The sequence below is a fragment of the Adiantum capillus-veneris genome, chromosome 17 (genome assembly GCF_014529385.1).
Source record: "Adiantum capillus-veneris isolate H3 chromosome 17, ASM1452938v2, whole genome shotgun sequence".
Taxonomy (NCBI): Eukaryota; Viridiplantae; Streptophyta; class Polypodiopsida; order Polypodiales; family Pteridaceae; genus Adiantum; species Adiantum capillus-veneris.
Window position 1 is genome coordinate 28,361,740 of NC_140947.1, and position 144,179 is coordinate 28,505,918.

Below are 144,179 nucleotides of genomic sequence, written 5' to 3' on the forward strand. Positions count from 1 at the left end.
ATACCAACAGAATCGCAAAACTCCCTTGGCCACGAGATGATTATGCCTTTTGAGATGGATAAATAAACGAGTCCAGTTGTAATCAGCTAGTAAGTAATAGATAGTGCATGGACACTCCCGAAGAAGAATTGGACAATTGCCACAATGAAAGCAACAAAGTGTTCCCATTCCAAGAAGTAATTGATGTTAGTAATTTCCCATTCCAAGAAGTCTTGTTTGGCAGCCCGTTCATTGCATTTATCGAGCATGAGTTATTCTTACAAATGAGGTGCCCACCACATTTAATTCTCTTGATCAAAGCTGGACACCTCATTCTAGACTGAAAAGGCTTAACCCAACAATCGCCATCATACTTCTGATCCATTCCCATCATTTTGGAACACCATCTGGCACAGTGTCTAGCTCATAAACACATTCCCCATTTTATATTTGAGGAACTTCATCAACACGCTTCTTAATTGAACATCTAGAGATCATTCGGCTTAACTTGGGGTACTTGTGGCTATTCAATGCAATATACACTAATGTACTTTGTGTTTTTTCCAATTGCTCAAAATCTATCCTTTTTTCTGTCTTTTTGTTATGTTCCTCACTTAAGTTGCCTGCCTTTTATTCATGACAGGTATGAAAGAAATTATCAGTCTTACCAGATGGAATTTTGGCAGACCTTTCTCCTTGTTCTTCAATGGAGCTGTCAAAAAATTCTACAGTTGCCACCTTCGGTGTTGAGGCTAATTTCACACTGTCGTGCGTGTGACCAACAGATACCTTGAAGACAAGGTCGAATCCATCACAAATTGAAACTATTGATTTACTTCACACCATCTAGCACCTGCATTTGAATGTCGCCATCTGGAGTTGAAATGATGGCAAACATCTTACTGTCACCACAACCTCCATAGTCCACAGGATTCACCATCGAATATCTTGCTGGGCAATCAAGCAACAAGGGGACATTGCCAACAATATATAGAAATAAGCTAACCTTGCTCAATGATGATGAAGCCATTGCCCAACAAATCAAGAAGAAGCAATTGCATATATGTGAATTTCCAAGCTAACCCCATATCATATATTTATAGGCATCAAAGACACTCTATATATCTATCTCCCTCACCATGTCTATCATTTTATTCTACCTCTCACTCTATATAGAACTAACACTCCTACTTGTTGAACCCAATCTATTTTTTTGCAAAATATACTACGTAATTTGGACATATCCTAAAATTTTGCTAAAAACTACTCTAGAGTTATTGGTAGTCCAATAACTCACTAAATAATTTGCCATTATTTTGTCATAAATTCCCACAATCCATTCCAATTTTCCATAACTCCCAGAACAACACTGGACTGGATTTTTTTTTCAAAAAGACAAAAAGTTGATTCTTTTGATAAGAAGACTGTTTGTCTATAATTACAAATCTATTTCTCACCACAATTAATGACAAAATATGGGGGGTAATTTGTAAATTTTTGAAATTGGAGGGGTATTCTTGGAATTTTCACAAATTAGAGTTGTTTTTTGGTAATTTTTCCTAATCTTTATCATTTCTTGACAATTGAGATCTTTTTTTTGAGAGCTTAGCATGTTATTTGTCACAAATTATCTCCCCAAAAAGGCAATCATTTCTAAAAATAATGAAGCAATTCGTCTCCAAAACCTACATAAACAACTCAAATTCTAGTTTTAGTATCTTGTATTGATAGGCAATCAGTCTTCTTATGAAAACCTATGATTCTTTTTATCTTTTGAGAAATTTACTCTCACAAACAGGGGGTTTTTTTTGGTGGAAAATCTGAAAGGCATTTTTGGGAATTAATGACAAAATATGGGGGGTAATTTGGATTTTTTTAATAAATTTGAGGTGTATTTTATTTCCACAAATTAGGGGGGCTTTCTGGTAAATTTCCTACTCTTTATCCTTTCTTGACAATTGAGATCCTTTTTTTGAGAGCTTAGCATGTTATTTTTCATAAATCACCTCCCAAAAAAGGTGATTATTTCTAAAAATAATGAAGCAATTCATCTCCAAAGCCTACATTAACATCTCAAATTCTAGTTTTAGTATCTTGTATCGATAGACAATGAGTCTTCTTATGAAAACCTACAATTTGTTTTATCTTTGAGAAATTTACTCTCACAAACAAGGGTATTTTGGATTTTATGGATGAAGGGCATTTTGGAAATCATGACAAAAGTATTTCGTAAATTTTTGAAATTAGAGGGGTATTCTTGAAATTTCCACAAATTAGAAGGGTTTCTTGGTTATTTTTCCTAATCTTTATCCTTACTTGACAATTGAGATCCTTTTTTTGGGAGCTTAGCATGTTATTTGTCACAAATCACCTCCCAAAAAGGCAATTAATTCTAAGAATAATGAAGCAACTCATCTCCAAAACCTACATAAACAGCTCAAATTCTAGTTGTAGTATCTTGTATTGATAGACAATCAGTCTTCTTATGAAAACCTACAATTTGTTTTATCTTTTGAGAAATTTACTCTCACAACCAAGGGTATTTTTTATTTTTTGGAAAATTTGAAGGGCATTTTGGAAATTAATGAAAAATATGGGGGGCAATTTGGAAATTTTTGAAATTTGAGGAATTTTCCCTTCTGGACAATTGAGATCCTTTTTTTCAGAGCTTAGCATGTTATTTATCACAAATCACCTCCCAAAAAAGGCAATTATTTTCAAAAATAATGAAGCAATTCATCTCCAAAACCTACATAAACAGCTCAAAATCTAGTTTTAATATCTTGTATTGATAGACAATCAGTCTTATTATGAAAACCTACAATCTTTTTTATCTTTTGAGAAATTTACTCTCACAATTAGGGGTAGTTTTTTCTTCTTGGAAAATTTGAAGGGCATTTAGGGAATTAATGATAAAATATGGGGGGTAATTTAGAAATTTTTGAGATTTGAGGGGTATTTTGGGAATTTTCGCAAATAACAGGAGTTTTTTTGGTAATTTTCCCGTTTATTTAGCTCATAAGCGCAAAATCAAAACGTTTATTTAACTGCCAATATAAAAAAAAGCTAAAAAACGCCGCAGAGAGAGAGAGAGAGAGAGAGAGAGAGAGAGAGAGAGAGAGAGAGAGAGAGAGAGAGAGAGAGAGAGAGAGAGAGCACGATCTAAATTCGACGGAGCCGATTTTGCAGTTCACGCCATGTGTATGTGTGTGTGTCCGATTTGAGGCCGATATTTTACTCGGGCGATTGTACAACTTGGCGAATTTCAATTAATATGTTTTCCATGCAAAGCTTCATCGCAGAGGAGTGGGAGTGACTTGTTCTCAAGGTACTCTCCTTGTCCATCTCTCTCTCTCTCTCTCTCTCTCTCTCTCTCTCTCTCTCTCTCTCTCTCTCTCTCTCTCTCTCTCTCTCTTACACGATTGCTCAGCCTACTATTCCAAGTGCTAGCACTCTGGCCAATTCAGATTGATGCAACATGCACGACCCAAATAACTTGTTCAGGAACGAAGGCATTGCCGAGCTTCTCATCCACCAACTCTAGAACTTTCTCATCTTGGTATTTTTCCCAAATCTGCATATGCACACAAAGATAACAAGTTCTTGTCTCTACTCCTTTCATTCTCACATTTCTTAATTAGCAAGACACTACATAATCCTCTGTAAATGGAAAAGTAGTCCCCCCCCTCCCCTCTCCTTTTTTGCACATCTGGACTCACAGACAACCACAATATCTACAAAACTATCGCCACCATCACACCTAAACCCTGTAAAAAACTTGTAGATACTTTTCCCCTTGTGCATACATTTAAGCACGTGCATGCACGCGTTTGTGTGTGTGTGTGTGTGTGTGTGTGTGTGTGTGTGTGTGTGTGTGTGTGAGAGAGAGAGAGAGAGAGAGAGAGAGAGAGAGAGAGAGAGAGAGAGAGAGAGAGAGACCCATGCTAAAAGCCTGCTATAGACATTTTGGTTTCCAATTATGACTTTGACGGTGACCAAGCCAAAACTGAATACATCTACCTTTTCGCTCGATACACCATTGAGAGCATACTCAGGGGCCAAGTATCCTCTGCCAATGAAACACGGTAAGAACCTTGATTAATGCCTAAGCTTGCAAAACAAATTACAAAATGGAAAGTTCTTACATTGTCCCAGCCACGTGTGTTTTGACATGTGTTGCATCATCCTTCACAAGCCCAACTAGCGCTTGGGATTCTTGGAGCTTGGAGCGCTAGCGCTTGGGATCCCCTCTGGTATTCATATATAGCTTTCCCATCTTGCAGATGATATTTAAATACATGAGTTCGTAGTTATGAGGCAGATGGAGCTCAGATCAAGAGAGAATGCATAGAGAGCTACAAAAGCATTTAGATGTCATAGTCCAAAAAACATGCAAGAAAAGTATCATTGTCAAATGTTGACAGACTTATCATCGTGACTAGACATACACACATTATTACTTTGCATTTGTTAGGGAAGGAGGTTTTATGCTTCACTCCCCATCTCTCTCTCACTTTCCCTCTATCTCCCTCATGCAAGACATGTATGGTGAGCGCTACCTTCACTCCCCATCTCTCTCCCGCTTTCCCTCTATCTCCCTCATGCAAGACATGTATGGTGAGTGCTACCTTCACTCCCCATCTCGCTCTCGCTTTCCCTCTATCTCCCTCATGCAAGACATGTATGGTGAGCGCTCACCATACATGTCTTGCATGAGGGAGATAGAGGGAAAGCGGGAGAGAGATGGGGAGTGAAGGTAGTATGTGTGGAATTGATATGTGGCTAGCAAAATTTCCTATAAATAGGGGATGACATAAAGGTTTCTAAGAGTTGCAAGAGAAGGAAAAACAGGATTGTTGCATATTAAGTGCATCAATCTAGAATACACCATGAGCGCTAGCGCTTGGGATTGTTGGAGCACGGATTGATTCCAAGGTAAGTTTTCAAACAAACCCTTTGTCTTCACCCCATCTCCCTCCTTCTTTCAAATGGCTTCTCCCTTCACTCCCTCTCTCTCTCCCGCTTTCCCTCTACCTCCCTCATGCAAGACATGGACGGTGAGCACGAGTATGTGTGGAATTGATCTTTGGCTAGCAAAATTTCATATAAATAGGGGATGACCATAAGGTTTTTAAGAGGTTAAAGAGAAGGTAAAACAAGACTGTTTCATACTAAGGTAATGATCCATTGCTAACTTTTGAAAGTGTCCCTCCCTCCCTGTCTCACCAGGTTCTCTACCTTCTCTCTCTCTCTCTCTCTCTCTCTCTCTCTCTCTCTCTCTCTCTCTCTCTCATATTTTCATACTATCACCATCAAGCTTGTCATGTATGGTGAGTGCTATACATGATGAGCTTGAGGGCGATAGTCTGAAAGTAAGAGAGAGAGAGAGAGAGAGAGAGAGAGAGAGAGAGAGAGAGAACCGGGTGAAAGAGGGAGGGAGGGATAGTGAATCAGGGAATCACTGATAGCAATTTAGTTTAACAATAGACATGCCAGGGATTCCCTAGTTGTAGAGAATGGCTATGACATAGAAACAAGCATTGGAAATACACTTATTGACATGTATGCCAACTGTGGAAGCCTTGAAGATGCAAATATTGTCTTTCACGGATTACCAACAAAAGACCTTATAACTTGGAATACAATGATCTTAAAGATGGAATTGTACAAAGAGAAAGAAGCTAGCTCTAGTCTGGATGTCCTTTTATATCTCTCTTTTCCTTTTCTTAGCTCTCCCGCTCTCTTCCTTCCTAAAGCTCTACATTAAGGCTGAGCTGGAGGAAGGAAGAGAGTGAGAGAGCCAGCATATACTAGAGATAATTAAGGTTTTTTCTTTTGGTTGACATTGCATGTCTATCTTTGCATTAACGTCTAAGACAGAAGATGGCCAAGAAAAGTGATGCTGGTGCTACTGTCGAATTTATTTACAATGGAGAAGCTATTGGCATTGGAAAAATAGACAAGACTTCAAATTTGGCCAAGCTTCATGGCAGTGGATTGCCGGCTAGATGCTTTTCTGTTGTTGTGCTTGAGGTGTATGAAGGGAAGGATGCTCCTTTGCCTCATGTCCCTTCTGGAAATGAGGAGATGGCTACTTTGAAGAAGGTGGAGAACAGTTTTATTGCATGGCCTAGAAGTGAATTGGTAATTTTCTATTTCATTTTTCTAAGGGCTTGTCAGCGATATCCTCTAAGCGGAGAGTGTTGTGTGTACATCTGGAATGGGTAACTTGTTGAATGATCTTAGCTTTTTATTTTATTAAATAGCGGGTCACCAAGATTGCAAGGACAGAACCAACACAAATGTCACCATCAGCTACTGTCAGCCACTACACTAGTAAGGCTCACCGGTTAGTGTTGTCCCATCTCCACTTGTTTTGACGGTGGAAAAAGCTAAAAAGGCTGCGAAGGGTAAGACAAAAGTGAAGAAAGGGACATTTTCTGGGTTTGTAAGAGATGTCATCTCGGATGAGGATATCGGTGACAAGGAGATGGAGGCTTACATGACAGTAGGGGCAAGTGTCGATGGGGAATTTCCCATTAACGAAGATGTCACTGTACGACATGATACGTTGTCCAAGCATCTTGGGAATTTAAAGGTGTGGAATTGATCTTTGTATTGAAATTACGCAACGACTAATGCGGAATGAGGTTTTGGACATAATTTGGTTGTTGCAGGTAGAGCATATATGAAACTCTGCTGCCATGGGTCCCTCTTTGCCGATTGCTAAAACTTGAGAAAGCAAGACAAGTAAGTTGGGATTCCAAGCCTCTTCAGCCACTAGCAAATACCGTTTTGTTGGAGGGATATTATGAGCCGAAGGGATCCTTCATATGGTCTATCGATGCACCGGACCATCCTAGCATGGATGTTGACGACGTAATCATTCAAACATGGGATCCATTGTGGCAAATGGTCAATGAAAAGTTTGAGGCTGAAATTAAAGACACATGTTGGGATGACCTTTGTGGAAAAATGCTATATACATGGGATGGGAACCATAGGTTGGCCGCTTGGATGCAAGTTCTTAAACAGAGTGAGTTTGGTTCTCTATGTGGTTAACTTGAATGCATGTTTTGGGGTTAATTGTGGAGTAAACTTTCTTGTGATTGCAGGCATAGCCTACGAGAAAGATATCGATTTGCATCCAAGGGTTCGTGTCGAGCTTGTGGCGGTAGACTCTACAAATGAAGTTGACATGTTGAGCATAGTTATGCGTATCAACAAGTAAGTGCCTTGAGGCAAGTTCACATCAAGTGTTGCCTTTATAATCAAATATTGTTGTCATCCTATGCTTGTCGATCCAATGTATATTGAATGAGATGGAATACATGGCAACATCTTACAATGATATGTTATGGATGGTGCGAGCAATGGGGCTTGCTTCGAAGGAGGAAATCATGGAGAAATTGCCATGTGTGGTCTACAATTGGATGCATGCAGACATTGACAAGAGGGTAGGGACAAAAGCATGGTAAAATGTGTATGTGGATCTAATGTTGTAACTACTACATCTTGTGAGTGCCACTGTGGTTTTTTCACACAAGTTTATGTTAGATATTGCATCTCGCAAAGTTTACTTATCAGTAACGCAATACATGTAGGAAAAGTACACTCTTGCATTGAAAAAAATCATAATGCTTCCTTCAGAGTTTCAAAGAAATTACAAAAAGGCATTCTTTGAAACAAATGCACCATCCAAAAAAATAACAAAACATGAGTTGGCCATTGTTGATCCAGCGTTAGGAGATGATTGGTGGAGGTATGTTGTTCTGATCTATCATGCGCTAAAGTATGGAATTGATCCTTGTTGGTCTCAATGCAAGACATTGCAAACAATTGAGTGGACCAGCCGCCCAAAGTGGCTAACAGAGGAAAGATTGTACGGGTTGTCATGTGCAGATCTTCTACTTGTGAAGAAAACATTCATTCTCCATGTAATGGCTTCAACAGACCAGGCAGAAGTTAAGAGTTTGGACATACCCATGTGAGCACATTTGAACATCACCTTAATAATCTACCTATTTGGCTTCGCATGGGGTTCAATTATAATGATAGATGTTTTCACAACCCAGGAGAGTCAAGTGTGTTTAGGGAGTGGTTGTGGATTGAGGTTTTTTGGGCGTCAATTGCAAGAGAAGCGGAACATACAAAGCAGCATCTGGAGTATACATTTGACCTCTATGCCTGGTTAGACCTTGATTCGTTCATCGATGATGCCAAGCTTACTCATAGAGGAAAGATCTTTGCTTATGAGCTAGCTCTAATGAAGAAGGGAACTCAATCAGAGGTGGTCAAAGCAATGGCGAATGCATGAAAAAGATGCCTTTGCAGGTTAGATCAACTTATTCTACTGCTTTTACAAGAACATACTGTTAAGTACTTTTGATTCTGTAAAATGTATCAAATGATTACAAAAGCATAAGTTCGACATCAGAGGTGTTGCCAGCTTGCAAAAAATGTTGGAGATCAGTAAACCAGAGCACGTGTTCAACCCTTTGCAAGTTGCCCGCAACTTCAAGGGAAGAGTCTACCAAGATCTGCCTTGGTTCTTAGAGTACGATGAGGGATGTTTCCCAAAAAGCGAGGAAAAAGCACACAATGATGTAGTGCAAGAAAGAGACAACAATGTACCGTGCGCACATTATTGGTGTCAGCTATGAGAAAAGAGCATACTTGGACTACATAGGCCATTGACATTCCATCAGATGATGCTTGGTACGATTCTCTGCAAGAAGATGATTGGACACGAGAGGAGGATGGGAGACCAATGCGAGGTATAGTCCCTCTCTTTTTGGCTCTAAGTATAGTTTTTCTGTGTCATGTTACTCCCGGGGAGGTCACCTAAGAAAAATGTAACCTATCACGTGAGTTCAACGAAGGGTATTTAAAGTTCTTGAAACTCACATAAATATATATACAGAAGGACATTATTTTTTAAAATTTGAAAAAAAATTACAGATTTAAAAAAAAAAGGGTACATTATATTCCTAACAAAATTTACAGATAAGGGGTTTTACAAACATGTCTTGAACGCACGTGATATGGTAGTTTTACACATAGTGAACCCCCTGAGATGTTACTAATCCTTTGACAAAAAAATGTTGTGTAGGGGGTTTGAAACGTGGGCATTGGTTCCTTTGGCAGTTGCTTGCACAATACATCAATGAGAACGACGTTGTCGTTCAATACGAGGGTGATTGCAGTGCATTGGCCTTAATGGGTAGCCAAATGGGCCACATGATGATAGTGTTTGAGAGAAATGAGGATGTCTCCAGCAGATTGAACAATGTATTGGAGATGCAAGCACATCGCATAAGAGAGATTCAAGAGCGAGACAAGAGAGTAGAAGCAAAAAAGCCATAGATAATTATTCTTGGTTTATGTAGCCCCACATATGGAGACTTACCTTCCCAATTAATGGTGAAACTAGAACTTTTTGTCCTTTAACTCCAAATGTGCTAAGTGACGATCCCAATTCTTTAGTTTTTATGCCCAATTTTTTAGCTAAATCAACCAAAATCTAGTTATGACTAGAGCCATGATCAAAGAGAATGAAAACACTTTGATCCCAAACCCTACCCCATGCGTAACATAGTTGAGTAGCTTCTTGATTGACCTCTATTGGACCAGAGACATGGGTAACATGAGGAGTATCCTTCTTGGCATTCTTTGTGGGACATGCACAATAGGTGTGCCCTTGGTCTTCACGTTTGAAACACCAATTTTCCTTCTTTATTCCTCAAGCTCTTTGAATTGGAGCTTGTTTTGCCCCTTGTATATATCCTTATCTTTCTTCTTTTTTGTTGCTCTTGTGATCATGAGAATTGCGCTCATTGGAGGGATCCATCTCACTCTTCTCATATGCCTTATCTTTATAATACATTTTGTTGGGAGACAATATGTTGGTAGCAACCATGGAGTGGTGAATGACTTCTAAGATCACCTTAGGCTTTTGGGCATTAATATATGTGCACATATCCTTAGAAGCCCTACACAATATTGTTGCTTTTACTTTGAGAAGTAATTTTTTTTGAAGATAGTGGCTTTGAGAATAGCTTTAAAGCTTAAATAAAGAAAACTACTCCAAAGAGCATATGCTAGGATTGTTCTCTACCTTGTGTAACATCAAAAAATGTTAAGCATTGATACCAATGCAACCTTAAGTAGCTTTAGCTTGCTTGAGGTGTAAATTCACCTTAGCATATATTACACTATTGGATGCATAACCAAACATCATTTTTGCGTACATAATACTAGCATTTAAAAGATACAAGTCAAGTGTTGACTACACTACAATAAAAAGCAAACAAGCTTCCCCTTAAGGTTTCCACAGATGGACACCATATTAGGTGTGGGGAATGTGAGCAACCGCCGCCGCTAGTGCTCACAGGTGATCTAAAGACGGGAACTCAAATTTGGGTGAACAATTCATTATATCATGGGATTTATGTCAAATGTATCTCTTTATTAATCACATGATGCAAAATTTATAGCTTTCAATTTGTAGATTGTTATTCTTATTCATTATTATTTTTGGTCTAGATTAGTGTGAACTTCATGACCTAGGCATAAAGATCAAAGCATGTTTTGTGCCCTTATCTTTTTACAACAATAGGTGTTGCTACTCTCGTGTTTACAGTCATGTCGTCTATTGTGAATAGCCCATTCTAGAGCTCATGTTTGCAAGTTTTGAGTTTGATAATGTGATATCCCTAGTTCCTACTTGCTAATGTCTTTAATGATTGATTGAAATAATCAATTTATGAGTCTTCTTGTGAGAATTTGGGTAGGTAAATGAGTAAGTTTTCATGTGAGACTGATAGAAGAGGATCAGCTTGACCTCCTCTTGCCACTAAAATCATTTGATTGTTGATTTGGTCGCCCATACATAAAAAATTGCAAATTTTTGGGCTTTAGCCTTGTACTAGTTTGATGGTATCCTTGTGTGCCTTAGGCCTTGATGAATGTATCCTATCAGTGTGGTTGCCATCGAAGCACACTTGATCATTGAATTGAAATTTGATTGTTACAATTAGCTTGTAAATTAGACCGATTGTGACTTACACCATAGGTATAGTTGATGATTTTTGAGAATATTGTGCACATAAAGATCTACTCATTGGGTATGACAAACCTAAGTTGCCTCCATGCTCTAGCTCTATCTACTCCTTGAGTATTGATATTGTATGTTAATGCTTGGCCAACTATGCTGCATCGCTGGTTGTGGTGACGCGTTAACAAGGATTCTTAGTCATCAAATTCTCGTCTAGATTTGAAGATTTATATGCAAGTTTTGCTACTTTCTCTCCATTTTTCTTCATTAAATCGTCTCGCCACTTTGAAGTTTTTATGCAAGTTTCGGTGTTGGACTTGTCATGGAAGTCCAGATGGTTTTTGGTGGTCTGCAAGATCTTAAGCATGGAAGCCTATAACTATAGTGTGGATGGTGGTCCAATTTTATGTTGGCCTAGTGGTGTGTGCCACTGGTTATTGTTAGAAGTTATCAGAGGTTGATGTCTTGTTTGGTTGATTGCTAGGGCCTATAGTGTTTCTTGAGCAAATTTGTGAAAATGTGTTGGAATCATGAGTCTCTTCCATATGCTCTATTAATACCTACATTGATATGTTGGTTTTTCTCCTCGGGATTGTGCTCCGTCGAGTAGATAATGAGGGGTTTTTTCACCAATGGGTTTTATGCTGCACTTAAAAATTGGAAGCTTCTTTGTAATTTGTAAAATTAACGCGTGGAGAGAGAACAAAAAGAGAAGATTTTAAAGTCGTCCCTCCCATGGGCACACGCTACACCTATTTAGCTCTTTGCGTCTTTCTCGTCATGCTGACAAGTCGGCCACCTCCTCGGCTGCGTTTCAGAGAAGCCCAGGTAATCTTTCCTACTCATTCTTGAATGCTGCTCAAGCTCTTGAGCAAGCCATGGGCGCACACAACGCTACTTTTTGAAGGATCTTCACGAAGTTTCCAGAGACGGTGCAAGCTCCCTTCAACATTCCACACTATGGCCTGCTCAACTGATAACTCTCTCAAAATCAACATTGGGGATTCCGTCGTTGACGTTAGTGGCAGCCCCCAGGTTACACAACTCGACCTCAGGTACATGGGTGCCAAAAACAGGCCTTTGCAAGGAGCAAATTTTAAAGTATGTTAGAAGCTGTAAATTTTCTTGTTGGCTACTATTTTTTTCCCCGAGAAAAAGATCCTTCCATTAGTTAATAAAACTGCCCATAGGGCTACAATCACCTCTACTAAAGAGGTCTATATCAACAGCAAGGGGAGACTCTTCCAATGAAAAAACAGAATATGTACAATGGGGACTATATCACGAGATGGGGGGAGGAAAGAGCCACACAGGTAGACAATAGTGCCATCTGGGTGCACCCTAGACCAAGGTGAAGAAGAGCCTTGGGCGCCAAAGCCGCATGAAAGCCTCTCTGCGCTCCCGCATGTGGTCGAAACTGCCCTGGAGTCTCTAGAACTGGCCCTTGAGAGTGTGGATCAACTCCAACCAAAAATCGCGAATAGTCTTTGCCGGTGGGACAAGGCGAGCCTCGAAGATGCGGAAGCATCGGACTCGCCAAATGAACCATAGTGTCAGGCCACATATGAGCTCCTAACACACCTCTCTCACTGCACCACTCCTGGGGGGTAAGCTTTGTGGCAAGTTGAAGTGTAGGTCGACCACCCTATATCACGATTATCTTGTTGGTGGAAGCCAACTCAAACTGGAGCGCAGGGCCCGTAAGAGCGGACCAGGCTGCAGCACCCCAAGTGTAGTGTCGCTGACTCTTCAAAGGATGACCACAAGTTGCATAGGTTGTCGAAAAGCCAGTGTGTACTAACCATCTCGCAACTGCTGAAGCTTTGTGCCAACGGAATAAAGTGACTCTCCGCAGTTGTCTGGAGTCCCACAACCGCTCCCAAAAACGTGACAGGAACTCAGCGGTGAGACCCTTCTTCTGCCAATGCAGTGCTGCAGCAGGACGAGCCTCCCTCCGTGCTGCCAATATGTGATGCCCCAATCGAACTGTGTATTGATCGACTGAAGAGAAAGGGTCTCTCTAGACTCTAGAACCACTCTCCAGGGTCCCATTGCACCAAGTATCAAACTGCAATCCTTGGGGGAATCCATCTAAAACCCTCACCTGACGACCACTCAGACGTAGGAGCATTGCCAACCCAAAAAGCCACTGTCTTCCTTCAGTTGATTTGTGCGCCTGATGCACAACAAAACACCTCTAGAGCCTGCTCACACCTGTGCAGGTGGGCCTTCTGGCCCTCTAGTATAAAGCTGAGTCGTTGACAAACTCACCATCCAGTAGCTCGTCTCCCCGAATTGGGAGCTCTAACCCACGCAATCCAAACTGCTGTGAAACCAAAAATCTGCTCATCGCCTCGGCATAAAACGAAAAGAGGAAGGGGGCTAGAGGACAACTCTGTCTGACTGAGCGTGTGAGCATGAACCTGCTCCGCTCCCCTCTACCCCCTGCCAAAAGCACTTGACTGTGTGCACGTCTGTAGAGAGCTGACACACCTATGATCCAAGCATCTGAGAAACCCATCCTGCGAAGAGTGTCCTCCAAGAAGTCCCAGTCAACTCGGTCGTAAGTCTTCTCAAAGTCGAGAATCAGTATCACCAGACCCTCTCCTCGGAGACGCGCGAGGACAGACGCCTCTCAAAAGTGAAGATGTTGTCAAGGATGCTACGCTCCTTGACAAAACTTGTCTGGGTCCCATATATAAATGCTCTCTAGTAGTGGCTGAATCCTCAAACTCAGAGCCTTTGCTAGAATTTTGTAGGCTGAGTTGAGGGCTCCTTGACAAAACTTGTCTGGGTCCCATATATAAATGCTCTCTAGTAGTGGCTGAATCCTCAAACTCAGAGCCTTTGCTAGAATTTTGTAGGCTGAGTTGAGGATGGTGATGGGTCGCCACTGTCGAATCTCATCCAAGGAGCCTCCCTCCTTAGGAATAAGGTAAATCAAGCCCTCACTCATGTTGTCAGAGATCTGAACCAAGCAAGTCCCAATACTCCAAGAAAAAAACTGGGAGTCAGACCATTCTCCTTTGGACAGCTAGTGCTCTAGGGGCCTCATGGAGCTCCTCTAGCTGGAGGGGAAGCTCTAGTCTTTGGCGCATCTCCTCCGTCACAAGACAGGGCATCTGTGCCCAAACCTGCTCTCTGCATGCATTTGACGCTTTGACTGAGGCTCAACAGACAATAGATCACAATAGAAGTTAGTAGCAACTGCACGCATATTCTCAGGCTTTGAAGCAACTGACCAGTCGGGTCTCCTCAACTGGCAGACACTGGTGTGCGCATGGCGGGGCCCCACCGTCTCAAAGAAGTCCCCAGTCACTCTGTCACCCACATGGGTCCACTAAGATGCATGTGGATGGAAGGCAAACTCATGATGTCGCTCCTCAATGCTGGCCAGCTGTAACAAACTGCTGACGTGTCAAAGCCTAAAGAATGGAGCCAACTTACAGATGTGGCCGAGGGGCCTAAACTGTCACAAAGTGATGACGTGGTTGCCCGAGAGCAGAAACCCTAACCCTAATTTCTGCAAGAAACCCTAACTGTTGAAACCCTAATTCTGGAAACCCTAACCCTAAAACCTGCAAACCCTAATTCTGCTACCAGAAACCCTAAAATTACAGGAAACCTAACCCTAACCCTAAGGGTAGCAGAGAGATTTCCACGTTTTGCGTTTGCTGATGACGTGGCAAGCTGTATGGATTTCCGTGATTTACGCTGACAGCTTTTTGGCTTTGCTTTTGGACCAGAAGCTTTTGAGTTTGAATGGCTTTTTACTGTAACTGCTTTTTAGGCCAAGGGCCTTTAAATATGAGGTTAGGGCTCATTCTCTGGCATGCTTCCTGAAGAAGGTGCAGAGTCTCGAGTATCGGCTTGTACTGTGTTGATGCAATATAAAGAAATACCGAAAGGGGCGCCAAGGTTTGGGGCCAATACTCTTTGGGGTGGAATTCTGCCACTCCGTGTCGCATGTTGTCTCTCTCTCTCTCTCTCAATTCAATTGTTATTGAAGTGTTAAAAGTCTGTTCAGTCTGTTCTTTTCTATTGGCACGTGGTGCCCGGCTTGTGACAGTGGTATCAGAGCATTAGGCGTGTGCTTTTCTGAAAGCATACCGGTCCTACAAAAGAGCAGACAGAGCTATTGGAATTTTATTCGAGGTATCTTCGGCCTCCGACCCAGGACTTATTAGCCACTCCCACCCTTACTTCATCACGCATCGGGCGCGCTCCCGTCTTCGCATAAGCCATTAAGAACACTTGCAAAGAAGGATCCAATATTTGTTTCGAGTCACTGTTTCTCAAAAGCAGTGCCATGCAGATGTTGATGTCTACAACTACCAAGCAACACACTTCCAAGGACTTGGCAAGCTTTCCAGAAAAAAATTTGTTCGAAGTTATATGGTTTCTAACATCTTCCTTCGGAGTGCAACTTCTGGCAGAGTGGGGTATCCTGAAATGCTTGCCATGGAAACCTAGCAGATTATAACTTGAAATTTCTCGACATCTCTCAGTAGATGTCTCTTCACGAGCAGATGACCTTGGAGGTTTAGTGTGATTGCTATCTCTTGGGACTACCATCGCCGCCAAAGAAACACTGTCTATCCAAGAGCTGATGAACCATGCTGTGCTCGGCTACGGCCTCATGGAAGGAACCTAACCCTAATTTTTGGTGCAGGTTTCAAGATGGAAAGTCAGTCGACTTTTCGAGCTTGACTAATGTCGAGATTGCTTTTTAAGTTTGAGTTCTGTTTGATCTTGTTTGGTGATCCTGTTTGAAATTTGTTTGAAAATGGATGGTATCTGTTTTGAACCTGTTTTGAATCTGTTTTGGTGCCGATTTAAATTGTTTGACTCTGGTTTCAATGATTGGTGATTTTACTTCCGGGTGGAGAAGTGAGAAATGATGTTTGAGAATGCTTGTTCATACTCATGGCCCGGACCCTTGTGGTTATTTGTGGGGGGAGTATTGAATGATTGAAAAGTCTTGTTTTTACTCATGGCCCGGACCCTTGTGGTTATTTGCGGGGGGAGTATTGAATGTTTGAAAAGTGCTGTTTTTACTCACGGCCTGGACCCTTGTGGTTATTTGCGGGGGGAGTATTGAATGATTAAAAAGTGTTGTTTTTACTCATGGCCCGGACCCTTGTGGTTATTTGCGGGGGGAGCATTGAATGATTGAAAAGTGCTGTTTTTTTTAATCATGGCCCGGACCCTTGTGGTTATTTACGGGGGGAGTATTGTTGTTGCTACTCATGGCCCGGACCTGGACGGTTATGCGGGAGGATTATTAAGAAGTCTGAGCGGTGGTTACTCTCAGCACCTCCAAACGACGCAGGCTGCGGTCTGGGGGGCGTTTGGTTGTAAAAGGCCTCTATATCTCATGGCCCAGACCTTTTTAGGTTATTTTGCGGGAGGAGTGATGAGGGAGTCGTTGAACAGCTCATGGCCCGGACCTGGATGGTTATTTGGGGGGGGGGGGGGGGGTGTTCATGGGCGACTTTATGTTTCTATGTCTTGTAACATGCATATGTGAGCATTTGTGTTGCATTGTGATGTGCCAACCACTGAATATTCCTAATTGGATAAGATTGCCTGGGTATGTAATTTTTTAGTGCATCAAGACACCCGTGGAAGATCAATACGGTCTGGGTGTGATGGCTAATTTTACTACGCCGGAATATCAAGAGTTTCGATCTGGACGAAAGGAGAAGCTAACTCCTTGATCAAAAGAGCAGAAAGGAGAAGCTAACTCCTTGATCAAAAGAGTAGAAAGGAGAAGCTAACTCCTTAATAAAAAGAGCGAACTGATTGTCCCTCGGAATGTCTCACGGAAATTTTTGAGCTAACTTGAGTTGTTTTGCAGATATGCTGTAATTGCGGACGATTACTCTCTTTCAAGAAGGGGAGATGTAACAAAACTGCTAACGTGTCAAAGCCTAAAGAATGGAGCCAACTTACAGATGTGGCCGAGGGGCCTAAACTGTCACAAAGTGATGACGTGGTTGTCCGAGAGCAGAAACCCTAACCCTAATTTTTGCCAAAAATCCTAACTGTTGAAACCCTAATTTTGGAAACCCTAACCCTAACACCTACAAACCTGGGGATCCTTTGACTTGCTTGCACATAAGATCCCTGCGACTGAACCTGCGTAGAATGAGGAAGTGTACTCCGTACTGATGAGGGTCTGCCGCACTGCACTCTGACATTCGCATAGGCGATGAACCATTAGGTAGTTGTAGGCAAAGTGGGTCTCACAATACTTCAAGAGAACCTTGCCCCCTGACCGCTTCAAGGATGCAGCACGAAGGAGATTGTGATTGTTGATGAAGGACACTAGCTTGGACGCACTTGTAATGAGAGGCTCAATCCAAGGTAGGCGCCCTATATCCTTTAAAAGGTTGTAGAGACAATGTGCCATACAAAATGACACTTTGATGCGGGGATATATGCCCTCCAAAATGGCGCCGTCAGCCCTGTTTGATGCCTCCCCATCCGTGACAAGCTACAACACCACCTCTGGGCCAATGATCTCTATGGCAGACGCCCACTCTCTTGCAAGCACATCGGCGGATTTCCCTGTTTCTGTGGCGTCATGTGAGTGGGCAAAGTACATCTCTCCCTTGCAATAAGCCACAAGCCCATGAATGGATCTCCTCCTGATGTCGCTCCATCCATTTGCAATGAGTGTCACTCCATACGTGGCCCATTGTCGCTTCATGTTTACGGCTGCCATCTCCACAACGGCCTTCTCTCTATCAAGAAGAGTAGTACGGAGGGCCTCTGAAGTGGGTGGCATGTAGCGTGGCCCGTAATCCCCAATCCTTGTGCACATTGCCTTGAAGGAGTCGGACCTATACAATGTACATGTCACAAAGGTCAAAAGAGAAGACAATGTAAATTGGAAAACAAACATACTAGTTATGGTCATGATATGAAAGAGCATTGAGAACTTGGAACTTACCGAGCCTTTATGAAAGGGATATGATCGTGATAAAAAAAGCGGGCAACGGCGGCATCCACATCCTCCTCCTTTTTTGGATCCCATGACGCATCTAGAGTTCGTTGACGATGGGTGGGATGAGAGGGAGTGATCGTTTGAAATGATGATTGAGCCGCCACACTACTACCTCCAACGGAAGCGTGCGAATGAGTGGTAGAAGAAGGAAAAACCAAGTGATTGGGGTCAATGGCTTTCCGCTTGGGTCGATCATTTGCTTTGGCTCTTATGATGGCATCCTTGATCTCAAGCTCCTTCTTCTCGGCCGTCACATTACTGCAATGCTTCACTTGCTCCCCCACTATGTGAAGAAGATGTGCTCGAACCTTGCTTGTCCCGGATTTGCGTTGAAATCCACATAGTTTGCACGTCCATGATCTTGCACCGCCTTCTTTGCCTAAGACTTCGGAGTGCACCTCATCCAACCATGAAGGCTCATCCTTCTTTCCTCTCTTACCAACCGAGGGACCTTCATTTGATGCGGAAGCTTGTGCCATATTGATGGCGCTTGAGACTTGAGGCTTGAGGCTTGAAACTCAAGAGAGGGATGGAGGGATGGAGCTTGAAAGTTGAGAGAGGGATGGAGCTTGAGAGAGGGATGCGATGAAGGAAATTGGAATGGAGCTTGCAAGTTGCGAGAGGGATGAAGCTTCAAGCTTGAGAGCTTGTGGCTTCGAGCTTGAGAGAGAGGGTGAGAGAGGCTTGAAGCTTCAAGCTTGAGAGAGGGTGTGAGAGAGTGGCTTCAAGCTTGAGAGGGAGGGTGAGACTCGAGAGTGTGGCTTCAAGACACAAGTAGCAATGCGGAAGAGTGAGGGCTATGAAATTGTGAGGGGTGTGGATTAGCTTTTATAGGAGAACATAGTGAAGACCCCCCCCCCACACATACACCTCTAGTGTGAACCATCCCAAAAATGGGCGCTCCAAAACTGCCGCCTATTTTTGAAATTCAAAAACTGCCCGCCCAAATTCGAAATTCAAAATCTGCCGCCGCCCGTTCCGCCTAGCCGTTCCGGCCCGTTCCGCCCGGCTGGAACGCCATTCCCCTGTTACGTTTCGGAACCGGAACGCTGGCCCGTTCCCGTAGCCGTTTCCCTGGTTGGCCTTGCTCGGAACGCCGTTATGGAACCATTTGCCCTCGTTCCGCCCGTTCCTTGTTACCGTGGCTAGAATGCTCCGAGTAGACGCCGACAATCTGTAGGCCCCAAAATTGGCACCCCTTTCGGTATTTCTTTATACTTTGAGAGGGTAAATTACAAAGTAGAGTCCTGGGAATCCTTTACCTGTATCCAGCTAGATACCACTTGTTTGGCCAAATTTCGACAGCATAACAGCCCCAAAACTTGCGCGAAACCAATTTCCCTGTTGGAACTCACTTCCAATGGCATAAACCCTTTGATTCCTGCCCACAAACAATAAATTCAGCATGCTGTATTTACTGGTTTTTGCCCTGTTTTCAGCCCTAAACAGTCCCGAACTGTCCTCTGCAAGTGGGGCACTGTTCCCAATGGTTCTGGCGTTCGTATGGTTGAAAAACAGTCAAATTACAGCGCATACATAGCGCTGAAAATGCACCTGTTTGGTGAGGTTATGACCCTCACCGGTGCCTGCTTTTGGAGTAGCAGCTAGCTACTTCTGTTCCCGCTCAAGGAGGCTCTTGTCTCAGCACAAAAGCATGAAACCACACAGCTGTACATCAGTCAAATGAAGAGCCCTCTTTTGGGGCATCACATATTTGCACGTAGGGGGGAGAGAGAGCAGTGTGTGGTGTGCAGGGCATCACTCCTAGCACCACACTGTACATGAGAGAGAAAGAAAGCACTCCATAGCTCTTAACCTGTGAGACAGGTTTTCAATGAAGCATCCTCCCAGCATAAATCGAGCGCCCCCTCTTCTGCCCTTGACCTGTAATGCATCTGTGAACAAATAGATGCAAAAGGGGAACATTTCCATGGCTGCCAAGACCTGTGTATCGCTGAAAACGCAGCAAAAGCTCTATAAACACGCATTTGATGCCTTCCAATGCTGAAAATGAGCTCCTTGGTCCTACTAGGTGAAGTCATGGGAAGCTCAAAAATGCAAAGAAATGGTTGAAAATTAGAGTTATTAGCCTCCAAAACTGCTCCAAAAAGTCAGTTACGAGTTATGTTCTCCTAGACTTGGTAAATTGGCCAAAAAGTGCCACTTGGCACTCATGCATGCAATTTCTCCGCATTGGGCTTCTTGCTCAAAAATCTCTCAAGTGGTGCATCAGTTGACTTTGCAGCAGAGCAATAAAATGTTCCCCTTGTCATTCCGGAGGTAATAACGCGAACAAATTTCATGGCCCAAAATAGCAGTTTCCTAATTTTTAGGAGATGCTTCTGTTGGGCTCCCATTGTCTTCTGACCATCAATGCCCACTGGGACCCTATCCAAAAATGCAATGTAGCCGAGCTGTCGGGTACTTTCCTTTGGTGACCCCACCTTGACATTGTACCTTTATTGAGTTCACTTCCTAGTATCCACCAACTTGCTAAGTGCGATGGGGGGACCTACATGACCTTGGACTGAGCCTAGACATCCTTTTACTTTACGAGTTCCAGTGCCGACCACCTTCCCGTCTGCGGGTGAAACTACCGTTCACATTGGCCATACAATGTCCGACCATTTGTAACTTCAAAAAGAGGGTCTCAAAAATTAAACAAAAATCATTGGAAAGAAACCAACAACTAAGGTTAGCAGTTGCCACGTCCTCGTGACAGTGCGATGGAAAGATAGATAGCCCTAAAATGATGGGCGTTTATACAATGCACGGGGGGGAAAAACCTCCTAGTAAGGGGAAAAATGCCCCGGCGGTCCTAAGTGTGTTCATACACATCACTACCACATTTATATGGTAATAGAAACCAGCGAATATATATAGTGGTTGTCACAATCTCGTGACAGAAGAAGAGGAAATCGACGAATTTTTCCGGATATTTGGGCCGGGGTCGACTTTCAAGGTAGCAAGCAGATCCAAGAAGCATGCTCGTTCCGAGAATGATCCAGTTTTTTTCTTTGTCTTTAGAGAGTTCCGACAATTCGTCATTCTCTAGCTCTAGAAAGGATGAGAAAAGGCAGAAAAAGCGGAGAAACAGCAAGAAAAGTAGATATGTGAAAAAGTCTAAGAGGCATGGGAGGTCATCTAGCAGTTCAGAGGAAGAGGGCTCGTCCTTTTCTAACAGTGAACAGATGAGTAAGAAGACCAAGGTGTTCAAGGAAGGGGGTCAAGCCGTCAGGCTTGAGACGTTTTCAGGCTACCAGGGTCCAGGACACCCCTGGAGCCCTTGAGTTTATACAGCAGTTTGACGTTGCCTTCTCGGGACATTCCAAGGTGCGAAGGGTGGCATCTTACTTAAAAGCATAGTCACAGGGGATGCCCGTTTTTGGGCTTCCCATCCCCACTTGCCGTTCCGCCCTCTTTTTTACACTAAAAATCCATTTGGGCCTTGTCTCCCGTCCAATGTCCCCACTCCTCGGGATGCGTCCCTTGTGACTATGCTTAAAAGAAACTGCACATACATGGTGGTCTACTCTGTTGTTACGCAGAGAAGCACTTGCGACGCGGGTAAAATTCAAGAAAATTTTCACGTCAACTTGGATATCAAACGAATATGAAAGAGATGTCATCACGGCTTGGCATCATTTGAGAATGACTAAGAAAGATTCATTGGATGACTACTGCCAGAGGTTTTGGGATACTTATTTGCCAATGTCTTTGTTTCATAAGATTAATTTGAGGGACCAAATTGTGGTTTGCCAAAAGAGATTCGAGAGTATTGTCTACAACAGAAGTTTGACTCTATTCAAAGACTTATAGGACATGCTAAGCAAGGATTTGGAATGCATGCCGGCTCATTGACTTATCCTACAGACACGATAGTATCCACCTCAAGAGGGCAAGAGTTTTTGAGTGAAGAGAATGAATCAGGGGAACAGGATGACGGCTCATCACAAGATTCTAGAGTAGTAAGAGAATTAGATGGTAGCACATCTGAGGGTTCCAACGAACTAAGGGAACTAGATGCAAGTTCATCAAACGATTTTGGAGAAGAACAAGGATTGGGTGATAGTGGGCCTCAGGGTTTCGACGATTGAGATTGACGTGCCAATGGACAGGGGAGGCTAGCAAGGCTATCCACAGGTCCCAAGGCACAAGGAAAAAGGAAAGGGAATCAGTTGGTAGATCAGAGAATTCCTCAGATCCCGATTGAGGTGCCAAGGACAGGGAGGCCGGTACGGCTACCACCAGGTCCTAGGGCATGAGAAAAGAACTCAAAGGTAAGCTAGGTCCACCGGATAATTTGGTCAAGGCTAACTTTTGGCCCTCGATGCAAAGTGGATGGAGGAAGAGAACCTCGTAGACTCTCCTTGAAGCTTTTGGGGTATTAGTAGTGTCTATGCCAAAAGTTAACAATGAATCAACAAGTTGAATCTAGGTGCGTTGCAGAGTGCACAAGAGGGGGAGCCACTCCACTCCTTTGTCACAAATTTCCTAGATTGAAGAAAGTCACTAATTTCTCTTTGAGATTTTAGGGTACTGACGTGTTGACCATATTTTGCGGAATGAATTTATGAACTGTGTGTATTGAATTGGAAATTTTGTTGATTGAATTGAAAACATGTGGTCTTACATGTGTGTATTGTTAGAGACATGTAGAGAAAGATGAAATGTCTGTAGCATTTTGTCTGATAAATGATTTGAACTTAGTGTATCTAGACATCTGTTAGAGATCGGTGAGATCTGGATGTGATGGCTAAGTGAATGAGAACTGAATGAGATTCTAGTGCATCAAGATGTTTATCTAGATGAGATGACTAGATATTGGCATGAGTGCATCAAGAGTTCCGAAAGGATGAGATGGCTGCACAATGATCTAGGTGCATCGAGTTCTAGATGGAATGAGATGGCTAGATTGCATGATTGAAACAAGGTGTTCAGTGTGAACTAAGTATCTAATTTGGTGAATTGCATGCTATGTGGATGTACAGTCTTGTGGGGATAGTCATGGGCATGGTTTGCTTGATTGAAATGTAAAAAGAAAGGATAGGAATCTAAAAATAACAAGATTTAGCATCCCTGAACATATCAGTATGGTCTGGATGTGATTGCTAAATGGTTATCAGGATTTGTATTCGAGGCCCTCGACAAAAATGTGATTAATCAGTGACTGATGTCTTTGTAGAAGTGTTGGATTGGTGGAGTCTGGTGCATGTGTACATAGTTTTAGTGTCGATTGAAGAGAGTTTCTATCCTTTGGCTGTTTTTGTGGGTGTAATCGAGGGCGATTACAATTCTTTCAAGAGGGAGGAATGTCACAAAGTGATGACGTGGCATGCCCAATTGGAAGAGAAATGGCTAAGTGGACACTAGCATAAACAATCGTGCCATGTGATCCAAAGTTACATGGAACGGGAACGGGATAGGAATGGGAGGGAGGAGGGGGGCCGGAATGGTAGACTATAGAAAGCTCATATGTTAGAGAAAAACTATAAGCTAAGCTTTTGAATTTGACCACTCTAATTAGAGCCATATGTAGGCATGTTTTATGATGATGGCAGTTGAGAGAGGGGTGGAGTTTGACGCGTGCGAGAGAGAGAGAGAGAGAGAGAGAGAGAGGGGGGGGGGGGGGGGTGGGAGCTTGAGACACGAGAGAGGGGGATGGAGCTTGAGAAAGATAGGTAGAAGCCACATTTGTTCCTTGAGGGTAGTCGGCTTTCCACAAAAAAAGAATAGATAGAAGCTAGAGCTCCATGTCCAAGCTGAAAGCTTTAGCAAAGGAGGGTAGCTCATTAGAGAGAGACGTTGAGAGCTTGAGGAAGAGGTGAGATAATGTCACAAAGTGATGACGTGGCTGCTCGAGAGGAAACCCTAACCTTGACTGCTGCTGAAAACCCTAAATCTGGAAACCCTAACCCTAAAACCTGCAAACCCTAAAATCTGCCAAAAACCCTAACCCTAACCCTAACCCTAAAAGGGCAGCAAGGCAGAATCCCGGAAAAAGCGCAAGCATGACGTGGCAGAATCTCGAAATTTGCGGAGCTGCTTTTTTGGGGAGCATATGCTTTTAGTGACGCAATTTGAGAGAGATTTTGACTGATGCTTTTTCTCTACGCAAATTGCAAGGAGAGAGAGAGAGAGAACTCCATTGCTTTATTTTCTGAAAGTTCAAGAGAGAATAAAGCAATGGAATTCTCTCTCTCTCTCTCTGTCTCTCTCTCCCCCCTTGCAATTTGCGTAGAGAAAAAGCATCAACCAAAATCTCTCTCAAATTGCGTCGCTAAAAGCATATGCTGCCCAGAAAAGCATCTCCGCAAATTTCGGGATTCTGCCACGTCAGCATGCTTGTGCTTTTTCCGGGATTCTTCCCTGCTGCCCTTTTAGGATTAGGGTTAGGGTTAGGGTTCCTGGCAGATTTTAGGGTTTGCAGGTTTTAGGGTTAGGGTTTCCAGATTTAGGGTTTTCAGCAGCAGTTAGGGTTAGGGTTTCCTCTCGGGCAGCCACGTCATCACTTTGTGACAGACAAGCCCCCAAAAAGCCCCAAATCAGCCCTCCACGTAGCCCCAAACCTATCCCCAAAATAGCCCCAAATCTGTTCCCAAACAGTTTGAATATACCCCCCAATTGCTAGTTAAAAAAACATTTGACTTTTTAGTTGACCGTTTCGAATGCCCGTTTTGCCGTTCCGGGTGGCGTTCCCCCCCTCCCCCCGGATCTAGGTCAGCGTCCCAGTCACACCCCGTTCCGGAACAGTGTTTTGTTCCCGACTCCGTTTTGGGAGCCAGACCCGTCTAGAACGCCATTTCAATTCTTGAAATAGGAAACGTGTTCTCGATGGTATTCTTATTCAACGCACGGTAATCAATACACATGCGCCAAGAGCCATCCTTCTTTTGCACTAGAAGTACTGGGAAGCAAAAGGGTTGAATAAACTCTTTTTCTAACAGCTCCTCTACTTGGCCCATAATCTCTTTCTGCTGGTGGTACTAACTCTGTAGGGAGGCCTATTTGGTGGGCTACAACCTTGCACCAAATCTATCACATGATCCTTAGGCCTCTCCAATGGCAACCGAGATGGTAATGAATCAAAAAAACAATCACTAAACTCTTGCAAAAATGCTGACCCTTCTTTATCTAACACAGATAAATCTGACTGACAATTATCTGAAAGATCACGTGCAAAAATCAAGTATGCAGAAAGATGATTCTTGATTACAGAAGTGATAGCCGAAGTAGATACAGTAGGGATAGACTCCCCTTTAAGCTTTACATCAAGGATGTGAGTTTTGCCCCTATGCTGAAGGGTGATCTTCTTGTTGAAGACGTCGAGCCACTCCATGTATACGAAACATCCGCGGGATTCCCAATAGCGCATCGCATCCTTCTAGTGGCATGATATAAAATTCCTTTGTTCCACATATGACTGAATATGCAGACGTAGCTTTCCAATGATGGAAGTAACACACTCTGAGTAGCCAGGACATGTTAACCTTGCCTCTGCTGTGTACCCCATCTCTTCAGCTTTGATGCCCAACTTGATACCAACTCTGGTGAGATAAAGTTTGCTTTAGCAGCTGGATCGAAGAAGATGAGTGTTGTTTGATGCTAACTTTACCCCACACTTTGCATAACTCACTGGCATCTGAGTTTGGCCTATCATCCACCATATCTGGCACTAACCCGGCCATGGGTTTGGGCTTCTTCCCCTTTTTGTCCTCTTTGCCCTTTGAGTCAGCTGGCCTCCTCCTCTTGGGACAATTTGCAGCAAAATGACCAGGCTGCTCGCATATAAAACATTTGTTCTCAGCCATTAAAGCCTTCTTTTCCTCGAACGACTTGCATGCCTATCCAGCAGACATAGTTTTTCCACACGTCAATCACATGTCGGACGCACACGGGTACGGAAGTACGGAATAAGTACGGATCAGACTACCCGAAATTCCACACGTCAGTCTTTCAGATAGCCTACTAAATAGGATGCCTAGTGCTACATACTATGCCACTTGGCACTGGGCAATGGGCACCATCTGCCACCATGTTTAAAACTTTATACACAAAGACAAAACCATAGAAACTTAAAACTTTAAAGTTTATACACAAACTTCAAAGACAAAACCAAAACCAAAGAGAATAAAAAGTGGAGAGATGGTGCCTCTTAAGTAATAAAGTAACCTCCAAACAAAAAGGAGTGAGGACTGGTCACTGTAGATACTAGAAGCACGCCAAAAAACATTCAAGAGTGTAGTCTCCTGAAGGTTGAATCCAAAACATAAGTAGAGAGTCCAGACTCGAGACTATCTGCTAGAATCTAACTGTAGATACTAGAGTCAACAGTGAACACTGAACACCATATGGCATAAGTAAATGTCCAAAACCATGGTTCAAAGGTGGCCATGTGCAGTGAGCTCTAACTCTCACTATAGCTCACATCCTCATCGTCATAAGCGGCCTCATCCTCGTCCTCGTCCTCATCCTCATCCTCATCCTCATCACCACCAAGTGAGCATGATGCTCCAATATGACTGGTACCAGCAATGGGAATAGGCTCTATCGCATCTGTAGTACTCTCTGCAAATGGCCTCCTGAATCTCTTGCAAGGCAAGCAAGCGGTCCTCATCTTTTTCCTTATTGAGCATTTCCAATGTGACCTCCATTCTCTCATAGCTGCGCTCTTTGATTTTGGATATGAGCCTCAAGTTCGTGTGTATGTACACAAGCTTCTCTGTATGAGATGGGAGTAACCTATTTCTTCTCTTGGTATGAATGAGAGAGAAGGTGCTCCAATTTCTCACACGGAGAGGCACATGTCCCTTGAGAAAGCACCCTCAAAGCAAGAGCTTGCAAAGCGGGTGTGCAAGCCCTAAAAGTTTCCCACCATTTCACCCCCTCTTGAATCCTATTTGAATCTTTTGCAATTGGATGAGCAAATGACTTGCTTTCAGCTTTATAAATGTCAAACTCATCAATTAGGGTGCCTTGCAAGGTCAAATCACCCTTGGTGTACCTGTCCAAGAATGTCATCCATCCTTCATGCACCTCGCCATCACTATCTTGCCCTCTTCCTCGCCATATAGGATGCAACATGTATCCAATAGCATGTAATGGTGTGTGCAACATATTCCATCTTTCAATGCATACATCCCTAATCTCTCTCATCCTTGCAGCATCAATGCCTTGCATGTTTTCAATTTGCTCTACCATGCGATCCGTAAGCTCGTACATAAGCCCCATGGTGGTTCCTTCCCTGTCAGCCAAACGGAGAATTTTCAAAATTGGAGCAGTTATTTTAAAAATCAGCCTGGCCTCTTGCCAAAAGGATGCATTAAACACAATGTTAGAGACCTCAGTAGCCTTTTCAGTCTTGGATCTCTTCATCTTCACAAATTTGTCATCAATCATAAGCTTCCATGGTGGTTCCTTCCCTGTCAGCCAAACGGAGAATTTTCAAAATTGGAGCAGTTATTTTAAAAATCAGCCTGGCCTCTTGCCAAAAGGATGCATTAAACACAATGTTAGAGACCTCAGTAGCCTTTTCAGTCTTGGATCTCTTCATCTTCACAAATTTGTCATCAATCATAAGCTTGCGCATACCTTGCATGCATCTCTCATCCACAAGGTTGGCCAACATAATAAAGTAGTACGCAAATCGAGTGGCTGACGGCTTCACCAAGTCCTTCTTGCTAAGTTGCCGAAACAATGCCAACATAGTAGACTTTCTTGTCACAAATGTGACAATCTTTGTTGCATCCTCAAGTACTTTTGAAACCCAACTACTTTTGAAACCCAACCAATCTGCCCAATGTCCTCAAACAAAAGGTCCAAGCAATGGCAAGCACATCTGGTAAAAAAAATGTGTTTCCACTCCCTTTCAATCATCTCCCCAGCGTCGACACAATTGGTTGCATTGTCCATGCATACTTGCACAACATTTGCTGGGCCAACCTCTCTGATAACCTCTTTGAGATGCTTAGCAATGAATTCCGATGTCTTTGTTTCCCCAGATGTGTCTACAGCTTTCAAAAATTCTCACCCATGAATAGAGCATGCAAGAAAGTTAATGATAGGCCTGCGCCTAGTGTCAGACCATCCATCACACACAATAGAGCATCCATATCTTTTCCATACTCTTCTTTCGCATTTGATCTCATTCAATTTTGTGGTGCGCAAACCATACGAAGATGCTCAATTGCTTTAACTGCATTTGATCTCATAGAAAATGCGCAACTTGTCCAATTGCTTTTACCATCTGCAAAAAGTAAGGGCTCCTAACTTTCCATGAAGGAACATCTTCGGCATAGAAAAACCTGCGCAAGGCTTGGTTTGCTTGCTTCCGTGTTTGCAAGCCAAATGCACTTGCCAAACCCCCTTGAGCAGCCTTCCTCTTCTTGCTTGAGGACCCCACATTGGACTTGGAAGAGCCACTTACATTAGTCGTTCCCTTAGCATGCGTACTCATTGAAGCACCTCCTTGAGCTTGAGAGGCATCTCCTTCCAAATCATTGACCAATGCATCCACAAACGCAGCTCTGTCTTCTCCCTCTGACCTTGCATCTGCATGCAATCTTCTAACAATCTCTACAACATCGGCTGGGGCCTCATCACATGGGCCTCCAACACCATGGCCAGCAATGCCCAAAATATGTGCACGGATACGCAAAGGACCACCGTCCCATGAATGCCCACAATAATTACATTTGTAGGTCCATTTTCCTTTTGGGAGGGACTTCACTTGCTGCATATATTGCCACTCGGGACGCTTGGTTCGGCCCATTTGGATTCTGCGATGTATCTTGGCTCTCGCGAGAAAAGTTGAAAACTTCACGCCACGCGATGGTTTAGGGCCCTTTAGGGTTCGTGGGCGCGGGAGAAGATGAAGGCCCCGGTCATCAAGGTGAGCAAGAGAGCAAGAGAGGGCTTCGCGTCAAATCTCACCCACATCAAGTCTCTGCAGGCACTGCTTACTGTACAGAGCTCTGCAAACGTAATACAGAGAAGCGAAAACTCTTCGCGCGGCCAAATTAGTGAGTCGGCATTTTTTGGGTCAATTTTTTTCATGTGCTGCCTGGCCGTACGATTCTCCATTCCGTACTTCATCCGTACGCGTACCCGTACGGCAGTACAGCTGCTCATCCGTACGCGTCCGAAAAAAACTATGCCAGCAGACGTCTCGGTTGAGTCCTTAGATTTCCCTGTCTTTTCTGACCCCTGGGACCCTTCAGGAGTCGCTTTCACAGATCTCTTGGGAGGACAGGCCTTTGCTAAAGCCTAAGTAGCCCATGTGCCTGCAGATGAAGCACTGGTCCAGGAGTCCCGAATACTCCACCCTCTGGTGTAGCCACCCCTGACTCACCCTAGATAGAAGAACCACCTTCGTTAGAGAGAGTGTGTGTCACAAAGCAGAACGGGTACTGAAGGCACACCAACAGCCTTGGCTGCAATTGAAGCTACTGCGCGAGGGGTCTCCAAGATTGTCCTGATCTCAGAACCAATCCAGGAAAGAAGCGGTAAGTACTCCCTTCTCAGGTCTCAGAAGCAGACCGAAATGGGCAGATTTGCCTCCTTGACAAGAACATCGAAAACTGGATCGAAACCACGGCGCCCCTGGCGGAAATGAGCTCTGACCACTCAGATGGCCAAGGGGCTCATTGAAATGACCTTGGCAGCCATCTCGGAAGTCTCAAACTCGATTTGGTAGTATCCTCACCCGAGAAGCTGGATGTCAATGATCTTTCCGATGGTAGGCTTGGAGGAGGTCGTGTACCTCACCTTGACTGGGACGACTGCCAATGATCTTGCAGATGACAGAGGTGGCTTGAAGGCGCTCCACCTATGCTACAAGGCTCGCTTGCTCTGTTGGCAACAGAGCAAGTTGGATGGTAGGCTCGGCGGGGTCGGGCGAGAGGGTTTTATATGATTCCCTTTGTGGCGGAGCACGAGCCTCCATATGTGTCTGCTACTGTGAGGAAGTCGGGGTTTAACGTTTTCCTACTTGCATGGATGGCGACCAAAACAGCAGAGGAAACTCCAACGGCGAAGAGGCTACGGGGGCAAGAGAAAGGGAGGGGGCGTGGGGGGGTTAAGGTTTTGCGGGAAGCAGGGCAGCGGGTTGCAGGAGGGTAGGGGCGATGGGAGCGTGGGATGAGAGGGAGCAAGTTGAAGCGGCGGGAGCAGGCACCTACAGAAATACACAGCAGGCTGTATTTTGCTGTTTTGGGCTCCGTTTTGTGTGCCGGTCACATCCGTAGCAAGCCCTCGAGCTCCCGCACCTGTAGGGCTCCTTGCCCTTTGAATCAAACGAGATTTCTCACATGAAATTTCTCTGAGTTCACCTATACCTAGGGGGGATCAGTAATTAGCTAATCTAGTACTCGTGCAAGAGGCTCTTGCCTCGGCAATCGCGCATGAACCCACACAACTGTTGTCACGAGGACGTGGCAGTTATTAACCATGTCACAGAGATGTGGCAACTGCTAACCTTGGTTGTTGGTTTCTTTCCAATGGGGTTTATTTTATTTATTTTGAGACCCTCTTTTTGAAGTAGCAAACGGTCGGACATTGTATGGCCAATGTGAACGGTAGATTCACCCGCAGACGGGAAGTGGTCGGCACTGGAATTCGTATGGTAAGAGGATGTCTAGGCTCAGAGCAAGATCATATAGGTCCCCCCCGTCGCACTTAGCAAGTTGGTGGATACTAGGAAGTGAACTCAATTAAGGCATAAAGTCAAGGTGGGACTACCAACAAAAAGTATCCAACAGTTGGGCCACATTGCACTTTTGGATGCGGTCCCAATGAGGATAGATGGTCAGAAGACCAGTGGGAGCCCAACGGAAGCATCTCCTAAAATTTAGGGAACTGCTATTTTGGGCCACGAAATGTGTTCGCGTCATTACCTTCGGTATGACTAGGGGAACACTTTACAACTCTGCCGCGAAGTCAACTGACGCACCAGTTGAGATGTTTTTAGCAGGGAAAGCCCAAACTCGGAAACTGGGCGACGTGTCAGCTTGTGAGCGATTCTGCCACTCTGGGAGGCAAAAACGAGCTGCATATCAACAAAGGGGGTGCCATTTTCAGCCACAGGCGGATTGCAACAGGTACAGAAGCTATGGAATGCTTACCTTGCCCTCTATGTACAGTGTGGTGACGGGAGTGATGCCCCGCACGCTACATACTGCTCTCTTTCTCCCCTACGTGCAGTTATGTGATGCCCCACAAGAGGGCTACTCATTTGACTGATGTACAGTTGTGTGGGTTCATGCTTTTGTGCTGAGGCAAGAGCCTCCTTGAGCAGGAACAGGGGTAGCTAACTGCTGCTCCAAAGCAGGCACTGGTGAGGGTCATAACCTCACCGTACAGGTGCAAAATCAGCGCTGTGTATGCGCTGTAATTTGACTGTTTTTCAGCCATACGAACGCCAGGATCATTGGGAATCGTGCCCCACTGGCAAAGGACAGTTAGGGGACTGTTTGGGGCTGAAAACAGGGCAAAAACCAGTAAATACAGCGTGCTGAATTTACTGTTTTTGGACAGGAATCAGAGGGTATACGCCAGTGCAAGCGAGTTCCAGCAGGGGAATTGGTTTCGCGCAAGTTTTGGGGTTGTTATGCTGCCGAAATTTGGCCAAATCAAATGGTATCTAGGTGGATACACGTGAAGGATTCCCAGGACCTTACCTTGTAATTTACCCTCCTAAAGAATAAAGAAATATTGAAAGGGGCGCCAATTTTGGGGCCTACAGGTTGTCGGCGTCTGCTCGGAGCATTCTAGCTTCCGAGCCGTGTGTGTGATGAAGTGTTAATTCTCGTTACAGGTCTCCTTTGCAAAGTGCTCTGTGTGTGTGTTTAAGTAAAGATTTTCGGGTGAAAGCCAACGCCTACCGCCCTACGGGCCGGTTTCATGGTTCCATTGCCGGGATATCAATCACTTTTTCCTCAAAGAGTGAGCCTGGATTGTTCAGGGTAAAGACACACAGTGCAAGAACGCGGGGATTACACTATGGCCGACAAGGAGAAGGGAATTATGGAAGAGGGTTCCTCTCCAAAGGACAGGCAGGAGATTCCTATGGTTTTTGAGATTGGCGAGAGCTCACGGCCACGTCAGTCTGTACCTCCTGTCAACGTCAATGTCCCTCCAGTAGTACAGGGCTTTATGACAGGGCAACTTGAGGATGATGCGTTTAAGACTCAGTTAGTTGCCGCGGTGAATGTCTTTTCGCAGCTGGTGCAGAATCCGAGGTTTATGGAATTCTTGCAAGCGCCACCAGTGCAACAGCAAAATAGGCAACCTACGCCGCGTACGGAGCTTGTTGAAGCTCAAGCCCAGGTACTTCATGAGGCGCAGGAGGAAAGGGAACACTCGCATGTTGCGGAGTCGGGGGCTCCAAAGCAGGTTCCTCCCGTGCTTGAACAGGTGGCTAGAACGCCTATTCCACAGGTTATGCCAGTTCAGCCCGCCACCTTTCAGAGCCAGCATGCTGTCTTGAATGGACAGGGAGCTGGATACCAGGCTATGCACTCAGTTTTTCCACCACCCACGGTACATCCTGGGTATTTCGGGGGTGGATCAGTGTTCCAAAGTATGGCTGGTTATGCGTCTGGAAGTCAGCCGTACATGCCAGGAACAGTGTTCGGGGGTATGCAAGGCATCATGCCAAACCCCATGTATGGTACTATCGGCATGCAGCAAGGTTTCCACGGCAACCAGGGCCAGTTTGGGGTGCCACAGGGTCATTTTGGCATGGCTGGTTTTTCTGGACAGCAGCCAGATATCGCACCTCTGACGCAAAATGTGAATGGCCAACACGTGCCGATCATGCCTACTATAGTGCCCATGTTGCAGACCATCCCGTATGACAATTTGGGGGCACTAGAGAAGCCGAAGGCTTACAAAGAGGGTGGTGCAGTAGTAAAGTTCAGTACCTTCAGTGGTTTCGAGGACAAGACAAAGGCACTCACTTTCCTCCAGCAGTTTGATACAGCTTATGCGGGAGGGAATTTTACAGAGGCCTCGAAGGTTAGGAAAGCTGCCACTTTCTTAAAGGACAATGCGCTTACATGGTGGACGACATTGTTAATGCAAGGACAGGCACCCGCCACTTGGGTTTACTTCAAGCAAATGTTTGCATCTGCTTGGCTATCAAATGAATTTGAAGCCGATGTCTTGACAGATTGGCACCAGCTTACGGCAGCTTTGTGCAAGAGCTTGCTGGAGTACAATAGGAGGTTTTGTAAAGCATTACTCTCAGTGACCTCCTACAGATTTGTGCCACTGACAGAGCAGATAGAGAAGTATTGTTGTGGGTTGCCTAAAGGGCTTCGCGATTACTGTACAAAGAATAGAGTGGCTACCCTTACTCAGCTTATGGAAGTTGCGAACACTGGTCTTGCCCTGTTGAAAGGAGAGGACAGTGGATTTCCGAGCAGTGATAAAGGAGGGCAGCAAAAGAAAAATTCAGCGAAGAAGCCCTTTGTGAAAACGGCTCCTGATGCGTCACAGGGGTCTGAACAGGCCACCAAAGATAAGGATTCAGCTGGGACTTCTGGAGCGCAGGCAAAGAAACAGAAAAGGAAGCCTTTTGTGCGCAAGTCGCTCGAGGAAAAGAAGGTCCTAATGGCTGAGAACAAATGCTTTATATGCGAGCAGCCTGGTCACTTTTCTATCAATTGTCCACAAAGGAAAAGGCCAGCTGACTCAGAGGATAAAGAAGACCAGAAAGGCAAGAAGCCTAAACCCACGGCAGGTTTAGTGCCAGACATGGTGGGTGACAGGCCCAGCACAGATGCCAGTGAGTTATGCAGGGCATGGGGTAAAGTTAGGGATCAGACGGCACTCATCTTCTTTGATCCAGGTGCCAAAGCCAACTTTATCTCACCAGAGTTAGCTATGAAGCTCGGCATCAAAGCTGAAGAGATGGGGTACACCGCAGAGGCAGGGTTGGCATGTCCTGGCCACTCAGAGTGTGTTACTCCCATCATTGGAAAACTGCGTCTGCATATTCAGTCGTATGTGGACACTGAAGAGTTTTACATCATGCCGCTGGAAGGTTGTGACGCCTTGTTGGGGATCCCGTGGATGTTCCGAGTGCATGGAGTCTTGGATGCCTACAACAAAAAGATCACTGTACAGCATAGGGGCAAAACTCACATCTTGGATGTAAAGCTTAAAGGAGAGTCAGTCCCTATTGTATCTGCTTCTGCTATCACTTCTGTAATAAAGAATCATCTTTCTGTGTACTTGATTTTTGCACGTGATGTCTCAGATAGGGATCAGTCAAATTTATCTGTGTTAGATAAAGAAAGGTCAGCATTTTTGCAAAAGTTTAGTGACTGTTTTTCTGATTCATTACCTTCGCAATTACCGCCAGAGAGACCTGAGGACCATCGGATAGATTTGGTGCCAGGGTGTAGCCCACCAAATAGACCTCCCTACAGGGTTAGTGCGGCGCAGCAGAAAGAGATTATAGGCCAGGTTGAGGAGTTATTAGAGAAGGGGCTGATTCAGCCTAGTTCTTCACCCTTTTGCTCCCCAGTGCTCCTAGTGCAGAAGAAGGATGGCTCATGGCGCATGTGTATTGATTACCGTGCGTTGAATAAGAATACCATCAAGAATAGGTTTCCTATTCCTCGCATTGATGATATTCTCGATCGTTTAGAGGGTGCTGCAATTTTCAGCAGGATAGACCTGAAGAGTGGGTACCATCAGATTCGTATAAGCCCAGAGGATGTGCACAAGACTGCGTTTAGAACAACATTTGGTCTTTATGAGTTTCTAGTGATGCCGTTTGGGCTAACAAATGCTCCAGCCACGTTCAACAGAATGATGGACCGGATTTTCCGCTCGCATCAACAGTTTGTTGGAACATTCTTCGATGACATGATTGTGTATTCGAAGAATGAAGAGGAGCATAGGCGTCACTTGACCATTGTGTTCGAAGAGCTGCGCAGTCACAGGTTACTTGTCAATCCTAAGAAAAGTGAATTCTTCCTTGAAGAGATCCACTTTCTGGGCCACATAGTCTCAAAGGATGGTGTTAGAATGGATCCCGCAAAGGTCGAAGCTATCAAGACATGGCCAGACTTGAAGACTGTGCACGATGTCAGAAGCTTCTTGGGATTGTGTTCCTACTATAGAAGGTTTATCAGAAATTTTGCAGAGATAGCATCGCCTCTTCACGCATTGCAAAAGAAAGAGGTCACTTTCAGATGGACCCAAAAAGAGATTTCAGCTTTTAGTCTCTTAAAGGAAAAGTTGACTTCAGATCCAGTTATTGTTTTGCCAGATCTCAGGAAGTCATTTGTGGTCCAGTGTGACGCGTGTGGCAGTAGCATCGGAGCAGTGCTAATGCAAGATGTACGAGTAGTAGCCTATGAAAGCCGAATTTTGCAAGGGCCAGAGAGGACTATGCAAGTCTATGAGAAAGAGCTCTTGGCCGTTATTCATGCGCTTTCTAGCTGGAAGCACTACCTCTTAGGTGCTGATTTTGTTGTCCAAACAGATCATCAGACCTTGCGATACTTCTTGACACAGTCAAAGTTATCCGAAAAGCATATGCGATGGGCAAACATTCTTTCCATGTTCCACTTCCAGATTATGCATGTGGAAGGCAAGAAGAATGTTGTGGCTGATGCGTTATCAAGAAAGCCACAAATTTCAGCTGTGTCAATTCCTTATCATCATGAGTTAGATGACATGAAGGAACAGTATACTGCTGATGAAGATTTTGCAAGGATCTTTGAACAGTTACAAGAGGGGCAACATCACGAGCACTACCTCCTCAGAGACGGTTTTATCATGATGCATGGCAGACTTTGTGTCACGAGGCCACTGCGACATAAGGTCATGGAAGAGAGTCATGTCCCACCGTATGCAGGGCATCGTGGCATTGATGCAACAGTTAAGGCGGTAGAGACGTTCTTCTATTGGCCTACCTTGAGGAGAGATGTGGATGCCTTTGTGCGAGCATGCATAGTTTGCCAAAAGGTCAAGTTTGACAGGCAAAAGGCACCAGGGTTGTTACAACCACTGCCGATTCCGGATAAGCCATGGGAAAGCATTGCTATGGACTTTATCTTTGATCTTCCAAGGACACCAACAGGGAATGATGATATATGGACCATTATCTGCAGGTTCAGCAAGCAGGCCCATTTTATCCCTGTCAGGAAGAAGATAAAATCTGATCAGATGGCACGCTTGTTCATGTACAATGTGTTTAAGTACCATGGTATGCCACAATCGATTATCAGTGATCGTGATCCTCGCATGACCAGTTTGTTCTGGAGAGGATTGTTTGAGAACATGGGTACTACGCTCAAGTTCTCGTCTTCGTTTCATCCACAAACTGATGGACAGTCAGAAGAGGCCAATTCTACTGTCTTAGATCTGCTGAAATGCTATGTGTCAGATAATAAGGGCAAGTGGGAACAGTATTTGCCTATGCTTGAGTATGCGTACAATAATACAGTGCATTCGTCTACTGGCAAAGCACCTTTTGAAATTGTTGAAGGCGGCAAAAAGGTTCCTCCCATTTTGCATACAAAGGACAAGATCTTTGAGGCAGATCGATATGTTGAGAACATGGATGAAATGTATAAGAAGATTAAAGTTGCCTTGGAGAAGACTCAGGCAAAACAGAAAAAGGCTGCTGATCGTCACCGTCGTGAATTGTTACTATCACCTGGTGATTGGGTTCTCTTAAAGTTCGAAAAGGCAAGGTTAAAGAAGATGAAGGGCAAGGAACGGCTGTTTCCTAAGCTCAGCATGCGTTACTATGGGCCTTTTCAAGTGCTTGACAAGATCAGCGATGTGGCTTACAGGCTGAAATTGCCTGATGCATGGAAGATTCATAATGCGTTTCACGTGAGTCTTCTAAGACCCTTCGTGGGTGATGTGCCAGAAGATATGCCAGTTGAGGATGAGCCAGAAGTTGAGGAACTTGATGAGATCCTGGTACCTGAGCAAGTTTTGGCACATAAGGACAGAAAAGTTAAAGGACAAGTTGCAAGACGCTATTTGGTGAAGTTCAAGAACTATCCGCCTATGGATGCAAAGTGGATGGAAGAGCATGAACTGTCAGAGTCACCAAATGTATTGCAGCTTTACCTTGAAGCCTTTGGGTTACAGCCTACTTATGCCCCAACCCAACGTGTGCAAAGGAGGGGTAATGATAGAGCTAGTACATCAAATGTACATATGAATTCAATGCCATAGATGGAAATGGCAAAAGTATGAAGGCCTCATTAAGTCATTTGTATCTATGTATGTTACGACCTTTCTTGCGGATACATGCGATGATAAAAGAGTGTTAATAGCACAAGATCATCAGTGGCGTGTATTTATGGTATGCAATCGAGGACGTTTGCGATTTCAAGAGGGGGGTATGTCACGAGGACGTGGCAGTTATTAACCATGTCACAGAGATGTGGCAACTGCTAACCTTGGTTGTTGGTTTCTTTCCAATGGGGTTTATTTTATTTATTTTGAGACCCTCTTTTTGAAGTAGCAAACGATCGGACATTGTATGGCCAATGTGAACGGTAGATTCACCCGCAGACGGGAAGTGGTCGGCACTGGAATTCGTATGGTAAGAGGATGTCTAGGCTCAGAGCAAGATCATATAGGTCCCCCCCGTCGCACTTAGCAAGTTGGTGGATACTAGGAAGTGAACTCAATTAAGGCATAAAGTCAAGGTGGGACTACCAACAAAAAGTATCCAACAGTTGGGCCACATTGCACTTTTGGATGCGGTCCCAATGAGGATAGATGGTCAGAAGACCAGTGGGAGCCCAACGGAAGCATCTCCTAAAATTTAGGGAACTGCTATTTTGGGCCACGAAATGTGTTCGCGTCATTACCTTCGGTATGACTAGGGGAACACTTTACAACTCTGCCGCGAAGTCAACTGACGCACCAGTTGAGATATTTTTAGCAGGGAAAGCCCAAACTCGGAAACTGGGCGACGTGTCAGCTTGTGAGCGATTCTGCCACTCTGGGAGGCAAAAACGAGCTGCATATCAACAAAGGGGGCGCCATTTTCAGCCACAGGCGGATTGCAACAGGTACAGAAGCTATGGAATGCTTACCTTGCCCTCTATGTACAGTGTGGTGACGGGAGTGATGCCCCGCACGCTACATACTGCTCTCTTTCTCCCCTACGTGCAGTTATGTGGTGCCCCACAAGAGGGCTACTCATTTGACTGATGTACAGTTGTGTGGGTTCATGCTTTTGTGCTGAGGCAAGAGCCTCCTTGAGCAGGAACAGGGGTAGCTAACTGCTGCTCCAAAGCAGGCACTGGTGAGGGTCATAACCTCACCGTACAGGTGCAAAATCAGCGCTGTGTATGCGCTGTAATTTGACTGTTTTTCAGCCATACGAACGCCAGGATCATTGGGAATCGTGCCCCACTGGCAAAGGACAGTTAGGGGACTGTTTGGGGCTGAAAACAGGGCAAAAACCAGTAAATACAGCGTGCTGAATTTACTGTTTTTGGACAGGAATCAGAGGGTATACGCCAGTGCAAGCGAGTTCCAGCAGGGGAATTGGTTTCGCGCAAGTTTTGGGGTTGTTATGCTGCCGAAATTTGGCCAAATCAAATGGTATCTAGGTGGATACACGTGAAGGATTCCCAGGACCTTACCTTGTAATTTACCCTCCTAAAGAATAAAGAAATATTGAAAGGGGCGCCAATTTTGGGGCCTACAGGTTGTCGGCGTCTGCTCGGAGCATTCTAGCTTCCGAGCCGTGTGTGTGATGAAGTGTTAATTCTCGTTACAGGTCTCCTTTGCAAAGTGCTCTGTGTGTGTGTTTAAGTAAAGATTTTCGGGTGAAAGCCAACGCCTACCGCCCTACGGGCCGGTTTCAACTGTACATACAGATGGAAAGCCCTTAAGCTAAGCATTACGTTTCTGCATTCAAAGGGGGAGAGAGGTGCACGAGAGCAGATTTATCGTGCTACATAAGACAAGGGAGAAGGCAAGCTTTCCATTAAAGCTGTGAAACCTGTACCCACTACTCACATACACTGTGGAGCATGTAATGAAGAAGAAAGGCTGCCTATTCTCTTAGAAAAGGGCGCCCCTTGCTGATGTGGCTTGCAAAATGGCTCACGGGTCGCCAAGTGTCCAGAATGCCCTCTTGAGTTAAATTCCTAGTACCCACCAACTTATAAAGTGTCGCTTGGGGCCTAAACGACTTTGAATTGAGCCTAGTATTGCTTGGATTTCAGTGCCGACTGGCCCGACCAACTCATGGCGACCTCGCCTTTATTGTTGTGGATGAAACTCTCGGCCGTAGGCCGTTTCACACTGGCCATACAATGTCCGGCCATTTGTGACTTCAAAAAGAGGGTCCCAAAAAAAAAATAAAAAATCAAGGGAAAGAAACCAGCAACTAAGGTCAGTGGTTGCCATAGCCTTGTGATTTCAACTCTACCATTCTCGATCCACCTCTTCATGTTAATCAATAGCTGCTCCCTCATATGCACCTCTATCTACTTCTCCCGTCTTCACTCCCTTTTTCCCACACACCACCTGTAGTTACCTCATCATCTCTCCCTATCTCAGGATCACCCACTGCGCATGTACTAGCTCACCTGCAGCGCCACTTGAGAGCCCTACACCCCTAGACACTACTGCTGGATTTTCAGTCGTGGCAGACTCTACTTCGCTATTCCGGCTATTTGAGGAGATCCTACAAGAGTCAAAAAATGCTATCACTACCGTTGAGTTAGGAGAAGACCGGTTGGCTGCTACTCACCAACGCCACTCAGCCACATATGCGGTCATGAAGGGATGCCTGCGTGTCGCCAAGAGCTCAATTGATAGAGATGCGACAATTTCTGCGTTGCGCCAAGCCTTGAGAGTGAAATCTCCAATCATCGACGACCTAAAAGATCAAGTTCAGGGATCTCGAGAGATGCTATTACACAGAGATATGGGAGCTCAGCAGCACAACACCAAAGATTACCAGACTCTGGTTGCTATTGGGTATGGGTGGGCTGGTCCAGTGAGACAGGTACAAACTCCTATGGGTTATGCACAACTTGGTCCTTCCACACAGTTTATGGGAGGTGCTCAGTCTCAACATTTCGACTACTATCCCCAAGAGTTTTAACTTTTAGCAGCCTGCCCACATGACACAGATGCAACCGACATAGAGAGCTCAGAGTTCCTTGTGAGGGATTTGCTAGTTGTCATGGCTGCGTCAGGTGGCGGCCTTATGACCATCCTGGATAGGTGCTCCCATCTGTTGCTCAGCAGGTGGCAGCTACTTGCCACAGGGGGCTAGTTTGTCGAGAGCAGGGTGCAGCCGCCTACTACGATCGATCTTATGGCTCCACCTCTGGAGGTAGATCTACTCTTTGGGTGCTGCAGCAGCGACGACACTCTCTGGTTTGACATGATCGAGAGAGCGTAGCTCAGTATCATTGTGTGTGCCTATGCAGTTCTTTTTCAGCTTCCTTAATACATGCAGTTTCCTTTCACAGTTTCTAGTGTGTGCTCTCACCGAGCTTGTGGTGGGCAACATGCAGCAGGGTTACATTGTCACTTGCACAGGACAGGTAGTTAGTTACAGTTGGTCTGGAAGCAAAATATCCCAGTCTAGCTACATCTATCTCCAAAGTGTGGTGATCTGGTCACGGTGTCCACTATACCACCACCCGCATCAGTGCCACGTGTCACTGCCCATGTGAGAGTCCGTCCAGTAAGAACAATCGTTGGTTGCTCTTTATGATTGTATATATGTGTGATTGGTTCTAGTCGTCGTACGCTTCATCTACTCTCTATGGTCTAGCGTCTTGTGCCCAGCACCACACATCTGCAGTCTCCCTACACATTGGAGCCTCGACACCCCCATTGTACCCGTGAGTCCTGGGCTTGGAGCTGAGTGTGCTACCAGCCAGATTCTGTACTGGTCCATGAGTTCGTCGAGTTCCATCGAGTTCTGGGTCTGTTGTTGTGCCTTTGAGTTGTTCGTTCCATTGCTCAGTTGTGTTTTCTTTTGGTTGGAGTGAGGTTTCACGCATATTGTACCGACTAGAGTTTTCCTGCTACAGTGGGTTGACCACCACCCTTTCACCTTCTTGGTAGGGATTGTATGCACATATAGGGTTTGCACTAGGCATTTTGCCCATTTTATGTTTTTCCAGTTTTTGTGGATTTTCTGTGTTGGGTATTCTCAGAGGTTTTGCAAACCCCAAAGTTGGCTCACTACATCACTGCAGCCCCTGCCCGCTTTTTGGACATCTTGTATGATTCTTTCTCTGGAGTTATTGAGTTGCTCTCTCTCTCTCTCTCTCTCTCTCTCTCTCTCTCTCTCTCTCTCTCTCTCTCTCTCTGTGGTGTACGTGTCCTCTGCTGCTCACTCTGACAGTTTTTACTACTGTCTCAATTATGTACAACTTCATGGGGACAGGCTTCTCCAAAGGCCCCTCAAATACATCAAAGCAGAGAGCCCTCGTTATGAGGTTGTCAATGAGCCCCACTGCGGCAAAACATTGAGGGAGGGGGCAACCCACTGGTCAAATTGTGAAGACTATGGTATTTGTTGTGATGTTTTCGTTCATCATGATGGATTTTGAGCAAGTAACTGTAAAAGATTCAGACCTTCCTCCTTTCACATCCAAATCCTTTTTCTATTTTGGAATATCGAATTTGCCTTCATGGCAGTAAGAGATAGGGCTGTACAGTCCATACTAATTGCAGGTTTTTGATCTGTTAGCAAAGCAAGATCAATGTAAAAGTATACATGTGATAGCAAGTAGGAATCTGCTGCAAAGGAAACATCGTTTTTTTTCTGCTACTACTACAGGGCTACAAGATTGTCATAGAGGACATGACAAGAAATTAGTTCAAAGAAGTTCATTCTCAATCACCTCTTTGGAATTCATGCAAGAGAACTAGTAGACAATAGCTGATAGGGATCTGGTGAGAGGCAAAATGTGGCCGAAGGTTTTGTGGGAACATTGTAATCCCAATGGTCTTAATCTACTAATAAATGTTTTTTAGTTTTGGTTTTGAAATCTTCAGGTATTCTTAATTTTTCTCTTATTAGTAGCCAGAGTTTTTTTTTGTGCAAAATATTACTTGCAAAAGAACATCATCATGTTCTTTTTATTAGTTTTAGAGAAGTCAGAGTTTCTGTTTGTGCAACATAGTTACTTGCAAAATAACGCCATGTTTGACCATTTACCTTTTACCACTATTAGGAGAGCGGTTGAATCAACTCCTTTTAAGCAGTGGATAGCCAATCTAAAGGGTCCGAGAGGAATTTTAACACCAGCAACAGGAGGAGGAGCTTCATGCTCTTTAAGAAAGGTGGCAATCCAGAGTGTTGATATGTTCGGGCAGCGGGTGGGATTTTTGAAATTCAAGGCAGATATTATTGATGAAGCCACGGGCAGACATGTAAGTCATTTTCTATTTGCAAAATTTGCAGATGCCACGGGCAGGCATGTAAGTCATTTCCTAGTTGCAACATTTTTTGTTCAACTCTGTATTTTGAGTTTTACTTTAGGCTTACAGTTTGCACTCTCTGTAATTTTTGTGGCAAGTGTAATGCACATGTGGGGCTGGCAATTGTTTTAACAGCTAAGCAAAGTGCAAAGCTCTCAGGTTTTTTTAGAGCTCTGTTTTGTGTTTCCCGCTTGTTCCATTTGGTAGTGAGCTTGATCTAGAATGTGTGAAACCTGGTGCCATGAGGATGGAGTTGTGGATCGACAAAACTTAGTTCAAATGCTACTAAACATGGTTGATGTGTTGATCGACAAAAATTAGTTCAGATGCTACTAAACATGGTTGATGTGTTTACTGCATATAAACCCAACAAGGCCAACTGAAAAAAGCATTTCTAATGGTGATGATGTTGTTTAGGCATGCACATGCATGGCAAATTTGATGGGCCTATCGCTTAGCCCAAGCATGATTGGGAAAACTGGTTTTCCTAAATAGATAGCTTATATTTAAACCAGCCAAGGAATGTGTAATTGTGGTAGATTAAAGAAGCAAGAGAGCTAAAGAGACGAAATTATACTTATGTATACTGGAGGCAATCAAAGTTTGCCTTTGAAACAAATTTTTCTAGAAGTGTCTTATGTCCTCTAGACATGACCAAAGTATAACAGTCATATTGACAACTATAAAATTGTATGACATGGTGCATGAATGCCTGATTGATGGCCGTCATTATGAGGGGGAGAGTCGAGACTGCAAATGAAGCTCTCTATCATTATGAGGCTCAATGCAAATTCACATTCAAGGGTAAACACAACATATTCAATTTGATCCTAGTTAACTTTACCCTATGATGATGGGTTGGTGGAGTATCTCACACAAACGGGATTCCACTCTAAAGATGGTGTTGGTGTGGTGGGCTTTTGTTGTCCCCTCTCATCAATGCAACTCTGGTGACATGTACAGATCTCCCGCATCTCCTTTTAAGGCCTTTACAAGGCTTTGCATGTAAGGGTCTGAGATCTGTATGAGCTTTGATCTCCTTTGCTTGCTTATGTGTTCCCCTTCTAGTATAACACTCTTAAACGTTTTTGTCCTTTTGTCTCAAAAAGACTCTTGAGATTGGATCCCTTATAGTGGTGCTTGACAGCACATGACACCTTTGAAGGATCAAATATCCAACATGTGACGACATTGTGGTTTCGTCTTCATGGGGACAAATCGGTGATACCTATTCACAGTGAGCGCAGTATGGAGTTGATTCCAGACGTTAGAGGGGGGATGTATTCCTCCAAGGTACTTTATGTTCCAAAGTTGGGCTCACATCTTATGTTAGGTGTGCAAGTTGGGCATGGAGGTGGTCTTCACAGAGGACTTAGTTGCTATTCGGGATCGTGACCTCGTCAAGGGGGTCGGGGGGGACACGATGGAGCATGATCTCTACAAGTTACGGACTCTCTTCTCAGTTAAAGGCTCTCCTATAGGTGATCCCTGGCAAATTTTTGCAATCAGATGATAGAAAGCTTAATAGATGTTGGGAGTAAGCAAGGACAATGCACTTTGTGTATTTGTGGGGAGCAGCATAGAGAGGCTATTTCCAAAGCATTCTACACGCCGAACTACTGTGGTTTTGGAGTTGGTTCACACCGACCTTTGTGGACCTATGCAGACTTCAAAGTTCATGCTTAGGTGGAGCTCTATACTTTCATGTTGTTGGTGGATAATTTTAGTTGCTTTACTTGGGTATCATTGACGAGGCTTTTGAGATCTTCAATAATTGGCACACACATGTGGAGGAGTTGTCTAGCAAGAAGTTGAAGACTATCCAATGCTTTTGTACATTTTGGTGCGGACCACGCCATCAAGCGAGAGCTTGGGAATATTGGATCCCCCTCAAAGAATGGAGTAGTGGATTGGAAGAATAGGAATGTGGTGTAGATGGCGCGGACAATGCTTGAGCATCGAGGTTTGCTGAAGACCTTGTGGGCTGAAGTAGTTGCGACAACCTGTAACGGGTCTCCTATGACTTTGCTTCTTTGACAAACTACATTTGATGCTTTACTTTGGCAGAAAGCTTGATACCTCCCATTTTTGAACTTTTGGGAGTGATTCCTACATCCATGTTCCAAAGAAGCGACAAGGGAAGTCCATGTTCAACTGAATGATTGTATCCATTGTGAGATGCTACAACTACAGACTTCCACTAGATAGACGTGTTGCGGGCACTATGAGGCGGTCTTGACGGTTGTAGCAAGTTGAGAGAGATGGAGGTTTATTACAAGTGAATTATGCGCTGATGTCCTCAGTGGCAAAGGACAGAGAACCTCCTACAGTTGAGGAGGCCCTTTCACAATTGAAGTGGAACGAGGGGAATAAGACATGGGAGGGGAATAACACATGGGAGTTGGTTCCAAAGCCTGCAAAGCGGAAGGTCATCGGTGGCAAGTGGGTTTACAAGACAAAGTAAAAATCAGATGGGTCTTTGGATAAGCACAAGGCTCGCCTCGTAGCCAAGGGCTTCTGTCAGAGACTATGTCTGAACGATGATGAAACTTTTGCAACAACTGCGTGTATGGAAACTTTTCAATTAGTTTTGGCTCTAGCAGCCCATCATCTATGGCCCGTGTTCTAGATCGGTGTCAAGTTACCTTTTCTCAATAGGGGAGGAGGAGGTGTACGTGGAGCAACCTCTAGGATTCTCAGTTCCAGGATCATGCGACAAGGTTTACATGTTACGAAAGGCTATCTATGGCCTGAAGGAAGCTCCTTGAGTGTGGTACGAAGATCAATTCTTTCTTTAGGGACATTTCTTTTGTTGTTCTTGTGCAGACCCAGAGTTATATCTTTTCAGAGAGGGAGGATGGATTGGTGACACTTATCCTCTATGTGGATGATCTTGTGATTACAGGTAGCCATGACCAGCATATTTGCGGTACGATGGAGATCTTGGCAAAGGCATTTGAGATGATAAATCTCCGTTTGCTTCATTGTTTTCTTGGACTAGAAATGTGGTAGACAGAGGGGGGCATCTCTCTGTCTGAGTGTAGACCTATCTATGCTCCAATGGATCCCAACCAGAAATTCTCCCCTACATGACCCCTCAAAAGCTACGGAGTATCGCAAATTGCTCATTTTGACATCAATTTTCTGTGGGACTTCTAGTTCATTTATGTAGAAGCCCACCAAGTCTGATTTGGATCCGATTTTTCAGAACTTGCAATATTTGAGGCTGTCACAGTTGTTGGGTATTTGGTATGCCGCTGAAGGTACAGACTTCCTGATTACTCTTTAAGGATGGAGTAATTTAGATTGGGGTGGAGATCCTGATGGATGACGTTTGACTACAAATATACATTTTCTTTTGCTTTCGAAGCGATTTCATGGAGTAGTAAGAAGCAGCACCGAGTTGCCTTATCTTCCACAAAGGCGGAATATCGTGCAAACATGTGAGTTTATTGGTTCTGGAGGTTGCTTTTGGAGATTGGGTTTCTGCAACAGACAACCACCATTTATTTGACAACCAGTGTGGTATAGCTATTGCGAGGAACCTGGTGATTCATGCTCGAATGAAGCATATAGAGACACAATATCACTTTGTTCGGAGAAGACCCTGGATGGTGCTATATGTCTTGAGTACTGCTCTATGTCAGATAACCGTGTTGATATCTCCACCAAATCTCTACCATAGGCGACTTTATCCTTTCATGCGTCTGGCTTGGATGGGCTCCCCCTCCAATAGCTGAGAGGTGGTGTTAGGGTTTCATCTTCTATCCAGTGGTGGCTCAAATATCTCCTAGGAGCAGATTGGGGAGGGAGGGCTGTTTTGTGGTTGAGCCTGGCCGTGTTTGAGGGCGGTACATGCCATGTATGTACCCACCCGGTACGCTGGCATGAGGTAGGACCCCTTATCCTAGGTTCTCGGGGGTTCAAAGTCTCTGCATATTGTAGTTTATCCTCTCTCTATAGCGTTTCTATGCGGCACCTCTCTCTCTCTCTCTCTCGCTTCTCGAGGGTTCAAAGTCTCTACATACTGTAGTTTACCCTCTCTCTATAGCGGAGATATAGAGAGATATGGGGCCCCTCAGTTGATCATCATAGCAGAGCTGGCAGTACTGATGGATGGAGATGTATGGAGAAGCCCTTGGTGTCTATGATTTCTCAGATGATTAGGGCCAAGGCCTCAGTACCACATGGCATTGTTAGGGCGGAGCTCGCTGCTCCTCCATTGGTAGTGGAGGCACTCTCTCGATCAGTTTCATTTATGCATAGCACTTGGGCTCTCCTTAGAGACAAATATGCTCGATTAGCACTAGAGTCTTCGCGACAATTGGCATTGCAGGGAGATAGATCATGTTGGTATGCAGAGATGGCATCTTGGTTTCAGTTAGATGGCTTTAGTATGGATTGGCTACCCCCATTTCAGTACTCTCTGGATGCACCCTCCACCTCCCTCACTAGGGCAGAGATTACCAAGCTCATCACACAGGGCTTGATTCGTTGGATACGAAGAGGACATGGATACAACCTACACATGAGCTAGGTACGAAGATGACTTTCTATAGAGAGCATCTTCTCCAACTCACGGAGGATGGTTTTCTGATCAGACCAGGATACATGGATACTCATCTATCCCACGGGATACGATGTGCTATTGGTCAGATACGCACATCCTCACATCAGCTAGAGATCGAAACAGGCAGATTTAGAGGAGTACCTGTTGAGTCCAGGATTTGTCAGGTGTGCCAGATAGAGCTAGAGACAGAGCTACATTACATATGTCACTGCCCATTATACTATGAGATACGAGGCCGCTTTCACTGTCTATTCAAAGAGGGTTTTGCTTTCTAGAGTCATGAGATACCAGGATCAGAGATGCCTCGGATTATACTTACCGGAGATTCGCAAACACAGAGGACCTCTTGAAGAGGGGCACAATGAGAGAGATCCAGCGACAACGAAAGATTACAGATTTCTTTTAGTCACAGAGAGAGGAGTTCGAGCAGCCTCCACAACATAACAACACCAGAGGCACCAGAGGCATACTGCTTGATCGGGCGATAGAGTTGGGGCGGTCCCGTTGCCCACGGATGAGGGGGCCCTCTCGACATCGACGCAGATTGCGACAGAGGATCCATACCATACTGGCGCGACATAGGAGCCGTCCCGACAGAGTGCTACCTTGGAGGACATTGAATCTCTGTAGCCTTTTGGATATTGATGTATGTGTATATGATGCATCGACTGTCAGAGAGCTCATTGTATCAGCTCACCCTTCGTATTCCCTTTGTATCAGCTCTCACCCCACCCTTACCCACTATTTTCTTTTCAGTTCTTTGTACTTTTTGTACCCATACGTGGTATTAGATTCACCACATGTAACCTTTTGGTCTCATAGGTCATTTTGGCCTTTTGAAGACGTTAATATTACATTTCATTTCATTTCATTTTCATTTCTCTCTCTCTCTCTCTCTCTCTCTCTCTCTCTCTCTCTCTCTCTCTCTCTCTCTCTCTCTCTCTCTCGGGATAGTTTCCAATGACATTTAAAAATTCTCTTCTTCTTCTTCTTCTCTCTCTCTAAAATGTGGCGAAGACATCCTCGTGGGTGGATGTGATCGCGACGACACAGAAGAAGGTGGATGAGGCTGAGAAATGGATAGAAGTGGCTAAGAAAGGGAAAGAGAAAGAAACAACATCTATCCCCACTCCTACAATCATCAATATGACATTAGAAGAAGAGCAGACAAGGAAGACTAGAGCTTTGCATGTACCAGTAACCGGTCTAAAAGACCGGGATGATGTGGAAGAGGAAATCAAGGAACTTCTCTTCATGATGGGTGGTGAGGCTACTCACACAAAGGCATGGAGAGTGGGGAAGAAGAGAGAAGGAAAGGGGGAGACTTCAAAGGAAAGAGCATTAATCATGCGTTTCCCCTCCATAGAAGCGAAGAAGGATTTCTTGAAGGGGCGTTCCACCCTAAAGAAAACGGGGATATTTCTTGGGGATGACCTTACACTCTCACAGCTTGCCCATATGAAAGAAGTTATGCCTGAAATAAGGACAGATCAAGAGAAAGCGAAAGTGGCCTTCTACAGGGATGGACGAGTGGTTATTATGGAGAGGCGCTCCTATGGGACCACACTCAAGGTTGCCACCTGGAATTGTAATGGATCTCTACGCCTTGACGTAGGTGCCTTTGAGGATAATTTCATTGGGAGGGACATCATCTTCTACTTTGAGACACATCAGGCCCTTGGGCAGTCCATGCCACATGTGAGCGGATACAGATGGGAGACTACTTGCAGGCAGGAGACTCGATCGGAGCATAGAGGATGAGGCTTAGGAGGAGTGGCAGTTTTATTTAGGGAGGAGCTGCAACCATTGATACATATAGCCTGCAGGGATGAGCATGCTAGGTACATGTGTGTGAGACTGAGGGCAGAGACGGGCAGATTTCTCTTCATTGCTATATGTTATTTCCCTCCTAGTACGTCAGTGTATGCATCACCTAGAGGACAGTCCCCCTTCGCTATTCTGGATGATGACATATGGGAGTTTTCCAAGGATGGTGACATTATCATCCTAGAGGACTTCAATGCTAGGAGTGCCCATCACCAGACAGTATTCTATGATTCTTCAGAAGAGATGCTACGGGAGCTAGATGTTACAAAGATGGGCCTATCCAGACTATCACAAGATGAGGAGCACACTGAGTATGGCCGATACTTGATAGACACGGGGACTGCACATGGATTGGCCATTTTGAATGGCCTACAGAGATCTCCTACAGCGGGAGGTTTTACATGTTTTCCACATTGACATGGGGCTAGTACAATGGATTATGTTATGGCTCAGCCAGGTCTCGTTCCACTTTTTCAGGATTTCATGGTGGGCACTAGGCCAGTTGGAGTAGCAGTTGATCATGCTATCTTGTCTTTCACTCTCATGTTTCAGTTCAGCATAGCTCTATTAGGAGAGGTCTCCACACACACTCGCTATACGTTCATGAGGGAGACGGATTCCGTGTACATTGATAAGATATACAGGCAGCTATGCACTCAGGAGCCAAGACGGCCACTAGATGAGCTCACTCAGATACTGACGGAGACGCTCCATGATGCATCATCAAAGGCATATCCCCACAATCAAACTACACGGAGACGATCTGGGAACATGCCCCAGAACAGCTGGTATGATCAGGAGTGTAGAGAGACGAGGATCAGACTACAGAGGGAGGTGCTCATGGGTATTACCACACATAGACAATCACGGATTATCTTTCACCGCCTAGTGTGACTAAAGAAGAGGGTTTCTACATCTCAGTTAGAGCAGGATCTCTATCAGCTATTTATGAGTCAGGACTCAAGCGAGGCATGGAGGCTATTTCAGGAGCATTCACCACCACCACCCATCACCTCCACAGAGACATGGGGGGAATATGCCACATCTCTCTACACAGCATTAGGGCAACCACCTTTGCCGGACCCACCAAAGACATGCCTAGAGAAGTGTACTTTCTTTACTGCTGAGAGAGTAAGGAAAGCCATTGACAAGATGAAGACAGGAAGAGCACATGCTCGTGATGGTCTAGTAGCAGAGCATTTCAATCATGCCAGAGATATGCTTGCAGAGCTTCTTGCTATGATGTTTAATCGAGTTATGTATGAGGGTTTTCCTGAGACTTGGAGTATGTCCATGATTGTGCCTATCTTCAAGTCAGGAGATCCCATGATTCATGGGGATTATCACACAATTATGGTTGGTCACACATTAGCTAGGCTGTATGCATCTATTCTTGAGCAGGAGCTGAGTAGATGGGCAGAGAGAGAGGGCATACGAGCATCAGGACAGGCAGGATTCAAGAGAGGTTTCTCTACTCTTGACCATATTTTGACACCGAGTATTATTGAGGAGGGTAGACACCATGGTAGGAGGATCTATTGTAGCTTTGTAGATTTCTGCAAAGCTTTTGACACAGTGCCGACTCCCGAGGGCCAGAATTATACATAGACTACAGGACATGGGAGTGCCCACAGAGCTAATTTAGGGGATCTTGGCTTTATATAGGACAGTGGTGGGCCGAGTAAGCACTATCGAGGGCATGTCTAACATGGTCCACTCCACTATTGGGGTGAAGCAGGGATGCCCCCCTATCTCCGACTCTTTCCGCTGTTGTTATATGTTGATGATATTGTGCTGATTTCAGATTCTCTAGAAGGGATGCATCGTCATTTGGATGCATTACAAGTGTTTGCCGAGGATAGTGAAATGTTAGTGAACCTTGGTAAGACCAAGGTAATGGTGTTTAACACCACGGCACAGTGGGTTAGGAGGTCAGCTCCCACCTTTATGTATGGTCGAGAGACTGTGGAGTATACAGATGCATATACCTATCTTGGGGTGGTCTTCAGTGGCTCAGTATTCTCCTTGAGGAGAGCAGCAGAGACGAGATTGACCAAAGCTTACACAGCATTAGGGAGACTAGAGAGGATGTGTTCGTAGGTTTAGTTTCAAGAACCTAGAACAAAGATCTCGCACTCTAGTGGCTTCAGATATGCTTTATGGAGTTCATATATGGGGACCCTCGGTGGATCACCATGGCAAATCTGGTAGCACTGATGGATGGAGATGTATCGAGAGGCCTCTAGTCTCTATGATTTCTTGGATGATTCGGGATAAGGCTTCAGTGCCACATGACATTATTCGAGCCGAGCTAGCTGCTCCTCCCCTCGTGGTCGAGGCACTTACCAGATCAGTATCCTTTATGCACAATTTATGGGACATCTCGAGAGACAGATATGCTCAGCTGGCCTTTGAGCGCTGCAAGGTGATACAGCATGTTGGTATGGGCAGATGACATCATGGTTTCAGTTACATGGGTTCAGCAGGGACAGATTGCCCCTGTTCCAGTACTCCTTGGATGCACCTTCCATATCTATCACATGGACAAAGATCACTACTCATACGTCAGGATCTGATTCAGCTAGATACCAGGAGCACATGGATACAACCGATACAAGAGTTGGGCACGAAGGTGGCTTTCAATAGAGAGCAGCTTCTCCAACTCACGGAGGACAAATTTGTGACGAGGCCTGGATACATGGATACACACTTATCTCATGGGGTACGGTGTGCTATTGGCCAGATATGCACATCTTCGCATCAGCTTTAGATCGAGACTTGTAGATTTCCAGGAGTACCAGTAGAGGCCAGGATATGTCATTTATGTCATATTGAGCCAGAGACAGAGCTGCACTACATATGTCACTGCACTGCGTACTATGAGATCCGTGGCCGCTTTCACTACTTGTTCAGAGAGGGGTTCAGACCACTTTCTAGAGTCATAAGATACCCATACTAGAGATGCCTAGGCCTGTTTTTACTCGAGTTGCACAGACATAGTGAGAGCTTGCTGAGGACATCAGGGGAGAGCCAGTCGCAAAGGCAGATCACAGATTTCTTTACACCAGACAATGAGCAGCCAGAGGAGTGCTCACCACAGCAAAGCTCAGCTTCAGATCACACCCACACCAGAGGTACGTTGATCGATTGGGCGATTGAGCTAGGGAGATCTAGACGACCACGATCACGGGAGGCTTCACAGTACCGAAGGAGGCTACATCAAAGGATCCGGATCACCCTAGCTCAACATGCGAGACACCCAATCAGAGTACTGACTATGGAGGATATTGACGAGATTCGCCACCGACCAATGAGGGGAAAACCCCCCCCCCCCCGATCCGCCTACCAAAATTAGTAAAGAGTTGAAGCAGAAACATGCCACCCTCACGTCGAGATGTCACAGACTTGGGCACCCCAAGTCGGGAATTTAAAAGGACACACGAGAGAATCAATTAAAATACTTCAAAACTTTAAAATCACAGTTCAATTTTGATCGACACAGCCCGACGTAGTTCCGTGACCAGAGAGATTGGCCCCAAAGATGGATGCCCCTTTCGGTATTTCTTTTATATTAATACTTGAGCAAAGTACAACACCCAAGGGGTCCTTTGCTCTCTGCCTCTGCGTCCAGATGCTCTGATGAGTGAGGCTCCTAAGGGTCCTTTTATTCTTACAAGGGATGCCAAAAGCATAGCCCCAAAAGCAATTAAACTCAAAAGCAATTAGTTCCTAAAGCAATGAGCCCAAAAGCAACTAGCCAAAAAGCTGGTCCAGAACACAAGTAGCGCAAATTATGAAAGTCCGTACTGTTGCCACGTCATTATCTGTGTGCTTTTGCCACGTCAGCAGGCTGCCATACAGGCTGCCATGTCATTGCTGTGTCCGGGCAGTACTGCCACGTCATCAATTTGTGACATACCTCCCTCTTGAAAGAAATTGTAAGTGCTCTCGACTACGCTTGCAAAATCAGACATAAGCCATAAACCAGTTCAGTAGACACTGACTCTAAGTACCGACGCACTAGACGACATAAATCCAACACTTGTACAAAGACGACAGTCACATCACATCACATTCAAACCACATTCAAATCACATCACATAGAATCTAGGACCGTGATCGTGGCGACGTATTTAGCAATCGCACCTAGATCCGCACCGGACCTCATTGATGTCGATTCAACTAATCCCATGTCGCGATCACGTCCATGGATTCTGTTCTGATCTAGGAGCATGATTCCTGGCAACGTATTTAGCAACCACATCTAGATCTATCTCAGATCTCACTGATGGCGGATTGACTAATCCCATATTGCAATCATGTCCATAGATTTTTGCACTCCAGCACTGTCGTGTGCGAGTGATGGTTCCATCTGTACTCCAGCATTGTCGTGTGCGAGTAATCATTTCCGGGGATCCCAATCCATCACTAAGTTTATACTAAACAGAGTGTTCCAATCAATTAGTTCTAGTTGTGTGGCCATCTTATCCCGCTCCGACAGTTCCATTGAATCAGTCGTTATTCATGATTCGATATTAGGTTCATTCGGGAGTTGTCATTGCTCCAAAGTCATCATCATCTCATTCTTAACCCTGTTACCTGTTCACAAATAGCAGGTTCTTCCATAAAACATTAGTTTCAAACTTAAATCAAAATCATCATCAAAAAGCCCTATTTCATAAATTCATTAAGAAAAATAATGCTAGTTCATCATAATTTTCTATCTATTATCTTTTTTGGAACGAGTATCTCCTCACCCCGTTCTATTTTCGATCTATCAACCATTTTCATTCTTGTGCCTTCTTGGGGCACCGTGCAGAGATATGTGCTTGTTCTCCACATTCAAAACATTTGCCTGCTTTGAAACATTCTTCTCTTGGTTTTTCTGTCAGTCTCTGTTCTTCTGTCAGTCGAGATCGTGTATCTCTTTGTCATTGTTCTGACTTGTAGAAGGTCATCTGGCGGGTAGTCAAGTTACTTGAATGCATAGCAAATCCCCACTTCTCATGTCTCATGAACTGTTGTATGGACTCATACTTCTTTTCAAGACAGTAGTCTTGGATCTCTGTAGGAAGTCCACAGCAGATATGTTCGATTTGCTCCTTAAAACTGATCTTCTTAAAGGATGAAGCAGGTAAGAAGACATCCCAAAATCTTTCGCAGTAAGTATCCAAAGGTTCTGTCTTGACCATCCGAATATGGTTCCAGTCAGTAATCATGTCTCGGTTGTATTCTTGTGTGAGCCATGAAGAAATAATTTCAACCAGTTTGTCAGTGCTTCTTTCCTTAACAAAAGAGTGGACCACCATGTCCGTGCATTGTCTTTCAGAGAGGATGTTGCCGTCTATTCTTGGAGTGCTCTGTATAGCGGCCTCTAGAAAATGCTATATCAAACTATTGGATAAAGGCTAAAGCCTTGGAAGCATTGCGAAACCCTGAAAAGTACTCTTAACTTTATTGCCTGTCCTCCCTCTTTGAATTCTTTGGCCTTTCTGCCCTTGTGGTCAAGGAAATCATACTGATTGGCTTTATAAAAATGCTTTCTTTTTGCATAAAACGTATGATCTTTCCGTCATTTCTTGCCCTTTTTGTCCTCATCACTCAAGTGAGAAGAAGATGAGCTGTCCGAGCTGTTAGAAGAAGATGAGGATGAACTGGACAATCCTTCGAAGCGTACACGCTTCTTCTGGATTTTTGGCCCAAGTAACGAGGGAAGTCAATTCCCTTGTTACGTTTCTTCAATTGATTCTTCTTTACCCCCAACAGTTGGTTGACTCGTCTCTCAACCACATCCTCGAGTTCATCTTTAGTAAACATTCGTGGAATAGGAGGTTGCTTGAGGGCTGATTTGATTGGGGAATTGATGGCTTTCTGCCAATGGGTGTGCACCTCTTCAATTGGGTGCCGCGTCAAAAATTTGGCCTACCGAGGATCCTTTGCAAATTTGAGTATCTGCTTTGTGCACTCATCAACCTGCTGTTGACGTTGCATCTCCATTAGTTGATACTACGTAGGCCAAGGTGGCTCGTATTCGTGATCTGCAAGTTCATTCAAATTTTTCGTACCGCCTCTCATTTTAGAAGTATCAGGAGGGTTTGTCTGATTCTTGCGGGATTCGTCGTTTGAATCCATGTGTGTCGTGGTAAGCGGATCGGATTTCTCGGTAGAAGAGAAATCGACCATGCTCTGATACCACTGTCACAGACCTGGGCACCCTAAGTCAGGAATCCAACACGACAGATGAGAGATTCACTTAAAATAATTCAAAACTTTAAAATCACTGTTCAATTTTGGTTGGCACGACCCGTCGTAGTTCTGTGCCCAGAGAGATGGGCCCCAAAGACTGGCGCCCCTTTCGGTATTTCTTTTATATTAATGCTTGAGAAAAGTACAACACCCGAGGGGTCCTCTACTCTCAGTCTTTGCGTCTAGATGCTCTGAAGAGTGAGGCCCCTAAGGGTCCTTTTATATCTTACAAGGGATGCCAAAAGCAGAGCCGCAAAAGCAGTAAAACTCAAAAGCAATTGGTTCCTAAAGCAATGATCCCAAAAGAGATTGGCCAAAAAGCTGGTCCAAGAAGCAAGTAGCACAAATTACGGAAATCTGTACTACTGTCACGTCATCATCTAGCGCTTCTGCCACATCAACAGGCTGTCGTACAGACTGTCACGTCATTGCTGTGTATTCGGGCAATACCGCCATGTCATTAGTTTGTGACATAAGAGCAGGTCAAAAATTCCACCAAAGAATCTCTGATAGCCAACTTGAGATCTCTTAGGCCGTATACAACGACGCATCCCAACAGAAGAGACATTACCGTCCCAAGAAGACTTCGCACCAAAAATCTAAGAGAGAGAAACTCTAGCCATCCCTGGCAATTATCAACAGGTCTAGGACATTATTTAACCTACAAGCAATAGTAGTATATGGTGCAAAGTTGAAGGCAAGGCGGGAACCGCCCAACGCACCCACCAGTCCTCACCCACCAAACCAATTCCAAATCTAAATCACCCACCAGACAAGAGAAAAAAGAAAAGACAACAAGGAGTAAAAAGACAGAACGGGCAAACATACACACACACACACACACCCCTCAACCACAAGCAATCATGTACAAGTTAGATGTAAGGTGCAGCGGATGTGAATGTTGAACTTTGCTCAAGATGAGTGCTCCGAACTGAGCTCAAGGGTTCCTTTTAATTATGGAAGGGAGAGCCTTCCGTTCCTTTCGTGAGAGAGTGCAAATGATCACAAACAAAGTGGTAAACACTGTGAATGAAGGTGTTGAGACTCAGAGATAGAGAGAGAAGAATACGACGCCAGAATGTTGTCAAACCCTCCTCCGAAGGCCCCACTCTCTATGGCGAGAGCGGTCTACTATTGATTGCACAAATTTCTACAATGGTCTGAATGCAATGGTCTTGCCGACGATGTCGACGACGATGAGGACGGCGACGAGACGGGCTGAAATCTGAAAACGCCAAGGGTTCAAATCTGCAAATCTTGTATCTGCTGAATTCTGACTCTATGTTGGCGATGACGACGATGTGACGACGACACACTGAAAACGCAGATGCTGAAATCTGCAAATAGCGGGCTGAATCTGCAAACATTGGCGGATCTAACCATGCCGTGAGGATCTGCTGCGGGAAGGTGAGATTTGCGAGGTTTGGGGGAGTGCGGTGCGGTTGCTAACTGCTGAAAACTGAAAACGCCGAAGCTATTGGTTGTTCTGTCGCAGAGAATCTGCAAAACGCTAGGCTATCTAGCTGATCCAAAAACACTAGGGCTGAATTTGTATCTTCTGCTAAAACGCTAAGGGATCTGCAATGTTCTGCTGTCGCCAGGCTGATTTGCAAATGCAAAATGCTGGGGCTGATCTGCAATGCTGAAAAACACTGGTTCTTGGTGGCTTGAAAACGCTAGGTTCTCTTGCCGTCTTGCTGAGAAGATGCATTTTAGGTTGTGGTCTGCTGCCTCTTCTGCCAGAATACACTAGCGCTAGGTTTCTTTATATATTGGCTTGGGTAAATTGCCCTACCCAGATTCCCAACAAAAGTCACTTAATAATAATAAGTGAAAAATGGCTAAAATAGGGAAAATAGGTCTGTGCAGTGTAAAAATGCTCATGATGGCTACTGATTGTAATATGATGATCATGCTGTGTGCAACTAGAGGACATGCATCTGCTCTAAGTGCCTGGACATGCACGGTCTGCGAACAGACTCACAAAAGTGCCAGAACACTTCCTAAGCTAGGCTAACTGAACTGAATCCTAGTCATGAAGTAGCTTTTCCACGTACACATAGGGTTAGATGTGCACGTGACATCCCCTCCTTTTCAAAGTGAGGTACTAGTACCGAACTGTCTGGCGTCGAGGGAGATTGCCAACAGCGTCTGGAATCCTGTGAAGGACTCTTCGTCGGCCCACTCTGATGTGTGGGTCATGCGATACTTGAACTTCATAAAGGTCTGCAACGCTTGCTTCTTTGGGCCGCGCCGAAAGCGACAAAGTCATCTGTAGCTCCTTCAATGCTCCAACTTCGTCTATAGTCATATGTCTACCTTCTTCAAGAATCTCCGAGGATGAAAATTCCTGAAACCACTTCCAACACAAAAACATGAACATACCCATTCCATGTAAAGTGACTGGAAAAATTCTAGTCTTCTTTAAAGACTGTGCGTGCAATGTAGATGAACATATAGACGGAGTGCCAAACCGTTCATCAAACACACGCAAATAATGGAATCGAAACTTGTCTTTCTGATCTAAATCTATCAACTGTGGCAAATCACAATGGAAATGACGATGTTTGATGCTCAATCCTTCTTGTGCTCTTTCGGATACTGTGTCATGCCAAGGAAGAGACATGGAATGTAAATTCCTTGAACCCAAACATTTCATCTTTTCATGAGTAATGCGTGAGTGAATCGTGTTCATCGTGTCGTGTTCATCGTGCAATATGTTATGCCTATGAAAAGGGATCACATAAGGATGGTGATTAAAATACAGGAAAGCATCACGAATGAAACACTCGAACAATGCGTGCTGACTAATCATTCGAACACAGAATACTTCCTGTGGGGGTTCTTGGAAACTCGACTCGAAAGCCAAGATCGGTTCTTCGTGATCTATCGAATCTGCAATGAGGTTAGCTTCACTAGAAAAAGCATCAACTAAACCATCATCCTTGTGAGCAATCACATCATTATCCTGCAAATCATCATCATTGTGAATAATCACATCTTTATCATGCAAATCATGTGTGTCGTGCGTTGGAGAAGACAAGACTGAGAGAGTCTCCTTCTCCTGATTCTTTTCAATCTTCGCCTGCACATTAGAAATGAGGGATGAAGAATGAACAACTTGCTCCCCACGAATGACAATGGGAGAGTCACTTTTGGCATTGAAAGTGAAAGTATTTTCCGCCCAATCAATGAGAGGGTTATGCTCACGAAACCATCGAATGCCTAAAAGCATATCACATCCTGAGAGAGGAGACACTACAAATCTTCTGCAAAAGGACGCTTGTTGAACAGTGAACAAAATATCAAGGCACTCTTGCGTGATCAGAGAATCCATACCGGGAGCGAAGCCCGACACCTCGAAAGGAGATATCTTGGTAACCTCCAAGCGGGCTCTTTCGACAAGAGAGTCACTAATCACATCATGCATACTGCCTGGGTCAAACAATACGACAAAACGCTGACCCTTCACATGACCATAACACTTAATGAGAGACTCATCAATGGGAGGATCATGAGAAACTTGGGTCACACTCGTGTTCTCATTTATTGCATTGACAGAGGAAGTCTGTTCTGTGGGTTCTTTAGATTCATTAGAGTCAAGCTTAGGACATGTTCTTTTTATGTGACCCTTGATGTGACAATGATAGCATTGACCTTCCTTAGAATAAATGCTTTGTTCTTCCGACCTGATGTATCCTCCTAAAATTCCTTTTTCTGCCTTTTCATATGGAGTGAGCTTAGGTTTAGCAATTGTGTTAGCTTTAGCCTTAGGTTCTTGTGGAGAGTTCTTTTCTGAGAGACTAGAGGAAGATTGGTTAGAAGAGTTACCATTCTTACCGTTCTGAGGGTTCTGAGAAGTCTGAGAGATACTTTGAAAAGTCTTCTTCTCCTTTGGCTTTCCCTTATTGTGCTTCATCTCCTGTGCGAGAGCAATCGCTACCGCCTTATTGAGATCTACGGGGTCGAGGACTTCGACATCAAACCTGATATAGTCGTCCAGCCCGAAAATGAAAGCCTCTTTGCGCTTCGCATCCGATTTGTGTAATTTGGTGCCAAGTTGCAAAACACGATTAGAAAAAGACATGACTGGAGTACCATTCTGCTTAAGATTGCGCCAATCTTCCTTCAATCGTGCTAGGTACTGAGGTGGCAAGAACCGCGTCTTGAGCTTGTCTTGGAAGTCGGCCCAACTGAAAGACAAGGACACGCCTACCTCGGCTTCCTCTAGGTGCGCGGCGAATTGCTCCTCTTGCTATGCTTGATACCAATTGATGGCATCACTGACAAGATACATGGCTGCTGTCAAAACTTTGCTATTCCCCGTCTTCTTAGTTGTCGCAAAATAAGCATTAAATTGATGCAACCAAGAATGAATAACACTAGCATCCATCTTACCGTCATACTTACTTAACGTCAACTTCTCGGTGACGGGGTTGTTGGGAGATTGAATCTCGGTTTGCGCCACTTGATGAACCGCCAACATCTGTTGCCGGCTCGGGTTTCGAGGTAAGGACCTGTAGGACCAACTCTTTCATGCGTTGGTCTCTTTGCACCTCACGCTCTAACTCCAAGGCCGCTTGTCTTTCTTCGGCCGCCACCTTTCTTTCGTTGAGCACCAAGTGCGCTTGCTCACGCTCATGCTCGACCGCCGCCTTTCTTTCTTTAGCCGCCAAGCGCACTTGCTCACGCTCACGCTCAATAGCTGCTGTCTTTCTTCGGCCGCCGCCTTTCTTTCTTTGGCCGCCAAGCGCGCTTGCTCACGCTTACGCTCCAAGTTGGCCTTTTTTTCTGCTTTTCTTTCTTTTCATTCCTCGGCCGCCAAGCGTGCTTGTTCACGCTCGCGATCCAAGGATGCCCGTCTTTCTTGGCGCTCACGATCCAAGGATGCCTGTCTCTCTTGGCGCTCACGCTCCAAGGTAACGTGTTGCGCTTCGTGCTGTAACATCATGTCCATCATCATCTTGACCAAAGACTCCATAGGATTTGGTGTAATCCTTGGCGTAGATGGGGAAGGGGGAGGGTCAGAAAAACCTCCTGGTGGGGAAAATTCTTCTTCGCCACTTCCATGCTCATCACCTCCATGCGAAGTATCCATTCCGCTTCGGGTAATGACCATACACTGAAGTCTTGGGTTCTTAAGTTCACGAGGGTCTTGTGGTTCTTGGGTTCTTGAGGGTCTCGAGTTCTTGAGGTTCTTGAGGTTCTTCTTTAGCTTGCAATCTATGTTAGAGAAGGATCTTCTCTCACCCAAGCTCTTCTCTTTCCCGTAGGTGCACCCCTTGGCGGCCTTGCGCTCACACCAAGGTTGCTTTTTCCCACCTCACGTCGATTGGCCGGCCGCTAAGTGCACGGTCCGCTCTCAATGAGTGAAAAGAGAAACAAGGGGAGGCTGGACAAGCCCTTCTTTCTCGGGTTTCCTGTCACTCTTTCAAAACACGATTAGGAATCGACACGCCCAAGAGGTCTTGGGTTACGTGTGACCGCAACAAGCAAAAAAAATTATGTGGTTCTTTCGTCGAGTGACACAGAACACTGCCAAAGCTCTGATACCAATGTAAGGTGCAGCGGATGTGAATGTTGAACTTTGCTCAAGATGAGTGCTCCAAACTGTGCTCAAGGGTTCCTTTGAATTACGGAAGGGAGAGCCTTCCGTTCCTTTAGTGAGAGAGTGCAAATGATCAAAAACAAAGTGGTAAACACTGTGAATGAAGGTGCTGAGATTGAGAGATAGAGAGAGAAGAATACGATGTAATGCTTCTCACCCACAATCCAAGGCTGCAGCACCAGAATGTTGTCAAACCCTCCTCCGAAGGCCCCACTCTCTATGGCGAGAGCGGTCTAAATGGTCTGAATGCAATGGTCTTGCCGACGATGTCGACGAGACGGGTCGAAATCTGAAAACGCTAAGGGCTGAAATCTGCAAATCTTGTATCTGCTGAATTCTGACTCTATGTCGGTGACGACGGCGATGACGACGATGTGACGACGACATGCTGAAAACGCAGATGCTAAAATCTGCGAATAGCGTGCTGAATCTGCAAACACTGGCGGATCTAACCGTGCAGTGAGGACCTGTTGCGGAAGGGTGAGATCTGCGAGGTTTGGGGGACTGCGGTGCGGTTGCTAACTGTTGAAAACTGAAAACGCTGAAGCTACTGCTGGTTTTGTCGCGGTGAGTCTGCAAAACGATAGGCTGTCCTGCTGATCCAAAAATGCTAGGGCTGAATTTGTATCTTCTGCAAAAATGCTAAGGGATCTGCAATGTTCTGCTGTCGCCAGGCTGATTTTCAAATGCAAAACGCTGGGGCTGATCTGTAATGCTGAAAGCTCTGGTTCTTGGTGGCTTGAAAACGCTAGGTCCTCTTGCCGTCTTACTGAGAAGGTGCACTTCAGGTTGTGGTCTGTTGCCTCTTCTGCCAGAATACACCAGCGCTAGGTTTCTTTATATACTGGCTTGGGTAAGTTGCCCTACCCAGTTTCCCAACAAAAGTCACTTAATAATAATAAGTGAAAAATGGCTAAAATAGGAAAAATAGGTACTACTGTAATCTGATGATCATGCTGTGTGCAACCAGAGGATATGTATCTACTCTAAGTGCCTGGACATGCACGGTCTGCGAACACTCACAAAGAACACTTCCTAAGCTAAGCTAATTGAACTGAACCCTAGTCATGAAGTAGCTTGTCCACGTACACATAGGGTTAGATGTGCACGTGACATTTGAACACACTTGCAGATCCTCAAGCACAAGCATCACACACAAAGGAAATAAGATGCATCCAAGCAAGCAAGCTAAACATACAGAAACCATGAGAAACAAAGAAAAATACTTGCGTAGAACAACAAGCAAAATGAAAGGAAAGAAACCGTCGCAAGCAACACAGGTGACATAAGAGGGGGACAAATATCTGGTGAAGGCCGCCAAGTAGAGCACCTGCGGTTCTATAAACCTTAAGCGACCACTGTAGTTAAAAGTACGGTGGTTGCTTAAGGTGGGGAGCCGTTCGTTACGATGGAAAATCAATCCACTGCATCCACGGCCCGCCACGTGGGTTGCTCCCCCTTGGACCTCTCTCTCTCTCTCTCTCTCTCTCTCTCTCTCTCTCTCTCTCTCTATCCTTGTCCTCTATAGTGTTTCTTGTAGGAGGATGTCCTTGGCTGCCCATTGATAAGAGGCTGAGTTTCATTGCAGTAGATCGGAGATCCGGTGGCTACCCATGTTCAAGAGAGAGTTGCCCGCAATTGTAGACTTGATCATTATCCAATTCACCTTTTCCGTGCACCTTTGACATCCTATTCCAATTTGGTGGGCGTTCTTGAACTGCGGATGGGCATATGTCGTTCTAATTTCCATTTCAGACAGGGTCCTGTTCCATTACTCAAAGGCCCATTTATTGCGTTGGGTACCAGAACATTCTAGTTCCCCTGTGATTTGACTGTCTTGCTGCTCAGTGCTGCTACGCTTTCGCCCACCAGTTGTGTAGCAGCCAGGCGTGCCCCCCCAGTTTTATGCTTCAGACGCTTCATGTTGGTTAACTCTATTACACAAGCAGGCAGTCATGCATGCTCAAAAAAGTAATGGTTTTGAGGCACATCATACTTTCTCTCAGCAGGAGGCTTGTTTGGTCAGAGACTTCATCATTATTATTCCTTCCACTAGTAGTAGATGATTGGGGAGTCCCCCTTAACGCTTACTGTCTCGGATGTCATCCTTTTCTGGTAATCATTAGGGATATCTTCAAATGGATGCTGGATTTGGTTAATTGCAGGGTTTTCTGCTTCCCGAGACAGTTTGAGGCCTACATTACAGGTCTTCTTGGATTATGCAGTGAGTTGGTAAGGCTTAATGCCTAAGTGCTGGAAGCCAGACTATTGGTGGGGCACTACATTGCGCTGGGTACGAGAATATTCTGATTCCCCTGTGATACGACTGTCTTGCTGCCTCTTCTGCTATGCTTGTTGTGTAGCGACCTCCCCAAACCCCCCCCACAAAAACCCCTCCCACCACCACACACGACCCACCTCTACCATGCATGGTAGAAGAGTTGGAAGCCAGACTGTTGGGCCTTCGTATCGGAAAGGGTACTATAACTTGCTAATTCTTCTGTTATGTGACTGTCTTACTGCTTGCTGCTGCTACACTCTCACCCTCCAGTTGTGTAGGCAACCCACCTCCTTGTTGCTGCTCAGCGCTCCCCTTTCTCATTCTGCTGTGTTATGCTGTTTGCATGGTTTTGTCTCTTCCGTGATGTCATGTCTAGTGAAGCTTCATGGTGGTGAGCCAATAATATTGTCATTTTGGATTTTACAAATATAGAGACTAGAAACCATGCCTTTCTCTTGGTTGAGAATAGGACTGTGTTTAAATATTTTAAAGTAATCTTTAATGGGGGGAATCAGATTCATTCATACATAGGATAAAACACTTGTATGTAAAGCACTTAACATTCAAAATACTTAAGTATGGTGAAGATTTCCTACCATGACATTTTTTTGTCATTGCAGCTTCCAGGTATTGTGTTCGCTCGTGGGGGAGCAGTAGGAATTTTTATCCTCCTTGAATGCAATGGGGAAACTTACGCTGTACTCACAGAACAGGTTTTAGCTCTTTCATACTCATCTCTTTACACTCAGAAAAGCAGATGCAATAAAGATTCTCTTGTGATATAGGCTCGTGTTCCAGTTGGTCGTGTGCTTCTTGAACTGCCCGCAGGGATGTTGGATGATGATGCTGGGGATTTTGTTGGAACTGCTGCGCGTGAGGTAACTGCTGATACATAAATTTGTGCTCAAAGATTTTGCATTGATTTCAGTAGATTGTTGTACAAACTTCAGTCACTTCGAGATTTTGCTATCTTGGTCAGACCTACTATGTGTTTTTTCACAATGGTAGCAGTAGTTAAGAGACTGTGATTATGTGGTTATTCTTACTGAACTATTTTGATGACCTTTTAAGTGTAGATCTTGTAATCCTCAAATGACATAGTGGGTCGATACACATAGCTCTGCTCCCACCATTTTAGATGGCCCTACCTCACCATCTATCTGCCTCTTACGAATGGGCCAATCGGACAGGATTTCTTCTCACACTTGCTGCAAAATTTGTTGGTGTAGCAATCCTTTGCTACATGTCCCGTTCTCCCACAACCGTAGCATTTCCTCACATTGGATGACAATGCAAAATCTAAGGATGGTGATGATAGTTCTCCTCATAAGCTCTTGTTGATGTCGATGAGCCCTTCTCCTTGGCTTGAAGTGAGTTAGTAACATTTTGAAGTGTTGGGGCTGCTCTTTCTCCTCAAGAATAGTGACTAAGTGATCATATGAGGGACTAAAAATGACGGCCACTTTGTCATCTTTGGGGACTTCACAATTGATGTAGGCAAGTTGAGTGATAATGCTCTTAAGCCTCTTAATTATGTCCTCCCTTACACCCATGGTAAGGTTGTAAAGTTACCGTTTAAGGCTAACTTTGCTCCTTTTAGCTTTAGTCCCAAATATTGTCTCAAGGACAACCCAAGCTTCTCATGCACTTTTGCACTCATCAATGAAACGAACATAGTTGTCGTGAAGTGAGGTGATAATGATGCCTAGTGCGCGTTCATCCTTTTCTATGTTTATTGCGACCTAGTTTGTGTGCCTTCTTGATTGGTTGGTGGTGGTTTGACTACTGCCCAGGTCTTCTTCATTAAGTACCTCTTGAGCTTGGTTTGCGAGGTATGAATTGGCAATTCCCTTATCCTCAAGTGTGCTTTCAGGATGGTCTTATCTTAGAGACTCTCCAAGACATAGTCTTCATCCTCTTACAAGCGCATAATCACCTCTCTAGAAGAAGATGAAAAAGATATGTGCAATGTAATGTGTTGTGCGGGGATGCAAAAAATTTAGTTTATGTGAGTGAACGCGAGGATCTCCTGGCTACACAGACCGCCTATGGACGCGCGTCGGACGAACCCCCCGACCATAGCTACCATCTGGTAGCTCCCCAATTGGGGCCAGCGTCCAAGGACGTAGGCATGAACTTGTAAGACCGGGCATCCCATACCACCCGGCCTCACCTCCTCGAGGTGACCGCGCACTCCTAGCCTCACGGACTAACCACTGGCACTCTGTCAGTGGGGGTCGATAACTACAAATGAGGCCTTGGCCTCCTTTTATAAAAGTGACTAGCCACACTGGTCAGGTTCACACTACTTCCGCTCAAACACTGGACATTCATTCTGACGGTGTCATAGACTAGATCTCCTCTCCAGTATGCGGGACATAACATACTTCCCCCGTTAAGAACCATTGATGTCCTCATCAATGAAGTGGGGATACTGAGCTTTTAATTGATTCACAAGTCGCAAACTTTTGAGATTGACCCTTCCATTTAATTAAATACTCATCATAAGCACTTCGGCGTGAATGACAGGTATGGTGATCTTAAACAGCCTTTGGTTCTCGAGGAATATACTCATTTTGGATTTCTTTCCATATATTTTCTTTGATAGGCACAATAGTGTCAGCTTCACCTAGTTTTTCTTTAAGGCGTCTGACATGAAACACCGGATGTATACTAACATCCGAAGAAAGTGCCAATTTATAGGTAACTCAGCCAATTTTCTTTATGATCAAGAACGGACCACAAAATCTAGCTAAAAGCTTATAATGCTTTCTAGTTCGCATGGTCTTGGAATCCTTGGGTATCTACAAACAGACCCATTGTCCCACATTCAGAGTCCTCGGAGATCTCCTTTGATTGGCATAAGTAGTAACTCGATTACGAGTTGTCCTTATACTATCTTTAGTCAATTTAGCATTTCTTACATATCATTCAAGAAATTTTGAGGTTGGCGATCTTTGACTTTCTCTAAGCCAATAGCAATAGGGGATTTAGGCTCAAATCCATACATCAACATGAATGGGCTAAATCCAGTAGCAAAATGCTTGCTACTATTGTAGGAAAACTCTAATTGTGGAAGGTACCTTTCCCAATCAGATTGTCTGTGAGAGACATAAGCTCTCAACTTGTCCTCCAACGTTTGATTCATCCTTTTAGTTTGTCCGTCGGACTCGGGATGATCAAAGGACAACATACTCAACTTCGTCCGAAGGTAAGCAAACACATCTCGCCAAAATCGCCGAGTGAACTTGGTATTTGGATCACTGACGATATCCTTTGGCAAACCATATAGCTTATAAAGATTGACAAATAAAACCGGCAACTCATGGCTTTTTACTGTCGACTTCGTTGGTATAAACTTTGCCATTTTTGTGAGTGATGAACCACAACCCAAATGGCATTGTTGCCACGACTAGTATTTGGCAAACCAACAATAAAATCCATATAAATACTCTCCCACTTGGCATCAAGGATTTTCAATGGATGTAGCAAGCCAACTTTCCTAAGGCGCTCTGCCTTGTTGACCTGACAATGAGTGCATCTCTTCACATAGCTCTCTATGTAAGAGCGCATTCTTGGTCAATAGAAATATCGTTCAGCCAATGCTAATGTCCTTTGGATGCGTGGGTGCCCAGCACTAGGAACATCATAGCATTTGAACAAAATCCTTTGTCGAACCTCATTGATTTTTTGGCACGCAAAGTTTTCCATTTCTAAACAATAGTCCCACCTTTAATAGAATATTATCTCTATCTCATCTCTCCAACACAACTCACTTGGGTCTCTAGATCCTGTATGCGAGTCACGCCCTACTTTGACTTGTTCCGTATCTTGCCAAAATGGCTATCAGAACAACATAGCCCTCGGGGAGAGAGAGAAATGAAATGAAATGTTACATTAACGTCTTCAGAAGGCCAGAATGACCTATGAGACCAGAAAGTTACAATGTGGTGGATCTGATATAAAGTCAGAGTAACAAAAATGACAGAATAAAATGCTATGGAATCCGAAACAGCTAGGTGTGATCTAATCAACTAGGTGGGATAGCTAAATCATAGATCACAAAAGATCCAGCATCGGTCGCTGGCGGATCTCATCAATCTTCTCCATGATCAATGGCCTGACCGGGCGTCGTGCATGTCGGGCCAGAGTGATATGAATCCTCTGATGTTGCCTCTGTCGATGCTGTGTAGTCCTCCGTAGTCGTGGGCATCTGGATCTCCCTAACTCGGTCGCTCGGTCGATCAGTGTGCCTCTGGTGTGAGGCAGCGAGCTCTCCTGTGGTAGTAGCTCCTCGAGGTGTCCAGTGTCTACTCTAAAGAAGCCCGTCTATGAGACTGGCTAGCCTCTCCCCTCATTAGGCTCTCTCTGTGTTTGCGCAGCTCGAGCAAGAACAGACCCAAGCATCTCTGATCCTCGTACCACATGACTCTGGAGAGTGGTCCGAAGCCCTCTCTGAACAAGCAATGGAAGCGGCCGCATATCTCGTAGTAGATGGGGCAGTGGCATGTGTAGTGCAACTCTGTCTCAGGCTCCAGGTCACACAGGAGGCATGTCCTGGCCTCTGCCGGTACTGTGCTGTATCTCCCAGTCTCGATCCGCAGCAGGTGTGAAGATGTGGGTATCTGGCCAATAGCACATCGTATCCCATGAGACAAGTGGGTGTCCATGTATCTGGGTCTCGTCACAAAACCATCCTCCGTGAGCTGGAGAAGATGCTCTTTGTAGAAAGCCATCTTCGTGCCCAGATCCTGTGTTGGCTGTATCCATGTCCTCCTGGTGTCTAGTTGAGTCTGGTCCTGACGGATGAGCCTGGTGATCTCGGACTGTGTGAGAGTCAGAGAGGGTGCATCCAGTGAGTATTGGAAGGGGGTCAGTTTGTCTATGCTGAACCCATGCGCCTGAAACCATGAAACCATGATGTCATCTCCCCATACCAGCATGCTGTATCTCCATGCATGGCTAACTGCCGAGAGGACTCAAGTGCAAGGCGGGCATATCTGTTTCTGGGAAGTTTCCACATGCGGTGTATGAAGGAGACCGATCTGGTGAGCGCCTCAACCACTAGTGGGGGGGCAGCTAGCTCTGCTCGGATAATGGCACGTGGTACTGAGGCCTTGACTCTAATGAGCCGTGAGATCATAGAGACTAGTGGCTTCTCCATGTCCCCCCATCCATCAGTGCGACCTGTCCTCCCATGATGGTCCAATGAAGGTCCCCAAATCTCGGCTCCATAGAGCAATGCAGAAGCCACCAGGGTGTCAAAGAGCCAGAGCTTTGTTCGAGGCTCCTGAAACTGAACATGTGAACACATCCTCTCCAATCTACCCAATGCTGCATGGGCTCTGGTCAATCTAGTCTCTGCTGCTCTTCTCAATGAAAATGCTGGTCCACTAAAAACCATTCCAAGGTAGGTGTAAGCATCTGTATACTCCATTGTCTCCTGGCCGTATGTGAATGCGGGCGCTGACCTCCTGATCCACTGTGGGGTGGTATTAAATACCATGACCTTGGTTTTACCAAGGTTGACCGACAAACCACTTTCATGGGCAAACCTATGCAAAGCATCCAAGTGACATCCCCTCCGGAGAGTCGGAGATCAACACAATATCATCAGCATATAACAATAGTGGAATCCATGTTCCTGCCAGTTGTGCACCTCTATCACCATCTCTCTCAATGTAGTCAGAAACCTCATCCACATACATACCAAACAGAGTAGGAGAGAGCAGGCAACCTTGGTTCACCCCAATAGTGGAATGAACCACTGTAGATAGGCCCTCTAAGGTGCGTACGTGCCCCACTACTGACCTGTATAGTGCCATGACCCCCCAAATGAGCTCTGTGGGTACGCCCATCTCCTGTAATCTGCGCATCACTCTAGCTCTGGGTACTGTGTCAAATGCTTTGTGGAAGTCCACAAAGCTGCAATAGATCCGTCTCCCATGTGATCTGCCCTCCTCAATGATGGCTCTGAGTGTCAAGATATGGTCAATAGTAGAAAAACCTCTCTTGAATCCTGCCTGCCCGGCTGCACGTATCCCCTCCCTCTTTGCCCATCTACTCAGCTGCTGCTCAAGAATGGATGCATACAACCGGGCCAATGTGTGTCCGATCATGATAGTGTGATAATTCCCAGGCTCCATAGGGTCTCTTGACTTGAAGATAGGTACAATAGTAGATAGGCTCCAAGTATCAGGCAAGCCCTCACACATGGCACGGTTAAACATAACTGCTAGGAGCTCTGCTAGTAGATCTCTGGCATGCATGAAGTGCTCAACCACTAAGCCATCATGATCATATGCTCTCCCAGTCCTCATCCTGTCAATGGCCTTCCTCACCATCTCAGCAGTGAAAAAAGCACATGTGTGGGGGCATGGATCGGGGGAGTCCGGAAGGGGCGGCTATCGAGGAACTGTGTACAGAGATGACGTGTACTGGCCCCAGGCCTCTGTAGAGGTAATGGCAGGGGGGGGGGGAGTGCTCATGAAAGAGCCGCCATGCCTCATGTGAGTCCTGACTCAAGAATAGCTGGTATAGATCCTGCTGTAGGTGAGCCAAAAATGCCCTCTTTTTCCACCGCACTAGGCGTCAGAAGTCAATCTGTGACTGCTAGTGAGTGATGGCCCCCAAAAGCACCTCCCTCTGAAGTCTAGCTCTGGTCTCGCGGCATTTCTGATCATACCAGCTGTTCTGGGGCATCCTCCCAGAACGGCATCTTTGCTCAGGCTGCGTGTGTGGGTATGCCTCTGCTGCTGCATCATGTAATGTCTGTGTTAGTATAGTAGTAAGCTCCTTTAAAGCAGAGTTACCGGGGAACGCCCCCTAGCCCCCGTTCCGGCGTTCCGGGGGGCAGATCCCTTCCCGAACGTTCCGAAAAGTCCCGGAACGTCTGACGTTCCGGGTGGCCAGTGCAAACCGGAACGGCCGTTCCGGAACGCCCCCGGAACGTTCCAGAACGCCCCCGGAACGTTCCGGAATGCCCCTGGAACGGCCAACGGCTACAAACAAATTTGGCAAAAATTAAAAAAATTGAAGTAAATGTTTGGGCTTCTTTTTGAAGGGTGCAAGGCCTCAAGGACTCATAAAATGCACCCCCCTCCCCCTTTCTCTCCACAAGCTAATCCTCAAGGCTCAAGCTCTCTCCCTCTCACACTCTCAAGATCTCTCCCTCTCAAGACTCACTCTCTCAAGGCTCAAGGCTTCAAGCCTTCAAATCTCTCCCTCTCCCTCCCACTCTCTCAAATCTCTCCCTCTCTCTCTCTCTCTCTCTCTCTCTCATCATCTAGTCATAGCAAGGTTGAAAATGGTCTTCAAAACGAGTTTTTTGTGAGTATTAGAGTCAAAGCACTCTAATACTCGTATTTAAACACAAGGAGCTAAAAAATGCACTATTTGGGTGTTTTTTATACCTCCCGTTCCGGACCCCTAGCCGTTCCCCCGTTCCGCGGGGATCTCATCGCCGTTCCCGTTCCGCGTTCCGGGTAACTATGCTTTAAAGGTCGCCCTGGCTCTTCTGTACACAAGCGTCTGTAGATCTCATCGGTATACAGAGTCCGTCTCCTGCGTGAAGGTGTAGCGAGTAGGAGTTGTTGCCTGTGGCCTGTGTGCTACACTAAACTCGAAAGAGATGGTCATCGACACAAGAGCATGGTCCACTGCCACACCAACAGGTCTAGGTCCAACCGTGAGGTCCTGGATACTAGGGATGAGACTTGGCTGTGCCATGACATAATCCACTGTGTCTGTGTGGAAAGCATGTAAAACCCCCCGCATTGGGAAATCTCTGTAGGCCATTCAAGATGACTGATCCATGTGCAGTCCCCATGTCTATCAATTGTCGTCCATACTCAGTATGCTCCCCATCCTGTGATAGTCTGGATAGGCCCGTCTCTGTAACATCCAGCTCTCTCAGCATCTCCTCTGAAGTATCATAAAAAACTGTCTGATGATGGGCAGTCCTAGGATTGAAATCCCCTAGAATGATGATGCCACCATCTCTAGAGAACTCCAGGATGTCATCATCCAAAATAGAAAAGGTGGACTGTCCTCTGGGTGGTGCATACACTGGCGTACTTGGGGGGAAGTAGCAAATAGCAATGTAAAGATATCTGCCTGTCTCTGCTCTCAATCTCACCCACATATACCTAGCTTGCTCATCCCTGCGAGCTATATGTATCAATGGTTGCAACTCCTCCTTGAATAACACTACCACTCCACCTGAGCCCCGCCCTCTGTGCTCTGATCGTGTCTCCTGTCTACATGCAGTCTCCCATCTATATCCACTAATGTGAGGCATAGACTGCCCAGGGGCCTGATGTGTCTCAGAGTAGAAGATGATATCTCTCCCACTAAAACTTTCCTCAAAAGCACCCACATCAAGACACATAGATCCATTACAATTCCAGGTAGCAACTTTGAGTGTGGTCCCATAGGTCTCACATCGTCATGTGGAGCGTGGCTCCAATATAACCACTCTTCCATCTCGGTAAAAAGCAATCTTACCTTTTTCCCTTGCCGCTCTAATCTCTGGCATTACCTCCTACATATGAATTATCTGTGAGAGGGTAAGGTCATCCCCGAGGAAGATGCCTGTTTTCTTAAGAGTTGGTCTCTTCTTCAAAAAGTCCTTCTTCGCTTCCATGGAGGAAAGACGAAGGATGAGTGCCCTTTCTTTCGAGGTTTCCCCCTTGCTCCCATTTTTCTTGTTGCCCACTCTCCAAGCTCTTGAGTGCATCGGCTCTTGAACCCCCATCAGAGCCATGAGTTCTTTTACCTCTTCGTCCACATTATCTTAGTCTTTAAGACCGCAGATCCTCACATGTAGAGAGCGCACACGCCTTCTTTGCTCCTCTTCGAGTGTAGGTTAATGATGGTGGGTGTGAACGTAGTTGTTTCCTTGCTTTTCCCTTTCTTGGCAACCTCAATCCACTTCTCGGCCTCATCTGCCTTCTGTTGAGTCTTTGCGATAACGTCCATCCAAGAGGTCGTCATTTCTTTGTGCTGCTCTTCCCATAGTAACAGGGGACGGAGGGGACGGACCCTAGGGACGGGGGATGCCCATTTCCGGGACGGGGGGGGGGACGGACGGGAAAAGAGCTACCAAGTGGGAACACAGGCAAAACGTCCCGGGGACGGCAGGGACGGGAGGGGACGATAGGGGATGGGAGGGGACTTTTTTTAAAATTTGAAAACCTGATCATTTCTAGAGGCTAGTTTCTCTCCAATAGCCATATGTTTGAACTTCAAAGCACCCCAATGGCTATAAAAGCCACCCTTTGGGTCCTCATTTCTCGATGTTTTATTAGCACATTTGCGTCTATATGACTCATGTTCTTTGGTCTATTTAGTGTAAATTTGTGGTCAAAGTGATGCTCTATGTATGTGGCATGTGTATAGGTCAAAAAATGCCAAAAAAACTCTTTTTTTTTTTTTTTGCCGTCCTGACCCCCGTCCCCGTTTCCTGACTTTTGCCGTCCCGTCCCCGTTCCCGTCCCCGACCCGCCGTCCCATGTAACTATGGCTCTTCCCCCTCTTTGATGGCTCGCACTTGCTCTTTGATCGTGTTTAGCTCTTCTATTACTGAGGTTGCAATTCTCCCTCTTCAAGTGTATTTCGTGATTGTGCCTCTGTGAGCTCCCTCTTGAGTGACACAATCTCTTCGTCTTGGGCCGTCACACGATCTCCCAGTGTAGCTATCTTGCTTTCTTGGGCCAACAGGTGTTCGTCGAGCATTTTTATTGTGCCCAATAAGCTGCGGTTGATCTTGTTGATTGTTTTGGTCATTTCTTCTTTGCACTTTTGAATTGCATCCTCTAAAGGGTCAAGCTTATCGTTCTGTTTCCTCATGCTTGGTCGTCGCAAAAAACCGCAAAAAACGCTCTGGCTCAGCAATAACCAGGCAACAAGTGAGCATCCACAACCCGATGCGGATATATTCACAACCTCAGCCCACTGCAGGCATTAGCAATAGAGCAAAATAAGATGAAGGGCATTGTGTTCGTTGTCCTGCACAACCCCACAGGGCGCAACGCATATACTCCTGCCCGAGACAAGAAACGCAGCCCCAGTGGGGTCTGCTCCTGATTCTGCACCTGAATGGAAACAAAATACACGCGGCCCCCAGTTGGGTCAGCACGTGGCTTCGATAAGCCACCTCTGTGGTACTGGCCCGCGACCTGCGCACGCGAACACCCTGTAAAGCAGAGGACGCAACCCTGTTGGCTGCTATCCGAAAACCTGCACTTGCTCCCTCTGCATCTCCACAGCCCTACGCGTCTGCTGCTCTTCGTGCTCGGCAACCCCTACATGATCTGCTGCGCTGCGCGAGGGGTCTGCTCCACCCTTACGTCCTGCAGCCCTCTGGTGCGCCCCTTCTGTTACCTGCCGGCCTGTGCACCGCCCCAAAACACCTGTCTGCCCCTGGTTCAGTTCGCGCAGGCTGGAAAAACCTGGCCTGCTCGTGCCTGGTTATCTGCGCACAATAGCTACAGTGTGTTCGCTTTCTCACACACACACACACACACACACACACACACACACACACACACACACACACACACACACACACACACACACACACAGAGAGAGAGAGAGAGAGAGAGAGAGAGAGAGAGAGAGAGAGAGAGAGAGAGAGAGAGAGAGAGAGAGAGAGAGAGAGATAGATTTCGGCCATAGACAAAGCATTAACCTCAGGAATCTCGTTGAGTGCGTCAGAAACTCTATTGTTAGATCCTTTCCTGTATCGAATCTCAAAGTCAAACTCTTACATAAGTTCAACCCATCCGGCCTCCCGGCCTCTAAGATGCCTTTGATCACAGACAGTGTGCAAAGAGTGATGGTCTGTTCGCGCAATAAAGGTAGAGCCATACAAATAATGCCACCACTTCCTCAAAGCGTGAACCACAATGTAAAGCGCTTTTTCATACGTTGGATAACGCATTTCAGTGCAGAAAGTTTCTTACTTTCAAACACAATAGGGCGTCCATCCTGATACAATGCTGCACCAAGCGCATAATCACTAGCCTCCGTTTCGACTACAAATGGCTTCCTCGGATCCACAATATGCAGTATTGGTCTAATGGTCACCGAGTGCTTTAATGTCTTAACGCCCTCGTCGAGACAGTCATTCCATACAACAGGAGGATTATGATTACAGGGAGGCCCCAAAGTCTTCGGTCCTTTTACCCCTCCTTTCAAAAGTTGCATAAACAGGGCAACAACTTTGGAGTAATCCTTGAGTGAAAAAAAGCCTAGAAAGGACTTGACTTGACATATATTCTTCAGAATGGGCTAATTTCACACTTTATCTAGCTTATCAGGGTCAACTCAAATTTCATTGCAATTAATAATATGACCCAGATAAAGAAGCTCTTTCTTGAAAAATTCGCACTTAGAGGCTTTGGTAGAAAGCTTCTCAGCTCTTAGTACTTCGATCATAGCGCGTATATACACACGATATGATCGAAGTACTAAGATCGTTGTTGTGTTATGCACAAGATGTTAGGATAAACTTCGACTATAAATCAATATGTCATTGAGAAATACAACAACGAATTTACCGAGAAATGGTCTCAATAGCTTATTCATTTTCTGAAACGTAGCAGGAGCATTGGTCAAACGAAAAGGTACATAGGGACCGAAACCCGTTTGAGGAACGTCTTCAAGTTTGATTCGTATTTGATGATACCCTGATCGTAGGTCTATCTTCATAAAGTATAATGCTCCATTGAGTCGATGTATGAGATCATCCATACGCAGGAGCGGGTACTTATTCTTGATAGTGAGCTTATTCAATCCCTTGTAAACAACGCAAAACGCATAGTGTTATCTTTCTTTCGAGAAAGTAACACAGGCGCTCCCCATGGAGATTTACTTGGCAGAACGAACCCCTTGTCGAGATAATCCTTCAGTTGTCACTGAATCTTGTCCTCTTTGGTTTTACTGAAGCGGGATAGGGTTGCTTTGAAAAATACTTACTACCAACCGCAACTTCAATGGCATGATCTACTCCTCTCGAAGGCGGCAAGCCAAGAGGTAGATCATCAAGAAAAACTTTTTTGAAATCAGTTATGATTTCTTGGATAAGGGTGGACTCGTCAGAATCTCGAAGTTCAACAGAAGAGCATGAAACATTTTTATGAAATTCGGTGACAGAAGTACCAAGCACTAATGAATCAAAAACCATGCAAATGGTATACACTGATGAAAGTCAACATCAAAAGACTTTGTATCCTTTGGTATTTGTAAACCCATTATTTACAGAAATCTGATTACATAGCGAAACAGACACATGAGGCATATCCTATTTAACAAAAACAAGAGAGTGATGTACATAGTCTATATACAATGTATCTTGTTTATAAAAAAACCATGGAATTCCTAAGATAACATTTGCTTGTCTAGACACATGACGTGGAAATGTAGGTTTCTTTGTAATCGGCTAGCTCGAGGCCTAGGAATCGTCTGATTCCGTACTCATCCGTATCTTCACCTCGAGCCATCTTCACACGATACTCGTGGCTAGTGTCCCGCATCTGCAGGTGTAGTTTCTCTACCAATTTTGCATCCACAAAATTATGTGAGCTTTAGGAGTATGGTTACATCGTGACCATTGCTCTTTACGAGAAAATGGGGAAGATCATGCTTATAAAACACTTTGGTGCTAAATGTACAATTAGTGCATGAACTATGTGCTAAATGATGGATTTCAACTTAACTAACATCAGAGTTGCCTGAGATCTCATGAATATGAACCGAAGGGCGTATGTGGCTTATTGGTTTTCTTCTTAGGGCAATCTTTAATTTGGTGGCCCATATGGCCACAGCCAAGCAAGCCCCCTTCTTCATTGCATTGGCAATGATGGCATTTTTGGCTTTTTTCTTCTCTTGGGTACCATACAGGATATTGTCGAGAGGTCGTCTCAACGGAGATTTTGACTTTTGTTGGAATCGGGGCTGCTTCCTCGAAGTGCCCTTGCCGGATTGGTGATCAAAACTTCTTTTCATAATTCACTTCATTTGTTAAGTGGAACGTTCTGGCCTTTGCCACAGCATCGTCGACATCAATCGGGGCTTTATCTTTAATCAAGCTCCAATGATAATCTTCATATAGACCCAAGAGATACATGTGTACAACATGCATAGAGTCCACCTTACAGAAAGTGAGTGCCTCCTTGAAAGCCGTAGTATACTTGTCAAAGGACATAGTTTTCATCGACAGACTCTGTAGCTTAGCATAGGCTTTTAAAGGATCCATTTTTGCAAAATCTTTTTTGAATTTGGCGCAAAAAATCAGCCCACGTCATAGGCTTCTTTGTCATATCACGCCACCAGGTAAGTGCCTTACAAAGAGGAATCGTCTCGATCCTCCGTTCATCATGCTGTTCATGGAGATCAAAGTACGTAGTCCTGTGACACCAAATTCTTTATGAATGTCATGATAGTCCAAGTGCAGGGCACCCATGCATAAAGAAAACCTTTGCACTCTTACGACGATAGTTTTATTGACGAGGCTTACATGGGTATGTTCAAGATTATGTCTTGCATTGCCAAAAATACGAGGCCATAGGGAAGACCCGTGCTCCACCCTGGAGTAATTGTGTGCACGAAATGATGCAAATGCAATGGGAAATGCAAGAATCTAAACACACATGCATCTAATGATGAAGCCTTTGCTAATGAGTCCTCAACTAGAAGAGAAGTGGCTCAAGGGTTCAAGCACAAGAACTTGCTCAAGCAAGCTAATAGAGTACTAATAGAGCATATGCATACAAAGAGAGAGATTAACGATCTTATCAATTAGAGATGCTAACCTCATTATCGCTCTAATACCATATGTTACAATTAGGGAGGTGGATAAAATAGAGTTGCATTCACACTAATGACATGCTAATCACAACAGTAATCGCTCAATAGAAATTGACTAGAGTGTAGACACAAAATGAACTAGATTACTTGGTTGAAATGAGTATACATATAGCACTAGAGAGGTAGCATCGCTAACCTCATGCATAACAACTTGGAACAACCTATTCTAAGAGCCAAACTCGAAGTTGCATATTGAGGGGGATTTATTCATGCTTACATGAGTCCTACATGTGATATTATACTCTAGAAGTGCTCCACATGGGATAGCCTATGGCCAAGGCCTCTTTTGCCAATGCTACACATGCCATATGCCACTTAGGATCCCCAGGGACATGCTCCATGGGGACACTAGGACAAAGCCCACAAACCTTACACAACAAAGTCACTCAGGAGAGCTGATTTCAGCGACTCCTATCCTTAAAGGTCCCTTAAAAAATGTCATGGAGGATATGTGTTGTATGAGAGTGTTACTAGCAGAGTACATTTACCTTGGAAGATTGCAGATGGACATTCTCATCACTCTGATTTTTTTCCTAATGAACTAAGACATCACTATTCTACCATCAATCTATATGAATTGAGAACTGACGTGAATGAATTTCATTATGAAAGCATCTAGTAATAGAAGACTGGAAAGAGTTGAAAATAACCTTCAGGTAGGCAATCATCAAGCTCATCCATTCTCCCAAAATTACAGAGAGATTGAGCAAAGGAGGCGAAGGCGCGCTGCGTAAATAGATATCTATGTCTTTTGTGCATGTGCTATAGTTTCTGTGTGTCATAGTATTTAGTCACTACTAAAGATGCCGGAGGAGATTTTGTCTTTTGTGCCTGTGCAGCCTGATTTGAGTTTTTAACCTTAGTGTGAATGTCTGTTCAGGCAGAGATTGCATAGTACTTTCTTTGAGCTATATTAATTACCTGGCCTACAAAAATAGGTAGAAGAAGAGACGGGGATTCATATAAAGTCTGCTGATCTGGTAAATCTGACGAACTTTCTTGACAAGTCAACTGGACAACAAATGTTTCCTTCTCCGGTAGGATCAGAATTCAATTGATATCTTTGCTTCTAATTGATCACCTGCATATAATTCTGTTTCATACTTGAATTGATATGAACAGGGTGGATGTGATGAGGAAATCAGTTTAATGCTCTACAGAAGCCATGTAAAGCAAGAGGTAATTTCGAATGTACAGCCAATGCTTGGAGAACTTGTTGCACCTTTGGTTGCTTAGATACCTGAAATGTTCCATACCATAGGTAATTGATTCACTACAAGGTCAGGAAACAGGCCTCAGAGACCATGGAGAGTTCATAAAAGTACATGTAGTTCCTTACAAAACTTTGTGGCGATTGACAGCAGATGCAAAGGTGCTTGCAGCAATTACACTTTATGAAATGGCAAAGAGGGAAGGCTTGTTACCAGCACCGCCGAATGCACCTGATCTGTCTAATCTCTGAGAACTCTCACCGTCTTTCTCAATGTGCACTTCAGAGAAATTTTCAAGGATGTTTCACATCTAATCACAGAATGCCTGCAATTACTTCATGTAGATACACTCAATGCTATCTCTTAAGATAGCGTCAATGTGAGCTGCCAGCAATAGATTGAGCCTGTAGGTTTAAGCATATAGCGATGTGTTATGAAGCTCGAGCCAAGCATGCATGCACAACATTAACATGATGTCTTTCTTTGACTGCAAGAGGACACATTCAATTCAGTTTACCAAACTGAATCCTTCATAACGAAGGCAAATTTCCCTCTTGGAGTGATCATTATTTCTATTAAAAAGAAAACTACCATTTACTTGTGGTCAGGGCTGGGATCAACTGAAGAACTTCAATTTTTTTTTAAAAATTGTGTTACTTTACAATTGTGTTAAATTTGTGATCGTCGCAAAAAGTTGTATCAAGGCAAAATTCCTTACATACCCCTGAAATTTGGGGAAGTTCCCTCATATTTTACCAAAAAATCCTAAAATGCCCTTCAAGTTTTCCGTAATTCCCAAAATATCCCTACTTGTCCTCTCAAAACACACTTTTCTCTTTGCAACTCTTCATAGGAAGATTAGTTCTCCCTCGACTGAAGCTGACAGAACTAGGATTTTGGATGGTATTGTGGTCTCTCAAGTAGTAAACACAAATGTTGACACTTAAACTAATTTAGAGCGGGGTATTTTGAGAAATTTTGAAATTTGAAGGGCAAATTAACCGAATTTTAGGGGGTATCTTGGTAATCTTCCCTTGTATAAAATATTTACATGCCATATAGAAAATATGCTTCCACAAAGTGACAAAACTAATTAGCTATGGTATGAGCATGTTGTGCTGCATGTTTCAAGTCATCAAGCTTTATTAAATAACCTTTGCCTTGATATCTTTGATGCACTTTAAACATCACAAGATGCCAAATGTTTTGGCGGATAATAATTGGTATCATTCATAATTAATACATTAAATTAACATGATAATTAAAAATAACGTAAGCAATCGAAATACAAAATAACACAAAGTAGTTAGGTTGATTGATAGGATGATTATTTGTACAATGCTTCTCAATTTATAGATGGAATAATACATGCAAGCAGGTGGAGGTGGCAAATGCTAATGCATCCACATAGGTAGCTAGGTGTAATGTAATTGGTACCATTTCCTTAGCTCTTCTCGGGCATCAGTCAGTTCTGTAGCTTTCTCAAATTTTGGTAGACCACCACCCTTTGTAGATGTACTTGGTATATACAATGGGTGTAGGTCTACTCGTTTAGTATCTATGGCTGGTATTGTTACTTGTTGAGCAAGTAATAAAGATTTTGCCGTGGTGGCACAAATTACCAGCTCTTTACTCTGTAGCTCCTATTCATCTTGTTTATCTTGGGTGTCTAAATCGGCTTGAGCCTTGGCCAAATGTTCTCTCAACTCTCTGATTTCTTGATCCTTTTGCTTTTGAATGGCCATAGGGTCGGCTATCATCACTTGTATGTCATAGTTTGTTACCATATACATGTATTAGTGATGTGTGTGAACGCTCGAGCATTTTTTCTCTCTATAGGAGGTTTTTTTCCCGTGCATAGTATATACGTCCATCACTCTAGGGCTATCCATCTTTCCATTACACACTAAGTAATACACTCTCTGTTGTGTGCCTTGAGCTTCCTTTGTCTTCTCCAAGCTGTGTGCGTTTCCATGTAACCTTAATTCCAACAATTAGTATCAGAACAGGTTGCATCCTCCTGGGCTTAGTCGCTAGCAGCTCCAACACACGCATGCTCACTTTCTCTGATTTTCGTGAGCTTTAGTGAGCGTTCGCAGGTCAATAAAAATTTCAGGATAGCTCATACAACTAAGTCTGCACAAATTTCTGATTCGGGTTCATTTCGGCCTCCGTTTCCACTACAAGCAGTTCTCCACAGGCAATTTTATCATTTTGTGAATAAAGTTTGTCAGTGCCGTTTTTTGCATAACAGGTCCTTATGGTCTTCTATGGTTTGTGCTATATAGTACGTGTTGTTCCCGCTCCCTTTCTCTTTTTGGGCAGTTTTCACATCAGGTACAACATTTACCATGGCTGACAACAACACATATGTGTTCAAGATATTTGTTGCTGAGGACAGATTGGATGGGGACAACTACCCTATGTGGGCTTACATGATGCAACATGTTCTTGTGTCAAAGGGCGTTTAGAATATTGTAGGGCATTGATGTACGTCCTAGTTCTGAGGATGTAGGCGATGTTGAGGATGTTGCAGGTCTTGCTGCAAGGATTATTGTTGTTAAGAGTTGTTTTGTCTACGAAGTAACAAGCTCGTTGGGATGTAAAGGATGCACAGGCTCATGTGTTGATTGTGTTGCCTGTGAAGCGCACCATTACTCCTCACATTCGCTCGACGAAATCTGCATAACATGCTTGGGATATTCTAGCTGGTCTTTATGCAAGCCGCAATGAGACAAAAATTGCATTGCTGCGTAAAGAGCTGGAGTCGAAGATTATGCATGAGGAAGATGATATGGACACTTTCCTTGCTGGTGTTAAGGATATCAATGAGCAACTTATTTTTGCAAGTGAAGTCATTTCAGATAGTTCCCTTGTGCAGACTATTCTTAATGCCTTACCAGATTCTTACCAGACTTTTGCTAGTACTTGGAGACTTATGACCCAAGGAAATCTTGAAGTTGTCAAGTTTGATGCATTATGCACATTGTTGTTGTAAGAGTCACTTTCCCAAAAAAATAGGACTAGACAGCGTGCAGTTCAAAATAGGCTTTTATTGCTGCTCAAGAAAGGGTGGTAACAGCAATGCAATCACTTATTATGTTTCTTCTACGAGTGGAAAATTGCTTGTTCCTAATGCTTCTGCTGGCAGCAATTTGTTCGGAAATTCTGGTGATAAGGGCAAAAAGAAGATGTGTTGTTATTATTGTAAAGCTAATGATCACTTGATCAAGTAGTGTCCTAAGTTTGAAGGCCAAAGAGGCTAAGAAGAAAGAGGGTGTTTCACTGAAAAATGATGTTTCCACTACAAATGCAGCTATTGTCGAGTCTTCTATGAAAGGAGACTGTGATGCTGATGTTGATGTAGAATGGACTTTTAGTACAGAGTGTACCTATAATCCTGCTGTCCATAATGCATGCATGTCAGTTTCTACAGATTCACATGTGTGATATTTTGATAGTGGTGCTACAAAGCACATTACCTCACATCGTGATTTGTTCACCTCTCTTGAGTCTGTCTCTCATGGAAATTCACTTACTTGTGCCAACAATGCATCTTATCCAGTTCAGGGAGTTGGAAAGATCGTGCTTATTGCTGCAAATGCTAGTTCTTGGTCTTATAGTCAAATTTGTGGATGGCAGATGTACAAGATATGGTCTCAGTTTTGGTAATGAAATTGTTGCATCTGGCATTTTATGCCGTGGGTTGTATAAGCTCACTTTGTATGACAAGTGTGGACAGAATTTTGCACATGCAGTTTTGGTTTCAAAGGCTATTTCAGATGCAAAACTTTGGCATGCACGTTTTCGTCATCTAAATTTTTCTAGTTTGCTGCATTTGCAAAAATCTGATATGGTTTCTTCTTTGCCGCCTCTTGAAGCACCTGTCAAATACGTTTGTGAAGGCTGTATTTTGGGTAAGATGTAGCGTTCTAAGTTTCCAAAGGATGGTTCAGTTAGGGTCACATGCAGGTTACAACTTGTGCATAGTGATGTTTGTGGGCCCATGCAAACTCCGTACTTGAGAAATTACCTTTACTTTGTGACTTTCATTGATGATTACTCCAAGCATGCATGGGTATTTCCGCTTAAATCAAAGCCCGAAGTTTTTATGTGCTTCAAACAATTTCTGGCTATGGTTGAAAATGTCTCAAAATGTACTATGGGCACCCTCCGTTCCGATCGAGGGGGGGAGTATATGTCTCATGAATTTAATGCATTTTTGGCTAGTCGTGGGATAAAACACCAATGTACAGTGCCGTATACGCCTCAACAAAATAATGTTGCTGAGAGAAAAAACAGGTCTCTTATGAAAATGGCAAGATGTATGGTCAAGAGTCAATCTTTATCACATTCGTTTTGACTCGAGGCTGTCATGTGTGCCACTTATGTACTCAACAGGCATCCTACAAAAGCCTTGCAGTCTATGACTCCATCTGAAGCATGGCATGATAGAAAGCTATCTAATGAGCACATGCGTGTTTTTGGCTCTTTGGCTTATGGTTTAGTGCCACAAGCGGAAGAAAAAAATTGGATGATAAGGCTGTCATTATATTTTTGTTGGTTATAGTGCTGAAAGCAAAGGTTATAGGTTGTATCATACGCAAACAAAGTGTATTTTTGTCTCACGTGATGTTGTGTTTGTGGAAGATTCTATTCAGCCTTTGTTGTCATGTACTAGAGACAGTAATGTAAGCTCACAAGATATTTATGACACTTTGTTGCCTCTTTTCAGTGGTGGAAGTACGAATGTAAATTCAATTGAGGCCAATGTACAGCCTATGGGGGTTTCTAAAAATGTTATAGATCAGCCTATTATTGATGTAGATATACATGATGTACTTGATGAAGAAAGGGCTGAAAATTAGCAAGCTAGAGGTATGTCTAAATGGCTGGTACGTACTTTGCGTGACAACAAATTGGATGCACCTTTTTCTAGTCATACTTGTTCAGGTTCTCGCCATGCCTCTTATGCATCAGATTGTTATGCTTTGGTTGTGTTTAGCTTACATGATGTTGAGGAACCTCTGTAGCACAAAATCCAAAAAATTGGATGGCTGCCATGTAATTAGAATATGATGTACTTATAGAAAATGGCACATGGACTTTATGTGATTTGCCTCTTGGAAAAAGGCCATTGGTACAAAGTAGGTTTACAATTTGAAATGCAAGCTAGATGGTGAGATTGATCGCTATAAGGCTCAACTTGTTGCAAAGGGTTATGCACAGCAAAAAGACATAGATTATAAAGAGACTTTTGCTCCCACTTGTCGTATGACTACTATGCGTTTTCTATGTGCATTGCAAGCTTATTTTGGTTGGGATGTACATCAATCCAACATTGTTACTACTTTCTTGAATGGTGACATATTTGAGGAAGTTTATGTAACCCAGCTTCATGGTTTTGTCAGGAAAGGACAAGAGGATAAGGTGTGCAAATGTAACAAAGCTTTTTATGGGTTGAAGCAATCTCCTCATGCTTGGTATGAGAAAGGAGACACTCATTTGGTCAAACGAGGCTTTCGTAACAATCCAAAAGAAAGCACATTGTATGTCAAGCGTAAGAGCGATGTACTTCTAGTTGTTGTTCTTTATGTGGATGATTTGCTGATCACTGGTCCCAATGAAGCACATATTGCTTAATTTAAGACTGATTTGAATGCTACTTTCAAGATGAAAGATTTGGGGTTGTTGCATCATTACTTGGACATACAGTTTAAGCAGTGTGATGGTGGTATTGCCTTGTGTCAGAAAAGTTACATAGAGACATTACTATGTAAGTTTGGACTTGAGGATTGCAAACCTATTGCCACTCCCATGAAAATAGGTTTGAAGTTAAGTCTACATGATTCTGGCGATCCTGCTGATGTCACTCTTTACCAAACTGTTGTTGGTTGCCTCATTTATGTATGCAACATGAGGCCGGATATTCAGTTTACAGTCTAACATGTCAACATGTTTATGCATAGCCCAGGCTCTAAGCATTGGTAGGTTTTCAAGAGGATTTTTCGCTACTTGAGTGGCACTTTACATCTTAGCTTGTTTTATTCCAAGGGGGGATCATTGTCGCTAGAATTACATGCTTTTTTAGACTCAGATTGGCTGGTTGTTTTGACATGTGAGTGTTCACAAGTGGTTTTTGTTTCATGCTTGGCAGTTCATGTATATCGTGGTTGAGCAAGACGCAACCTACTATGGCCACTTTGAGTTGTGAGGATGAGTATAGGGTAGTCTTCATAGCTACGGTTGAGTGTGTATGGCTCAGACGCCTTTAAATGGCTATTTGGGTGTTTGACATGACACTGCCAACAGTATCTACACTGATAGTCAGGGCGCATTGGCAGTTGCAAGGAACCCAATTTTTCATGCTCACACAAAGCACATTGAGGTGCATTAACACTATGTCAAGGAGAGGCTCTCAGTAGGAGAAATCATCTTGGCTTATGTGCCAACACAGGACAACCTTGCAAATCTTTTCACAAAGGCATTGTCTCATGAGAAGTTCGAAGCTTTGCGCAAAGATTTGGGCTTACTCCCCTTTGTGGAATGATCCTATCCTTACGGCATGGAACTTCCCTCTACTCATGTGCCAGCTCTCGTTCACCGCATCACTCTAGGGGGTGTGGTAGTGATGTGTGTGAACACACTAGCACCGTTGGGGTACTTTTTCCCTCTTTACGAGGTTTTTCCCCCCGTGCATAGTATATACACCCATCACTTTAGGGCTATCTATCTTTCCATTACACACTTAGTAATACACTCTCTATTGTGTGCCTTGAGCTTCCTTCATCTTCTCCTAGATTTGTGTGTTTCCGTGCAACCCTAATTCCAACATAGTTTTCATGTGCAAGCTCCACCTTTAAAGCCTTGATCTCATATAGTATGGATGTTGGTGCTCGAGAAGTGGAGCAAGCACACCCTGCATGGCTAGGAGTTGAGAGAGTGCTTGCTTTACAACATAATAAGAGTCATTTATCTTTGTACTCCTTTGCTATTCTCCTTCCAAATTTTCTTCCAATTGTTGTAGCTCCACTTGCATCTCACAATTGACACCGATTTGATCTCACAAGTCTTTAATAAGACTAGCTGCATTCTTTCTTTCTTGTTCGAGTGCATCTTGTAGGTTCTTGTTGTCACTATGGAGGCTTTCAAGGTGTTGCAACAGCCTTGCATTCTCTTCAACTGCTGCATTTGCCTTCTCCTTGGTATCTTGAGAATTTAGTTCTCTCAGTTGAGACATTGTCCACACTAGCATTTGAATTGAAATTTGATACTTTCCAAATTTCATTGTGGAGGCTTTCAAGGTGTTGTAGCAGCCTTGCATTCTTTTTTATTTCTGCATTTTCCTTCTCCTTGGTATCTTGAACATCTAATTATATAATTGGGACATTGTCTGCTAGGATTTGAATTGAAATTTGATGCTTTCCAAATGTTAGTCAAGATCGAATTCTTGGATCAGTCTATCAGCATCTTCTAGTACTGCCCTTGAGCATGGCAAAATTGGACCCCTATCTGGAGTAGTCTGTTGTCGGGAAGTCCTAGACTTTGACTCTTTCTCCTTTGGTAGGCAGGCTGCCTGCTCTTATCTTTCTTGTATCTTTTTTCTCAATCTGAGCCTGTCATATATTTTCTTTCTTTTTCTCATGACTCTCCTGGTCCTTTTCGTTTTCTCTTTCTCTTCATTAGCAGGAGGTGGTGTGGTAGGTTTTGGTGAGACTTGTTGGGCGTCCGTCTCTACATGAACTTCCTACCGTTGCTTCTCGGTAGTTTCATCTCTCAGTGGTTCTCCTTGTGTAGAGTGATTACCTTTGGGTGATCCACCAGGGATTCCAAATCATCTGTTTTCTGCCTATTTTCGTCCTCTGCTTCCCATTGCTCAGTCTTTCTTTTGAGCACGTCGTGGATGTGTTGTCTGAAAGTGTATGTTAGCTTGACATCTTCAGTTGCTTCTCTTTGTTTGTGTTACTAGACGACTGGTGGCTACACTCAACTGAAGACTGGCGGAATATGAAAAGAAAGAAATCCTATGTAGTCATTCTCTGATTAAGAAAACCTGTAATTTCATTTGTAAATACTTGGGGCTTACAGAAGTTTCCAATTTTGTATATTATTTTTGCCATTAGACTGAGTAAGATTTGACTTTGGAACATGAGATATTGTATTTGGAAGGTATTTATACCAAATTTTGACCATAATGGAAAAACCCTTTTTGTTCATTTTATCAAGTGTCTGTGAGAAGTGTATTCTGTGTACGAGAGAGGGTGAGAGTTTATCTTGACGCTACACGCACACTGGTGGTTGAAATTGAGTGCGGAGAAGTGCAGCTACACATTAGACACTTTAGTTTTCAGAAACGACGACCTGCAAAAAAACCTGTCAGACATCCTACGTGATTCTACATTGGGTGTTTTTGGGTAGGATTTTGGGTCAGGGACCTTAGGGAGAGTGGCCTATTGGTGTTAATAGGATATCCCTTAAGTTTTGTAGCGTTTCGAGAACGTCTGATGGGTATTTGGCTCGTGGAAGCATTGTAGGAAATCTCCTCCTGTGTACTTTTGAAGGCTGTAACTTAGACATTGGGTAGAAACCTCTGTAGGAAGTAGTCAATAGTCGGTCGAGTGTAGGTTGACACCCTATGCTTTCTTCCACGCACCTGCGGGTCGAGCTTCGTCCTTAGCTGACAAATCTTGTTAGGTGAGTTCTCGCTGTGCTGACGTCCGTCGCGGCGGATCCGCCAACATTGGCGCCGCTGCCGAGGACGAAAACCCTAGGTAGGTGACTGAGACTAGTCCTTGAGGATAGGGATTCTTTGGCTTGCCAGAGTGTTATTTTACATTTAGATAGGATCATAGCGTGGTGGACTCCCCAGGTCTTAGGAGGAGTCTAGGGAGCATGTGTATAGCCTAAATCCTTCGCCTTAGGTAGTATTAGATAGGAGAGTAGGAGTTGGAGTGGTAGAGGCGGTGAGAGGAGAGCTTGAGAGTCTGTGGGAGGCCAGGAAGCAACCGAGACACCAAAATCACCATCTCACATGATGAGTAGGAGTAGGGTAAGTAGGACATCATAATTTATGATCTGGAGCACTTCATGCATGTTATATTTGCTGTTAGGCTCATCAAAGAGCTGTAAAAGACGGTAAATTGTGGTTAGAAGCTGAATTGAAGTCCAAAAGTTCTGTGAGTATTGCTGAGAGATCCGCAGAGCATAGAGAAGCCCACTGACAGTTTAAGCAGACTTTAGCATTTTTGACTGAAAAAGGCTGGAATAGCTAAGTTGGGGGTCTTTTTACATTCAAACTCAGATCTAAACACACCAGTGAGCTCAGCACATCAAGGAAAGGCTGTGGACCAAGTTGGGTTAAATTCTGTTGCAAAAGACATCCTATGCGTAGTATGTCTAATGCATGATTAAAAGCCCAAAACTGATATTTAAGACATACCAGGCTCTCATATAGCCTTAGACAAGCCTCCTAGTCAAGTTTGGTCCAATTTGGAGTTGGTTTGACTGGTGAATTCATCAGAATGGACATTAGGCTTTTGAAACAGATTTATGATAAGTTGACCAGCTTATAGGTGTCCAAACCAAAAAGTAAGAAAAGTTGCGAGCTCAGCACATCAAGGGAAGTCTACATTGCAAATTTTGATTGAAACAGAGCAAAAAAGACATCCTACGCGTAGGATGTCTACAGGGTCATTTTTTGGACAAAATTAAACTGTTGACATACCTGGAGGTTCTAATTGACTTAAGGGTTCCATAACTTATTTCAGAAGTGAAATTGGACTTTGTTTGACCTTTTGACGGAGCAAAGACAGAATTAAGACTTTACCTCTAGACTGACAAACACTTGGATTGTGTCCAGTTCAAGATTAGTGGACTTAATTAAGAACATCAGAAGTGTATAAAGTACAATAGTGGTTGGGATTAACCCTCTAGTTATACCAATCATTACTAAGACCACCTCTAGCGGTTAAATGATTTGATTCGATTGCCGAAATTAAAAGCTTGTGTACAGGTATATTCAGCAGGCAGCAAGGCAAGAAGTTGTGCGGAAACTGATCCCTTGCCAGATGAGTGGTTGGATTTGTGATAAGTAGCATTGCTAAGTTTGATGAATTTAAGATCAGGAAGACACATTTCAAGAGACCAAAAAGAGGCAGGTGATCAGTGTAGCTTAGTATCCACCGATGAAAGTGTAACTCAGGCAAGGCTAGATCCATTAGCCCCAATCATTGAGGAAGGTAGTGATACTGACACCTTATCACATAAGTCCTTCTTCATGATGGGTAGTCAACAGCGAGGAGGTTTCTCCGGTGAAGGACCAATGCTAGGAGGAAGTACCTCCCAAAACCCTTTGAACAATGCCAAGTTCACTATAATCTTCTTAGAAGGAACAAACTCTCGGGGAGCCCTAGTTTATTCTGGCTATTGGGGACGCAAGTGTATTTGTATAGAGGAACGGCCTTCTCAGAGACTGGAGATAATTCAAGTCTATGATGATGGAGATAGATTCCGAGATGAAAAGGGGAACCACTATTTGATAGTTAGCAACCTTGGGATTACAACAGGTATGGAGATAATGTGGCAAAGGGAAAAATGGTCTCAGAAACTCAAGAGCCGCCTCCTAAAATTGATCGACCTGGAGCTCTTTTTATGTATGATAAAAAAACAACCAGAGTCTCTACCTATAATGAGAATGTGGGAATTTATAAGCATAAGAGCGAGGGAGTAGTCTCTTATTTTCAATGCAAAGAACCCTACCCAGATGAATTGAGCAATGACAAGGTTCTTTACTTGTTCTCTTATGAAAATGCTATGGGGAAGGATATCATTTTTGTTGACAGGTACGGGCGAAAATACAAGCGAATTTTGCCAGAGGTAGATAAGGCAACATTTCCAAAAACCTCAACAAATGCCCCCGAAGAAGTACCAAGGTCCACCTATACCCCTAGCAAGTCAACAAATCCATTTTTAGAGGAGTATGATGCAACATCACATTTTAACCAACAACAGACGTTCAACTACCAGAAGCAACAGGCAACCCAACCATCATTGCAGGCATGGCTTCAACAAAGTGCGACATTAGAACAAGAACGAAACAGAGGTGGTTATTCAGCCACACGAGGGCTAAGAGATTTACAAGAACCACCACTCCATTCACAGTATCAAGGCAAGAGTAAACCCAAAACTCAAGAGTTGGCAGAGCCTGGAAGACAACCCATAGAACGAGATCAAAGAGAACGAGTTCGGAGAAATGAACCACCTCTTGCAAGAACCGTCAGAAATTATGGCTTTCGGAGAACCTCTGGGAGAGGAACCAAAGGCCAGAGAAGGTATATCGAGTAGGACGAGGAGAACCAATGATGAGATTTGTAGACCATCGTAGAATTAGACCTTCTCAGGTACAAAAATGGGTAAACAAGAAATACACGGGAAACAGAGATCCTAGGGATCATGTAGCAGCCTTTGTGCGTGTAATTAGAGCTGAAGAAGTTTTAGATTTCCCTACTCAATTTGCAGGGTTTGGACTTACCCTAGAAGAGGATATCGCCACGTGGTTTGATTCTGTGGAGCGTAGAGATTTTGAATCTATGGAGGAGGTTTTTGACGAGTTTATTGAGGAATTCTTACAAAGGGGGATAGCTCATAATACAGTAAATCCATAAATTCAAACAGAAAGAAGGGGAATCTGTGCAAAAGGCAGCCCTACGACTAAAGAGATATGCGAAGTTCTACCCGGTGGAGGAAGTACCAACCCAGTCCTGACTTATGCTTATATTTATTCAAGGACTGAGAAACACAGATCTCCAGAAGAACTTACATATGAAGAGGAGCACAACGTTAAAGAGTTAACTAAGGAAGCTCTTTACCTTGTAGACAATTGTGCGATCTACAAGGAGGGTGAATTCAAGGATCTTGATGACGATTCATCCTCACAACAAAGTGGAAGCAAGTCCGCTAAGACAACACTGAAAGGAGAAGTAGCTGTAAGCTAGGAGAAACTTGTGGAAGAAGTGCTAAAAAAAATTAATATGTATGCCAAGCCTCAGGCTAAGCAGCCGAAGTGGTGTGTGAACAAAAATGGACAAACCATGTGACGGAGGAATGTAATTATAACAAGGGATATGTGAGAGAGCGACCATATGCTCCTCAAGCTCAGGTAGAATCTCCTCAAATCCCACCGATGCCTAGGTATCAAGCAGGTAATCTACCAGGACCTGTAGGAGTTGAAAGACCACAACCAGTATTGGGGCAACAACCACCCCTACTAGGAGTACGACCGGTCGGCATAAGATACGCACCAACGGTAAACGAACCGGAAGAGAAGGCTTTGGTACCTATGCATGCATATTACGAAGATCCCAATGGATATACATCAAATCCTGTCTATTATCCACCGGAAGAACCTAAGACGCAAGAACCTTGGAGCATGATTGGAAGTATAGGACCACCAACAACTGCACAGGCTGCAGGAGAAGGAAGATACAACTTGGATGAATGAACACTGTTGTTCATAGCCAACGGAGGCATGGGCGGGCAGAGGCATGCTTACCAACAGAGAGGAGCTCAAGGAGCACCTCAATAGCCTAAGGGACCCTGCTACAAGTGTGGTGGAGATCATTGGCTTAGGGACTATCCTCACGATGAAATCATTAGAGTCAATGCGTATTGCACCAAGTGTGGGATTACTCACTTGATTCTTGATTGCCCTAAGAACTCGAGCAAAGGAGTAAAAACTACTTTGAATATGCTGGAAGCAGTGCCATCCAGTGGGGGGTCAAAAAACGAAACAGTAATACCTATTTAGGCAGTCACACGGGCACAAGCTCAAAGAAGGACAAACGAACCCATAGTTGAAGAGCCAAAGACCGATGCCTCTAGTGCAGAAATAAAAAATCAAAGAAGTACTTGGAAAGCTGGAAAAGCTCGTATGAAAGCTAGGAGGGAAAGAGAGCAAACGGCTCTATCCGAGGAGTTAAAACACACAAAGGATAGATTGGAGCGGTTAGAGGATTTAGCTAGTTTAAGTTCACACACTGCTGCAACCATAGGGCCCAAGGAAATAGTGGAACCCAAAAGCGCAGGATCAGGAGGATCAGTACTGGTAGAAAAAGTAAATGAGCAGCTTGACGCACTTTTAAAAGCATACGAAGCCAAACTAAAAAACAACCAAAGTCAAGAGCAAAGATGGATGACTTATCCATATGCGGAACTAGAAAAACAAAGGTTGGAAATGTGTCGGAAGATGATTGAAACAACCCAATCCTTGATAGAAAATCCACTTGGTAAACCTGCAACTTGGTACGAGGCGCCAGCTCCAAACCCTATCACACCTACTCAAGAGAAACAAGCAGACACAAAGGAGGGACTCACGACTGCCTCAGAGTCTAGGAGAGAACCTATCATAGTGCCAAATACAACAAATGAGACAATTGATGGTTTCGAGCCTAAAACATTGGCAGGGATGGGTAAAGATTGTGACAGTCTAGATGACCCGTGGAAGAAAATCCGGGAAGCAAATGAAGCTAATGGGGTAAACTACCAACTAAATCGCACTGGGAAGGAGAAAAATGAGATCTTACCTCCCATTGAAGAATTTGAGGCAAGATCACAAATGAACTTTGATATGCATTCACAAGAGGGGGACCAGGGGTCAATTAGTTCGGCGGGGCACAGCCAACCAGACTTGCAAAAAACTCTACCCTCTTACCTAGGGCAGTATGAAGCTAAGTCTGAAGTGAGAGCAATTCCATCTCAAAGACTTTCTCCCAACAGAGTAATGGATTCACAACGGTTGATTGAGTTATTGTCCACACCTGTGGCATGCACAATCACGTTAGCCGAACTCCTGAGGTTACAACCAAACATGTGGACCACCGTAGGAAAATGTTTAGAAAAATTTGGAGTAAAAGACCCTACCTCAAGAATTCAAGAAGGGATCAGAGAATTGGACAAGCCTCAACTAAACATTAGGCCTATACCTTTAAACAAGGTTGGAGAATATTGCGAGGGAGAAGATAGAAATACCACACTACCAGTAGAATTCAAGGGAGTACTATCCAAGGATATTCTCGATAGTGGAGCGGGAGTCGCTATCGCCACCAAAGAAATCTGGAAAAAATGGGAAAAACCGACTTTGAGAGCAACCATAATGAAATTGCAACTGGCATATGGGTTCATGGAAAAGCCTCTAGGACTTTTAGAAAAAGTAATTGTCACCTCTTGCGGAATCGAGTATGAGCATACATTTGCAATAGTTGATTTCGATAAAAAGAACAATTACGGGATCATCTTGGGAAGACCATTCATGAGACAATTAAAGATGGTACAGGATTGGGGTTATGAGCACATATATCTTAGGCGTGGAGAGACTACAACCAAAATATACCTAAAAGACCATAGTTACAAGGATGTGAACCAGACACCAGTGGAACAGTTTGATTCGGCTACATTGGCAGGGTCCGAACTTCCAGCATGGTTAGGGCAGAAAAAAGAGCTATGGATGTGTGGAGATTCACATTGTGGAAGCTTGAAAAGAGGAATGCATCTTAGAAAGAGCTATTGAAGACAAGGATTATATTTCGCAACCTTTTCTCGAAGATGCCTTAGAACCTATGGAATGGGAACACATACTAGCAACATTGGATGTGTGTACCATTACAGATAGCCCAACGACAAAATTTTGCGATAAGGATGGCTATGATGTGCTACCCTATTACATGGTAAACCGTGTACCAGTAGGAGATGAAAATGTAGACTCACCAGAACAGGAAGAGTTTTATAACTCCTCTGAGCATCTGGAAGTAAGTAACGATGCAGATAACGAGTGTTCAGACAGCTAAAGCGAGCATGGGGAGACAACCGCAGATATCAAGTTTTATGATTTTGCAAATCAACACCCTAGACGCCAGGAACGCTATAGAAAAAAAAGAGTAGAAAAGAAAATTAGAGAAAACCTGATGCTTAGGATAAAAGACAAAACTCACTATCTAATGCTTGTCAAGGTAGAGGATTGTATAAAAGACCAAATATCAGGGAGATTCTCAAGATTTCGAAGGGAAAGGACACATGAGAAAATAAAACAAGCATGAAAAACTAAAACAGGAACAAAATCAAGAAAATCTCAACAATCAAAACAGGAAAAGACAAAAGATCTAGAGTGGACCAAAATGGAGCGTAAAAAGAAATACCAAGAACTTAAACGGACGTTACGAGAGGTATGGACTACTGAGGGAGAAAGTGAAGGTAAGGAGGATTCAAAAAAAGGAAACATGAATGTACCGTCCCACTATAAAAAATTCACCATCCAAGACAGAAAAATCATAATGACACCACCAGTAAGGGAAAGAATCAACCAGGAATCTTACGATGGGCTGAAAAATGCAAAATGAATTGACCTCGTTGCGCCAGGCGAAGAGCCTCAACCTATCTATATAGCAACTGATTTAGAGCCTGAGGAAGAAGAAATGCTAACACAGCTTCTCAAGAAGTATAAAGATGTGTTTTCATGGTCTTACAAAGACATCAAGGGAGTGGATCCATCGATATGCCAACATACAATTCCTTTAAAATCAGATGCCAAACTAAGCAAACAACGTCCTTACACATATAATGACACATTTGCTAAACGAATCAAAGAAGAGATTGACAAGCTGATGGATGCCGAATTCATCTATGAAATCGAGCATATAGATTGGGTGTCACCCATTGTGGTAGTCCCCAAAATGAACAGAAAGTTGCGTGTGTGTATGTGAACCTCAAAAAGGTGAACGCAACCACAATAAGGGATAACTATCCCTTGCCAATCACAGAACATGTGCTTGAGAGGGTAGCAGAAAAACAGTCCTATCTCTTTTTAGATGGGTTTTCGAGATACAACCAATTGGCAATTGCAATAGAGCATCAACACAAAACAACATTTTCCACCGAGTGGGGAATATATGTGTATAGAGTTATGCCTTTTGGCCTAACCAATGCCCCAACCACCTTCCAAAGGTTAATGACTCATGCGTTCAAAGAATACCTGAGAATATTCTTAGAAATATATATGGATGATCTCTATGTCCACTCTCTTATTCGAGAAGAACACATTGACCATTTACAAAAGGTATTTGAGAAGTGCATAACATATCGAATCTGTCTCAACCCGAAAAAGTCCATTTTTATGGTAAGGCAAGGCCGCATCTTAGGACATATTGTCTCAAGAAATGGCATACCACTGACCTAGACAAAATTAGAGTCATAGCAGACTTGCTTAGGCCTACTAATGCCAAACAAGTACAATCTTTCATGGGACACTGCGGATATTATCGAAGATTCATATATATGTATGCGGTCATTGCACAACCACTATATCGCTTATTAGTCAGTTTCGACTGGACTGAGGAGTGTGAAAATTCATTCAAAAAGCTTAAGGAAAACCTTGTGTCAACACCTGTACTTAAAGCACCAGATTGGGAAAAGATATTCCATGTTCACATTGATGCCTCTGCATACGCAATTGGGAGTATTCTGGCTCAACCTAAAGAAGGAACAATGGATTTCCCAGTATGTTATGCGGGCCGATAGCTAAATAGTGCAGAAAAGAACTACATCACCACTAAAAGAGAGGGATTAGGAATGATATATGTTGTAAAGAAATTTCAACATTACTTGCTTGCAAACAAATTTGTGTTCTTCACAGATCATCAAGCTCTTCTGTATCTAGTAAATAAACCGTGTAACACTGGGAGAATTGTACGCTGGTTTATTATATTGCTAGAGTTTGACTTCACAGTGGTAGTAAAAAAGGGTAAAAATCATCTACGAGCAGATCATCTTTCAAGATTGCAAAACGGAGAAGCTCTTGAAGGAGTAGATGATGACATACCTGACGCTTATCTTTTCAATATTGAAATGATACCCAAATGGTCTCAAGAAATTGTTAACATTATTTTCTTTGGAGGTAGATTTGATAAAAAGGAAGAGGGATCCAAACAACAAACATTTCGACAAACAAAAAACTTTCAGTTGATTGCGGGACGATTGTACCATCTAGGCTCGGACCAAATTCTACGATTATGTATAAATCCAGAGGAATTCGAGTGTTATCTTGAAGAAGCACACATCCAAGACTGTGCATTTCATTGTTCAACAATGAAAACACACCAAAGATTGAAACGCTTAGGAGTTTATTGGCCAACTATGTATGCGGAAACACATGCTTATGTTAACAATTGTACTATATGTAGTGCCAAACGACCGGTGGATCATGCAACATTGTTTCAGGTAACCATTGCACCTGCATGGAGTCAATATATCATTGATTTCTTAACAACAAGAACATTTTCTGAAAACATAACAAAAGCACGACAAAGGAATATAGAGTTGGAAGCTCGAGACTTTAATTTAATTGAAAATCAACTCTACAAGCGAGGAAAGGACAATCAACTTAGAGTCTGTGCAAGTGAGAGTGAATACCTTCTGATTCTGGAACATGCACATGGAGGAATAAGTGGAGGCCATTTTTCAAGCGATAAGAAGACAAAAATTGTCTTAACCGCAGGGATATGGTGGCCTACATTGCACATGGATGCTGAGAAATTTGTAAAGCGTTGTGACGCATGTCAGCGCACTAAGGTGCCGATAAAGAGAGATGAGATGCCACTACGGCCAATGATGGGATCACGAGCATTTGCAAAATGGGGAATTGATTTTGTGGGGCCTATTTCACCCCCTGCGTATCGCACCCATACCCAATATATCATTGTGGCTACGGACTGTCTCACAAAATGGGTTGAAGCCAAAGCGACACAAAAATCAGATGCAAGGACCACTGCACAATTTTTGTATGAGAATGTCTTTGTACGATACGGATTACCAATAGAAATTGTCAGTGATCGAGGAACACATTTTCTTAATGAAGTCATTGAATACCTGCTAGAGGAATTCATGGTCATACATAAGAAATTTGCTCCATACCATCCACAGGCAAATGGACAAGCTGAGGCCACAAATAAAACCCTATGCATTGTGTTGACTAAAATTGTATCAGAATCAAGGGCAGACTGGGATCAACAATTACACTCAACACTATGGGCATACAAGGTAGCTTATAAAACATCGATTGGAACAACACCGTACGACATGGTGTTTGGTCTAAACGCTATATTATCCATAGAGTTTTTGATTCCAACTCTACGAGTGACGAAACGCTTAGAATAGACAGGCCATGAAATCTCTTCAAGAATAGATGATCTTGAAAAGTTAGATGAACTTCGACTAAGAGCTGTTGCTTCGATCTACACTAAGAAGAGAAGACAAAGAATGTTTTTGACAAGCATGTGCGCATAAAAGATTTCAAAACAGGTGATTACGTACTTGTTTACACTTTGAAGCAACATGCCAAGAAACTTAAAAAGCGAGGGATGAGACCCTTTGTGATTAGTGACTTATCACAAAGCGGAGCCGTCAAACTTGCTACATTGGAAGGTGAAGAAATGCCAAATTGGATCAGTGGGTGTTGGTTAAAAAAGTATCATTTACCACTAACACAGGATATGCTTCAACAAATCCATCATGAAAAACAACGAACAAAGGAGAAACAGAGGGTAAGAGAAGAAGCACAAGCAGAAGCAAAAGAACGCATTGCAGAAAGAAGGCTTCTACGACAACAACAACAAATTGGATCACCGTTACGAATAAATGTTATTCGATTAACGAATTTTAATGAAGACACAGTGGATCCAATAATTGTATTCAAAGTTGGTGGCAATCAAGTTGAATCGATGGCCTTGCTTGATTCAGGAGCTCAAGCAAATCTGATTTCTTGCAATTTATATAATCAGCTCAAGCTTGAAGCACAACTCCATCCTACTCAACAAGCAATGGAAAGCAGTACATCACATTCATTGAACACGTTGGGCTGGACGATATTGCATGTACAAATACATCAATATATTTATCCACACAAGTTTTATGTGGTTGAGGATGTGTGCACACCACATCCAATGTTGTTGGGACAACCATGGCAGAAAGAATATAATGTGCAGATAGATTGGAGTTCGAATACGGTCAGAATTCAACAAGCATAAGAACACCATGTGGTAGCCTTTGCTCAAACAACCATGAAGAACCCGATACTAGTGCCACAATCACTTGATAAAGAGCAAAAACGATGGCTTCCACATAATCAGCAAAAGACACTTAATAAGGATAAACAGGACATCGCCCACCCCATTCAATAAAAAAAGGAGATACCACAGGCGACAAGGAATAAATCAAGGTCAACAATAACAAACAACAGGAATGGGTACGGAAAGATGGAAATGCACGAGTCGACACACCACAAGGCAGTAGCAGACAACCTCAGCATAACAATGTAAACAAACATCGAACAGGGTCATAAAACAGATATGGATACCGAAAAAAATTCTCAATCGCCACTACATGAGACAGCATTTGGATCCCCAGAGAGATGCTATAGGAACTCCCTTCAGTACAAGCAACTCAAGCAGACAGACAACCACTAAATTCGACATCAACAAACCGATCTGCGTGGATACCGATCAAAAGAACAACACGAAACACCAAAAACAAGGCCATAAACCTACAAACGCCTCGAAAACAAAGCTATGGATGGCAAGCAAAAGAGAAAAATATTATGGCCACATCGGACACGACACTTCTATCCAAGGAGACCACAACGGCCATATCTACACTAGCGGCAAACCAGGCCACCTTCGCAAAGAAGACGATCAAACAACGAGCGGCAGAATTACAAATTTTAATTACAAGGAAAATCTGCCAACCAAACCAAGAACAAACAGGAAACCTCGCCGTCGAATGCCAATAAGCATCTTGCTTATTCCCTCCTCTCGCACCGCGTTCGGTTTAACATGCATTGACCGCGTATGCATCAGGTAGGGTCACGTTATAAGGCCACGCATTAGCACAATTTTTATCCCATGCACTGCACATACCTCGAGGCGATAACTTGTCATTCGGGAGGAATCCGATTAGGAGGGGGGAGGCATTCTCAATGCGAACCCGATGATTGAAAAAAGCAGCAAAAAAGGCATGTTTTGACTATTTTTGAGGGGTTTACGTTTAATTGTGACATTTTCTGGACTGACCAAAGTACATATGCCCTTATACATCATTAATCTACAGATAGATGAGGCCAAATGCCAAATTGAGGCCTATAAGTGTGTTTCTATATGTAAAAATAGCCAATTTTTGGGCAAAATATTGGTAAAAACGGAGAAATCTGGCCATAAAAATTCCATGTGAGTGTACATAGTGTGTTGGGGGTGAAGTTTTTGATTTATTTTTATTTTTGGGGTTTTTTGGGTTGATTTTTCTATTTTTCTTTTAATTTTACTAATTATTGTCAAAAAAAACTTCAAAAATACAAAAAGCAGGTGAAATGCGATCGTAATGAAAAAAAAAAATAGGGATGATCAGTGACTATAAGACAACCCAGGGTGCAGTGGAGGTGCAATTGTGAGAATGAAGCGGGAGGCGTGTTGTGGCCAGATTTTGACCGAATCGTCAAAATTCTCAGAAACTAGGCAAACGGAGTCTAAATGGAGAACTTTTCGAGTCTAAACCGCGTTTCGCGAAAAGTCAGGAGCACGTGTCAAATTTCATTAAAAATGGTTCTGGGACCCCCATTATAAGATTTTTTCGCTGCACTTAGAGCTCATTTCTACTATTCACTTGTGAGAGAGAGCTCTAGCCACCTAGAGCGCACACAACTTCCAGCAACCGATATGCCGAGCACAGTCATCCGAAGGCCACCAGATATGAGAGGTAGGCTCAGCACCTTATGCTCTTCGTGTATATGTGATGTCTTGTCGCCAAGACTAGCATAGAATTCCAAAGGGGTTTGCAGGGTAGAGACCTGTGAGCATAGGTAACCACCTAACGGCTAACACAATACCAACAAGACTTCATAGGGGGTTTACCCTAGCCTAGCCTAGGAGACCAATCTTGGATCCCAAAGGAGGCAAGAAACAACTGAAAAAAACCCCTAACATCTCGAGCCCTGCAAGAGGCCACAAAGAGGAAATCTGGCAAAAGTAACCCGAATGATGCCAAAACTCCTGGGTAGGAGCTTCTCGACGAGCTCTACAAGGCTACATGGGCCACATGGCCAAAAGGCGACCCAAAGTAGGCCTACGCTTCAGAAACGACATCGAAAACGCAAAGCGTCACTTGGATCTCACGGCCAAGCGAGACGTCCGTTTGCCCCCAAACTTCACGAGCAGCTTACCAAGGCCTTCAACAACCAAGTCCTATGGTGGTTGACCACTACAAATCATCGGAGGCATGCAAATGTAATAATGGGTACTTCCAGAGCGACAAATCGCCAAACGAAGCTCAAGTGAAGCCAAAACCAACAAGAATCACATGGCAAGGTTCCCCAAGGGTTAATGAAGCTATATTGGTCATCATCAAGAAATTTCATCGCAGAAAAGTGCTCCAAGAGTCAGAAATCGCCTATGAGGCTCCGAAAGCCAAGAAGGGAGTTTCTAACTAACCATTTGATTTTTTAAATTGAAATAAAGCACAAAGGGACTTAGGGAGGTCATATGCACATGATAGTAGGACTTGTTCCAAAAAAAATGTACAGGAGACATCCTACACGTAGGATGTCTCAAGGCCACTTTTAAGCACCCAACTCTTCATTCAGCTATACACATAGCCTCTACATGTCATTTACATCTAATTCACCAAGTTTCACTCCATTTGGACCAAGTTTGACCTCTTATGCATCAAATAACACAAAGTCAGAGCATAGAGGCAAGAAATGGTCACAGACCTATAAAAAATGATCCAAATCAAGTGAAACTTGAACCACACACTCTTCACATCATGTCAAAGCTAACTGTGAGGTCATATCTTCAAACTCAGAAAACAAAAAACATCCTACACGTAGTATGTCTCTAAGCTTGGAATGGCCTCCAGAGGGATTTTTTAATCTTCAAACATATTTATCACATGCATACATGCCCACCCACCAAGTTTCCAGCCAAACAAATCACTTTCTAGCCTCATAGCTCCATAGATGGACTTTTCAGATTCCCAAACACCAAAGATGGTCTTCCTACACTCAAAACTTGTCCAAATTCAAATCTAAGACCATGGTGATGATCCACAGGCTATGCCCTATCATACTGACAAGTTTCATGCAATTCTAAACAAAAAGACATCCTACGCGTAGTATGTCTCCAGAGTCATATTGACCTGCTGAGCAAAGTTTGACATCATAAATGGGACCAACATGCTACAAGAAGCCTATATATCAATTTTCAAGTCATTTGGACAACATTTGCTCATCATTACAGGACATCTTACTCATTTGTGCACCAAAAGCCTAAAATAGTCCAAAATTTTACTTTTTGATCTCTAACTTAAAATCCAAGCACATAGCTGTGATGCACAGGTCATGGGCTATCATCATGACAAGTTTCAAGCCATTCTAAGGAAAAAGACATCCTATGCGTAGGATGTCTTCAGGCTTATTTTGAAGCACAATTCTTACTATTTTCATTTGCAGGGCATCCTTAGTCCCTCTTGAGCTCATGTTTCAATTTTCAAGTCAATTGGATAGTTAAAACTCAGTTTATCGGTTAATCTGTAAAGAACGCTAATTTTGGACTACTGAGTGCAACAGGATCCATGGTAGCCGCTAAGTCGCCAACAAAGAAGAAAAGGATGACCAACAAAGATTACCTGGATGAAGTGGAGCCATTTGTAATACCAGCAGGAACCATAAAGCCCACTACCACTTGGCTACAAAGAAACTTACTAGAAGCAAACGACCTCAGGATATACCAAGGCCTGTTCAAAGACCCAGAAGGCAATGCCATAGAGATGCCAAGGATACCACAAGAACTCAATGAGTTCACGAGAAAACCAGAGATAGTGTCTCTCTTGGAAAATCTAGACTTACACAATTATTTTGAGACTCTGCCAGCGGGAATTGACATTCAGAGAGTTTGGGAGTTCGTCACCACAATCAAGGAGAATGGCATAGCCAAGGTGACAGATTTGCAAGGAAAGAACAAAGTGATTGTAATCACGCCTTGAACCTCTCTAATGCAGGAGACAGTGTCAACAAGAGGCGAGAAGAGGTGAAGGTATACAAGGAAATCAAGAAGAACTACACCTTCGAGGATATTGTAGAACCAATGGTGGCAACCATGTGCCAACTTTACAACCAATATTTCCATGTCTGCACCAAAAGGCCTCAAAAGTACACTATGCCTGCAGAAATTGGAACAACATTCACATGGGCAATGAAGACAAGCAACCCAGGAGAGATAAATTACACGGCCTACCTATAGTACAACATTGTGAGGATAGGAACCCCGAATCCTACATACATTGCAGCAAGGGAGATGCTCACAAAGGTGATATATGAAGCTCTACATGCTAGGGGACAGTGGCCTCTTCCTCCATCACAGATTGACTGGTTGAAGCTGATAGAGGACAAGGAAGAAGAGCAACCTATAGCTCCCAGGGTAACCACTAGACTGAAGAGAAGGCTAGACACAGTGGAAGAATAGCCAACTCAACCAAAGAAAGGAAAGAAAGCTACTATTCATATGCCAACAAAAGAGACCAAATCCCAGAAGGCTGCTCGGCTAGAAAGGTTGATGGAGAGTTTCAGAGCCCAACGAATGCTTAAAGGCGATCTAAATGAATTATGGAAGCCCTCACTTGAGGCAATGTCTGGGTCCTCTCGAAGGACGAATAGGGATCACTTCGAAGATTACATAAAGAATTTTGAGATCCTAGATGTGGCGGCTGAGAACATTCCAGTCATACCTTTTACTGATGAAGAGGTTGATGATGTGAGGTGGTAGCTGCTAGAAGAGCAGGAAGGGGAAGAAAGAGAGAGGAAAACAAAAGCTGACCGAGACTTCAAAAAGAAGCCATCAACCCCACCATCAAGCCGCGAGTCAAGTCCTCCACCATCACAACCTCCTCCTAGTCCTCCTCAACCTCGACAAACTGAGGAGTTGAGCAAATCTGAGAGGCATCAAGACTCCAAGAAAGAGGAGAACAAAGAGAAAGGGCAGAAGGCAAAAATTGAACCAAAGGCTGAGAAGCAAGATCTTGAGGTAACTATGGAATATTCTTGGATCTGCTAGCTGCTGGATACACCCGAGAGGAGGCAGCTCAGACAGCATTTCAATTATCAACACCTAAACCAAAAAAATCCACATTGAGCCATCGATTGGTCGAGCTAAAGGAGAATGCAACAGACACCATGGATTTGCAACCACAAGCGGAAGACTGGGAAGAAGTTATACAGAGACTACAAGGATTGAGAGCTAGATCAATGGCTAAAGAAATGGAGTACGAAGGGATGCTGTTGAGTGAAGAAAAGGTGAAATCTGAAGTGGAAACACTTCATAAGCAAAACCAAGAGCAGATGCATGGCCAAGCACAGATGTAAGCTAGGTTAGAAGCAGCACTACAAAAATGTCAAGAGCTAGAAAAGCAAAGCCGGGAAAGCAATCAGAAGCTGCTAAACTCTGAAGAGGAATACCAGAAAGTCATCAATGCTTTTTTTGAAGCTGAGAAGGAAAGGGATGAGCTAACCCTACAGTTGGCGGAAGAGTCAAAGCAGGTGGAGAGCTTGAAAGAGGCTAAGGACAAGGCTGAAATATTATATGAAGCTAGCCAAGATGAGGTAATTGAACTCAAGGATCAAATCAAAGTAAAAGAGCAAACAATTCAGAGGTTGAGAGAATCTCCGGGCAGAGCAAGAGCTACAGTTGCAACTAGCACGAGCCAAGAAAGAAATGCGTTTGAAGAACAAATGATAGAAGTTCAAAAAGAGCTGACGCTTGAGAAGAGGCAGAGAGTGATGCTGGCAGAAGGATCAATGGTGATACAAAGAAGATTGGAAGATGAGAACAAATCTTTGAAGGCAAAATTGATGAAGCTTTAGAAAAGATTGGAAGATAATTCACAGATGCTGGAGACAGAGAATGCTGAGATAAAACAAAAGCTAGAAGAAGCTGATAGAGTCAATGCAGAACTCAATGACCTATTAGTATCCGTGACAGAAGAAGCTCAGATAGTAAAAGACAATTTACAGAAGCAGCTGGACGAACTTCAAAGCCAAACAAGTGAAGAACGTCAACCAAGCCATGGTCCGGCTGCTATGGAAGGAATTGATATAGAGAATGTGTCAGATCCGGTGGACACAACAATACCAGAGGACATTCCTGAGGGATCATTACAAGAGCCCCGGGATCTGACACAAGAAGAAGAAGAAAATCTACAGAAAGCCATAGAAGCGGCCATAAAGGATACCGCAAAAGAAGCAATGCAGTGGGAGCAGAGGATATTGAAGTCGATGACCATTCAAAAATTAAATGAAAATGTCGTTCAACATGAATGGATACAACCCTCTCTCCCTTATCCTCTTCTCAAATATGAGGCTACTACAATCAACAAGAGGATCAAAGAGGAGCCCATAGTGCCAATCTACAATGAATACATCACCAAGTCAGACGGGGTTAAACTCATTGTAGATTCTCAACCAAGATGGAGGAAAGCATGGCTCACTAAATACCCACAGTATTTGGTACATTTGGTAGAGGCGCCTAAAATGATCAGAGACGACCTCAGCTTTTGCCCTCTACAAAGGATGCGGACATGGAAGGAGCATGAATTGCTGAAGAGAAGCCACCCCACGTGGCTCAACTACCCAAAGCTTCCAGGCTTGAAGGCAGGCGAGAGAATGAGTGAGAAATACATGGTAAAAACCCTAACGGGCACCATTAAATTGTTCACTGGCTTGCCTGACCTCTCTTGCATTATGCTCAAGAAGATATGTAAAACCCTTATGGCAGTATTTGAAGTCTTTAAACCTGGACAAGCCATAGACAACATATTCTTCTTCCAAGATACTTATAGATGTGCTTATGAATTGTCTGCTCAACCATCCCATGAGGTGATACATGCCCTCTATCAAAGAATAATGTTCTTGCCCTCGTACCAACTCCAGGCCTTTGAAGAAGCCTTCTACACCGGCTTCTTCACCATCAACAGAGATATATTCGGCCCTACATTACTGGCCCAACATGCACGGTATGAGTCTGTTTTGAAGATGCGCGAAAGCCTCCACTGAAGCAGCAACTCTACTGTCATGTCGGGGGGACATGAACTAGGAGGGGGGAGTGTTAGCAGAAGATTGGCGGCTACACTCAACTGAAGACTGGCGGAATACGAAAAGAAAGAAATCCTATGTAGTCATTCTCTGATTAAGAAAACCTATAATTTCATTTGTAAATACTTGGGGCTTACAGAAGTTTCCAACTTTGTATATTATTTTTGCCATTAGACTGAGTAGGATTTGACTTTGGAACATAAGATATTGTATTTGGAAGGTATTTATACCAAATTTTGACCTTAATGAAAAAACCCTTTTTGTTCATTTTATCAAGTGTCTATGAGAATCGTATTCCGTGTACGAGAGAGGGTGAGAGTTTATCTTGACGCTACGTGCACACTGGTGGTCGGAATTGAGTGTGGAGAGGTGTAGCGTGTTGCCCCCGAAGAGAGCTACGCGCCAACACCTACATTGCGGGTGTACGTCTCGGCTTTGCAAGATTGAACCGTGAGCTATTTCTAGTGATTCGGTAAGCAAACGGTATTTGTTTTTGCAATTTAGCATATCCACGCGTTCGTATTGAGTAGAGCTACACATTATGCACTTTAGTTTTTAGAAACAACGACTTGAAGAAAAACTTGTCAGACATCCTACGTGATTCTACATTGGGTGCTTTTGGGTAGGGTTTTGGGTCACAGACCTTAGGGAGAGTGGCCTATTGGTGTTAATAGGATATCCCTTAAGTTTCGTAGTGTTTCGAGAACGTCTGATGGGTATTTGGCTCGTAGAAGTGTTGTAGGAAATCTCCTCCTGTGTACTTTTGAAGGCTGTAACTTAGACATTGGGTAGAAACCTCTGTAGGAAGTAGTCAATAGTCGGTCGAGTGTAGGTTGACACTCTATGCTTGCTTCCACACACCTGTGGGTCGAGCTTCATCGTTAGCTGACAAATCTTGTTAGGTGAGTTCTCGTTGTGCTGACGTCCGTCGCGGCGTATCCGCCAACAATTTGTATTTCTTCATCTTTTCCATCTATTCCACTTTCCTTTTTCTATCTTATTGTCCAATTTGAGATAATCGTCATCATTAACATTTGAGCTGGCTTTGCCCATATTTTTCTTTTCTGCAACTATTTTTGCAAGCTGTTCTTGTCTCAACTACTTGAGCTTCCTCCATCAACCTTTGGACTTGTGTTTTTGGAACCTGCTCAGTTGGTTGGGTTCTTTTATGAACCAGACGGATTGTGTTGTCATCCTCCTCCTCATATTTAATTGTGGATTGGTACTCCAATGGAGTATCTCTATTCTTTGGCTTGATTTCTCTATTGTATTCAAGATAGAAAAAATGTGGTGCAGAAACCCAAACGAGACCCAAAAGAGCCTGGAACTTCATATGATGGGCCTGAAAAAGCCAAATGCATAAACTTAGAAGAACCAGGCAAGGAACCTAAACCGGTATACATTGCCACAGACCTCAATGAAGAAGAAGAGCGGCTTTTGATAAATACACTCAGACGGTATAAAGATGTGTTTTCTTGGTTATACAAAGACCTAAAGGGGATAGATCCAAAGATCTATCATCACACGATACTCCTTAAAAGTGATGCCAGACCACGCAGACAACGTCCTTATACATACAATGAGACTTTTGTCAAGAAAATTAAGAAAGAGATAGACAAACTGAAGGATGCGGAGTTTATCTACGAGATTGAACACACCGATTGGGTGTCCCCAATTGTGGTAGTACCCAAAAAGAATGGCAAATTTCATGCCTGTGTAAACCTCAAACAGGTAAATATTGTCACCATCCCGGACAACTATCCACTACCAATAAAAGAATTATTGAGAGAGTTGTCGGGAAGGAGGCCTATAGTTTTTTAGATGGGTTCTCCGGCTACAACCAGTTAACCATCAAAGCAAAAGATCAGCATAAGACAGCTTTTGCAATAGAGTGGGTATGCTTGGCAGGTTGATTGTTTGGCTTGGCATAGCTTGAGGTACCCACTTGTAGGTTGATTGTGGAGACGACAAAGGTTGTGGTAGGGCTAGTTGTTTTGATCTCCATTGCCAAATTGGTTTTTTTGCAGTTGGTGGCTTCTCAGAGTTTGACTTTGGAATCCATTTATACTTGGGTTTATTTGATGTAGAGTTGATCCATTGTGTGGATTTCTTTTGCCAAGTATAATTGTTCTGAGGGGTTGCATTGCCTCTTCAGTTTGAATGGGTTGAACAGGAAGACTGATTTGAATTGATTACCTTAGGTAGCCATATCTGCTTTAATTTGGTCACCATTATTGATTTGTTAACCCAAAATTGTTTGACTTGTTACCCATGGGTTTGGAGCATTGGGATAGGATGTATACGCTATGCGCATGACCTGGGTCAAGTTTCTCTAAGTTTGGAGCATTCTTTCTATGGATAAGTCCATATTATGCCCAAAGATTCTAACTTGGCGGTTTTTGGCTGAATGATGGCTTGATGTGGTCCAAATTGAATGAGGCTTTTTGGTGAGCTGCATAATGCATGATGAAGGGACTGGTGTGGAAAAAATAACATTTTTCATGTGTGGAAGTGCCAGCCAGATATCATATGTGTATGATGTCCAAAATGCAAGACTTGACTTTTGATGCATGGGGAGGATGTGTGCCAGTTCTCTAAGCCCGAGTTTCCATTTTTCAACTCAAAAGTCAAATTTTTAGCATAGAAACTCCCTGTTTGGCATTTCAGTCTCTGAAATGGATTTCTACATATTGAAATGAATTTTCACGATGAATATTCTTGAGCTTGATCACCCAAGATTGTACATGCAGTAGGGAACCTTCCCATGGCTTCAATGTAGCATTTTGCCTGCCGGATACCCTTTTTGGCAATTTGTCACTCAAGTTGTTTTTTGAGAGGAGATGTTTGACGATGACTTTCCTTGATTTTTGACCATATGTTTTGGTTGTCGATGATTCCCGTGAAGTTTGGTGGCAAACGGATGCACCGTTTGGCCGTGAGAGCCAAATGACGCTTTGTGTGTCTGAAGCCGAGAACTCAATGTTTTGAATTGCTTCTGATAGTGTGACCTTGGAGGAAATTACATGGGCTTGTAGATGACCTCAAGGAGCACCTACTCTTGAAATTTGGTGGCATTCTGTCAATTTTTTCCCAGATTGGCTTTTGTATGCTCCAAGAAGTTAGGGTTTTTTGGATTGGCCTAAACCAGCATAGGAGGTCATAGACATGCTCATCTAGCCTAGGGTTAAACCCCTATCAAGTCTTGTAACTATCAAGTTAGTGACTGTTGTGTTACGGTCCCGTTTTGGTCTCTTCCTCGCAATGCCTCATTGCCGTTTTCGTAGGTTTTACACGATGAAGTTAGTATACAACAAGGAGGGCACATGGTAAGGAGCCTACCTCTCATGTATGGCGCCGATCAATGTTTTATGTGTGATGTACAAGGCCGTAGAAGGTCCGTACGCTCTAGGTCTCTCTAGCTCTCTCTCTAAATGTGAATAGTAGAAATAGGGTAGTAAGTGGGCCCAAAATATCTTATATTGGGGGTCCTCGGGCCACTTGCCATGAAATTTGATATGTGCTCCTATCCTGTCATGAGATGCACTTTAGGCTAAAAAATTACTTCATTTGGACTCCGTTTGCTCTGTTTTTGGAAATTTTTTCATTACGTCCAAAAACTGGCCAGATCGGGCTTTTCGCAACATTTTCATAATTGTACCCACCATATGTTGTCCTTGACTTGCTGATCACCCTTGTATTTTTCTTTGTTTTTCCAAAAAATTAACATAAATAAAAGAAAAGTAGCTAAATTAATCCAAAAAATACTAAAAAATCAAAATAAATAAAGGACAACACAATAAACCTCTATGTACAATCATTCGTAATATTTTTGGCCGGAATGCTCCATTTTTTTATTTTTATGTCTAAAAACTGCTATTTTTACATATATACACACAAATCTAGAGGCTCAATTTTGGCTTTTGTGCTCATATCTCTGTGGAATCACCAAACAATTGGAGCAATCAAACACAACAAAGCCCAAAAACATAGAAAATAGTACCCTTTTAGTATTTCCAAGTCTGTCAAGTTCGCATTGAGAATTCCTCCCCCCTCCTAGTCGAAGTCCTCCTGGACGACGATGTATCGCCCTAGGGTATGTTTTGTGCATGGGTTGCCAAGCTGTTCTAATGCAAGCCATAAAATGTGGCCCTATATGCATACTCGATCAATGAGTGGAAAAATTAATGCTGTGCGAGAGGAGGGTATAAGCATTTTTCTTATTGGCATTCAATGTTGAGGTTTCCTATGAAGTTAGTACCAAGAGGATAGCTGTGAGATAATAATCATTCAAATTATGCAGCTCGTTGTTTGATTGACAAGGGATGCCCTTGTACTTCTGGTCCGTGTTGCCGTTGGTGTTGACAGTCTTGTTTGCATCCAAGATCCACATCAGTCAGTTTGTTGCCTTTTGTTGAGGTACCCAAATTTGAGTTTGGTCTTTTTGTGCTTGCGATAAGTGCTTGGGTATCCAAATGTGCTTCACATGTTTTTGTGGTAATATGACTATGGTCGTGGTCTGATTTGAGGGGTTTGTATGAAAGGGGATTTCGCGTAGTGTCGTTTTGGAATCTAGATTTGCGCTTGATTACCTTGTGGAACAATCAACTTCTTTGGCACGCATATCTGATCATACTGTTGGGTTTGTGCTTGACTATTATCGTTTGTCTTTGTTGAGATGATCTTATGCTTTTCTGCTTAACTTGTGCAACCTCTGTCTTCTTGACCAAGACTTTCATAGGTGTTGTTTGTGTGACTGCTGTGGTGGCTATGGCCTGGTTTTTTTCGGTTAGCTCCTTTGGACTGTTTTCTGTGCACAGTTCTACACTAGTGATCTCCTTTGTTTTGCCTTTAGGAATCAATTTTTGATATGTGGTATGGAAGGGTTGTTTGCCCTTAGCTTTTAAGTCAGTCACCAATGGTATGTCCGAACCACTTGGTTTTCACTCGCATACTGAATATTGAATGTATCAGAGCTCCAATCAATCTGTACACTGTACTTTCTTTCCCATGGAATTAGGGTTGCAAGAAAACACACACAGCTTGGAGAAGACAAAGGAAGGTCAAGGCACACAATATATAGGGTATTACTTAGTGTGCAATAGAAAGATAGAAAGCCCTAGAATGATGGGCATATATACAATGCATAGGGGGGGAAACCTCCTAGTGAGGGAAAAAATGTCTTGCCGGTCCTAAGTGTGTTCACACATATCACTACCACATGTATATGGTAACAATTCCCCCCTGGAGTGATGCGGTGAATGAGAGCTGGCACAGAGTAAAGGGAAGTGCCATGCCCTGAGGACATGATCAGTCCACCAAGGGGAGTAAGCCCAAATCTTTGCAAAAAGCTTTGAACTTCTCACGAGACAAAGCCTTTGTGAAAAGATCTGCATGGTTGTCTTGTGTCAGAACATAAGCTAAGCTGATCTTTCATGCTAAGAGCCTCTCCCTGACATAGTGGTAATGATTCTCAATGTGCTTTGTGCGAGCATGAAAAATTGGGTTCCTTGCAACTGCCAATGTGCTCTGATTGTCAGTGTAGATAGTGTTGGCAGTGTCTTGTCCAACACCCGAATCAACCATAAGGCGTTTGAGCCAGACACACTTAACTGTAGCTGTGAAGACTGTCATGTACTCAGCCTCACAATTGGAAGTGGCCATAGTAGGTTGCTTCTTGCTCAACCATGATATGCATGAGCTGGCAAGCATGAAACAAAAACCACTTGTGGACACTTTTGTGTCAAAACAACCAACCCAATCTAAGTCCAAAAGAGTGCCAATGATCCCCCCTTGGGATAAAACAAGCTAGGATGTAAAGTGCCACTCAAGTAGAAAAAAATCCTCTTGACAACCTTCCAATGCTTAGACCCTAGGCTATGCATGAATCTGTTGTCCTGTGAGACTGCAAATTGAATATCCGGTCTCATGTTGCATACATAAATGAGGCATACAATAGAAGTTTGATAAAGAGTGACATCTGCAAGATCACCAACATCATGAAGATTCAATTTCAAACCCGTTTCCATGGGAGTGGAAATATGTTTGCAATCCTCAAGTCCAAACTTACATAGTAATTTCTCTATGTAACTTTTCTGACACACGTTAATACCAACATCACACTGCTTAAACTGTATACCCAAGTAATCATGCAAGAGCCCATAATATTTCATCTTGAAAGTAGCATTCAAATCAGCCTTAAATTCATCAATATGTCTCTCATTTGGTCCAGTGATCAGCAACTCATCCACGTAGAGAATTACAATGACACAACATCCCCTGAAACCAAAATATTCCTTGTTTGTGGATGATACAACATGTAACCTTTTCTTTCAGCACTATAACCAAAAAAAAAACATTTGATAGCCTTATCATCCAATTTTTTGCACTGTGTTTGTGGCACCAAAGCATATGCCAAACAACCAAAAACACGCATGTGCTCAATATAAGGCTTTCTATCATGCCATGCTTCATATGGATTCATAGACTACAAAGATTTTGTAGGACACCTGTTAAGTACATAAGTGGCACACTGATGGCCTCAAGCGAGGACACATGCAGCAAAGCTTAACTTTTGACCATATATCATGCCATTTTTGTAAGTGACCCATTTTTCCTCTCAACAGAAGCACCATTCGGCTTAGGTGTATAAGGCACTATACATTGGTGTTTTATCCCACGACTTGCCGGAAATACATTAATATCATGAGACATATACTCCCCCCCTTGATCAGAACGGAGGGTGCCCATAGTACATTTGAGACATTTTCAGCCATAGCCAAATATTGTTTGAAGCACATAAATACTTTGGACTTTGCTTTAAGCGGATATACCCATGCATGCTTGGAGTAATCATCAATAAAAGTCACGAACTAAAGGTAATTGCCCAAGGACGGAGTTTGCATGGGTCCACAAACATCACTATGCACAAGCTGCAATCAATATGTGGCCCTAAACTGATTCATCCTTTGGAAACTTAGAATGTTGCAACTTACCCAAAATACAGCCTTCACAAACATGTTTGATAAGTGCTTCAAGAGGCGGCAAAGAAGTAACCATATCAGATTTCTGCAAATGCAGCATACTGGCAAAATTCAAATGACCAAAACGTGCATGCCAAAGCTTTGTATCTGAAATAGCCTTAGAATCCACAACTGCATTTGCAAAATTTTTCCCACACTTGTCATTCAAAGTGAGCCTATACAACCCATGCATAAAATGCCAAATGCAACAATTTCATCACCAAAATTGAGATCATGTATTGTACATCTGACATCCACAAATTTGACTACAAGACCAAGCCTAGCAAGTTCAGATACAAACAAAAGATTCTTCTTGATCCTAGGTACATAAAGTGCATCAACAAGTGTGAAAAAACTTCCATTTGCAATAGTAAGCACAATCTTTCCAAGTCCCTGAACAGGATAAGAGGCATTGTTGGCACAAGTAACTAAATTCCCATGAGGGATAGACTCAAGCGAGGTGAACAAATCACGATGTGAGGTAATGTGCTTTGTAGCACCACTTTCAAAATACCACATATGAGAATCTGCAACAATTGACATGCATGCATCATGGACATCAGGATTATAATTGCACTTTGCACTAAAGGCCCATTCTGCATTAACATCAGCATTACAATCTCCTTTCACAGAAGACTCAATAATAGCTGCATTTGTAGTGGAACCAACATTAGTAGCGGAACCAACCTCTTTCTTCTTAGCCTCTTTGGCCTTCAACTTAGGACACTGCTTGATCAAGTCATTATTAGCTTTACAATAATGGCAATGCATCTTCTTTTTGCCCTGTCACCAGAATTTCTAGAGGAATTGCTGCCAATAGAAGAATTAGGAACATGTGATTTTCCACTCGCAAAAGAACCATGAAAAGTGGTTGCATTACTGTTATCACCTTTTCTTTGAGTAGTAAAATAGCCTGTTCAATTGCACGCTGTCTTGTCCTGTTTTTTCTAGAAAGCGACTCTTGCAACAACAATGTGCATGATGCATCAAACTTGAAAACTTCAGGACTTCCTTGGGTTATAAGTCTGCAAGTACTAGCAAAAGTCTAGTAAGAATCTGGCAAGGCATCAAGAATAGTCTGCACAAGGGAACTATCTGAAATGACTTCACCTATAGAAATAAGTTGCTCATTGATATCCTTAACACCATCAAGGAAAGTTTCCATGTCATCTTCCTCATGCATATTCTTCAATTCCATCTCTTTACGCAACAATGCAATTTTAGTCTCATTGCGACTTGCATAAAGACCAGCCAAAATATCCCAAGCGTGTTTTGCAGGTTTTGTTGAACAAATATGAGGAGTAATAGTGTGCTTCACAGACAAAACAATCAATGTATGATCATGTGCATCTTTTACATACCAACAAGCTTGTTCTACCGTAGGCAAAACAACTCTAACAACATCAATTCTTGCAACAAGACCTACAACATCCTCAAAATTCTCTACATCCTCAGAACCGCACCAATATTCCAGAAAACCTTTGACACAAGAAAATGTTGCATCACGTAAGCCCACATGTAAGCTCAAGGAACACAATACAGAGTTTATTACTTAGTCTGCAATGGAAAGATAGATACTCTAGAATGATGGGCGTATATACAATGCACAGGGGAAAAAACCTCCTAGTGAGGGAGAAAATGCCCCGACTGTCCTAAGTGTGTTCACACACATCACTACTACATGTATATGGTAACAGATGTGCACTGTCTTATCTTCTACCACATAAAACTTATGCGGATAGAGATATTGAATAATCTTCACATGAAGCACGGTCCATCCTATTGCCTTGATTGAATGCTCTGAATAACTTTGAATGTCCTATTGTGTTGGCTAAATCTCTTCCTCAAGTGTTAATTTCTTGTATAGGTTGTAGTAAATAATATTTCCTTGAGCTCCAAAATTGAGGATTGCATTGGTCTCCACTTGATTGCCTCCAAGCTTAGCTTTTATTGTTAGATCCACCATATGCTCCTCTTCAAAATCTATCATTTTGATTACATTGATCCGTAGTGGTGGTCCTTGCTATTGCTATTGTTGTAAAAGCTTTCGTTTTGCTACATGCTCCTTTGCTTCATCTTGAGAATCTCTAACTATGCGTTGTTTTTCTTGAGATCATTTCTGCTCCGCATGGATTTGTTGAAGCATGTCCTGGGTTAGTGATAAATGATACTTTTTAAGCCGACAACCACTAATCTAGTTAGGCATTTCTTCACCATCCAATGTAGCAAGCTTTACATCCCCACTTGGTGATATATCATGGATCACGAAGGGTTCCATCCCTCACTTTGTAAGTTTTTTTGCATGTTGTTTCAATGTATAAACCAGGACATTGTCTCTTGCTTTAAATTTTTTTGAGCATACATGCTTATCAAAAACTTTCTTTTTCCTTCTCTTCTGAGCATAGATAGAGTCTATTGCCTTTAGGAGAAGCTCATCTAGTTTCTCAAGATCATCTATCCTTGAAGACAATTCATGGATCGTCCATTTGAGTTGTTTAGCTACCCTTAATGTTGGGATGAGGAACTCTATAGGCAAGATAGCATTAAGACCGAACACCATGTTGTAAGATGTGGTTCCAATAGAGGTCTTGTAGGCTACCCTATAAGCCCACAATGTTGAGTGCAACTATTGGTCCCAATCTACTCTTGAATGTGATACTATTTTGGCCAAGATAGTGCATAGAGTCTTATTTGTAGCTTCATTCTGTCCATTAGCATGGGGATGGTATGGGTCAAAGTTCCTATGAACTACCATGGATTCATCTAAAATATTTTCAATAACTTCATTAATAAAATGTGTGCCACGATCACTAACAATTTCTATGGGTAAATCATATCTAACGAAGATATTTTTGTATAGAAATTGTGTAGTGATTCTTGCGTCTACTCTTTGTGTGGCCTTAGCTTCATCCCATTTTGTGAGAAAGTAAGTATCCAAAATGATATATAGGGCATGAGTTTTGTAAGGGGGGGTGAAATTGGTCCAACAAAATATATACCCCACTTAGCAAAAGCTCTGGCTCCCATCATTGCTCTTAAGGGAATTTCATCCATCCTTATTGGTACTTTGGTACGCTGACAAGAATCACCTCTCTTAATGTATTCATTCGCATCCATGTGTAATGTATGCCACCATATTCCCACGGTTAAGAAAATTTTGGTTGTCTTATCCCCTAAGAAATGGACTCCACTAAGTACTTCATTTGCTTGCTCTAGGATTGGCAAATACATGCTTTCAATTGCGCACATCGTGAGCTGATTATCTCTTCCTCCCTTCTAAAGTTGATTTTCAATTAGTGTAGAATCCCAAACCTTTATATCTATGGCCCTTTGCCATGATCTAGAGGTGTTTTGAGGCAACTTCCTCGTTGTCAGGTAGTCAATTATGTATTGACTCCATTGTGGTGCAATTGTTACCTGGAAAATTGTAGCATGTTCCACCGGTGGTTGTGACCTGCAGGTTGCATAGTTAGTAATGTACAAATGAACATCATTTTGCATCATTGGCCAATATACTCCTAACCATTTCATACGCTGGTATGTTTTCTTTTGTGAGCAATGAAATGCTAAGTCCTGAACATGTGCTTCCACAAGATAGTAGTTGTACTCATCCGGACTTATGCATAGCAACAAAATGTTTCTTGATCCTAAATGGTACAAATTTCGGCCAAGTAATTGGAAATACCTTGCTTGTCAAACCATTCATCTTTTACACTCCTGACCCATTCTATCAAACTCTTCTCCATAGGATAGTAAACCGACTATCTCCTCAGACCACTTTGGTATCATTTCAACATTAAAAAGATATGCGTCGAGGATGTCATCATCTACCCCTTCTGGAGATTTTCCATTTGGTAATCAAGAAAGATTATCTGCTTGTAGATGCATCTTCCCCTTTTTTACCCACGATAGTAAAATCAAACTCGATAAACCATCCGGTATTGCAAGGTTTGTTTACGAGGTATAAGAGGGCTTGATGATCGGTGAAATACACAAATTTATTTGCAAGGAGATAATGCGAAAATTTCTTGACAGCGTATACCATTCCAAGCCCCTCTCTCTCCATGGTTGTGTAGTTCTTCTCTGCAATGTTAAGTTTCCTGATAGCATAGCAGACTGGGAAATCCATATTTACTTTTCCTGGCTAGGCCAAGATGCAACCAATACAAATGCCAAAGCATCTATATGAACATGATTTTTTTTTTTTTGATTTGGTGCTTTCAACACTGGAACGGACATGAGTGCTTTTTTCAAATTTTCAAAGGATTCCTCACACTCATTCGTCCACACAAAGGATACTATAAGTCTGTACAGGGGTTGGGCAATGACTGCATACATGTGTATAAGACTCCTATAGTAACCTCAGTGTCCCATAAAGCATTGTACCTGCTTTGTGTTTCTTGGTTTAGGCATCTTTACAATTACTTTTATCTTTTCTAAATCGGTAGATATACCGTTCTCCAAGACAATATGTCCCAGGATTTTTCCTTGCCTAACCATAAAGATGCACTTTTTTGGGTTAAGACAGATCCTATAAGTCCTACACTTCTCAAATAATTTTTAGTGCTTTGTATGTTCATCTCTCAAGAGAGAGTGCACACATAAGTCATCCATGTAGATTTTCAAGAATATCCTCAAGTATTCTTTAAAGGCATGTGCCATCAATCTCTAAAAGTAGCTAGGGCATTGGTCAAGCCAAAAGGCATCACTCTATATGCGTATATACCCCATTCTGTGGCAAACACTGTCTTGTATTGATCTTCAAGAGCAATGTCAAGCTAGTTATATCCTGAGAATCCATCTAAAAAGGAGTATGACTGCTTACCGTCCACTCGTTCCAGGACATGGTCAGTGATGGGTAAGGGATAATTATCCCTTATCCTGGTGGCATTAACCTTCTTTAGATTCACACACACTTGTAATTTACCATTCTTCTTAGGCACTACCATAATGGGAGATACCCAGTCAGTGCACACTATCTCGTAGATAAACTCAGCCTCCTTCAATTTATCAATCTCATGCTTGATGCGCTTAGCAAACGTATCATTCTATGTGTAAGTTCTCTGTTGGATAGGCTTTGCATCGGGTTTTAATGGGATTTTGTGATGGAATCTTGTTGGATCTACCCCTTTCAGGTCTTTATATGACCAAACAAACATGTCCTTGTATTCCTTGAGAAGACTTATGAGCTTCTCCTCCTCTTCCAGATTTAGATATGTTGCTATGTAGGTTGGTCGTGGCTCTTCTCCAGGTCTTGCTAAGTCTATCTTCTTTGCGTCCTCAGGACCATCATAGGACTCCTTGTCCTTTTTCTCTTGTAGAGGTTGCATCATCACTACCTTTCGATCTTGAATAGTGAACTTTCTATAGTTGGATGACACACTCATTTTGTCATCATCTTTATCGTCTTCTCCTTCCCCACTTTTTGCTTCCATACTTACCTAAGAGTTTTCTTAAGCTCTCGGTAATTCTTCTTTCTCTCTACCTAGGTCCATTTACTTTCTCCAAACTTGATAATTCCCGATTCTTTTGTTTGTCTGGGTTTTGTTTCAGATTTTGGCTTTCTGGTTTGTTTTTGCAGGTCTCTCATGCTCACTTTTGTTTTTGGATTTTGAGCTTTAGAGAGCCTTCGAGATATCTTGTCCTTGACATAATCTTCAGGTGATTTGCCCCTTATTCTAGGCATATGGTTCTCTCTTGGTTTGTTTTAAACTCTCTTTTTCTTGTAGCGCTCTTGATGTCTAAGTTTTTGATTTGAAAAATCATAAAACCTGACATCTACTAGCATTTCTTCTTGCTCACTTGGGTTGTCAAAGCATTCATTGTCTACGTCATCCTCTCGTTCAAACTGCTTTGGGGAGTCATAAAATGTTTCCTCTTCTTCTGCGCTCACCAGTTGATTATCTCTGGGTTTTTCCAGACTAAATTCTAATCATTCCCATTTACTGTATTGACCATATAGTATGGAACCACTTTGTAACCATCCTTGTCATAGAATTTTGTTGTGGGACCATCCAAAATAGCATAAACATCTAGGGTTGCTAAAATATGGGCCCATTCCAATGGCTCTAGTGTTTCCTCAAGAAAGGGTTCAAGAATGTATTCCTTATCTTCAATAGCTATTTCCAAAATACACTCTTCTCATTTCAAACTCCCACAATGTGATGCACCGCACATCCCTAGCGCCTTCGGCTTGCCTAACCAAGCTGGAAGCTCCGATCCTACTAATGTAGTTGAATCAAACTCCTCAACTAATTTCTGATCCACATCTCTATAGCTATGGTCTTTAAGGTCTATGTGCATCATGGTTTCCATGTGTCTGAGGTATACGTGATCATACCCCCAGTCTTGGACCATCTTATTAAGTTTCCTCATAAATGACGTCCAAGTATTATGTCATAGTTGTTCCTCTTGCCAAAATCCACTATAGCAAAGGTATGCTCATATTTGATGCCACAAGAAGTAACAATCACTTTCTCTAGCAGTCCTAGGGGTCTCTTCGTTTACCCATTGGATAGTTGCAATTTTATCCTAGTTTCTCTGAAGGCAGGTTTTCCCCATTTTTTTCGGATTTCCTTGGTGGCAATAGCAACACTAGCTCCACTATGAAGAATTGCCATGGTTGCTACACCTTGGAACTCTACTGAAGCGTAGTATTTCCATCTTCACTCTTGCAATACTCTCCAACCTTGTTCAATGGTACATTTCTTGTGTTCAATTGAGGTTTTTCCAATTCTCGGATCCCTTCTTGAATCTGTGATGTTGGATCTTTTATCCCAAAATTCTCTAAGCATTTTCCAACAACTGGCCACACGTTTGGTCTAATTTAAAGAAGGTCTACTACCATAATAGTACAAGTCACGGGCGTAGACAATATGTCTATTAATCCTTTAGAATCCATGGCCTTTCTTGATGAGAGCCTTTGTGATGGCACTACCTTCACATCGGACTTGGCTTCGTACCCATGTATGAGGGTAAGGTTTTCAAAGATTGAGGTTGACTCTCTAAGGATCGTATAGACCCTTTATCCCCCATATGAGAAAATATCTATATCTGCTTGAGATCCTACCTCAAACTCCTCAATAGGTGGAAGAAAGACATCCCTCCCCTTACTAGTTTGGTTAACTCTCTGACTCAACTCTTTCTCATCGTTTGCTTCTCGTATTTGTCTCCAAATATTGTCTAAGCCATCATCCTCTTTGTAGGCCTCTGGTATCATAGGATGGAAACCCTTAGATACCTGATCTGTTGCATTCCTCACTATCCTTGTCTTTTCTAATTCAGTTGTGGGACTCTCGATTGTTCCTTCAGTTTCATGTCTTGGTGGGATTATCGGTGTTGGAGCTAGAAATTCTATCCAACTCTTTGGCTGCTTGATGGTGGCGCTAGCAAAGCTTGGGCAGTTTGGATCATTTTTTTACACATATCCAACCTTTGATTTTCTAACTCAGCGTAAGGATACATCATCCATATTTGTTCTTGGTTTTGGTTATTTTGAAGCCGCTCTTTGTAGTCTTTCATAAGTGCATCTAGAGGTTCATTCACCTTTTCAACTAATACAGATCCTCCAGAACTTGCACTCTTTGGTCTCTTTTTTCTCATTAGGTTCTCTGGTCTCTGGGATTCCCAATTCAAGAATGATTCTCTAACCTATCTCTAGTCTGTTTTAAGTCCTCCACTAGGGTTGTCTGTTTACGTTCCTTCCTAGCTTTCATGCGAGCTTTCCTAGTGTTTTGTTGGCTTTTTCCTTCATAAGTAGGAGCATATTTTTTGGTTCCTCAATTATCGATTCTTCCCTTTCTTTTTGAGCTTGCGCCCTTGTGACAATCTATATAGGTATCACCATTTCATTTTCAGAACCACTACTTGACGGCATTGCCCTTTTGGACGGTTGTCCAAATCTTATGGAATAGCACTTGCACAACTCAAGCGTCACCACTTTTATTTTTCATTGTAAGGGTGTAGATTTAGATGACTGTTAAAAACTCAAGAACCACTTTTTGGTCAGATATACACTTCTTGGTCAAGCATTCAAACACAAACAGATAGAAAATAGAAAGAGCACTTGTGGGCTAGCTTTTCTATAGTATGAAGAATAGGGGATACTTTTTGAGAGAGCAAGTCAACGAAGGTTTTGTATAGGTAACTGCATCTACTTTCTTATCTCTCTTTGACATTTTTCAATAGTTAAAATCATCAATACTTTTCATCTATTGAGTTGGATATTTTTTAAGTATGCAATAATTAGTTTTTTTTAAGATGCTGATTGCAGTAAAATAAAAAAAACATGTGATTAAGCACTCTAATTAAGAGTTTAAGCACTAACCTTGTTGAGTTTTCATTGCGGTCTTGAATCTCTTTTAACCAAAGCTAGAGTGGTGTTTGATGCCATTGCCGTAATTTACTCTCAACACCGACAATTTTAAAATTCGAAGCTAAGGTACTACAATTATGATCATTATAGTATTGCATGCATGTATACACACACACACACACACACACACACATGAGAGAGAGAGAGAGAGAGAGAGAGAGAGAGATTTGAAATTAGTGTTTAATCGTTGTGTTTCTCTTTATGAGTGAGCTTAACAATTAACATTAATAGAGCTTTGAAAGAAGTGCTAAATCTTGTTGACTTTGAATTTTTGTCTAAGTAACCTTCAATATTACCATTGATGTTAGGTTGCTCAGAGAGAGAGAGAGAGAGAGAGAGAGAGAGAGAGAGAGAGAGAGAGAGAGAGAGAGAGAGAGAGAGAGAGAGAGAGAGAGAGAGAGAGAGAGAGAGAGAGAGAGAGAGAGAGAGAGAGAGAGAGAGAGAGAGCTTAACAATCAATTTGAAAGAAGTGCTAAATCTTGTTGACTTCTGACTTTTTGTCTAAGTAACTTTCAATATTACCATTGATGTTAGGTTGCTCACAGAGATAGACACACACACACACACACACACACACACACACACACACACACACACACAGAGATTAAGTTGTGTGTGTGAGACAATGGGATGGAGTTTGTGTGTGTGTGTGTGTGTGTGTGTGTGAGAGAGAGAGAGAGAGAGAGAGAGAGAGAGGGGGAGAGATATATTTAAAATTTTAAATATCACTTGTGTAGGTCCTTGGTTATGATTGTCTGAGACCCTCTCTCTCTCTCTCTCTCTCTCTCTCTCTCTCTCTCTCTCTCTCTCTCTCTCTCTCTCTCTCTCTCTCTCTCTCTCTCTCTGTCTCTCTCTGTCTCTTCATCGATGCTGGTAGCCAATGCTTTAATCTCCTCTCATCAGCTTCTCGAGTTTGTAGTCAATTCTTTTTTTGGAGGCATGCTTTAATTTTCCCACACACTTAAAGAACTAGGCCCATGTGTCCCTCCGGATGTATGTGTTAATAGGCTGATTTGCATGTCCATGTCTCTAAAAATCATCCAACCTAGACCCCTTGGTCATTCACGCCCTACTGAGCACAAATTATTTTTTCATCAGTCCTTGACTAACAATATCATCGTGAATTTTATTGCTCATATCAATGCCACATGCCTTCAAGATGAAAGCATAGTTGAATGCATCTGGAGAGACGCCCTCATTTTGCATCTACTGAATATAGACGAGGACTTCCAAGCCCTACCACATTTGGCATACATGTTGACAGTATAGTTGCATGCATAATGTTTTCTTTCAAGAGCCCCCGGCCAACAAGTACTATCATGAGTTCTTTTTCCCATCTCAATGTCTTTCAAATTGCCACATGTCTTCAAGATGCAAGCAAAGATGATTGCATTTGGAGAGATGTGCTCACATTGCATCAACTAAAACACTTAGAGTGTCTTGGACTTGCTCTTGTTTGGCATATCCCACAATCAATGCATGCTAAGACTTAACATTCTAGACAGGCATCTCCTCATGAACCTTTGTGCTTTTTGAAGTAAACCACATTTGACATACATGTCAACCAAGGCAATGCTAAGCACGATGTTTTGTTTCAACAACCCTTAACTAGCAATATCATCATCATGAATTATGTTTCCCATATTGGATTTTTGCATAGTGCCACATGCCTTCAAGATGCAAGCATATGTGATTTCATTTGGAGAGATGGCCTCACTTAGCATTTTCTAAAAACAACCCAAAGCTTTTTGGACCTACCCTCAAATCCTGCAATTAGTGCAATCGAAGAGACGATATTCTGAATAGAAAGCTCCTCAAGCACTTTTTGTGCTTTCTCAAGCACACCACATCTAGCATGCATGTTGATCAAGGAAGTGCCATACATGAAGCCCCTATCTAGCAACATCATCCTTGCCCATATTGGAGTCCTATATAGTGCCACATGTTTTCAAGATGCAAGAATAGGTGATTACAGCTAGAGAAATTCCCTTGCCTCACATTTGTAATGCCTATGGCTCCGCAGTGGAGCAATAAGCACTACGAGAATGAATACCCTCATGCTTCCTTACATTAGATGAACAACAATGTCTAAGAAGACAGAATAGAAGATAATAGACACGGAGAGAACACCATCTTCTTCATTGATACACAACAAAACACATGATTACATGAGAATGATATATTGATTGATTGATACACACCCCCACAATGACTGCTATGCCCCCGAAATACACCTGCTGCTCCAACACAGATTGGGAATGGTGCAAAACCCAGTCCTGTCCCATGGTATCCCGTGAAGAACTGTCCGTAGCCGCATGAAGTCCTAGTCCACACATCCATAGGATCCAAAGTGTTGTGCAGCTTATGCCGTAACACCTGGCACACATGTGGACTGCACGAACCCACAACTTTAGCCTCTTCGTGTTGAAGGCTCCGGTCGTTGCTCCTCCCCACGCTCTGGTGACGATGAAATGTCAATGTAGCCAAAACCCCAAAAATCTTGCCAATGTGCCCTGTAAACCTCCGACACCAACTACGGATCTATCTCCGGCTACTTTGGCCAAGGTTCCCGTGGAATGAATTGTGTTGGTAGGGAGACAGACTGAGGGACTTGGGGTAAAGGAGCAAGGGGTGTATGGATAGGATAATACCGAGCCAGATATCAGTTTAGAGCGGGCCAAAATGGCAGACAAGGTGGGAGACTTAGTGAAAAATAATGAGCAAGTGTCTCGGCCCAGAAATAGACCCTACGCCGCTCCCTACGAAGATAATGAATTGCTCACTGCAAACGAGAGACACGAGCTTTGGCTTCAACACATTCTTTGGTAGCTTTCGCCCAATCAAAAATATCAAAACCTTCTTGCACAATGCCCTTACCTCTATCATTGGTAGGCGGCTCAGGATGGCGCACCAAGAGCTATTGTGCTTGTTTGCTGAGTTACCACCGCATTGGCTAACATTGATCTCCATTTTTGCATTTGGCCCTCCCAAAATTGTCCATCAAGATCATTCACATTGATCATCACATCTCCTGGATGTGACTCTAAATAATGTGCCAGGCCATTCTGCGTGTGCAAGCAAAGAAGCTCATCTTGAATAGAGGAGATAAAAGGAGAGTTAGCCTCTCTCAGAGCTTGCAGCTCACCAGCATGTTGATGGGATGTATTATACAGTGCTGTGTTTTGGCCCTTTAGCTCCACATTGCGGGCCTACAAGGCTGCCACCTGCAATTCGAGCTTGGTGACCCGTGCCTCAATAGCCGGTGCTGGCCAAACCGCCCGCAAGGATTTTGTCATACGCTACAAAAATGTTCCACAGGCCTGAGGCTGATCAGAAGGATTTGCAGCTTGGACTTCCCAAGGCAAAGGGGCTGGAGTCGTCCTCGTCACATTTGTTGCTGCCTGGACAGCTTCATGATTTTTTGGTTGCGAGGATATGTCCCCACCCGTGGAGCCAGTTCCCTCAAGGTTTGAAGTTTCTGCACGCTCTTGCATTCTTCATCGCCATCACACAACTGCGAAATCCTCAGGCTCTCTCCAGAGACGGTGTCAACACATGAGGTGGTGTGGAAAGTAGGACTTCCTTCCATCCTCTCTTTCTATTGGAAATACCCGCAGTGGCCATCTCCAGTGAAATAGGGGTTACCACTGCAGTAGAAGCACCAGCTAAATCTATTACATGGGCAGGCATGTGAGGCAAATCCTCAACCGATTTAGAACTTCGTGCCCCTTCTGGTGGAGCGGTGCTATGGTCCATGAATCTACCATCCTCAAAATGATACAAAGGTCGAAGGGCAAGAGGAAAAACTTTGGTTAAGGGGAACACCAATGTTAGAAGTTGCCCCACCTTTGTATTTGTTGGGGTACTGCACCCCATCTACCCTACTACTCATTGACACTCAGCCAGTAGCCGTTCCCTGATGATTGCTGCCTAGGCCATGGGCCCAAAATTGGCTGAATGCAACACATTGCGAGCTTTAGCAGAGATGGTATAAGTTTTGGCCTGCCAGCCAAATAGCTTCCAAAAACTAGCGATGAGCATCCCTAGTTGCTGCATTTGTGAGCCCTGACAGTTTGTATTCCCTTTTCACTTTTAGGCCAAATTCAAGCTCCACCTCTACAGCAGGAATAACATGTGAGGCATGAGCAACACCATCGATAGGCATGCAACATCATCTTGAGATCCTTTTTGCTATTAACTGAATCCGCTGATTGTTCACTTCCACCATATCACTAAGAGCTAGCTGTTCTATCAATGTAGTAGCTTGCGGGTGTACCTAAATGCTTTCCCGTCGAGGTTGGCGAAGACTCACAGCCGCAAATCCTGCAACCATGCATCCACCTGTGTGAGAGCTAGCTGCTGCACAGGTGTGAAAGGGATGCACTGAAGCAAAGAAGCCATCATGGTGGCGAGAGCACACAAAATAAGAGAGAAACACTAAGATGTAGCAGTGCGAAATCTCTGCAAACAGCACAAACAAAGTATAAGGAATCTGCTGCATGCACGAAACCATTCACAAAGATTTCTCAAAATAGGTAGTACCACGGTGTCACAACCATCATAGCCCTTTTTCCGCTTTTTGAGATTGCATGGCAAAGAATCCCCAATCATAATTAAGGTGGCTTCCGGCTCGTGTACCACAGCAAATGGACATTTGATAGCGGCAAGTGAAAAATAATGGCAAAGTCGAAAACCATTCACCAGAACAGCAATCACCTCTCCCCATAAATCAGCCAAATAAAAGGAAGTGGGTCCATATGACTTGAAGATCTAGAACGGCCCAGACCATCGTAATTTGAGCTTCACGGGAATCTTCCAAAGACGAGAATTAAATACAAGAACCAACTGGCCCCGCAAAATTTACCGCGCTTTGGGTCGGTCCAGTCATTTCTTTCGCCGGGATTGCAGATCTTACAACACCCCAAAACTGTGCAATTGCTCTTCATCTAATTCCTGCAAAACATCTAAATGATAAATGACTGAAGCTTCCGAAAGAATCCTATCCGCAATCAACATCCGCAAGCTTGGCACAACATACTCCACTGGGGTAATTGCCTTCATACCAAATGCCAATTTGAAGGGGGTTAGGCCTGTTGCCACTTTATATGATGTACGATAGGCCCATAATGCGGAAGGAAGTTTGACATCCCAATCCGTTCGGTACAAATTGACTAGCTTTATCAAGATGTGGACCAATTGATTATTAGTTGATTCTGCCTGCCCATTTGCGTGAGGATAATATGGGTAAGATTTCCTATGTAACACAAAATAGAATTGTAACATTTTCTCCATCAATTTATTCAAGAAATGGCTACCCCGATCACTAACCAACTCAATGGGACAGCCATAACGAGAAAAAGTATCCTTATATAAGCACCCAGCAACAGAAACCGTTGTATTATCATTCAAAGGCCACGCATCCATCCACTTAGTTGCATAATCCATGGCCATCAAAATATACCGATTGCCAATGCTAGCTGTCGCTAGTTTAAAAGGTCCAATAAAATCCAATCTCCATTTTTGAAATGGCTTTAAAGGTAACCCTGGCTGTAAAGGCATTCTGGACATCTTAGTAGGTTGCCCCACATGTTGACAAACATCACAATGTTGTACAAAATCCCTCGCGTCTTGAAATAACGTCGGCCACCATAATCCAGACTGTAGCACTTTTTGTGTTGTGATCAAAGCTGCAAAGTGACCTCCAGCAATGCCTGTATGAACCTCCTCCAAAATAGATCCTTGCTCTTGTGGTAGGAAACATCTTAGAAGAACATCCACCACTGTGTGATAATACAACTTTCCCATCACTATCTCAAAATTCCACCTACGAATAGCCATCCGGCGACGTTGATGTCGTAACAAGAATGAAGGCATTTCTCCACTATCTAGAAAATGAAACATCTCCTCATACTAGGTCCAGGGAATGCTGGGAAGCATCTAGGATGATTGCGCAACTGGAACCTCATCCGCAACTACTTTTGTCAAAAAAAAGGGCGCATCCGAAAATTCATCCCCAACCCTTGTCTGTGGCTTGCCAGAATCAAGCCTAGACAGATAATCACAACCGCATGCTGCGCTCCGGGATGATGTATGACCTCAAAATCAAATCTTGTAGCAAGAGCACCCATCTGGCTAATTTCCTATCAAATTCTATTGGTGTACCAAATATAAGAGAGTCGAATGATCCACATGAAAGAAAAACCACCGTCCCAATAGATAATGAAAAAGAAAATTCACCGAATAAATCATTCCTAAGCATTCTCTTTCTGTCACTGAATAATTTTTCTCTGCGGATGATAATTGCGTGCTAGCATAATAGACAGGTCAAAACCACCCTTGAGTTTGTTCCTGCATCAGCACATTGTCAATAGCCCTATCAAAAGCATCCACAAAAACATGAAAATCTTGACGGAGGAATCATGATAGGAGCTTTGGATAGCTGAATTTTTAATCTCCTATAGGCCATATCACATTCTTGGGTCCATTCAAAAACTTTGGCATGTGCTGCCTGGTTAAGAGGAATTGCCAAATGTGCCACAAAGCACAAATGCCTCCCATACCACTGCGCTTGACCTAAAAACATTGTGCACTGCTTTGGATTTGCCGGCGGAGGTGCCTTCATAATTGCTGCTATTTTATCCGCGTCCACTGAAATGCCGTCCTAAGAAATCACATGGCCCAATAATCTACCACACATTCCGCACTGCAAATGCACATTTAGAGGATTTAAATTGAATTTCACCTCTCGACATTTCATAAAACATAACCGCGATTGCTTCAAATGCTCTAATTGCGCTCCAAAGACACTGAGGTCATCCAGAAAGATTCGCATAAAATCTGTCAAGTAAGGACCAAAAATTTGAAACATATTCCTTTGAAAAGTTGAGGACGCATTCCATAATCCGAACCACATTACTGTGCATGAAAAAACACCCCACATTGTAATGAAAGTTGTTTTAGCCTGCTCCCCTTCAACCATGCGAATTTGATTATAGCCACTAAATCCATCCAGAAAAGAATATATTTCATGACCTACCACATCATCCAAAATAGATTCCAAAAATGGAAGCGGAAAAGGGTCTGGAACAGTAGCCGCATTCAGCTTCCTATAATCCACACAAATTCTAATTTTCTTGTTCTTCTTTGGTACCAACACAATAGGAGAAATCCATTCTGGGTTATCAATAGGGGTAATAAAACCCACTTGCAATAAGCGATCAATTTCCACCTTGACTTGCTTGGCCACATTCGGATTCATCCTATATGAATGTTGCTTCACTGGCACTGTATTTGGTTTTAAATGAATCTTATGTTGATAAAACTTCAGATCCAATCCTTTCATATACGCATACTCCCATGCAAAAACATCCTTAAATTCCATCAACAGATTAATCAAATCCTCTCGGAATCAGGCCTCAAGTCGTCGACTGATATGGATTGGCTTAGTCTCCTCAAGAGCTTCTAGAAAGACTGTATCCAGTTCATCCTCCTTCACCCTTGTTACTTTACTCAACTGTGCTTCAAAATCACGTTCTTGATGAATAACCTCCTCCAATAGTTCTGGCATAGGCAAGGCTTCTTCTTTCCCCTCTGGTGCTACCATTTCTTGATCCCATAATAACTTCCCCTCCAAAATCATAGAAACATCTACAAGATAAAGAGAAACTAAATCCGGATTAGCTTTCAAAAATTGCTCCTCTTCATCCTCTTCTAATCCTTCCACCATATTCATTGTTTTCGCTATCACATGCCATGCTGCCTGAACTGGTTGTCTGCAGATTCCCAACATCACCCGAACTTTTCTGCGACCCTTTTTTACTGTCAGCATGTTCGCCTCCCAATTATGCTTTACCTTCACTTGGTGTAGCCATGGTCTCCCCAATATAATATGATAATCCTGACTATAATCTTCAATATTTAACACCACTAACGAAACAGCAAAGGATAGACCAGCCACAACCAAGACAATTCCTCTAAGCAATCCTACTGGTTGTACTCTTCTCTGATCCACAATTCCTCTAAGCAATCCTACTGGTTGTACTCTTCTCTGATCCGCAATGCAAACTACAAAGGAAGTAGGTTTCCAATTACCAAGACCAAAGCGCTCACAAGCTGCTTGAGTAATAATGTTAACTCTTGCACCTCCATCTAATAGGATTTTGTCGATATACCTTCCATGATATCGTATTGAAAGCTTCAGGATGCGTGTATCCGTAATCCTAGTTGCAGGCAACAGGACTCAATCATCCCACACTTCCTCAATTGCCGCAGCATTGACTTCCATCTCTTTGATTCCTTTGAGCTCCTGACTCAACAAAGATTTATGAAAATTTGGAGCTAGTTTCAATAAAGATCCCAATCGAACCTGTAATGGTGATTCTAGTGCCTCCTTCCAAACAGAATCCCAATTATCCTCCTCTATGGTACTTGCTCTGTTTATGGCTTTTCCCTCTTTCTTCTCCGAAGAGCTCGCCGAAGATCCTGGTGATTGCAATGGTGGCACTGACTGAGGTGTCCATGTTACAGTCTTTTTGCGTACATCCTCTTGAGTTGACCAATCCGGAAGCTTAACATTTGCTGCTGGTACCACATTTTTTCCAGAACGGGTAATCAACAAAACCATCGGGTCAGACTCCTCCAATGCCTCAATCTGAACCATAGCTACACTAGGCTACTTTTTGGTAGATCATATTCCAAGGCTTTTGAACACTCCAACCGCCAATGCCCCTCTCCTAAATAGAAAAGGCAAGTCTTGGGTTGATTCGGATCTCGGCCACCCCGTCCGCGTCCACGGTCCCCCCCCTTGACCTCGTCTACCGGTTGGTCCTGAAAACTGTGCCTCTGATGCATGAGCGTGAGCCAGCACCACTACAGGCTCTTGTCCTGACATTTGTGACTACCATGTAGAAGAATTTCGACTCCTACGGCCATGAACTTTGTAATAACCATTCCACTATATTATGGATATTGGTTGTGCAAATCGCACACCCATTAGGAAAAGTTTGGACTAAAAAATGGGCCTTGTAAGAATTGTTGATGTGGCATAGCTTTCAAAAAGTGGGGATCGGTAAATTTTTTGCAAGTAAGATCCAAACTTGTCGGAGGTTGGATATTTAGAATCTACTCTTCAAATGCTATCTATTGATATATAGCATGCATGTATCGGACATTGCCTTCATGTAGATCTAGAAAAAGGTGATTTTAGATTACCGTAACGGTAACAAAACCTGGCTGATTGAAACAAAATGGCATAACTTTCATAGAAGTCATCCAAACTTTTCGGCCTTGGATCTTTAGAATCCATTTTTCAAGAACTTTCCAATGATAGGTCATATCATGGGGTTCTAAGCAATATTTAGAGGGGTCTACCGGGTTGCTTTCTTTTGTACAACTTTGATGATGTGGCACTCTTAAAAGGCCCAAAAATGAGTTCAAAATTTTCCTAATGATTTCTGATTCATTGCGCAATCTTGAGCGGCATGTCCAAGATTTTGGCACTGAATACACCATAGCCTCTTCAGACTCTCCTTCAGACTCTTTACCATCGCAGAAGATTCCGCAGTCAGATCCAGATGAAACACCTTTCCCTTGACGCTAGGATTTTTTCCGAGGTGCCTATTCCAACTCTTTCATTGAACTACTGTTGCCTGAATCTGAGAATTCTGAATTTGTACTCTCTGACTCCAAACTATTACTTCCACTTCCCTGAGATTTACAATGAGATTTCTTGTGATCCTTTTTCTTTGATTTCCTTAGAGACTCAGTATCTTCTAAGGCTTCACCCGCTACAACACCTCGTGCGATCACATTATCCAGTGGAGTGGTCATCTTATCCACTATTGCCATAGCAGTTTTGAGATCTTTATTCAGTTCTCACAGAAAATAATCATTCAACACCTCGACTGCTGGCCGTTGTGCCTGAGTTACCCACTGTAAGAGTATCCGGAACTTCGCATCATAATCCTCCTCTGGCAACGACTTTTGACGCAACGTTCGAAGCTTTTCCAAATGTTGAGGGACTGTCTTTTCCGTTTTGAATCAACGCGAGAACGCTCTGGAACCTTCGCCATAAGTTTGAAAGCGATCATCAGGATACTCTAACAGCCATTTTGCAGCTTTCCCTGAAAGTGTGGACTCAAACACCGATTGTTGATGGAGAGGAACCATTACACCAGGATGATTCAATCCATACACTTTATTAAATTGCCGCAAATGTGCATCAAGATCTTCCTTTGAGCAACTATACTTAATCTAATCACCCGCTCACTGGTTGTGCCATAGCCCCTTGGCCAACTATGCCCCCTCCTAGAAAGAGTTGCCGAACAATAGGAGGCAAGGACGATGGCGGGGTAACCCCGGACTGATTACCGGAGTCGGTGGTGGAGCAACATGAGTTGGTGAGCGAGAGTGCATGGTAGGAGGACATGACTGATTACGCAGAGTACGCCGCGCACGTCGAATACGCTGACCACGAGCCGAGCTTGGCAACGGAGACACATGTTCCTCAGCCTTGGGTGTGGAAAAACTGAATTCATTCGAACCGCCTCTGCTCCATCATCTACCCATGACTGGAACAACAGGATCAGGAGGACCCTGCGACCTAGTGCGCATGCATGTTTACAGCAGGTCGCCCATCACGCATCGTGGTCATTAGGTGTAATGCCTATGCTCCACAGTGGAGCAATAAGCACTACGAGAACGAATACCCTCATGCTTGCTTACATTAGATGAACAACAATGTGTAAGAAGATAGAATAGAAGACAATACACAAGGGCAGAACACCATCTTCTTCATTGATACACAGCAGAACGCATGATTACATGAAAATGATATATTGATTGATTGATACACACGCCCAAAATGACTCGTATGCCCCCCAAATACACCTACTGCTCCAATACAGATTGGGAATGGTGCAAAACCCCGTCCTATCCAATGATATCCCGTGAAGAACTTTTCGTAGCCGCATGAAGTCCTAGTCCGCACATCTGCAGTATCCGCAATGTGCGGCTTATGCCGTAACAACATCCACTGAAAACAACCAAAAGCTTCTTGGCGTGTTCTAAGGATGACATCCTGGATAGCTAGCATCTCTACAAATGCAATCATGAATACTTGCATTTTGAAGGCATGTGGCATTAAGTAAGATGGTGATATGGACATGTATATCAAATACGTCAAAAATCTCCAAAAATTTCACTTTGCATCTACTTAAAACAACTCAAAGCTTCCTAACCCTATCCTTGGTGGACATATCCCGCAGTCAATGCACTCTAAGAGATGACATTCACTCCTGAAGCAATTTTTGTGCTTTCTAAAGTACACCACATTTGGCATGCATGCCAACCAAGGAAGTGCCAAACACAATGTTTTTTTAAACAACCCTGACCAACAATATCATCGTGAATATTTTGTCCCATATCAGCATCTTGCATAGTGCTACATGCCTCCAAAAGTGCTTGCATCTGGAGAGATGCCCTTGATTCTCATTCACCAAAAATATCCCATAGCTTATAAATCGTGCCCCTATTGGGAATATCCTACAGTTAATGTGTTCCAAGAGATGAATTTTTAGACAAGAAGCTTGTCAAAAAATTGTTGAGCTTTAACAAGTGTACCGCACTTGAAATACAGACCGACTAATGTGTTGCCTAAGTATGTGTTCGTTTCAAGTAAACCACTATCATGAATATCATCATGTATCCTACTTCTTCTTGGCATAGTCTTTAAGTGAGCTGACAAAACAATAGAGATTGGTATCAGTGATTAAAAAATGTTTTTGCTTTAGCTTGGCATTTCTCTGTGAACACAAAACCATTATGGATAGCATTACAAAACATCACTTCCATGGAATTACAAAATTGGATTACAAATACATGAGTTAAACACAAGACAAGAATTGTTAGAAGACCTTCTTCTATTCAAGAGCCTAACAACTAGTGTTGTCAAGAAGGTTGCTAAATATAACTCTAGCTTAGTTGAATTAGTTTAAGCCCATTAGGAATGGGAAACTAGGGATATTTCCCTTATTAATGACAACAAGTAGGATTAGCATGGAAGTTTCCATCTTGGTCCGGGGGGGGGGGCGTGGTGGCCTATTCACATGGTCATGGCTCCTAGTTAATCAAAAGGGATGCTACCCTTTATTTGAAGTGTAAACTATGTTCCAACCATAGCGAAAAAATTCCGCCTCTATCCTAAGGCCCAATGTCCCCATCACTCTCCGGTGAACTCCCCACCAATAATACCCCTCAACTGCACCTGTCAACCTCCATCATAGGCTCCAGGAATTGGATATGAGACACAAATGAACAATGAGCATCAAACCATTGATTTGCACACACGCATTTGTCAGTTTTTGATAGGAAGCAACCACATTCTTTGCTAGGAACACACACTTAAAGATGAGCATAAAATTTCTTTTATAACATAGTGGAAAGCATCTATGTATATAGGGATGAGCTTTGGCATGTAAGATGGACCTTCATCCATTTCAACAACATCAAAAAGGTATTTGAACCCTTCAACTCTTCATGAGAGTTTCCCTTGATGGTTTTAGTGTCTTTGGCAAGAAGGCGTGACATTTAGAACATCTCAAAAATGTGTATAGAGAGATGTTGAAAAATTAGAATGTCTCTAAATCCTTACAAGCCAGTCATTGGTATAGAAATGGACACTCTTTTAGGGTTTATAATTCAAAGGAGGGATTATCCATTGATCCAAACAAGGCTCAAGCCATTTAAAAAGATTCAATCCTTGAGAATCCACAAGAAAGATGATTTTAGATTTTGAAGAAAATATTGGTGCTTGCACCTATTCTTCAACCTCTTGATTAGAGTTTTTGATTTTCAACTATTTGTGAATGCTTATGATATTGCAATAGAAGTAGTCTTAATTTAGTAAATGGTCCCAACCAATCTTCTATGCAAGTAGTTTGACAAATTCAGTAGAAAGAAACTATAGTGTCTCTTAGAGAGAGGCCGTTGGCATGATAAATGCCCTAAACAAATTCAAGCAATATTTGTTGGGAAATAGGAAAATCTTCCATGTGGACCATCAGGCATATTCATATCCAATTTAGAAACCTCCTTTACTTGGAACACTAGCAAGGTGGGCGCTATTGTTGCAAGAGTTTGACTTTGTCATTATTGACACACCTCGGAAAGAGCATGTACTAGCTGATTTCTTGAGTATATTGGAGTCAAGAAAGCCTACAGTGGGAACTTAGGATCAATTTCTTGATGTTAATATTTTTGCAATTAAAGAGAGATTTTTTAATTCTTGGTATGATTAATATTTTCAACTGATGGTTTGACGCATGAGTCATTCTTAGTTATAGTAGTGAGAGCACTTTACAGAAAAGATAGAGATCAGATTATTTGGAGATGTATTCCTTGTTAGGAATAGAGGAGTAGGTAAATAGAGATTAGAGTGGTTTACTTAATGGAGAGAGATAATTTTCACACAAAAGAGATATATTAGAGGAGAGAGAGCACACAAGATATATGTGGTTCACCCAAGTGTGTGCTACATCCATGGCGAAGTAGCCACTCAATGGCTTTACACTTCAAACTAGAAGTAAGTTACAAAGGGATTAGAAACCCTTAATGGACTTCCCGCCTTGCATCACCCTCTTACACCACCAATTCACACACTCTTCACCTCCACCACCACAACTGTCATGTTTGTGTGTAGAAAAGGCCTCATTTTATAGGCCACAATGGGTTGCCCTCTCTCATGAGAGACGGCTATGTATAGCCGCTCTTGACAAGTTCAAGTAGAACCCCCCCCCCCCCCCCCATGCATCCATGTGTGGTCGTCCTTAGGTAAACAAGTCCTCCTGAAACTCGGCCACTAGCCGTTGAACATCGGCCACCAACCATTGAATTCATCCACCGGTCATAGACTTCCGGCCACCGGCGGCCAACCTGCCATTGACCACCGGCCACCAGCCAACTGACCATCAACCGGTTGTTTTTCTATTACTTTTTGGTCATTGTCCGGCCAGAATACTCTAGCCAAAATAAATATTCCAAAGATCATAAATTTTTGGTTTTTTGGCGAGTGATTTTCTCACACACAATGGCCTCATAACACGGGCCTTACAAATGTGCGTTTTTTAGAATGAAAGTTCCAAGGGGTGAATCAGGCTCCATACTTCACAATCTCCCACTTGGAGACTGATCTCCACCAAACCTATGACTACTTACCATTCTGGATTCTTATTCTTGAATGCTAATTGAAGATGAGCAAAAGCTCAACTTATCCTTGTTAACCACCTTTGTTAACATGTTTTTAAGATTCTTGCTTGTGTGCATCTTCCCAAGATTTAATTGTCCCTCTTCTAAAAGAGTACGTATGAAGTGATATCTCACCTCTATATACTTTTTCATGGAGTGAAAGGCTAAATTATTTGCAAGATGAATGGCGCTTTGATTGTCATTTTACAAGACACAATTGTCTTGCTTGTATCCAAGCTCCTTCAAGAATTTGTGAAGCCACAAAATATCTTTGCTAGCCTCTATCAGAGCTACATATTTAGCTTTTGTGGTAGAAAATGAGACCACTTTCTGCAAATTTGAAGCCCAACTTACTATTGTGCCTCCAATTGTGAAGATGTAGCTAATAACGCTTCTTCAAGTATCTTTGTCACCGTCCATATTTGCATCAACATATCCTTGCAAAAAAATATCGGTGCCTTCAAAACACAAAGAATTTTGTCCCCTTTAGATACCTAAGTATCCACTTCAAAGCTTTCCAATGCTCTTTACCTGTAATATCCATGAATCTACTCACAACTCCCATTGCATGTGCAATATTTGGCATTGTCTAGACCGTAGCATACATTATGTTGGAATTAGGGTTGTAGAGAAACGTAGACAGCTTGGAGAAGATGAAGCAAGCTCAATGCCAACAAATGAGAGTGTATTACTTAGTGTGCAATGGAAGAGAGATATACCTAGAATGATGGGCGTATATACAATGCACGGGGAGGAAAACCTCCTAAAGAGGGAAAAAATGCCCCGGCGGTCCTAGTGTGTTCACACACATCACTACCACATGTATATGGTAACAAATCCCCCCTGGAGTGATGCTGTGAACAAGAGCTGGCACATGAGTAAAGGGAAGTGCCATGCCCTGAGGACATGATCAGACCACAAAGGGGAGTAAGCCCAAAGCTTTGCGGAAAGCTTGAGCTTTTCACGAGACAATTCCTTTGTGAAAAGATCTGCAAGGTTGTCTTATGTTGGCACATAAGCCAAGCTGATCTCTCCTGCTGAGAGCCTCTCCCTGACATAGTGGTAATGCACCTCAAAGTGCTTTGTGCGAGCATGAAAAACTGGGTTCCTCGCAATAGCCAATGCGCTCTGACTGTCAGTGTAGATAGTGTTGGCGGTGTCCTGTCCAACACCCAAATCAGCCATAAGGCGTCTGAGCCATTCACACCCAACTGTAGCTGTGAAGACTGCCCTATACTCAGCCTCACAACTCAAAGTGGCCATAGTAGGTTGCTTATTCCTCAACCATGATATACATGAAGTGCCAAGCATGAAATAAAAACCACTTGTGGACACTCGCGTGTCAGAACAACTAACCCAATCTGAGTCCGAAAAAGCATGTAAGTATGGCGGAAATGCCCCCTTGGGATAAAACAAGCCAAGATGTAAAGTTCCACTAAGGTAGCAAAAAATCATCTTGAGAGCCTGCCAATGCTTAGGCCCTAGGCTATGCATAAATATGCTGACTTGTGAGACTACAAACTGAATATCCGGCCTTGTGTTGCGTACATAAATGAGGCATCCAACAGTAGTTTGTTAAAGAGTGACATCAGCAGGATCACCAACATCATGAAGACTCAATTTCAAACCTGTTTCCATGGGAGTGGCAATAGGTTTGCAATCCTCAAGTCCAAACTTACATAGCAATGTCTCTATGTAACTTTTCTAACACAAAGCAATAACACCATCACACTGGTTAAACTATATACCCAAGTAATGATGCAACAACCCCAAATCTTTCATCTTGAAAGTAGCATTCAAATCAGCATTAAATTCAGCAATATGTCTCTCATTTGGTCCACTGATCAGTAAATCATCTACATAAAGAACCACAATGAGAAGTACATCACCCTCATGCTTTACATACAATGTGCTTTTTGTTGGACTATTATGAAAGCCTTGTTTGACCAAATGAGTGTCAACTTTCTCATATTAAGCACGAGGAGATTGCTTCAACGCATACAAATCCTTCTTACATCTGCACACTTTGTCCTCTTGTCCTTTCATGACAAAACCGTGAGGCTGCGTTACATAAAATTTCTCAAATATGTCACCATTCAAGAAAGCAGTAACAATGTCTGATTGATGTACGTCCCAACCAAAATGAGCCCCGATGCACATAGAAAACGAACAGTAGTCATACGACAAGTGGGAGCAAAAGTTTCTTCATAATCTATGCCTTTTTTTTGTGCATTACCCTTTGCAACAAGTCGAACCTTACGGCGATCGATCTCACCATCCGGCTTGCGTTTCCATTTGTAAACCCACTTCCTACCAATGGCCTTTTTTCCAGGAGGAAAATCACATAAAGTCCACGTGTCATTTTCTATAAGTGCATATATTCTGATTGCATGGCAGCCATCCAATTTTTTTAAATCTGTGCTTCATCAAAAGACAGAGGTTCCTCAACATCATGTAAGCTAGACACAGCCATAGCATAACAATCTGATGCATAAGATGCATGACCAAATCCTGAACGAGTTCGACTAGACAAAGGTGCATCCAATTTACTGTCATGCAAAGTATGCACCAACCATTTTGGCATACCTCTAGCCTGCTCATTTTCAGCCCTTTCCTCATCAAGTACATCATGTACATCTGCATCAGCAATAGGCTTATCTATAACATTTTCGGAAACCCCCATAGGCTGTACATTTGCCTCATTGGAATTTACATTCAAACTTCCACCACTTAAAAGAGGCAACAAAGTGTCATAGATGTCCTGTGAGCTTACATTACTGTCTCTAGTACATGACAGTAAGGGATGAACAAAATCTTCCACAGACATTACATCTCGTGAAACCAGAATACACTTTGTTTGCAGATGATACAACATGTCACCTTTGATTTCAGCACTAGAACCAACAAAAATACATTTGACAGCCTTATCATCCAATTTTCTACGCTATGTTTGTGGCACCAAAGCATATGCCAAACAACTAAAAACACGCATGTGCTCAATAGAAGTCTTTCTATCATGCCATGCTTCATATGGAGTAATAAACTGCAAAGCTTTCGTAGGACACATGTTAAGTACATAAGTGGTACACATGATGGCCTCAAGCCAAAAAGAATGCGGCAAATCTTGACTTTTGACCATACATCGTGCCATTTCCGTAAGTGACCTTTTTTTCCTATCATCAACACCATTTTGTTGAGGTGTATAAGGCACTATATATAGGTGTTTTATCCCACGACTATCCAGAAATGCATTAAATTCATGAGACATATACACCCCCCGTCGATCGTAACGGAGGGTGCCCATAATACATTTCGATACATTTTCAGCCATAGCCAAAAATTGTTTGAAGCACATAAAATCTTTGGACTTCACTTGGGAATTTCATGGAATAAAATCTCATGGGAATTTAGTCACTTGTGCCAACAAAGCCTCTTATCCGGTTGAGGGGGTTGGAAAGATTGTGATTACTGTTGCAAATGGCAGTTCTTTCACACTGTAGAAATAAGTTGCTCATTGATATCCTTGACACGAGCAAGGAAATTGTCCATAGCATCTTCCTCATGCATAATCTTTGATTCCAACTCTTTACGTAACAAAGCAATTTTAGCCTCATTGCGGCTTGCATAAAGACCTGCTAGAATATCCCAAGCCTATTTTGCAGATTTTGCTGAACGAATGTGAGGATTAATGGTGCGCTTCATAGACAATGCAATGAACGCATGATCCTGCGCATCCTTTACATCCCAACGAGCTTGTTCTGCCGTAGGCAAAACAACTCTAATAGCAAAAATCCTTGCAGCAAGACCTGCAACATCCTCAACATCACCTACATCCTTAGAACCAAGACGTACATCAATGCCTTGCACAATATTCCACACGACTTTTGACACAAGAACATGTTGCACCTTGTAAGCCCACATAGGGTAATTGTGTCCATCCAATATGTCCTCAGCAACAAACATCTTGAACACATCTGTGTTGTTGTCAGCCATGAAAAATGTATGCACCTGATGTAAAAACTGCCCGAAATGAGGAGAACTTGAGCGAGGCCAGCACGTGCTATATAGCACAACCCACAGTAGCTTGTATGGGACCTATTATGCAGTATGTGGCACTAACAGAAATTTTTCACAAAATGAAGAAATTGCCTGCGCAAACCTGACTGTAGTGGAAACGAAGGCCGAAATGCGCCCGAATCAGAAATTTGAGTAGACTAAGCTCTACGAGTTAGCCCAAAATTTTTTTCGACCTGCAAACGCTTGCCAAAGCTCACAGAAATCGAACAAAGTGAGCAGGCGTGTGCTGGAGCTGTTGGCAACTAAGCCCGGGAGGACGCAACCTTCTCTTTTGCCAATTGTTGGAATTAGGGTTGTAGAGAAACACACACAGCTTGGATAAGACGAAGGAAGCTCAAGGCACACAATTGAGAGTGTATTAGTTAGTGTGCAATGGAAATATAGATAGCCCTAGAGTGATGGGCGTATATACAATGCACAGGGGAAAAAACCTCCTAAAGAGGAAAAAAATGCCCCGACGGTCCTAGTGTGTTTACACACATCACTACCACATGTATATGCTAACACATTAGAGAACCTATCGCTACAACATATGTAGCTTTAGACATGTAGACTATCTCCTCTTGTGTCTTTGGACACATATCCTTGGTTAGTTTAAAGTGTCTAGCCAAAGGTGTAGAAACCGGTTTTGAATCTTGCATCGTAAACCTTTCTAGTACCTTCTTGATGTAACCCTCGTGAGATAGCTTTAGTGTCTTATTCTCCCTATCCCTTGATATCTTCATACCAAGTATTCCCTTTGCAACATCTAAATCTTTCATTGAAAAAGCTTTAGAAAACTCCTCTTTTAGGTCTTTGATATCTTGCATGTTATCACTTGCAATTAGCGTGTCATCAACATACAACATTAGGATGATAAATTTCCCATCTCTCAATTTCTTAATGTATACACAATGATCAGAGATGCATCTTTTCAATCCATAATCCAACATCCACCAGTCGAAATTTAGGTATCACTGTCTTGATGCTTGCTTTAGACTATACTAGAAATTTTTTTAACCTTTAAACCACTTTCTCCTTACCCTTTTCTTCATACCCGTTGAAAGCAAAACACTGGAAAGCGCATTTTGGTATAATTTAATTTGACTAACTCCATTGTAATTATTTTTTAAGGCTCGATCGAGTTCCCAGATTTTAATACTAAATATGTGAATTAGCCAAACTCATGGTAGAAAGTAGGAGGTAATTTTGATAAGTTAGAACCTCCAAGGCTGAGTCATAAAAGCCAAGTTTTGTAACCCTAAGGGAAACTTTTAAAATTAGTCATCTTTTGAGCTCAACTAAGCGTGCCGGGACTATGTCTTTTGTGTGAGAGAGTGAGTGAGGTCTTCTTCTACTCTCTATGTGCACTACGGAATCTACATTGTGAAGGAAACTACACCATCATGTTAGCAACGTCAAGAGCTACGCTTCAACGCCAAGCTTGCACGATTCTGGTCTTATCGCGAAGAGCTCTTCCACAAGATTCAAAGTGAGTTTTCTCTCTAGCCATGTATCCTTTTTGTGATTGCCACATGTCCTTGCATTCATGATGAGTTGAACAACGTATTAGGCCTAAACACATTGTGAATCGGTGACTTGTAATTTTTGGCATGTCTTCATACGTGTTTTCCGCACCAAGTGTTTGTAGGTAGTAAGTTAGGCTAGAGACTCTAGGATGGTGTTCTCTAGGTGTGTAGAAGCTACTCCTTGAGTTTTGTGATGATTTGACAACTTTAGGTCATGTTTCAGAGAGCGTAGCAATCGTAGGTAAGGTAGCCGTTGTGCATACATAGTGTGCTTTGAGTTGATTTCCCTTGGTAGTGGTTGTCTCTAGAAGGTCAAGTAGATGATTGACACCCATCTATTTGTTTCCATGCACCTATGGGTCAAGCTCCATCCTTAGTTGACATCTTGTTGGTTGGCCTAGTTCTCACTTTGCTAGCAACTGCAAGCAGTGTATCTGCCAGACAACATTGGCGTCGTTGCCAGGGACGAGAGCCCTAGGTAGTCCTATGAGGTGAAAGTTCCTCTAGTTTTCCAAAGTCTTTTTATTTTACTCTAGGTAGCATCCAAAAGTAGGACTCTTGAGATCTTAGGGAGGTTCTAAGGAGCGCGTGTCTTGCCTAGGTCTTTCATGATAGACAGTTTTAGTTAGTTTGGTATAGTTGTGATTGATGGTGTTTGAGTGGTTGTGGTGGTGTTAAAGTGTTTACTAGTCCATGTGTGTGGCAGTAAAGTGTTTTTCTATCCACAATTACAAAACTCTAATGAGTAGGAGTAGTCGTAGATAGGACATGTGATTGTGATCTAGAGCTATTTATCATCGAGTTATTTGCTTGTATGCTTGTTTGAATTTATAATCTCTAAAAGTGGATTTTTAGGGATAACATGCAATAAAAAAAGTTTCAATAGACATTTGTGCACAGATGACTGATGATGGGCATAAAAGAACACATATGCAAGAAATCTGGATAAGAAAATTACAATTTTGCATCAGCAGACATCATACACGTATGATGTCTTAGGGCCTAGCAGGAGACGAAATTTTCCAAAATAGACTACACCAGAGTGTTAAAGGGGTGTTTTACTTCAAGTACACCTTGAGACTAAAATTGTGACCAACATTTGGTCCCCAGAAGACAAAATTCGTGTGTGAAAACAAAAAAAAATAGGAAACTTGTGATGCTGTGCATATTTTTGCATGGGAAAAAGAGTACTTGGGAAGCAATGTTAAAGACTTGTGGATGACATATGGACAAAAATCCATCAATAGACATCATATGTGTATGATGTCTCAAGGTTAGATCTGGAAGTCAAACTAGACTTTTGACTTGATACCCACAATCTGCAAGTTGTATAGAGCATCTACCCTTTCACTTTGTCTGGACAAATAGATTAAGTATTGAGAGAGTTTTACTCTTTTTAATTTCTTCGTAAAAAGCGGTAATGCAATTTTGATTTTCAAATTTTACTGTGAGCACACGTGCATGATGTACACATCAAGGGGCACCTAGGAATGAAATAGGACTTCATTATGACAACCTAGACATCATACGCATATGATGTCTAAGAGGCCAAATTTTGGATTAAAAGGCACATTTTCGTAAGCCATTGTGCTAAGGAGTAAATAAGCCAAATTCCATCGAAATTGAAGCAATTTAAGGTTGGTAGAGACCAAGAGATAGATTTGAGAAAAGTGAATTCTTGATTTGACCAGATCTAGCACAATAGGTGTTGAAATTGCATTTTGTAACTGGTAGTGAGTTGCTTGTGTGGCGGAGAACCTTTGGAGTGAAATTCACTTTATTTTAACTAGATAGACATTATTTGCGTATGATGTCTCAAGGGCCTATTTAGTGATCAAATCTGACAGCAAGCTCACCAAGGTGCTTAGCACCACAAAACAGGCTTAAGGACCAATTTTCACCCTATTTGAATCATTTTTGGCTTAGTTAACCTCTTGGAGAAGCTGGCAGCGACCAAGATCTACATATGAGAGATTGACCTACCTATAGGGGTTAAAGATTCAAAGTAAGCCTAGGTTTGGACTAAGAACATCACGGAGAGTGCATGGTTCAAGTTTGAGTCAATTTTGAGAATTTAGGCATCATACGCGTATGATATCTATAGCCGAGTTTTAGGCTCAGATTGAGAATTTGCTGCTCCAAAAGTCTTCCCTGTGACCCTAGCATTCCATTTGTCTTACCAAGTTAGGGCTTGAGAATCATATGTGCGTCCTATCTCTATATACAATAGTAACTGAGATTTACTAATTTGACAAAGAATTCCGGAGTCAAAGTTTTGTACAGATAGCCAAAACCAAGGAACTGGCAAGTGGGTGATCAGGTGGAATTGCAAAGTATTCTACCAGTGTGAAAAGCGGCTTGGAAGATACTCAAGACAAAGGAGCAACTGCAAGCAAACTTCTAAGGTAAGAGGTTTGGGTTGATAGTTGTTTACGTGAATAATTTGATGAATTTGAGATCCGAAAGGTGTATTCAAAGAGAACGAAGAGTGCCCGGAGATCAAGTTAGCTTAGTGTCAATGGAGGAGAGTGTGAACCAATCAAGGATAGACCCCTTAGCACCAATCATAGAAGAGGACAGTGATATTGACACCTCTTCTGAAGGATCATATTAGTGGATGGCTAACCAACAGCTTAGAGGTTTCCAGCAAGAAGGGACCATGGGGGGTAGCACCTCTCAAATACCCTTAAACATGCCAAAATACATTGCAATTTTTCTTAAGGGAACCAATGACCATGGGGCCCTGATGTATGTTGATGTTCGAGGATGTCAATGCATTTGTTTTGAGGAATAGCCAACGAGAGAATTAGCAGAAATCATGGTAACCAACGATGGGGATAGGCTTCACAATGAGGAGCGAAACCACTATCTCATAGTCAAAGACCCAAAAAATTACAATCAATATATAGACAATGTAGAAAAAGGGAAGACGGTTATGGAGACTCGAGAAATACCTCCTAAACTCACTCTTTTCGGAGCCGGCTACATTCATCAAGAGAGTGGAGAGAATGGAAATGATTTGAGAAAATATTGGGATTTACAAGCAACTGGAAAGAAGAGCCACCTCTTGCTACCAGTGCATGGAGCCCCATGTGAACGAGCTAAGCATGGACAAAGTCCTGTACTTGTTTTCATATGAATCGATAACGAGAAACCATATTATTTTTGTCGATAAGTACGGACGAGAATACGAGCCAATTTATCTAGACGATGTAGGGAGAGTGATAACGCCAGAGCTGGTGACACAAGCTTTGATAGGGAAGAAAAAGCCCATAGAAATCCCAAGCAAGTGTACAAATTCCTTCTTAAATGATTACGAAACCACAACACAATCAAAACAACCATTACCTAACCCTCAAAACTCGCAAACATTGCCACTATCATTTCAAGCGTGGCTCAAACAGTTTGTAACACCAAAAGCAAACATGAAAGGAGGTGGATATCAGGCCATGTCAGGTCTAGAAGCACCACAAAACCACCACTCCATTAGCAATACCTGGATGAGAGTAGAATGAGGATGCTAAATCCAACGAGGACTCAAGCACCACATAGAGAACGAGAATGAGAACGAGAACGAGAAGAAAGAAGCCAAGCACATGAATGATCACTTGCTAGACCAATCCAGAATTATGGGTTGGAAGCAGCTTTGTGCCAGAAAGGGCTCATAGAGGAGGAATAGAGGATCCTACATTTAAAATGATGGGTCACCGAAGGATCAAACCTTTTCAAGTCCAAAAATGGGTTAACAAGAAATATTCTAGAAATAAAGATCCAAGGGATCATGTGGCAGCCTTTGTGCGTGTCATTAAGGCTGAGGAAGTGCTAGACTATCCCACACAGTTCATGGGATTCGGTCAACTCTAAAGGAGGATGTCGCCACCTGGTTCGAGTCTATTGAACGTAATCAATTATTGAAACTCTCCTCATCATTAGGAAAATTTTGAGCTCATTTTTGGGCCTTGTAAGACATTGATGATGTGGCACAACTTTTAGAAAGTGGGGACTTATAATTTCTTTTGCAAATAAGATTCAAGTTTGTCGGAGTTTGGATATATAGAATCTACTCTTCAAAGGCTATCTATTAATATATAGTATGCATGTATCGAACATTGCCTTCATATAGATCTATAAAAAAGTGATTTTAGATTATCGTAATTGTAACAAAAACTAGATTGAAAAAATTGACATAGCTTTAATAGAACTCATCCAAACTTTTCGGACCTGAACTCTTTAAAATCCATTTTTCAAGAGCTTTCCAATGATAAGTCATATCATGGCATTCTGAGCAATATTGAGAGGGGTTTATGGGATTGCTCTCTTTTGTGTAGCTTTGATGATATAGCTCCCTTAAAAAGCCCAAAAATGTGCTCAAACTCTTACTAATGGAGACTTGAACACTCTGTCTAAATTCCAAGCAAAGGAAAGTAAACAAAGAGAGCACTTCAAAGAGTATTGAGAGGCCCTTGGGTGCAATTCTCTTCAATAGATCTCTTAGCATAGAGAGGCTTCTCCTAGAAAAATACATTTTAAACAAATAGAAAGAGATTAAGAGCTTGGAATTTAGACATCTGTCCAAAACTCAAACTTCCAAGCAAAGGAAAGTAAACAAAGAGAGCACTTCAAAGAGTATTGAGAGGCCCTTGGGTGCAATTCTCTTCAATAGATCTCTTAGCAT

The 144,179-nt window shown here is 43.1% G+C and overlaps 1 protein-coding gene across 7 annotated transcripts; it reads left to right on the plus strand.

The window, feature by feature from the left end:
- The first annotated feature begins 11,723 nt into the window (after window positions 1-11,723).
- On the plus strand, window positions 11,724-78,719 carry NUDX14 (nudix hydrolase homolog 14). Of its 7 annotated transcripts, none has more exons than XM_086486381.1 (9): window positions 11,724-11,863; window positions 11,963-12,090; window positions 42,254-42,452; window positions 63,653-63,745; window positions 63,818-63,910; window positions 77,840-77,938; window positions 78,024-78,080; window positions 78,163-78,181; window positions 78,263-78,719. In XM_086486381.1, the coding sequence occupies exons 1-9, from the start codon at window positions 11,771-11,773 to the stop codon at window positions 78,361-78,363; spliced, it is 882 nt and encodes a 293-aa protein (XP_086342507.1). In that variant the 5' UTR covers window positions 11,724-11,770; the 3' UTR covers window positions 78,364-78,719. The 7 variants fall into 7 exon arrangements, with proteins under 7 accessions (XP_086342507.1, XP_086342508.1, XP_086342504.1 ...); XM_086486382.1 differs by having other exon boundaries at window positions 78,266-78,719; XM_086486378.1 differs by lacking the exon at window positions 78,163-78,181.
- Window positions 78,720-144,179: the final 65,460 nt, after the last annotated feature.

Bases quoted from the DNA above. Each gene is read 5' to 3' on its own strand.
- NUDX14 (XM_086486378.1), top strand. From the start codon at position 11,771: ATGGGCACACGCTACACCTATTTAGCTCTTTGCGTCTTTCTCGTCATG. The intron at 11,864-11,962 runs GTAATCTTTCCT...CGAAGTTTCCAG, and splicing joins TGCGTTTCAGAGAAGCCCAG to AGACGGTGCAAGCTCCCTTC. The intron at 63,746-63,817 runs GTTTTAGCTCTT...CTTGTGATATAG, and splicing joins ACGCTGTACTCACAGAACAG to GCTCGTGTTCCAGTTGGTCG.